Source organism: Aquarana catesbeiana, linkage group LG05, assembly GCF_042186555.1.
Source record: "Aquarana catesbeiana isolate 2022-GZ linkage group LG05, ASM4218655v1, whole genome shotgun sequence".
Taxonomy (NCBI): domain Eukaryota; kingdom Metazoa; phylum Chordata; class Amphibia; order Anura; family Ranidae; genus Aquarana; species Aquarana catesbeiana.
Window position 1 is genome coordinate 165748089 of NC_133328.1, and position 109621 is coordinate 165857709.

Genomic DNA, 109621 nt, shown 5'->3' on the forward strand with positions numbered 1-109621 from the left:
TTTTTCAGATCCTCAGAGAGTTCTTTGCCATGAGGTGCCATGTTGAACTTCCAGTGACCAGTATGAGAGAGTGAGAGCGATAACACCAAATTTAACACAATTTTTCCCTGCAGCTTTCACTCTTCTTCTTCCCCGCTGACAGGACGGGCTACACGGGTTTTGATTGGTCGGCGCTGCCCATGTGACGGCGCTGACCAATTAGAAGGCTCCTAAACGTACCTCTTGACAGGGTACGTTTTGAAGATTAAGCTGCGGGGATTTCTAAGCCCCGGACCTGTGACGTGGCTATAGCAAGGCTCAGTACGGGAGATCGCTGCGCTCCAGGTCAGCAGGACTGGGGGAGGGGGGTGAGGAGGGGGTCCTGTGTAAGTTTACCTTACAGATTTTTCTGTAAAGGTGAACTTACCCTTTAAAGTAACGCAGTGCCGTAACGTAAATAATGGCCTGGTCATGAAGGGGGGTACACTTTCGAGAGGTCAAGTGGATAATATTACCACACAAGTCTACACATGACCATTCAAAAAAATGCACGCTATGATGGTGCTGTGGCCATGTGGCTTGTAAATGGGCCCACACAGACGGGAGCCGCAAAGCTAATGCTGATGTCAATGGGGTGTTGAAAGTAAACTTTTTTAAACTGCAAATATTGGATTACTATACAAATTTAAACAAATACTAAACTCTCAAAAACTATTGCATTATTGGTTCCTGGCTTTAAATAATTTACAGAATGTCTAAGCCTGGGTTCACACTAGTAGATGCGGGAACCAGCACGAGTCCAGCTCCGATTCCCAACAAAGTTAATGACACCCCCAGTTTAGTTCCGAGATCGCAGTGCGAACTGTGAACTCACACATGAATTGGATCGTATAGATGAGAACACCCATGCGATCCGATTCTAGTGTGGGGAAAAACAAGTCCCTCTACTATTTTCTGTGCAAATCCAATGCGAGTTCAGCCATACAACTGTATGGCTGAACTCGCATTGCCCAGACATCACATGCAATCGGCACCTGCAGTGCGGGTGCGAATCACATGCGATCTCTGAGATCGCAGCAGTGTGAACCCAGGCTGAAGGCTTATAACTTCGTTTGTACTCTCTCTTAGGAACCCCAAAATGCTCTGTGGATCCTGTGTCATGCTTGCATCCTCTATAAATAGTAATAAAAGATATGAAAAAAAAAATCAGTTTAGAATGTTTTAGTTTACTGAATTTTAAGAAAAATTTATCCCAAACCACTGGGTTTCCTTTTAAGTTGGTATTTATACAGGGCAGTGACATTATTTTAAGAAGAACAAAGTCATATACAGTGACTACACTCCGCTGAATTATGTTTGCATGTGAAGCACTTACAAAGGCGAGACTATCATAACTAATCAGTGATAGCCATCATTTGAAAAAATAAGGCCAAGAAGTGGAGAAAATCACTGGTTTGGTTGTCCTTTTGATGTGACAGTAGGAGCCCATTGTGCCGAAGCCTCCATACAACATAACAGAAGGGGGGGGAGTTACTTTTGTACAATGTAATACTATCCAGTGTGTAACATATGCTATGAGGCATATTTATACCTAAAGCAACGAAATATCATGCAGTAATATCAGACCATTTTCATACACTAGTTAGACCCAACCTGTCTTTATTCTAATGCACATTAGAAAATAAAGTCAAACTTTCAAGTTGATATGAGCAATTGGCACGTTTACATAGCGCTTTAATAGTGAAGTCCAATGTCCTTGTTCTTTTAATAGATTTTTGCAGACACCATAGTCTCATTTCTCCCACTGCACATTACACCTCATGCGATAACACATTTACTATGCTCTGGTTTTATCACTCCCCATCTGGCACAATAATAAATTGTTTCAGCTGGATAATGTAACAATCCTCTGGCACATTTATGATTGTTCCCCACACATCTGCCACTATGTGGATAACAGAGAATCACCTGCAGATTTGTAAAGCGACATATGTTCAGTGCCATAAAATTAGTAGGAAAATGCTTAAGTAGCAGTTTTTCCTACTTGGGAAAGGTGTTTTAGAACAAAACAAATCTAAATGTGAAGCAGACATTTCTGACATGTTTTTGAAGGTACAGTGGAAGCTCGGATTGCGAGTAACGCGTTTTATGAGCATTTCGCAATACGAGCTATTTTTTTTTTTTTTAAATCCTGACCCGCTTTGCGAACGTTGTCTCTCAAGACAAGCAAGATTCAAGCCGCTGGGGTGTGCAGTACTGCATTTGGCCAGAGGTGCGGGGGTGCAGGTGATGCTCGGAGACACTTGGAGACGCTCTGAGACACTCGGAGTGTCTTTGAGCATCTTTGAGTGTTTCCGAGCATCTCCGGCGCCCCTGCACCTCTGGCCAAATGCGGTACTGCGTAAACAAGCAGTGGCTGTGGAACGGATTATCAGAGTTTCCATTATTTCCTATGGGGAAACTCGCTTTGATATATGAGTGCTTTGGATTACAAGCATTCTTGGAACGAATTATGCTAGTAATCCAATATATTATTGTATAAGGTAGGGGGTTGTCATTGTTATTCTCTCCAGCTAGGCGAGTCACTGACCAGTAAAAAGCATGTATTTTGATTAAAGGATTATGTGACAGTCTATTCTTTGCTTCTCTACCATATAGGGCTCATGCACACAGGAGATTAGGACTATTCGCTACCCAGATTAGCATATTTCTGCATTGGGTATGGCCAGGCAGGAACCTGTAAAAATCAATGGCAGGCCGGCATCATTCGTGGCTGTCTGCATGTATTTGCACATTGAGCAAATATCCACTGTTAGGCTGGGTTCACACTATTGTGAATTTGGTGTGATTTTTTTCCACATCCAATTCGCATAGCAGGAGATTATGACCGACTCTCTATGGAGCCGGATCACACATCTCCACATCGGCTTTGGTGTGAATTGCACAGGAATCCTGTGCATCAGCCAAAAATTTGGGCTGAAATGGCGAATGGAGACGTACCGGAATCCTGCTGTGAGCCGCTGCGTTCTCCAGTGTGAACCCAGCCTTAGGGATGGATGTGCAACCCTGGATGTAAACTGCCTACATCCAGAGGCATGAATTCAGCCCTAAAGCTGAGTACACACTATAAGAAAATCGGGCAAACGATCATCCAGTTTTCCCTCAATGTTTCCCAGCAGGTAGAAACTGAGGATGGTACTAATTATACAAAAATTCTCAAACAACAAAGGCTTTTTTGTTGTTTATTGTTTCTGATCATGCGCAGTCTTTCGTATCCAATTTTTATCGTACAAAAACAGTACGCATTAAACCAATATCGTTCGCTCTGTCCATGTAGGAGAACAATTTTGTAGCTTGTCCCTTCGGAAATTTTTGTTTGGAAAGTCTGAATCGGATGTCGAAAGTTGTGTACACTATATGAAAATCGAACCGTTGTGCCTCATACAGAATTTTTCTTCAGATTTTCTTATAGTGTGTACCCATCATAACTGTGAGTAACTACTTCATGTAAGATTACATATTGACAACCACGGACAGTGTTAGCCTGTCATTGATTGTAGAGGCTTCTTTTGCTGATCAGAACCACCCACCCATACTTGCCACAGAAATACACTGATTTGAGTGGTGTACGGAGCTAATCACCTTTCAGCAAGAGCCTTCTATACCGAAGATATTAGAAGATTGCATCCTAGCTCTTGTAGTTATATACAGTGCCTTGAAAAAGTATTCATACCCCTTGACATTTTCAACATTTTGTCATGTTACAAGCAAAACGTAAATGTATTTTATTGGGATTTTATGTGATAGACCAACACAAAGTGGCACATAATTGTGAAGTGGAAGGAAAATGATAATAGGATTTTTATAACAGCTTACATGTAAAATCCTTTTCTTGGAGTACATCATGGGACACAGAGCCTTAAGTAATAACTTAATGGGTATATAGGCACCTTCAGGTGATGGACACTGGTATACCCAATCCAGGAAGTTCACTCCCTATATAACCCCTCCTCCTTCCAGGAGCACATCAGTTTTTGTAGCAAAGCAATTACTTAAAACCCCAAAAGAGGGGAGGGACCTCTATGTCATATGATGTACTACAAGAAAAGGATTTTACAGGTAAGCTGTTATAAAAATCCTATTTTCTTTATCGTACATCATGGGACACAGAGCCTTAAGTAATAACTTAATGGGACGTCCCATAGCAATGCTATTTAAGGAGAGGGAGACACAACCCGCAGGGTACCCCCAGATATGAGGACCTATACTGCTGCCTGCAGCACACTGTGCCCGAAGGCGATATCCTCATACCGCCTAACATCCACCTGATAAAATTTTGTGAATGTATATACTGAAGACCAAGTTGCGGCCTTACAGATCTGAGCCATGGAGGCCTGGTATCGCACTGCCCAAGAAGCACTTACCGACCTGGTAGAGTGCGTTTTGACTTGGAAAGGGGGAATCTTACCCCTTAAATTATAAGTCTGAATTATAGATTGCCGAATCCACTTAGTGACAGTGGATTTCGACGCTGCCTGTCCTTTCTTAGGACCCTCTGGCAGAATAAATAAGACATCAGTCTTTCTAATCTGAGCAGTTGTCTTTAAATAGATTTTCACTGCTCTCACCACATCAAAACAATGTAGTGACTTCTCTTCCCTGGAACATGGTTTTGGAAAAAATGATGGCAGAACAATATCTTGGTTCAGGTGAAAACCTGAAACCACTTTTGGCAAAAAGTCTGGATGAGGGCGTAACACCACTCTGTCTTCATGAATAATCAAGTATGGCTCTTTACAAGAAAGAACAGCCAATTCCGAAACCCTCCTTGCTGAGGACATAGCAACAAGGAACACCAGCTTCCTTGTCAAAAGGACTAATGCCGTGTACACATGACCGGACTTTTCGACCGAACTGGTCCGACATAACGAATCCGTCGGACAATTTGATCATGTGTGGGCTTCATCTGACCTTTTCTGTCGAAAAATCTGTCGGGCTTTAGAAATAAAACATGTTTCAAATCTTTCCGACGGGCTTGAGTCCGATCGAAAAATCTGTTAGTCTGTATGCTAGTCCGACGGACAAAAAAGGACGCAAGGGCAGCTATTGGCTACTGGCTATGAACTTCCTTATTCTAGTCCGGACGTACGTCATCACGGTCGAAACGATCGGACTTTGGTGTGATCGTGTGTAGGTAAGTCCGTTTCATTGGAACCCTGTCGGAACTCCGTCGAAAAGTCCTTAAGGGTTCAGTCCGACGAAAAGTCCGGTCGTGTGTACACGGCATAAGGGAACATGCTGTAATGGTTTAAATGGCTGTTTTTGTAACACTGACAAAATTAAGTTCAAGTCCCAAGGGTTCAAAGGAGGTTTGACTGGCGCATTAAGCCGCATCCCCCCTTGCATAAAACTCCGGACTAAAGAATGTGTAGCAAGCGGTTTTTGAAATAAGACCGATAAAGCTGAGACCTGGCCTTCAATAGTACTCAAGGCCAACTTCATCTCTACGCCTAATTGTAGAAAGGCAAGAATTCTGCCTATGATATATTTTCGAGGGTGCCAACCCTTGGATTCACACCAGGAAACATAAGCCCTCCAGATCGTATAATATATAGTTCTCGAAGCTCGCTTTCTTGCATTTATCAGGGTAGAGATAACTGACGCGGAAAGCCCACGTTTCTTCAGAATGTGGGTTTTAATAGCCAAGCCATTAAATTTAGAGACCGTAAGGTAGGATGGAATATCGGCCCCTGTAAGAGTAGGTCTGGCTGTAGTGGGAGAGACCATGGAACTGAATAGGGGGGGAATGCATAGATCAGTGAGAACTGATCCCACGGGGTCACCAACGCATCCGTTCCGCATGCGAGTGGATCCCTTGTTCTGGCCACAAAGTTGACTAACATGCACATATGCATGCTTGATGTCGATAGACCCAGTCAGGAGCTTTTTACATGGTGCTTTGGCTGACCAATTTTTTAACCACAGGATTCTACGCATATGTACGCGCATAAGCATAAGGGGGGACGCCTTGTGAATAGAATCTTTAATAGCATCTATGGCAAAGCATAATGCTTTTGGTAGTATGGCAAAGTCACGGGCTTGTTGTGCAGGAACCTCTTTAAGGGCCTGGCAGATGCCAAGGAAAAAGCAGATTTTAACAGGAATTCCAACCTTATATCTGTTGGATCTTTGAGCATTTGTGCATTGTCTACTGGACAAGTTAGACTTTTATTCACACTGGAAATCGCAGCGTCAACTGCTGGTACCTTCCATTTTTTGGTGAATTTCTCCTCCATGGGATAGAGAACTGAAAATCTCTTTGGAGGGAGAAAATGCTTATCTGGATGATCCCATTCAGCATAAATAAGCTGTTCTAGTAATGCATGCACAGGAAATGCATGCAAAGGCTGTGAAGATTTTAAGGAACCCAAGGAAGAAACAGAGCTTTCAGCAGACTCCGTTAGGGGTAGCATGAAAGGAGAACGAACCATCTCTGCAATTTCTCAGATTGTGAAGCTGAAAAAGGTTCATCTACTGTTGTTTCCTCCGCAGAGGAATCATCGGTTTGTGTTTCCTCCTGATTGCCTGAGGGTAACACCTCATCCTGTGCCCACTGTTCCCCTTGCATAGGGTCTAAAGTAGGGGAGGGGGATCTAGCAGGTTTTCTATCCATTTGAATGGAGGATGCGATTAAAGCCGCTAATCTTCCTTCCAGGCCTTGCAGGGTGGAGGAAAAGACATCTTCAGTCACGTATAAAGGGGCTGAGATGTGAGAAGCAGCTGCACCATCAATTTGTTCCAATGGCTCACCCTGGCTGGCCATAATTGGTATTTCAGGCGAGGATGACATTATGCGACTGGAATTCCTAACGCCTGGGGAGAAACCTTTAGTTTTTTTGTTTTTGTGGTGTCTTTTTTGGTACGCATAGTCCTAAGCACAAAAGCAGATGTATTATTAAATTGCACTACTTGCTGAAAATAGTCATGACAGAATGGTGCCGCTATTAAGTTCAGCCTAGCTCTGGGAAAAATGTCCTTCCTGTATCAGGAATGCCAGTTGCAACCCTTACGTGTCCCACCGTTCCTGTGTCCCTGTGTGCAGCCTGCTTGTTTCTCCTTCCTATCAGCAGAGGAGAGACTGCTCCAGCTGATTGCTAAGGCTGTTTGCCCTTGAAAAACCCGCCCCCCTCCTTTTGTTTGAAAAAAATACTCCCGCGCCAGTATTTTTTTCAAACAAAAGGAGGGGGCGGGGCCTAAGCATGGCGCCATGTAACGTCCATGCGCACGGCAAACAGCCTTAACAAAAAGGGTCCGCAGACCCACCACGAGGGGGGGGGAGAGAGGCAGAGCCCTGTCTTTTTACCAGCAGGCAAAGAAAAAACAACAACCTGAGCAAACTTTGGAACCTCTGCACCCCCCACGGCAAGGGGGGGGTAATGCAAGGGGGGTACACCGCTGATGTTCCCCTAACCCTCTGGTCCCTTCAGGGGGGGAAAAAAGCATTTGGCAGATCTCTTACCTGAGAGGAATCCCCCTGTGCAAGCTGCTACGGCCACACACAGACTGACACTGAGCTTTACAGTGCAGACAACAGATTAAGGTATGAGCATATACTCCCTCTAGCGGAGAATTAAGGCATGACAACATTTTTTCCCTTAAAGAAGAAAGCATAGGTGGACTTTCTTAATGCCCTGTACACATGACCGGACTTTCTGGCAGACTAGGTCCGACAGTCTTCCCAACGGACTTCCGGCGGACTTACAACACACTTTCCGAACGAACGGATTTGCCTACACACGACCGGACTTTCCGGCAGACTAGGTCCACCAGTCTTCCTGACGGACTTTCAACGGAGTTACGTCAGACTTCTGACTGTGCCATCATAAGGGGCGGGGTCACCGGGTGACATCACCTGGTGACCACGCCCCATGCCTATATAAGTCATTGTGCACCGCTCACACAGCATTACAGAGGGAGAGAGCATCGTCTCAACATCGGAAGAAGAGGAGAGGGAGCAAGACGATGGAGAAGACCGGGCCACCGCTAGCAAAAGAGCGGCAAAACAGCAGAAGATAGCAGAGGAGCCCGGCAGAAGAACCGGAGAGCGGGAGAACAGGCCAGAGAGCAGGAAAAGAACTGGAGTGCGGGAGAAGAACCGGAGAGAGCGGAGAAGTCGGAAGAGACCCCCGAAGTAAGAAGAGACCCCCGAAGTCAGAAGAAGATCCCCGAAGTCAGAAGAAGACCCCCGGAGCCTGTCTAGTGTATTTTTTTATTGACACTTTTTCCCCCAGGTGAATGGGTAGGGGTACGTTGTACCCCATACTCATTCACATAGAGTGGGGGGGCCGGGATCTGGGGGCACCCTTATTAAATGGGGCTCCCGGATTCCGATAAGCCCCCCGCCCGCAGACCCTGACAACCAATGGCCAGGATTGTCGGGAAGAGGCCCTTGTCCTCATCAACATGGGGACAAGGTGCTTTGGGATGGGAGGGCTGCAGGATGCCCCCCTCCACCAAAGCACCCACCCCCCCATGTTGAGGGCATGCGGCCTGCTACGGTTCAGGAGGGGGGGCGTTCGCTTGTTCCCACTCCCTTTCCTGACCGGCCGGGCTGCGTGCTCGGATAAGGGTCTGGTATGGATTTGAGGGGAACCCCCTACGCCGAAAAAAACGCTCTCTCCCGCTCTCCGGTTCTTCTGCCGGGTTCCTCCGATATCTTCTTCTCTTTTGCTAGCAGTGGCCCAGTCTTCTCCGTCATCTTGTTCCCTCTTCTTTTCTTCCGATGTTGAGACGATGCTCTCTCCCTCTGTAATGCTGTGTGAGCGGTACACAATGACTTATAATGTGTAAAATTTGCGGGGTGCATTTCTGTGCTGGTATGTCAGTTTCTCTCTGACTAACATTCTATTGACCTGCTCAACCCATTGGCGCCTAATGGGAACCCTGGGAGTTATCCAAAGTTGTGCAATTAGTTTGCGAGCAGCATATAACAGGCGAAGAATCGTCGTGTGTGCTGAGGGGGATAACATCTCGTCATCCAGGGCACCCAGTAGACATATCGTAGGGTTTCGTGAAATGGTGAAAGTGTAGACCTGAGAAATGGTGTCAAGGACTTCCTTCCAATAGCGGAAGAGTTTGGGGCACTTCCAGAGCATGTGCAAAAGGTCACCATTGTCCCTCTGACATTTTGGACATAGGGGTGTGTCACGTACTCCCCATTTGTGGAGGCGTGCCAGCGTCCTGTATGTCCGATGTAACAAATAAAGATGGCACAGTTTTTGAGAGGCGGATACTGAGACCAGGAGGGCGGAGGTGAGGCAAAGATTCCACGTATCCCCATCCATGGCTCCCACATCCTCCTCTCATTTGCATCTACAAGGTAGACTGGCTGGGTCTTGGATTGTGTTGAGAAGCATGTTGTAACATCTAGAGATGATACCTTTCTTTTCACTTTTCATTAGGATCCCTTGTATCAGTGGGTGGTCTATCAATCTAAGCTCTGTTTGCCTTGACTGCATCTGTAGTGCGTGGCGCAGCTGCAGATAATTGTAGAAATTAGTGCGTGGTATATTAAATTCTGATTGTAGCTCCATGAATGATTTAAGGATAGTCCCATTATATAATTGTGCAATGTATCTTATACCCACACTTTCCCAGTTCCCAAAGCCTCTAAGTTTGTACATCTCTTTAAAGTTCATGTTTCGCCACAAGGGAGTATGGGACAGATAGCCCCGTATCCCCAGCAGCCTTTTAATATAGGACCATAGTGTTTTTAAAAGGAGTATAGTTAGAGCCGTAGGATCTAAATGTGGATAGCCCGCCTCCAAGCATGTCAGAGCCATCGTGTCATTGTCGGCTGTGACATGGAGGAGCTTGCGGATCGGATCTGACAATTCCGTTAATCCCCAGCCTCCCAGCTGTTGTAGCTGTGAAGCAAGGTAATAGGCTCTAGAATGAGGTGCCGCTAGTCCCCCTTCATCTTTATTATATTGCAACGTCAATAAGCTCATTCTTGCTGTTTTTTTACGCCATATTAGTTCCATAAACTGGGAGTCAATCCTATCAAACCAACGCCGAGGAATCCAGACCGGGAGTTATTAAAAATGTACAGTAATTGGGGTGCCCACACCATTTTTATAAGATTAATTCTCCTTACTACGGATAAAGGCAGTTTACACCAGGCATTAGATTTATCCCGAAATTTAGCAAGCAGGGGAAGTAAATTAAGGGATAAGTATTGAGAAACATCCGGGAGATATTTGGATACCTAAATAGCGAAAGGAGGACACTACCTGTACCATTGCCGCGCACTCCAGCAAGGGGGTTGTAATGGGGTCTATTGGCATTAGCACCGACTTGTTCCAATTTATAGAAAAGCCAGATAGTGCACCGAAAGCCTTGATGAGAGTCATCACAGCCCTCAGTGAGTTCTGTGTGTCACCTAGATAGAGCATAGCATATAACGACACTACATCAGTACCGTAGCACGCTGAAATCCCACTATGTTACTGTCACCCCTTATTCGTGACGCAAGAGGTTCCAGGGCCAGGGCAAACAGCAGAGGTGACAATGGGCACCCCTGTCTGGTGCCCCAGAACATTGGGAAGGGTTCCGATAGTTCCCCAATTACCCTAATCCGGGCCGATGGTTGGGCATACAACAGTATAACCCAGCTAATAAAGTTGGTACCCAGGCCTAAATGGTCAAGCACTTTCCACAGGTAAGGCCACTTAACACTGTCGAAGGCCTTAGCTGCGTCCAGTGAGAAGATCGCCCTATTTCCTGTTGACAGGGACCTGTAAGTTTAGAAAAGTCTTCTGATATTTTGAGCCGTGGACCTAGTGGGAATGAACCCTGACTGGTCTCTGTGTATAAGCTTATGTATCACTTGTGCCAATCTAGTGGCCAGCACCCTGACCAAAAGCTTGACATCAGTCATGAGGAGAGAAATGGGCCTGTAGGAGTCTAGTAATGTAGCTTCCTTGCCTGGTTTCAATAGTAGAATAATGATAGCCTCGTACATAGAATTGGGCAGTGTTCCCTCCTTTAGCGCCTCATTGTACACCTTCAGTAGTGTGGGTAATAATGTGCCCGCATATCTTTTGTAGACCTCGGACGGAAGGCCATCAGCTCCTGGGGATTTGTTATTATGAGTTTGTGCTATTGCCATAGCTAATTTTTCCTCCGTGGGGCATTAAGTAAGGCCGTGTCTGAGGCTGACAAATGAGGTAATGTACACTTTTCCAAAAAGCCCTCTATTTCCCTTTCTGTAGGTTGCACTTTAGATGAGTAAATATCCATATAAAATGTTATAAAGATTTGTATTACTGTGGCAGTCTGCGTTTGAGTGACACCCTGTGCATCATGTATAGCCGAAACTGTAGAGGTGGAGTTCTGTGCACGTGCTAGAATAGCCAGCATTGCTTTTTGTGTCCTCCGTAGGATTAGCAATATATTTATCTTCAGACTCTTTAAGTGTCTTGCAAACCTCAGTTTCCCATGCTTTTGTATTAATTTTGATCTGATTAATTGTGATAATAAATTGCCCTCTCATATATGCCTTGGCTGCATCCCATACCACATTTAAGTGAGCTGAATGGATGTTGTCCTGAATAAAGAATTTTAATCGTTCTCTTATGGGGTCTGGTTCAGGAAAACAGTGAAAGCCTGAAGGGGTTAAGTTTCCAGCATTTACATTTGGCTGCATTGGATAGTTATATTGATACCCATAGTGAGGAATGGTCGGATATATGTCTATCATTGTACCCTGTGTCTACCAGCAATGGGATTATGAGACCGTTTCCCAGACCTAAATCTATCCTTGATAAGCTCCCATAGGAGGCTGAACAGCATGAGTAATGTTTCGTCAAAGGATTTCCCAATCTCCATAAATCCGTCAATTCGAGTTCCTCAAGTAGGTCAGCTAAGGGTGTCTGTCCCCCTTTACTCAGGGGTAGGATAGGTAGAGCGGGTAATTTATCCAATTGATGATTCATATAGTTATTATAATCACCCACTGCCAAGAGTGGTACATTAGGGAACTGGGCCATGAAATTCACAAGGCGTTTGAGGACCTCGGATTAATAGGGCAGCGGAATGTAAATTGCAGCTATTTTTCAAGATAAACCTGAAACAGTACATAGCATAAAAATATATCTACCCTCCTGATCCACAAGTTTTTGGGGACAGTGGAACTGAGTGTCCTGACGTATCTGGACACTAACTCCCCTGCAATAAGCCAAGTGGGTGGAGTGGAATTGGGTACAGTATACTCGGGGGGCTAAAGCTAGGTGTAGGGTCTGGTGGTAAAGTGAGTCTCTTGTAGGCACACTATATAATCCCCGTGGATTAGAGGTGCCTGAGGACTGCCAGTCTTTTCACAGGGTTGCCAAGTCCTCTCACATTCCAGGACACTATTTTCCGCCATTTGGGGTGGTAAAGAACAAAAACGCGGTCTTGCGAGACCCGAGAGAGCGATGAATTAGCACCCTTCATCTTGGCATCATAAAGTGTGCGTGGGTCGTACCTGTCAAGAATGTTACCTGTATCACTCGTGGCTGATTTGACATTGTCCATGGGTATGGAAGTCCATGGCTGGAGGCCTAGTGGGCCAGATAGTGAGCAAAGGTTAGAACATGTGCTTAAGGAAAAAAGAAACAAATATGTCAATGGCATGTTAAAGAGTGGAGCCAACAGGGGGGGGGGGGGGGGGGGGCTATGCAATGGAAACACCCGCAGAAGAACAAGTCTCTGGATGGTGGTTGGGGTTTCACTACTGCAGGGTGAATAGTGCAAACCATGCAAAGGAAAATTCAAAGTTCTCCTTTTTGTCCACCTGAACTAGAAGAAGCAGTCGGTAGAAAGGAAGGGGAGGGGGGGGAAGGGACGGTTCCAACCCACCACCCCCCTCCAAGCCTCATATGTAGCAGGATTAAGGACCCTCATGCTGGAGCTGGGCGTTGCAGTCTAGCAGCTTTAAGTGTTCTGTCCTCACGATCCAGCCATTGTGCGGCTGCAGTAGGTCGATCAAAGAAATGAACTTCCACTCTAAGGCGTGCATTGCATATTGCAGGTTATATTCTCTGAGCCTTTTTTTAACATCAATATATTTTGCACGTTGTTTTTGCAGCTCTGCAGAAAAGTCTGGAAATAGGGACACTTTTGAATTATCGATCACCCTGTTCTCACTCATGGTTCTGGCCTTAGATAGGATTGCATCCCTGTCTTTCTAATTTAATAACTTAAACAGGAAAGCACGGGGATGATTACCCGGTGGTAAAGGGTATGAGGGCACCCTGTGTGCCCTTTCAACGGCAAACAATGGGGAGAATGCGTCTTTGCCAAACGTGGAAACAAGCCATTGCTCTATAAATGCTACAGGGTTTTACCCTCCGCCCTCTCAGGAATGCCCAGGGCGCGTACATTATTGCGCCTCATGCTAAACCATCTAAACGTGCAGCGTGTTGTTGAGTGAGGTGGCAGTTAAAGTTTAAGTCCCTTTGCATAGGAGCCATGTCATCCTCCACTGTGCTCATTCTGCCTTCTAAAGCAGATGTCCTCTCTCTCAGTTTTTGCATATCATGGCGCACATAGGAGATCTCTGCCCTCACCCCTTTAACCACTTGCCTACCAGCAGGCCAATTCTGACATTTCTCTCCTACATGTACTTGATTTGATTGTAGCTGTATTAGTGCAATTGTGACAGAGAAAAGTGAGTTTACTCACTTTTCTCTGTCTCCTACATGTAAAAATCATAATTTTATTGCTAGAAAATTACATAGAACCCCCAAACATTATATATGTTTTTTTTAGCAGAGACCCTAGAGAATACAATGGCGGTCATTGCAACTTTTTATCTAGCACGGTATTTGCGCAGCAATTTTTCGAATGCTTTTTTTGGGAAAAAAAAAACAGTTTTGGGCTTTAAAAAAAAAAACAGTTTTGGGCTTTAAAAAAAAAAACAAAACAAGAAAGTTAGCCCAATGTTTTTGGATAATGTGAAAGATGAAGTTACGCCAAGTAAATAGATACCCAACATGTCACGCTTCAAAATTGCACATGCTCGTGGAATGGCGCCAAACTTCGCTATTTAAAAATCCCCTTAGGCGACGCTTTAAAAAATTTTACTGGTTACATGTTTTGAGTTACAGAGGAGGTCTAGGGCCAAAATTATTGCTCTCACTCTAACGTTCGCGGCGACACCTCACATGTGTGGTTTGAACACCGTTTTCATATGTGGGCGGGACTTATGTATGTGTTCACTTCTGCGTGCGAGCTCACAGGGACAGGGGCGCTTTAAACATTTTTTTTTTTTAATTGTTAATTTTACTTTTTTTATTTTAGCTTGACACTTTTTTTCCCCCCCAATTTTTTTTGATCACTTTTGTTTCTATTACAAGGAATGTAAACATCCCTTGTAATAGGAATAAGCATGACAGGTGCTCTTTACAGTGAGATGTGGGGTCAATAAGACCCCACATCTCACCTCTAGGCTTAGAAGCATGAAATAAAATAAAAAAAGTGGTGCTGTTTTTTTTTAATACAGAGGCCGGGCGTGACAGCATAACATCGCGCCCAGCCTCCAGCGACCATCTGGTCCACCGGAAATCTCTATGCTAAACATCCGGGCTGGCGGATCCTGTGACCGACTCACCGATCATATCGGTGAGTCGGTACAAGCACCGGAGGGCGGCGGGAGGGGGGGGGACGTCCCCTCTCGCCTCCTGTAAGAACAATCAAGGGGCGGAACAACTGCTATGATCGTTCCTATGGTGCGCAGATTCACCGGCTCTAAAAGACGATATCTGGATGTCTGTAGCTACAGGCATCACTCAGATATCCCCGCTCAAAGCCGAGGACGTCATTTGGCATACGGGAAGTGGTTAATCTCATCAGAGTGCTGTAATGGACAGATTGCACGATGTTACAGCCGAGAAAATGTCCCTGAGAGTGGGTTCTGGCTTCTCTATGTTAGGGGGAAAGATGCTTGTGGCCCAGTAAAAATGTCTCTAGGAGTACTCACTGTGTTCCATTCAGGAGACAATCCGCCTGCATCCTCCAATGGGACGGTGTCATCCGCTTCCGAGTGGCCCCCCGAGATGCTTCTCCTGTGTTAGGTGCAGCATGCAGGGCGTCTTTGGTTTTCCCCCAAATAGGAGCTTCTGAGCGGCCTCCTTGTATCTCTCCTTGGAGGAGCGCTGCGGGCCGGCGCCATCTTGGCATGTATCATCCACAGCTCCATTCCCTTCTTTGAGCCTCCTAGGCATCACAGCGGCAGCCAAGGGGGATCGATCGTGCGGCGCTATTCTCAGGGTACTGGTACTGTGTTTTGTGGGTCCGGTTCAGTCCGATAATGTGTTCCACAGGATCAATGCACGGTTGTTCGGCGGAGAGAGAGACAAACAGGTCCTGCAACATCCGCTGCTTAGCCACACCCCACTGCCACAGATTCTTAATTGGATTTAGGTCTGGACTTTGACTGCACCATTTTAACACATGAATATGCTTTGATCTAAACCCTTCCATTGTAGCTCTGGCTGTATGTTTAGGGTCCTTGTCTTGCTGGAAGGTGAACCTCCAACCCAGTCTTTTGCAGACTCTATTAACAGGTTTCCTTCTAAGATTGCCCTGTATTTGGCTCTATTCATCTTCCCATCAAGTCTGACCAGCTTCCCTGTCCCTGCTGAAGAAAAGCATCCCAACAACATGATGCTGCCACCACCATGTTTCACGGTGGGGATGGTGTGTTTAGGGTGATGTGCAGTGTTAGTTTACTGCCACACATAGCGTTTTGTTTTTAGGCCAAAAAAGTAAAATTTTGGTCTCATCTGACCAGAGCACCTTCTTCCACAGGTTTGCTGTGTCCCCCACATGGCTTCTCGCAAAATGCAAATGGGACTTCTTATGGCTTTCTTCTTGCCACTTTTCCATAAAGGCCAGATTTGTGGAGTGCATGACTAATAGTTGTCCTGTGGACCGATTCTCCCACCTGAGCTGTGGATCTCTGCAGCTCTTCCAGAGTTACCACAGGCCTCTTGGCTGCTTCTCTGATTAATGCTCTCTTTGCCTGGCCTGTCAGATTAGGTGGATTGCCATGTCATGGTACGTTTGCAGTTGTGCTATACACTTTCCATTTACGGATGATGGATTGAACAGTGCTCCGTGAGATGTTCAAAGCTTGGGATATTTGTCTTATAACCAAACCGTGTGTTCCTTGGCCTTCATGATGCGGTTTGTTTACTAAGGTTCTCTAACAAACCTCTGAGGGCTTCACAGAACAGCTGTATTTATACTGAGATTAAATTACACACAGGTAGACTCTATTTACTAGTTAGGTGACTTTTGAAGGCAATTGATTCCACTACATTTTAGTTAGGGGTATCAGAGTAAAGGGGGCTGAATACAAATGCACGCCACACTTCACATATCTATTTGTAAAACATTCTGAAAACCATTTATCATTTTCCTTCTATTTCAGAATTATGTTTAATTACATTTAAGTTTTTGGTTGTAACATGACAAAATGTGGAAAATTTCAAGGGGTATGAATACCTTTTTCAAGGCACTGTAGACTCCAGTGTATGTGTACATTCTAGAACATCATTCTTTATCCTACGTTCAAGGTAATTTTATCTTATGTCACATAAGGCCTTCTCCTATCAAAATGTTGTAAGCTTGCTGCAAATCTATGCATTTATAAATGCAAACCTGCATTTATAGGACATAATAGTTTGTCAATGGTACCTTTCATACTGTGTTTTTTTTTTTTTAGCTGCATTTGGAGAAAATAGAATTCTGTGTATTCAGAGTCTGATTATAAACTCTAAATGTGGGTAAATGCAACTCATCCCAGGGATATCAAAATGCAGGAAAATGTGATCTGGGAAGCATAAAAGTGGTTTATACTTCTCAGATAACTTCTTCTATATTTAGAAAAGTTAAACACAGGAGTATTAGTGTGAATGAGGTCTGAGAAGCTGTGGCCGAAAGATATTGGGCACGCCCTCCACAGATGCATACTTACATTGATCTAACAGCTGCGGTTCCTCCGTTTGTTTACATCCAGCACCTCCTGTGTAAGTACAGTCCCATAGACACCTTTGAGACCGCCTCCCGCCTCAGGACACAGTCCTATGGAGGTCTATGGGGCACTAATGCACAGGTAAAGCCAAGCTTGCACTGCTGGATGTAAACAAGTAGTGGAAACTGTGGCCAGCAGATCGAGGTAAGTATGCATCTGTGAAGAGGGAGGGTGGGTTAGGTTAGGTCAAGGGAGGGGGCAAAAGAGAAGAAGTGCCATTTGTTTTAAAGTGGACCTAGTCTTTAAAGTCCCCCTACCAAGTTATGCTCGCCATCTCAGCTTCCTTTGCCATTCCTTTTCCGTCACAGTGGCCACAAAATACAAGTTTCGGAGCTTGCAGTTAGTAATGTCAACCCCTTCTTCATGTGACAACATTTGGGGCCTAGTGATTGGGAACAGGTCCACATGCTCCCCCATATCAAGAAATACCAGGTATTTAGCAGCACCTTTGTGGAGGTGAGCATTGTGAAGGTTATGGTTATTATAAATGGCTCATGGGATGAGTTTTAAATAGATCCTGTCACTTTCCCCTCAAAGGAAAGGGTGATAGGGTCTCTTTAAGTATCTCTAGTTGAAACTGCACTAAACAGTAAGAAAAAAACAAAGCTTTATTGCTTACCACAAAATAGGACAGTGTGTACAGATTTTCTATATACGCCCAATAGATGTGAGGGAAAAAATAAGCATCACATAGTGCCATCTAGTGGTCAAACATAAAAATACAAGTGTATCTAAGCCCCAAAAGAAAAATGTATTTTGTGTGCTAGGGAGACAGTGTTCCCCCAGCGAACTGTATCTACAGAAAAGCAGTGTTGTCACTGTAGGGCAGTAAACATATCGGGACATTTTCCTCTCTCCCCTTCACTATAAGGGGGGGGGGGGGGCGGGCATGTGTTCTGTAGGCTTAGCAGACTTGCTAAAAACATTGTGTAAGATAACACTGCAGAGTGGATTTCTGACACGATCAACGGGTATTTTTAATGCACTTATTGAACAGATATAACAAAATGCTTCGAATTGTATATTTGTTTTTGGGTGAATTTGAATAAATATATTTTGGGTTTTATTAAATGATTATTCTTTAGTTAAGATTTTTTTTTTGGGAGGGACAACGTGAGGCTCTTTATAAAATGGTTGTTACCATTATCACTAGTTTAAAGACAATGTTTTTCCCTTTTCTTTTCTCCCCCCACATACTTATTTCTGTGTGAGTCTCTTGGGAATCTTTTTTGTAGTTGGGATTAGATCTTTCTATATAGCCATCTATCTTCCAAGTTGTATATACAATGCACTTATTGAGCAGATACAACAAAGTGCTTTCAGTGGTATATTTAACAGACCAAAAAAGAGCACAATTGGAGAAATTCATTGCTAGGGTTACATATTTACATATTAGAAGCTGTTAACACTGAAATGCAGACAACAAATACCGTATTTCCTTAATTAGATGTTGCCATGTGCCCCCCCTCAATCCCAAAGAAATCGGATAGATTATAATATATATATATATTTTTTTTTTCTGTAAATATTACAAATACCACAATGTCAGGATTGCAAATTATATATTCTGAAGGCTATGCGGAGAAAGCAATAGGGAGGAACTGCTGAATTCAGTGTAATAACTCTGGAGAAGAGAGTGCTTAAGAGGGAACAAGAGTACAATGCACAAATACTGTACATCAAAGGTGACTTCAGTAACTGTGATAAACTATTTACTCTAAAAGTCCCTCAAGAGAACATGCAGCCATGATTTAAGGTTAGTAGAATGGAGGTTTATTCTTAGATTGTGGATAGGGTTATTTACTGTTAGAGCAGTAAAAAACGAGGCACTCCCTCCCTCCGGGAAGTAGTACTAGCTGGGAGATAGAGAGATAGATAGATAGATATATCTAGCTATCTATATACACACAAATATATATACACACATACACATATATACATATATACATACACACACACATACATAGGGCTGTGGGTATTGTTAGAGAATTAAAAAAAAAAAAAATATCATACACACATAGGTTGAATTGAATAGACCTGTCTTTTTTCAAGATTATAAAAATATGTAACAGTATAATCAGTCAAAGACCCTTTATCATTGAAGGGGGGAGAAAGATGGGGCATGTCCCTGTCTCGCCATCTGTGCAGCTGCTCTGTCTGAATACCCAAAGCTATTAACCACTGCAGCGCCAGAATTATTGCTCCAGGATCCAGCTGCCTGCACAACATGGGACACAGATCTCTAATGAAGCGACTAAAGCTGTAGGATTTTTATTTATTTTTTTTTTTTTTAAGGTAAAATGCAGTTTTAATTGTATGACGATGTTTAAAATGATGACTTGTATACATTAACCACTTCCCGACCAGCCGCCATCATTATACTGCAGCAAGGTGGCACGATCCCGCAAATCGCCGTAGGTGTACGTCGGCTCATACACATCGATTTGTGGGCGTGCACGTGCGCTCCCATTGGCCAGCGGGGAAGCCAATAAGCGGGTCCAGTGGACTATATGTCTGCCGGCCACCTTTGATTGTAGCTTGCAGTGACAGAACGGGGATCTGCATGTGTAAACAAGGCAGATCTCCATTCTGACAGGGGAGATCCTGTTTTTCTGCCATGCAGGAAGACGGATCTGTGTGTTTCCCCAGACACACAGTCCCCCATACAGGTAGAACACACAGTGAGGGAACACATTTAACCCCTTGATTGCCCCTGATGTTTATCCCTTCCCTGGCCCTATTTTGTAGACGCAATAACTTTTGCGCAAACCAATCACTATACACCTATTGCGATTTTTTTTTTACCAAATATATGTAGCAGAATAGAGATCGGCCTAAACTGATGAATAAATTTAAAAAAAAAAAATTTTTTTTGGAAATAGCAGAAAGTAAAACATTTTTTTTTTTTTTAAATTGTCGCTATTTTTTTTGTTTATAGCGCAAAAAAGAAAAACCAGACAGGCGATCAAATACCACCAAAAGAAAGCTCTAATTGTGGGGAAAAAAAGGACATCAATTTTGTTTGGGTACAACGTCGCATGACTGTTTAATTGTCAGTTAAAATGACACAGTGCCGTATCACAAAAAATGGCCTGGTCAGGAATGGGTAAATCCTTCTGGGGCTGAAGTGGTTAAGGGGTCTATTTATAAAGGTTTTCACTCAAGATTCACACTTTATCAGATCCTGTAAAAAAAAAAAATACAAAAAAGGAGTAAGATAAAAAAAAAAAAAACAAAAACACACACTAGTGATGACAGACATTGCATGTGATTCGCACTGCATTGCTGTGCAGATCACATGCAATGTATGTGCGATTTTAGCCATACAAACTTTACAGCTGAAATCGCAATCGCACCGAAATGGTGCAGGACCCCTTTTTTTGGTCCGCACTGGAATCGGATTGCATAGGTGTTCACACCCATGTAATCCGATTCCTGCACCATTTCACAGTTCGCACTGCGATCCAATCTGGGAGTGTCATTAACTTTACATTGAAATCCCCAGATCTCAGTATCAACCACTGTACCATGCAGGTTCGATGCGGGAACTAGCACTGGATTTGCAGGGTTCCTGCATCGCACCAGTGTAAACCCAGCCTAAGAGTTGTGTGAATCTTGTGTGAAAACATTTATAAACAAACACCTAAGAGTCCTATGTAAGTGTTTGGTCTAATTTTTTCTACAGATAAACAATTATAAACAGAAGTATTTTCCTCTTAGTAACAAGAGGTGAATCATGCAGTGTTAGCAAAAGTCAATGGTTAAATTAGATAAGAGTTTACTCAGATCCACCAAGTCAAGTTAGGGACTGCTGAAATGTCAGTTAATTGCTGTTTAAAAAAACAATATTATTTTATTATAAAACAAATATACAGTAGTTCAGAACATGATTCAGAAAAGAATACACTTATTTAATAGTTTTTGAAGATAAAGCCCAAAAAAAAAAAAAAAAAATGTATAAAAAAATAAATTTTGTAAATAAGGTTTAAAAGCCCCATGCAAATAAACTTAAAGCATCTGCAGAGGTTTATAAAATTTGCTCTGAACAAAGACTCTTGGTACACATAGGCCCTCCTTCTTGTTCACAGTCTCTCGTAGAACATACTCATTGGAAATTTCTGTATACCCCGCTGTTGTAAAGAGACTTTGCAAATACTCTGTAAAAAAGGTAATAATTAATTATGGCTAAAATCCAGGCAGATTAAACACACACACAGTACAGTAGCAGATCTTTAATCAAGGTATCATTAATTATTATTTTTTTTCCTTTAATTCAAGCAGTGTAAGCAACTGTTTTTCTTGAATTAACCTTGTGCATCACAGCTTAGACAGGGGGAAAGAAAAGCAGCACAAGTAGCCAGTTGAGTGTGTTGCAGTGCAAAGAGTGAGAGATTTGACCACTGCTTCTCCTTTCACTGTCCAGTTACAGGGTTGGGGTAGGAAAGAAACTTGTAAGTAAAAGTAAAAACTTAGAGCAGAGAAAGATCGGGTCCCCTTCCCTGTAAGGCAGAGCTGTGCTGTGTGGCAGAACTGTTTGCATGTAAAGCAGCTCTCATATATGTATTAACCATTTCAGACCCGGAAGGTTTCATCCCCTCCATGACCAGGCCATTTTTTGTGATACAGCACTGCATTAATTTAACTGACAATTGCGCAGTCATGCGACACTGTACCCAAATAAAATGTATGTCCTTTTTTCCCCACAAATAGAGCTTTCATTTGGTGGTATGTGATCACCTCGGTTTTTATTTTTTGCACTATAAACAAAAAAAGAGCAACAATTTTGAAAAAAAAATTTTTTACTTTCTGCTATAAAACATATCCAATAAAAAAAATATAAAAAAAAAAAAAAAAAAATCTAATTTCTTCATCAGTTTAGGCCAATATGTATTCTGCTACATGTTTTTGGTAAAAAAAAAAAAAAATAATTCCAATAAGCGTATATTGGTTTGGTTTGCGCAAAAATTATCACGTCTACAAATTATTGAATATTTTTATGGCATTTTTATTTTTACTAGTAATGGTGGCGATCAGCAATTTTTTGTGGGACTACGACATTGCGGCGGACAAATAGGACACTTTTTGGGGACTAGTGACACTAATACAGTGATCAGTGCTAAAAAGAAAAAAAATGCACTGTCAAAGTACCAATGACACTGACAGGGAAGGGGTTAACATCAGGGTCGATCAAAGGGTTAAGCGTGCTCCTAGGGAATGATTTCTAACTGTGTGGGGGGTGGCTTAACTGAAGGAAAACAGAGATCCGTGTTTCTGCTTACGGTGGTCTGCCTTGTTTACATAGATTGGTCTGCCTCTCCTGTCAATGATCGGCGGGTCCCGGCAGACATGGCGTCCGCCAATTGACTCCTGCACGCACCCCAGACCCGGAAGAAGAGACAACGTACAGGTACATTGTTTCACGCAGTCGGGCCACCCTGCCGCAGTAAATGTGCTGTGGGCGGTCCGGAAGCGGTTAAGCCGTTTGCCTGGAGATCAGCTTTAAAGCAGAACTTTACCCATAACAGCTTGATTAACCACTTGCCGCCCGCCCTATTACCAAATGATGGCGGCAAAGTGGTTTGATATTCCTGACCGGACGTCATATGCCCCCGGGGGCGCACATCGTGGCGATCGTTGTTGCGGGGTGTCAGTCTGACACCCTGCAACACCGATCTAGGTGTTGCAGGGTCGGATCCCGCCCAGGACCACCAGGAAAGCCATCCACACTGGACCACCAGGTATGCCCCTAGACCCCCAGGGAAATACCACTATGTGCCCAGGCAGCTGCCAATCAGTGCCCACTCCAATGCCTACCACTGCCATCAGGGATGCCCATCAGTGCCTCATATCAGTGCCGCGTATCAGTGCCCATCAGTGCCACGTATCAGTGCCCAGCAGTGCCGTCTATCAGTGCCCATCAGTTCCTGCCTTTCAGTGCCACTCTAGCAGTGCCCAGCAGTGCCGCCTTTCAGTGCCCAGTGTCGTCTATCAGTGCCCATCAGTGCCAACTAGTGCCACCCATGATTGCCCATCAGTGCCGCCTATCAATGCCACCCATCAGTGCCGCCTACCAGTGCCCATCAGTGCCGCATATCAGGGCCCATCGTCAGTGCCCGCTCATTGGTGCCACCGTATCAGTGTCTGTCAGTGCCGCCTTATCAGTGCCCATCAGTGAAAGAGAAAACTTACTTATTTACAATTTTTTTTTTAACAGAAACAAAAGCAAAACTTTTATTTTTTTTCAAAATTTTCGGTCTTTTTTTATTTGTTTAGAAAAAAATAAAAACCGCAGAGGTGATCAAATACCACCAAAAGAAGGCTCTATTTGTGGGAACAAAATGATAAAAATTTAGTTTGGGTACAGTGTTGGATGACCACGCAATTGTCATTCAAACTGACAGAGCTGAAAATTGGTCTGGGCAGGAAGGTGTATAAGTGCCCTGTATTGAAGTGGTTAAAAATAAATGTTCTTTAGCAAGGGACATACATTCCACATTATTAATTATGGTACCAAAATTAGTGTGTGCTGTAAATTACCTCCAGTGTTGTTCGTTTCTGGAAGCTGCCATTTTGCTGAAGCCCAGAGCCCCTGAACAGTAGTAAATCATAAAGAGGGGCTAAACCAATTGATTTAATGGTTTCAATAAAGTTACATTCCTGGAATACCAGGATTGCTAACTGTCATATTTGTTTGTGTCCTCAACCAAAAACTGTCAAACCATCAAATGACTGGTGTCATAACTGATCACATGTGCAGCACCATGGCAGTTCACACAGAAGCAGCTTCCTTGGCTGTAAGGCTTGATTCACATCTATACATTACGTTTTTTTACTACAATTTTGTGTTTTTTATGCTTTTTTTTCTTTTGGGCAAATTTAAAAATGCAAATCGTGATAAAAAAATGCACTAGCACTGTTTTGCTTTTAAAAAAGTCCCTGACCCTTTCCAAAAATGCAGAGGCACGAAAATGCATTGATGTGAACCTGTTCCATAGGAACCCATGTTAAAAAAAAAGAAAAATGTCCTGCCTTTCCTGCAAAAAGCATGAAAAAATGCATTGGTGTGAATGGAGCATAAAGGATAGGAGGGTCTAATTCTGCTTTAAGGTTGTCAGCAGATTGGCCTCTAAAAAATTGGCAGTGCCTGAAAATGCCCAAGTGGAGACCAACTAAGCATGTGCAGAGCAGAGTGAGACAGTGTTTTACTGCATTTTATACAGTATAAACACTTATTTTTAATGTTCAACATAGCTATACCTGTAAAATGGTCCAGCCTGAAGTGATCTAGCAGGACTTAATATTCTGAATAAAGTTCCACTTTATCAGCTTATAGCAAAGCAGTGTTCTTATAGTCTCTATTACACATTTAACCTTTTAAATGCCTTGTTTACAGATGGCCGGCTGCCATTTTCCTGAAGACCAAGAACAAGAGGCAGAGCCAGCCGGGTGGCTGTAACACAAAGCCCACTGTGTGAAGCCGCCCAGCCCCTCTCACCCAGTTAAACCCTGCCTATTCCCTGCAGCCCCTCCCACCCTGATACAACACATGTGCGCGTGTGTAACTCTGTATCTCAGGGGCGTGCATTCCTTCCAGTTGGGGGCAGGTTCTCTGCACACAGTGAAGCCCCGCCCTCTGTGTAGTGTACAGTCATTAGTGGGCAGAGCAGGAAGAATAGCGGGTGATCTGTATTGGAGGAATTGGAGCTCTGGGCTGGTCACTGCACACCATGTCCGGGGAGATGACTATACTGGGTGAGTTACGGAGGGGCACCACAAGTCCCAGCATGGCCTGCGAGTATCTGAGAGTCCTGTGTATTCTACCCTGTCATAGATACACAGATTGTCATAGATTGTCACTTTGCCCCTCTAGTACTACTGCAGGTAACCGGAGCCCTGGGGACGCCTGATGCAAGGGGGGGGCTCCGCTGGGGGCGCCTGATGCAAGGGGGGGCTCCGCTGGGGGCGCCTGATGCAAGGGGGGGCTCCGCTGGGGGCGCCTGATGCAAGGGGGGGCTCCGCTGGGGGCGCCTGATGCAAGGGGGGGCTCCGCTGGGGGCGCCTGATGCAAGGGGGGGCTCCGCTGGGGGCGCCTGATGCAAGGGGGGGCTCCGCTGGGGGCGCCTGATGCAAGGGGGGGATCCGCTGGGGGCGCCTGATGCAAGGGGGGGATCCGCTGGGGGCGCCTGATGCAAGGGGGGATCCGCTGGGGGCGCCTGATGCAAGGGGGGGATCCGCTGGGGGCGCCTGATGCAAGGGGGGGATCCGCTGGGGGCACCTGATGCAAGGGGGGGATCCGCTGGGGGCACCTGATGCAAGGGGGGGATCCGCTGGGGGCACCTGATGCAAGGGGGGGATCCGCTGGGGGCACCTGATGCAAGGGGGGGATCCGCTGGGGGCACCTGATGCAAGGGGGGGATCCGCTGGGGGCACCTGATGCAAGGGGGGGATCCGCTGGGGGCACCTGATGCAAGGGGGGGATCCGCTGGGGGCACCTGATGCAAGGGGGGGATCCGCTGGGGGCACCTGATGCAAGGGGGGGATCCGCTGGGGGCACCTGATGCAAGGGGGGGATCCGCTGGGGGCACCTGATGCAAGGGGGGGATCCGCTGGGGGCACCTGATGCAAGGGGGGGATCCGCTGGGGGCACCTGATGCAAGGGGGGGGATCCGCTGGGGGCACCTGATGCAAGGGGGGGGATCCGCTGGGGGCACCTGATGCAAGGGGGGGATCCGCTGGGGGCACCTGATGCAAGGGGGGGATCCGCTGGGGGCACCTGATGCAAGGGGGGGATCCGCTGGGGGCACCTGATGCAAGGGGGGGATCCGCTGGGGGCACCTGATGCAAGGGGGGATCCGCTGGGGGCACCTGATGCAAGGGGGGGATCCGCTGGGGGCACCTGATGCAAGGGGGGGGATCCGCTGGGGGCACCTGATGCAAGGGGGGATCCGCTGGGGGCACCTGATGCAAGGGGGGGATCCGCTGGGGGCACCTGATGCAAGGGGGGGATCCGCTGGGGGCACCTGATGCAAGGGGGGGATCCGCTGGGGGCACCTGATGCAAGGGGGGGATCCGCTGGGGGCACCTGATGCAAGGGGGGGATCCGCTGGGGGCACCTGATGCAAGGGGGGGATCCGCTGGGGGCACCTGATGCAAGGGGGGGATCCGCTGGGGGCACCTGATGCAAGGACGGACTCTGCTGGGGGCACCTGATGCAAGGACGGACTCTGCTGGGGGCACCTGATGCAAGGACGGACTCTGCTGGGGGCACCTGATGCAAGGACGGACTCTGCTGGGGGCACCTGATGCAAGGACGGACTCTGACTGGGGGCACCTGATGCAAGGACGGACTCTGACTGGGGGCACCTGATACAAGGACGGACAGCAGGTTAAACGCTCAGGGATCCCACTGATTCGGCATTATGGTGAGTTGAATGATTTCATTTTATATTACAATGTAATAATAGAAATAATGCACTTCAATCATCCTGACACCATAACAACCTTGGTGCCGGGATGATTGAAGTGCTAACACCAGGTGTTTGGAGTATCTTTATATGCCGATTGTTAAACTTTCTAGAATACACATATTTCCATTGTTGTGTAGGATCTGGGGCTGCTGTCCCTCCATCCCTTCCCCCCCCCCCCTTTCCCTCTCCATCCCTCATTCATCTCAGACTCTAACCACACCCCCTTTGAGCCACGCCCATTTAAGACACGCCCGCCTTTCACGTAAACCACGCCCATTCTCCATTGCGGTGCGCTTCACGTGCCGCATTTTTACTACCCCCGTGCCACGCCTAGAAATGCATGCCCCCCCCCAATTATAACAAGACTCCGCTTACAGCCAAAAAAGTGTCCCTAAAAAATTTTTTACAATGTTGGCAACTATGCCTTTGCATATTACTCAATATATAGTGGTTCTCTATTTTATCTTGATATCAGGGACACTAAATCATTCAGATCTGCATCTGGGTGAATGGTGACTGATAGAGCCAGTCTGCAGATCACCAGTGGAGTATGCAGTAATGGCTGGAAGGCACCCCTTTTGAGAACTTATCCCTAATTTCTCTGTCTGGATCATGAGAGTTGAAGCATACTGCTCTCCTAGGAACAAAGTTCCATGCATTAGTCTTTATACTATAGGAACTTTTCCATGGATGCATTTTAGCTCATAGGAAAGCATTAAAAATCCAATTAAACAGAGTATTCACCTGTTTTGAAAAAGTAAGACCGTGTCCCATCTTGTCTTACATAGAAGTTTTCCCCAAGCTTACTTCCTGGTTTGAAGCGTATCATGGCATGATCATGCAACCCATAGTCTCTGAACAAAACACAGCCACCTGGTTTCAGCACCTGCAAGAAAAATATGTTCCTTAGTTTGGGCTTATACAAAGTGTACATGACATTTTAGGTTTTTTTTTTTTTTTTTTTTGTGTAAATGCAATGTACCTTGTAAATATTACTAATAGCAAGATGCATTTTATCTGGATGGATAGCAGATAGGACAAAGATTAAGGTGGCGACATCCACGCTTTCTGTCGGTACGTTCTCGGTTAGATTGTCCTTGGTCAGATCACACTGGAAGGCTTTGCAGGTATTTGTATTGTAAGATGGGTTTTTCTAAGAATGTAAAAGAGACTAAATTAATAAAATAAATTTAACCCTGCAAAATCTGAATGAACAGTTTGGTTTGAACACTGATTTTTATACCTTCTGGAAATGTTTGCAGCAGATAATAAACTAAAAGGGCAAAGCAAGCAAGAATGAATCTTCTAAACTGTATCGATCTTCACTCCCGGTACATCTGCATTCAGCCCTGAGGCATCTGCTCCCCCTAAAGTTCCTCTCTATTAGGTGGCATGCCAGCAATAACATTTATGCAGTTTAAAACCCAGAACTGAGTCCCACAAGCTCCTTAAATTGAATGGCAAGTCTAATGTAGTCATTATTCTAACCCAAGAGTACCAAACTCAAAGGCAAAAATGCACAGTCGCTTTGAGAGTCAGTCACATTTGACCGCTCCGCAGAGCGTGAAACGCGTTAGCTGATTATCTGTACATTCTATCCATGGTGCTTTGTACATGATTTGTTCCTGATTTTACAATAAAGAAATTTCGTTGGATTATATTCTCCTGGTGTGCGGCTGTCCGGACTTTTTTCTTCCCTCACAACATGGATTAGCATTAGCCAGCACCTGGGGCTTTTCAACTCTGGAGAGCAACATTCAGTTTATACCTGGTTTGGATACAACCTGGTGCGGGGAAAACGCTTGTGCTTCAGTCACATTTGTGTTTAATAAAAGTCAGCAGCTACAAAAACTGTACTCACCTGTCCCAGGACCCGGCGATGTGCTCACCCAAGCTGTTTGTTCCATCTGTCTTTTGTCCCCAGCTCTAGCATCTCAGCTGTGGGCACCCAGCTGTGACAGCTTGCAGCTTCACAGTGGGGTGCCACTGTGCATGCGTGAGCTGCGCTGTGTATTCTAAATAGTCCCACAGTCTTCGGGGACCTGTGATGTGTCCCAGAGGACTGCGGGGATGGGGGAGGAGAACTTCTGTTCAGATCGTCTAGGTGATCCAAGTGGAAGTGGGAGTGGGTACCTGTTAAAACTAGGTACCTGTTCCCATCCTGAAAAAAAAAAAAAAAAAGTGGCATTTCCTAAAGAAGGGGGGAGGGGGAGGCCTTGGGGGTTAAGGAGGTCTTAAAGTGGAACTTTATCTTTTGGGTGAAGCTGCCAAAAGAGCAAGTTTACTGCAAGAATCATTGTACGCTACTACATTGTTAGATTAACATGCAGTGCAATCAACGCAGAACTGCTTGTGACGCTTGTAAAAAGCTAAGTGGCTATTACCAACACATTATGAGATGTGTGAGCGTACATACAGCAGTTTTTTTACATCAATAGTAGGCCATGATCTACCACTAGGAAGAAGATGCCGACTCAAGCTGAGATCATGTCCAAGCTGGAGGCATCAAATGCTGAGAAGCTGCAAACACAAGCTATGCACTGGTGTGGTAACTAACCTTGTTGGCAATTAGTTGATGTAAAATGATTTTATTTTTGTCTGTAGTATGTTGTTCTCTTATATATCAAGTGTTAGTTCCACTTTTAAATTTTACGATCTGGCAAGTATTGAAGACAAGACTGCATAATATACAATACATCTCCATACATACAGGAAACCAATATCTGAATGCAAAAAACACTATCCAGATACATTTACAGAATCACTAAATATATTATTCCAAAATGCCACAGAGTTCCTCATAAATATAGCATAGCAACAAGACTATTAAAACATACAACAATGGGAAAAGTCAGTGAATACAAACCTTTACAAACTCCACAGCTCTAGGAGAAAAGTCGCAGGCATACACAAACAGACGTGGATCCTCTTCTAGGAGAGGAAACAAACAGTTTCCAACACCACAGCCCGCTTCTAGGATAGTTAGCCTTTGGTTCTCAAACTGGAATGAAAAACAAGCCACACAGTATATCATCATACACTGCTGAAATATAATGGAAAGCCGCAACTTTATATGGGAGGAGGCATTACAATCATTGGCAAATTGGCTTAAGGAAGTTTGCAATATTGTCAGATCCCACTTCTGTGTCCGGCAATAAGCCATATTGTCCAAAATGTCAAAAAAATACCTACCACACAATTAATGTGTAGTTTAGCTATACAGTTTATATATACACTGTACAAAGCAAGAACAGCTAACCATTATTTTTTTTTTTTTTTTTTAGCAACCCCCCTTTCCTCTTTTTTTTTTTTTCCTCTATCACCCGCTCATAGACAGTATGCCTCTGCCTGCTGATTCTCTCTGTGCCGCTTGCCACTTCCTGAACAGGGACCATAACCTGTTGGGCATCAGTGCAGGGTGGCAGCAGGAGACCAGGTGCTGCAACACTCTGCCTTTCTGAAATGTGCACTATACAGGCATACCTAGCTTTACGTACCCTCATTTTACGTGCAATCGCAATTACGGACAATGGCGTATATGAGAAATCTTGGTCAGCTTGACATGCCACTGCTCCCGGTTTTTAACATTGGCATCTATGGGAAATCATGGTCAGCTTGACATGGCACAGCTCCAGAACCACAAGTGACAGGGAAACCAAACTTGGGGAGCACCGAGAGGGGACCCAGGACTACAACATATCTGATTTTGGGGTTGGCCAGCTTTCCTAGGTAATCTACCATGTCATAGTCCTGGGTCCTCAAGTTTGGTGTCCCTGTCACTTGGTTCGGGAGCAGTGCCATGTCAAGCTGACCAAGATTTCCCATAGAGCTAGTGTATTTACATACATTGAGAAGTGAAAAAGGTATTGCTTCACTTCAAGTACATTTTTCTTTTACATAAACGCTCTGGTCCCATTGTGTACTTAAAAGTGGGGTATGCCTGTAATGAGGCAGAGTTGCATTGAGATGCCAGGTGCCGGGATGCTCTCTGTTTTCCTTTTTATCTAATGTTGTCAAGTGGAGTCATCTCCAGCTGAGAGTAAATTTCTTTTTTTTTTTTTGTACTAACAGTATTTATTTTTTTTATTCTTTAATATTTTATAAATACAAAACCCAAACCCTACAGGGTACATAAACAAACTCACACGGCAACATCATAATAAAACAATCCCTCTTAAATTTCTACCCACCCCCCTCCTGCAGGTGGTAACAATGAGGCAGTCAACCGCCTATCCTACCGAACTCTCCCAGGTCCCCAACCCATCAGGCCTCACTTGTGATCTCCTCCAGGTAGCTCCAAGTGCTTTTAAAGTTTCGCCACACAGCCCATTTATCTACCCGTTCGTCCCCCTCATCTGGCTCAAATTCCCTACTGTCCAGGCACTCAACATTATAAATTTCATTTACACAATAGAGCCAGTCTCGAGTGTTTGGGCTTGCTGGGTCCAACCACTTCCTTGCAATCTGTATCTTAGTGGTGTCCAATAATATAGGGACAATAGATGCTTGGTATCGCTTGATAGACTCCTCAGTACCATGGAATAGACATACCCATGGGTCTTCTGATAGAGATTTATCAGTAATTGCCTTAGTTAATTTTATAATTTCTTTCCAGAATGTTTTAATGATGGGACACTCCCACCAAATGTGGGCCATCGTTCCCAAACTAGCACACCCTCTCCAGCATTTCTCCGATTTAGCCGGATCGAATTTGCTTATTTTGTCTGGTGTGGCATACCATCTTGCAAGACATTTAAAGTTTATCTCCATCCTCTTAATATCCACTGCAGAGTTATGTGTCATCTTCAAAATCTTCTCTAATGTGGGTTTACTACACTGTGACCCTAGCTCCCTTTCCCATTCCTTGATATATGGGGGCACCTCCAGCTCCTCCCTCGCAATCAGGATCTTATAGGGTTGAGAAATAATGCTTCCCGCTTGCTCCCTCACACAGAGCTTCTCAAACGGCCTATACTCCTCCTCACTTCTGAGAGGTTTCGGTAATTTCCCGATGAAAAGCGACAGCTGGACGTACCTCCATGGATCAATCACCATATAATCTGACTTAGCCTTCAAGTCAGGATACGTGCATATTTTCCCCTCTCTAATTACATCTTTTAATTGTGTACTTTCATTTTTTATCCAATTCCCTCCCACCTCCCCGGTTCAAAAAATATTTGTTGTCTTTCATATAAATCAAAGGGGAGTTGTGAGTCCATTTATTCTGTATGTGAATCTGATCCCAAAATTTAAGAGCCTTGTGCGTTAAAGCCGCTGTATCAGTGCTCAGTGCTCTATAATTTGGAGGGTTCCAAATAATGTGACCTAAATCTGTACTACTCAAACTGTGTTCTATATTAACCCACCTCCTGTCCGAACCCTCCTTTGACCATTCTATAACTCGTGAAAGTATTACTGAAGTGTAGTATTTATTGAAATCTGGAAGAGCAAGTCCTCCTTTTATTTTCCCCCTAATCAGGACTGAATGAGCAATTCGTGGCTTTTTGCCACACCAGACAAACCTTACAATCAGGCCTCGTAGGGCTCTCAAATATGATTGAGGGAGTGGGATTGGGAGCATCTGGAATTTATACAATATTTTAGGCGTTAGCATCATTTTTACTGCATTAATGCGTCCAAACCAGGAGAGGGGTCGCGATGACAGACTTCTTACTTCTTGCCTGATTTCATCCAACAGAGGGATATAGTTGTTTAAGTACATTTTTTTTAGTGTGTTTGATAATTTAATCCCCAAATAATTAATTTCCTTTCTCCAAGGAAAGGGAAACACCCCTGAGAGGCTCTCTTCCTCTTGTTTGCCCACATTAATATTTAAAACCTCGGACTTGCTCAGATTGTTTTTAAAGTTTGAAATCTCTCCGTACCTTTTTAAAATCTGTAGCACATTCGGGATTGTAATCCTGGGGTTTGTAATAAAGAACATAACATCGTTGGCAAAAGCCGCGAGTTTATGTTCCTCTGATCCTATCCTCACCCCGCTGCAATCTAGATTGTTTCGAATGGTAGCCAGTAAGGGCTCTAGGGACAGAACGAATAGGAGGGGGGACAAAGGGCACCCCTGCCTAGTACCGTTCTCCATCCAAAAAGGCCTGGAGAAAACCCCATTTGCCTTTACGGATGCCGAAGGGTGATTGTATAGTATTTTGACCCAAGAAATGAATCTTGGGCCGACCCCCATTACTTCCAGAGTTTTAAACATGAACCCCCAGTCTACCCTGTCAAACGCTTTTTCCGCGTCCATTGACAGGAATAGAACTGGGGGCCCCCCTGGTTTAGTGGACTCCAGCAGGAGCACTGATCGCACTCCATTGTCCCTACTCTGTCTCCCCGGTAGGAAACCCACCTGGTCTGAATGCACCAGGGAAGTCATTTTGTCCTTCAGTCTGCTGGCCAGCACCTTAGCATATAGTTTAACGTCTGCATTTAATAACGAAATAGGTCTGTAACTGGAACAGAGCCTATTGTTTTTTCCTTCTTTTAGTATCAACGTAATAGTCGCTGACAGGGCCTCTCCCTCCATTACACAGTTAGAACCCAGTTCGTTCCAGTAGTGGCAAAGCCTTGGCACCAATATATGTTTGAATTTTTTCAAGTACAGAGTGGTAAACCCATCGGGGCCCGGACTCTTTGCCTTTGGAGAATTATTTAAAGCTGCATAGATTTCCTCCACCGCTATGGGTCTATCAAGAATAACTCTGTCCTCAGCAGACAACCCAGCCACCCCAGCCCCCTTTAGGAATTCCTCTGCCCTCCCCATTGCGGATTTATCCCCCGGTCCCTTTTGTCTAATTCTTTCGCTATCCTTTTACTTGTGGCTACTACCTCGCCTTTTTTATTTTGTATTTTCTCAATGAAATTCAGGTCTCTTTTCTTTCTCAATAACCTCGCCAGGTGCTTACTAGACTTATTTCCCCAAAAGTATCTCTCTTGTTAATTTATTGAGAGCCCTTTTAGAGTCTTGCTCCATACTGTCCCTTAGCTCTTCCCTTTTAGCGGTTAACTGGCGGAAGCTATCCTGGCTCTGACCCTTGAGTTTTTTGTGGCTCTGCTCTAATAAAGAAATTTCCTCAATAAGCCTTTCCCTTTCTTCTTTTCTCTTTTTTTTTCACCCCGGCCCTGATGGAGATGAGGACCCCTCTAATGTACGTTTTATGTGCTTCCCATAAAATGGGAGGGGAAATTTCCCCTGTTTTAAAAAAAAAAAAGTCAAGGTCTTCCTGAACCCTTTCTAGGACTTTGAGATCCTTAAGTAGATTTTCATTCAACTTCCACGAAAAGGGTTGTGTCTTTGCAGCTCCGGGATCCTGATCCTCATCGTGACCGGTGAATGGTCTGATAATGAAGTAATCTCTATTCTAGTTTCCTCCACAAAATCCAGTAGACTATGATCCATCAGTATGTATTCCAGTCTTGAGTACGTCCCATGCACAGGGGAAAAGAAGGTATAGTCATTAACTTTTGCATGTTGCACCCTCCACACATCCATCAGATGGCATTGGTGCAGCCGTCGCCTGATCATACTTAGTTGAACCTTACTTGTCCCCTGAGCCCGGGACGTACTATGTTGAGTGGGGTCAAGACAGAAACTAAAGTCCCCCGCCAGCACCACCTCCCCCTACCTGAACTCCAACAATTTAGTCAACACCAATTTTAAGAACACAGTCGGGTTTTTGTTGGGACAATAGACGTTAATTAGGGTGAACATTTTGTTCCCCAAGTTGCCCTTAAGGAAGGGATAGCGACCATCTGGGTCCATCAACCTATCTACCAGTGAAAATTTAGAGGATTTTGAAAACCCAATTGCCACTCCCTTGGATCTCCTAATAGGCGTATCGCTATAAAACCAAAAGGGCAACCTTGGGGAGTATAATTTAATGTTCAATTCTAGGGCCAGGTGGGTCTCCTGGAGGAATACTATATTAGCTCTATAATGTTGGAGTTCCTTAAGTATTTTATGTCTTTTGGCTGGCGAATTTAGTCTCTTAACGTTATACGATAAAAAGTTTAGATCTAGCATTCGGATCAAATAGCCACTATCCCCACTTGTCTATCATCCACTGCTCATTTATAACCTTCCCTGCAGGCGGAGGCCCCCCTGCCTCCTCGCCCCCCCCCACCCCCCCCCCTCTGGCCGCACACCGGCCCTAAGCCCGCATGTAAGAATCCTACTTGATCCCATACTGCGAGCCTCTTTTCTAAGGGTGAAGCTCCGCCAATGGCCACCAGTGTCCCCCCCACCGCCACTCAAAGTGGCGGGAAGGGGGACAGGAGGGACCAAGATGGGCAAACCAACCCAGAATATCAACCCCCCCCCCCCCCCCCGAGACCTCCACGCAAAAAGCATAGCCTCTATCTTTCAAATATCACTTTTCACTTTATCTGGATGGATGGCAGATAGGACAAAGATTAAGGTGGCGATATCCACGCTTTCTGGAGTCATGTGGAGTCATCTCCAGCTAAGAGTAAATTTCTTACCCAATGCCATCAGAGAGAGTGATGCGGGAAGTGGGGGTTAATAGCATTGCCACTGACCACCAAAGAAGGAGGTAGTGGTGGGTGGCTGTTAACAGCAATGCCACTGAACGCCACTACAGGGGGGGGTGAGCGTTAACAGTATTGCCATTTACCATTGATGTAGAAAGTAAGGGGGTTGAAATAGTGCTGCCAATGACCAATGTAAATGTTATTATTGCAGTCACCGACACCGATGCTGGGGGTTAATATTGCAGCCACTGGCACCAGTGCTGGGGTTTATTTTAAGCCCCGTACACACGATCAGAAAATCTTATAAAAAATACCACTTTCGAATCGATCGTACGATAATCAGATCGTTATACAGAGCTTGCAAGAGCAGATCGTGACAGTTCATCCAATCAGACATGCACAAACATGTATGATTTTTCGCTTAATCAGTACAGCTATCGTTCGAAAATGCATTACAACACATTACATCACTTCCGAGTTTTTATTCTGTCGTACAAGAATTTTTGTGACTTTAGTAACCTCTGCAGATTCGATCTGAGATTAGCATGCAAAAAAAAAAAACCCCAGAAAATAAATAAATAAATAAAAATTAAAAAAAAACCCCACAAAAAACAAAAACAAAACGAAAAAACAAACAAAAAAAACCACACACAATATATCTGCACTGCAAATTTACTGCAATTTTTGGGCTTAGTTATGCATTACAACCCATTCATTTTCAGAAGGCTGCTTATTGCGACGCAATGTACCGCTATTGCGTGGCCCTATGGAGGTGTTGGGGCTGCACTTGAGACACTATAATTTTTAAGTTTATCACCATTGCTGCACTGCTGTATACCATCCCTATAAAATAGCTTCTTTCACATTTCAGTCTTTGAAAACAGTGCCATCTAGTGACCAATTATATGTAGCACAAAAATCTCACATGTTGAATCTGCTAAACTATCATTAAATCAGAATTCCATATTTGCTATGACTTGGCCAAGCTGGTCCAAACAAACTATTTTTATTACTAACTGATGCAGCCGCTGTGTACGCTGTACTGTACTGTTGTAGCATCAGCTACATACTGTATGTGGCGCTGCGTTCTGCAGCAGTATGGGCAACTTCCCGGCTGCTGCTGGAAGTAAATTGAATTGACCTGAATGCTTCTCTGCCATTCAGGGGAAGCTTTGCATTTTCATTAATGAATAAAAGGCTTCCTCTGATTTTTTTTTTATCTATCTATAACACACCATTTTACAAGTCCCTTTGGCTGGTTTTGATTACATCATGGGTCCTATTCGCCCTCTTCTTCCTCCAGCATTGGGTGGATTCTAAATGTTGCAGGAGTCAAAAAAATACAAGATGCTGTTCTCTGCAGCATACTCCTGTGAGTCCAGGACTGGGAGGTGGAGGATTAAATCCTAACTCTGGGCACAAAAAACCTTTGCAGTGAAGCCTCCCACACAGGATGGGTTAAATACCTGTTAAGTCTGGGGGGGGGGGGTGTTACTAAAGAAACTATATTTCTTTACCCTTTCACTCTTCCTCCACCCAAAACTCTACTCTGGAGTGGGGAGTCAGGCATGTAAAACAGCCTCATTGCAACAACCTAGACTTTATGGGCATTTAACCCTTGCAGTGTGTGTGTGCTCACTGCAAGGGTATTTTATTTGTTTTGCCTGTATTTTAGCTTCATTCAACACATGGCATCCCTGAGTGGGCAAGTCTGCAGGGGACAACACCAGAGAGAAGGCGGGAATAGCAGCTGTAGCTGTTTATTTTTATGTTTTTAATTTATTACAGACTGCCAGGGAACCAGTTTCATTTTTAGATTCTTAAACTGAGCTTTAACTACAGTAGAAAAAAAAAAAAAGTCAGGTCATCGACGTGGCTGTATGGAATGAAAAGACTGGACAAAATGTGCATAGCATAGTGTGTATTTCCTTACACACATGCACCTTTATTAGTCTGTAAGATCACTCTGCTATTGCCTGGGTCAGTATTACTGTGTTTTAGGTCAGTTCATTGGACAGAAGTAATGATGGTGATTCACTATTCAATGTCTGAAGGCTATAAAAGAGGACATAGAAAGCTGATTTGCCAAAAAGATAAAATACTAAATCAAGAACTACATGCGTCACCTGTCTGACCATGAAAAAAAAAGTGTGTAAATCACAAGACTGTCTGTACAGAACTACAAATTCTTTGACCGGTAAAACTGTATATACTGACTTCAAGTTTTGCTTTAACCACTTCAGCCCCAGACCATTTGGCAGCTCAATGACCGGAGGACTTTTTACAATTTGGCACTGCGCTGCTTTAACAGGTAATTGCGTGGTCATGCAATGTTGTACCCAAAAAAAAATTGCGTCCTTTTTTCCCCACAAATAGAGCTCTCTTTTGATGGTATTTGATTGCCTCTGCGATTTATATTTTTTGCTATATAAACAGAAAAAGACAGAAAAGTTTGAAAAAAAAAAATGATATTTTCTTTTTGTTATTAGAAAAATCCAATAAACTCAATTTTAGTCATAAACTTAGGCCAAAATGTATTCAGCCACATGTCTTTGGTAAATAAAATGTCAATAAGTGTATATTTATTGGTTTGCGCAAAAGTTATAGCGTCTACAAACTAGGGTACATTTTCTGGAATTTACACAGCTTTTAGTTTATGACTGCCTGTCTCATTTCTTGAGGCGCTAAAATGGCAGGGCAGTACAAAACCCCCCCAAATGACCCCATTTTGGAAAGTAGACACCCCAAGGAAATTGCTGAGAGGCACGTTGAGCCCATTGAATATTTAATTTTTTTGTCCCAAGTGATTGAATAATGACAAAATAAATACATTTTTTTTTAACAAAAAGTTGTCACTAAATGATTAAAATGGTGGGACTTTGTATGAAGCACACAGCAGCACAAAAAGGAAGTCAAGGGACTGGGAAATACTGTTTATTCATGCTGTATAATCTAACATACAACTTCATGGGTATATGACCTCCAAAAGCATTTGATCATTTACAACATAAGTTAAATAGTAGTCCGCAATCATTGAGACAGTTGTAGAACAGACAATGGATACGTATTATAAACAGGTTAAAAAAAAAAATAATAAACATAATTCATACAATGAATGATTATAAACATGAATAAAACCGTACAAAATATGAATTGGTCCATGGTAGAATGATAGTAAAGTGTAAGGCTTTACACGTTTAGCAGCCTTGTAGCCGCTCATCAGAAGCATAAACCATGGAAAAAATATATCTGCATCTGCACAGCGAAAGTCGTAAAAAAAAAAAAAAATCGCAGGGTCTCATCTCCGGGCACCGCCGTCGCCAAAGGGGCAATAACAACCAACACAGACAATTTGTAGGCCGTGTGTGTGAGTAAACAAGGGTAAAAGCAGTGGGCCTGGTGGGAAACCTGTTCCACTTTCTGTTATGAAATTATTTTTTTATAAATAATTTATTATTAAATTATTTTTTATTATTTATTTATTAATAATTTTCGTAACATAAAGTGGAAGAGGTTTCCCATCAGGCCCACTGCTTTTACCCTTCACAGGGGTTGTTCACTCACACACACGGCCTATGAATTGTCTGTGTTGGTTGTTATCGCCCCTTTGGCAACCGCGGTGTCCGGAGATGAGACCCTGCGATTTTTTGGCAACTTTCGATGCCGCACTGCCGCTATGCAGATATATTTTCCATGGTTTATGCTTCTGATGAGCGGCTACAAGGCTGCGAAACGCGTCAAGCCTTACACTTTACTATCATTCTACCATGGACCAATTCATATTTTCTACGGTTTTATTCATGTTTATAATCATTCATTCTATGAATTATGTTTATTATTTAATTTATTTATTACCTATGTTTATAATACGTATCCATTGTCTGTTCTACAACTGTCTCAATGATTGCAGATTACTATGTAAATTATGTTGTAAATGATCAAATGCTTTTGGAGGTCATATACCCATGTAGTTGTATGTTAGATTATACAGCATAAAAGAATAAACAGTATTTCCCAGTCGTTTGACTTCCTTTTGTGCTGCTGTGTGCTTCATACAAAGTCCCACCATTTGCTCTCAATTTTAATTCATGATAGGAATGGAGTCAGTTACCCCTTTGGTTACTGCCTCATTTAAAGTCCCAAAATTAATTTTCTTTTCTCATTGTCACTAAATGATATATTGCTCACACATGCCATGGTTATATGTGGAATTGCGCCCCAAAATACATTTTGCTGCTTCTCCTGAGTACGGGGATACCACATGTGTGGGACTTTTTGGGAGCCTAGTTGCGTACGGAGCCCCGAAAACCAATCACCGCCTTCAGGATTTCTAAGGGCGTAAATTTTTGATTTCACTCCTCACTACCTAACACAGTTTTGAAAGCCATAAAATGCCAAGATGGCACAAAACCCAGCCAAATGACCCAATTTTGGAAAGTAGACACCCCAAGCTATTTGCTGAGAGACAAGTTGAGTCCATGGAATATTTTATATTTTGCCACAAGTTGCGGGAAAACGACAAACTTTTTTTTTTTTGCACAAAGTTGTCACTAAATGATATATTGCGCAAACATGCCATGGGCATATGTGGAATACCCCCAAAATACATTCAGCTGCCTCTCCTGAGTACGGGGATACCACATGTGTGGGACTTTTTGGGAGCCTAGCCGCGTACGGGGCCCCGAAAACCAAGCACCGCCTTCAGGATTTCTAAGGACGTACATTTTTTATTTCACTCCTCACTACCTATCACAGTTTCGAAGGCCATAAAATGCCAAGATAGCACAAACCCCCCCCCCCAAATGACCCCATTTTGGAAAATAGACACTCCAAGCTATTTGCTGAGAGGCATGGTGAGTATTTTGCAGCTCTCATTTGTTTTTGAAAATGAAGAAAGAAAAAAAAAAAAAAAAATGTATTTTTTTTTTCTTTTTTCAATTTTCAAAACTTTGTGACAAAAAGAGAGGTCTGCAAAATACTCACCATACCTCTCAGCAAATAGCTTGGGGTGTCTTCTTTACAAAATGGGGTCATTTTGGGGGGGGGGGGGGGGTTGTGCCATCTGGGCATTCCATGGCCTCCGAAACTGTGATAGGCAGGGAGGAATGAAATCAAAAATTTACACCCTTACTTGGTTTTCGGGGTCCCGCACACGGCTAGGCTCCCAAAAAGTCTCATACATGCGGTATCTCCATACTCAGGAGAAGCAACAGAATGTATTTTGGGGTGTCATTTCACATATGCTCATGGCATGTTTGAGCAATATATCATTTAGTGACAACTTTGTGCAAAAAAACTTGTGTCACAATATAAAATATTCCATGGACTCGACATGCCTCTCAGCAAATAGCTTGGGGTGTCTACTTTTCAAAATGGGGTCATTTGGGGGGGGGGGTTTGAACCGTCCTGGCATTTTATGCACAATATTTAGAAGCTTATGTCACACATCACCCACTCTGCTAACCAATTGAAGACAAAGCCCTTTCTGACACTTTTTGTTTACATGAAAAAATATTACGTAAAATGTTACTTTGAACCCCCCAAACATTATATATTTTTTTAAAGCAAAGGCCCTACAGATTTAAATGGTGGGTGTTTCATTTTTTTTTTCACACAGTATTTGCGCAGCGATTTTTCAAATGCATTTTTTTGGGGAAAAAAAACACACTTTTTAAAATTTTAATGCACTAAAACACACTATATTGCCCAAATGTTTGATGAGGTAAAAAAGATGATCTTAGGCTGAGTACATGGATACCAAACACGACATGCTTTAAAATTGCGCACAAACGTGCAGCAGTGACAAACTTTAAAAGCTTTTACAGGTTACCACTTTAGATTTACAGAGGAGGTCTACTGCTAAAATTACTGCCCTCGATCTGACCTTCGCGGTGATACCTCACATGCATGGTGCAATTGCGGTTTACATTTGACATCAGACCGACGCTTGCGTTTGCCTTTGCGCGAGAGCAGGGGGTAGGACAGGGGTGTTTTTTTTTTATCTTATTTTTAAACTGTTCCTTTCATTTTTTAAAAATAATTTTTATTGTTATCTCAGGGAATGTAAATATCCCCTATGATAGCAATAGGTAGTGACAGGTAATCTTTTTTTGAAAAAAAATGGGGTCTATTAGACCCTAGATCTCTCCTCTGCCCTCAAAGCATCTGACCACACCAAGATCGGTGTGATAAAATGCTTTGCCCATTTCCCAATGGCGCTGTTTACATCCGGCGAAATCTAAGTCATGAAATGCTTGTAGGTTCCAGTTTCTTAGGTCATAGAGATGATTGGAGCCGTTCTGGTCTCTGATCAGCTCTATGGTCAGCTGGCGGAACCACCGGCTGCATTCTCAGGTTCCCTGTTCGGACAGGAGGGCCAGAGAAAAACATGGAAGACGGTGGGGGGGGGACACAACGACATTCCCTCCCACTGCTTGTAAAAGCAGTCTAGAGGCTAATTAGCCACTAGGATTGCTTGTACATGAAAGCCGACCGCTGGCTGAAAAGAATGATACCAAGATGATACCTAAACCCGCAGGCATCATTCTGGTATAACCACTCAAAGTCCAGCAACATACCAGTACGTTGCTGTTCCTTGTTGGGCATATATTGTAATTTTTTTTTCATGCAGCCTGTGGGCTGAACGAAAAAAAGAGATTGATCGGTGGGTATGCCCACCATTAGAATACCTCCCTTCATCCACCCACTTCTAATGATGGGCATACATGCACCATTTTGTTTTTAACTGTAGTGGTGAAATCACCTCCTACAGCGCTGGAGTCATGGCTTTATCTATCGTGGGAGCAAATCCGCGCTGCAACTGAATGACGTACCTGCTAAGCAAATGATGGTTAACAATAAAACAAAGTAACATTACAGTAAGACATACCATACCTGCAAAGCAAATACAAAAAAAAAACAAAACATTTTTTAACACAATCTGTGCCTAAAAATATATATATATATATATACACACACACACACACACATACATACACACACACACACACACACACAGATTACATCACTTCCCCTGTCAGTGTTTATAGTTACACAGACAGGGGAAGGATCTCATTCATCAGGACCGATCGCCAGGTCCAGGCCAGATATTATTGGCCTGGGGATTGATCGGTTCCTGATCGAATCCGATCGTCGCGACCAGTGTACGACGGCGATTCGCCTGCCTGTGCCATTCTGCCACAGCATAACTGTGGCAGACGGTCGGCAAGCGGTTAACAACCACAGTGCTGGTAGGAGCACATCTATTTGTGGATGGATAAGGTGTTGAAAGATTTCCCATTCCTTGACAATAGAACAAAATCTAGAGTCAAACTAAAACAATTATTGATTCATGTTTTCATATCTTTGTGTGTTCACAATACTGAAAGAGATGTACTTACCTCCCTACAGGCTTTGAGTTCCTCAAACTCCCTTGTTGTCCAATGTCTGTCCTTAAAAAAGTTAGTGCTATTTCTTTTATAGAACAAGTCCCAGTTCTTCTGTGCATCTGTTTCTAGTTTCAGTCGCTTAAACTCCGATACCAGAACGCTATCATTTTGCAGCTTTTGTGCCACTTCAGGGCTAATGCTTATCACCTGGTCAGCTACCTTCTGAAATTGTATTGTTGCTGCAGAAGGTATTTCACAGATAGAGCCATTCTTTCTTGCTGAGTTATCCCCATCCGAGGCACAGGAATCCATGCTTTACAACTACAGTGTGGAACTATAAAAAAAAAAAAAAAAAAAAAAAAAATCAGGATCCCAATATTTATTTAAAATTCAATTATTTTATTGTTTTTTTTTCCAATAACAGATCATAAATAACATTTTTCTAATAATTATAAAATACAAAGTCACTTCAATAGAAGGCCATGTTAGACTTAAAACCCATATAAAGCCTGACTACAGATTAAAAAAAAATAAATACATAGTTGAAATACTTATATGGGAGTTTTTTTGCTTGTCAATTGATTTTTATCCATTCCTTCCTGAGCTTTTCACAGCCCTGTAAAAAAGGAGATTTTTTAGATTTTAAAGCTCAGGCCAACCTTAAAAAGCACTACTGAAATGCTTAAAATGGCGGGAGCTTATTTAGCTGCCAAAGATTTATGACTGTGCCCTAGCCTAAGATTTTCTCACCCCTACCAGGCAGCACAGTCAGACTGGTGACTTTACTTTCTGTACTTGCAGTTATTCAATAAAGATAGGTCACATCATCTCCAGCCTGTGCCTAGACAGTGATGGAGCAGCAACATCCCTCTGCTCACACTGCTCCCTAATGCAACATACCAGATCGTTTTTCTCTGGCCATAACACAAAATAAATTCTTTTAATGAAATCAACAAAAGAAATCTATCATGATTTTTTTAAATTGATGCTGCAAAAATAGGATTTTTATAACAGCTTGCCTGTAAAATCCTTTTCTTTTGAAGTACATCACGGGACACAGAGCCATAGTAATTACTATGTGGGTTATAGTCCATCTTCAGGTGCTGGACACTGGCACACCCTAAACAGGAAGTTGCCTCCCTATACAACCCCTCCCATACAGGGAGCATCTCAGTTTTGTTGCAAAGCAATACACGTGTATACTAGAAAGAGGGGCGGGACCTCTGTGTCCCGTGATGTACTTCAAAAGAAAAGGATTTTACAGGTAAGCAGTTATAAAAATCCTATTTTCTTTAATTGTACATCACGGGACACAAAGCCACAGTAATTACTATGTGGGATGTCCCAGAGCAATGCCAACTGAGGGGAGGGAGACACAACCAAAGTAGGGCAGCATGAGATCAGAGGACTTATACTGCTGCCTGCAGTACACTGCGCCCAAAGGCAAAATCCTCGTGTCTATTTACATGCATCAGACAGAATCTGGTAAACGTATGGATTGAAGACCAAGTTGTGGCCTTGCAGATTTAAGCCATGGAGGCTGGGTGATGCACTGCCCACGAAGCACTAACAGCCCCAGAGGAGTGAGTTTTGATTTGAGAGGGTAGAACTACCTCTTTAAACAATAAGCTAGAACGATTACTTGTCGAATCAATTTAGAATAGTAGATTTCTATGCTGCCTGTCCTCTTTTAGGATGTTTAGGCAATACGATCAAAACATCCGTTTTCTGAATCTGAGCAGTCATCTTTAAGTAGACTGCTCTCACCACATCGAGAATGTAGTGATCTTTCTTCCATAGAACAGGGTTCTAGAAAAATGAAGATAGAACAATATCCTGGTTTAGATACAAAACCTGATACTACCTTCGGTAAAAAGTTAGGATGAGGATGCAATACTACCTTATCCTTGTGAACAATAAAAATATGGCTCTTTACAAGAAAGAGCAGCCAATTCTGATACTCTTCTTGCAGCAGATATGGTTACCAGAAAAAATAGTTTCCTTGTCAAAAAGGACCAAGGGAATATGTCGCATCTGCTCAAAAAAAGGCTGTTTTGTAATGCCGACAAAACTAAATTCAAGTCCCAAGGGTTCAGGGGGGACCTAACTGGGGATTAAACAGTGTTATCCCCTGAATAAAGTTACGAACCAAAGAATGCGAAGCAAGTGGTCATTGAAATAATACCGATAAGGCAGAGACCTGTCCTTAGAAGCATTCAAGGCCAGCTTAATTTCTCACCCCATCTGCAGAAAGTCAAGGATTCTACCTTTGACCTATCTCCTGGGGTGCAACCCCTGGTTTCATACCAGGAGACATATGCTTCCCAGACTCCATACTATATAATTATAGGGGCCGGCTCCCTTGCATTAACCAAGATAGAAACCACTGAACCTGACAGCCCACGTTTCTTCAGAGTGTAGATCTCAATAGCCAAACCGTTAAATTTAGTGTTTTTAAAGTAGGATGGAACACCAGACCTTGCGAGAGAAGGTCTGGCCGTGATGGTAGGGTCCATGGGTCCCCTGCTGTCATCTTTACGATCTCTGCATACCAAGATTTCCTGGGCCCCGCTGGGGGCCACAAGAATCACTGACTTTTCTTCCTGCGAGAAGTTGTGGACGCAGGCAGAATAGGAGGAAATGCATAAATCAGTGAGAACCGATTCCACGGGAATAGCAAGGCATCTGTTCCACATGCTAGCGGATCCTTTGTCTTTGACACAAAGTTGTCGATTTGTCTGTTGAACCTGGACGTAAACAGATCTAGGTCTGGGATCCCCCATCTTTAACATATTGACAGGAAGATATCGGGGTGAAGGAACCATTCTCCCGGGAACAACTGCTGGCGGCTCAAGTAGCCGGCCTGCCAATTTTCTATTCCTAGAATTAGGGCTGTCCCGATACCACTTTTTTAGGACCGAGTACAAGTACCAATACTTTTTTTCAAGTACTCGCCGATACCGATACTTTTTTTTTAATGTCACGTGACAGTGTTTTTTTTTTTGTTTTTGTTTTTTTTTTTAACAGTGTTTTCTTTTTTTTGGGGGGGGGGGGGGGGTGAACGGAGTATGTGTGTGTTTTTTTTTTACAATTTTTATTTTTTACAATAATTTTTTTTTATTCTTTATATGTTTTTTTTTTTTTTTTTAATTAGCCCTGTTGGGGGGCTTTGGTGAGATATCAGGGGTCTTAACAGACCTCTGATATCTCCCCCTTGAGACAGAGAAAGAGACAGAGGATAGAGATTCCCCAGTCCCTTTCTCTGCAGCCTCAGCTGCACTGAGAATGAATGGAGAGAAGACAGCGGCTCCTCTCCATTCATAAACTGACACATCGTAATCGCAGGAGATTACAATGTATCAGTTATGTGAATGGACAGAGTCAGCTGACTCTATCCATACACACAGCGGAGAGAGAAAGCAGAACGGAGGGGACAGAGAAGGAGAGAGGAACGGAGGGGACAGCGGAGAGACACAGGGAAGGAGAGAGGAACGGAGGGGACAGCGGAGAGACACAGTAGAACGGAGGGGACGGCGGAGGGGGACAGAAAAGGAGAGAGGAACGGTGGGGGACAGCGGAGAGACACAGGGCAGGAGAGCGGAACAGAGGGGGACAGCGGAGGGGAACGGAGGGGGCATGGAGGAGGATGCAGTGACAGTCAGCGGTGAGCGATCACCGCTGTATGTCACTAAAGCTGCTGAAAGCCGCTGGGGGAGAATCTTGTAACTCCCCCACGCGCCGTTCACAGCTGACTTCCAGGTATCGGGGGAAGCATCGGGAGCATTTGCCCGAGTACAAGTACTTGGGCAAATGCTCGGTATCGGTGCAGATACCGATACTAATATCGGTATCGGGACAACCCTACCTAGAATGAAGACCGCCGACAGGCAAAGTACATTGTTTTCTGCCCACGATAGGATATGATTCACCTTTCTCTGGGCCGCACAACTTCTTGTGGCCCCTTGGCGATTAATATAGGCCATTGCTGTGGTATTGTCGGATTGAATCCTGGCAGGACAATACCGCAAACTGAATGTTCAGGCCCCCAGAACCAAGTGCTCTGCCTGAATTTCTAGAATAATAATGGGCAAGGCCATTTCTGATCTGAGCTACTTCTCTTGGACAGTTGCCTCTTTCAGGACTGCTACCCAAGCCAAAAAGAAAGGTTGGCATATGTTGTTACCACTTCCCAGGTAACTGAAGGAAGGATTTTCCCCTTAGCAGATTTTTGGCTCCGGAGTACCCAGCCTACAGCACCTGGTATTTTCAGGTGGTTCAACCGGGTACTAACCAGGCCCGACCCTGCTTAGCCTCCAAGATCAGACGAGATCGGGCGCTTTCAGAGTGATGTGGCTGTAGGCTTTGGAGTCAGACACATTGGGAATCTAGAGCTTGAACCCTTTGTTCCAGGCCGATAGGATACTTTTTTGCAGCAGTCTCGAATGAAACTGTGCATAAGGAATGGTCTTGAATGAAGCCACCATCTTTCCCAACAACCTCATGCAAAGTTGAATAGAAGAATTCATCTTGCTCCACTTACCTTTCCCGTCACAAGGTTTTCTGTGGTAAAACCAACAGACCCAATCTTCACCTTTCACGGTGGATTCTGTTAACAAACCTTCAGGAACTGGGGACCCCACAATCCTGGACCTGTAATAACACCCCGCCAGTAAAACTTTATGGCCTTAATACCAAAAGTACTGGATCCCAGGGGTCCAGCTCTCTAAAAGAGAAGCAGTACAGGCTAAACCTTGTTTCTTCGGACACGAGGCCCGGGTACCATTCAATTTGGCCTAAAAACCACTTTGAATGGATCTGGCTGTATAGCTAGCCCCAGTAAGGATTGCTCCAGTGGAGCTCACCACAGTACATCTTTACTTGTGACCGACCGAAAAAACTGAGACGCTCCCAGTATGGGAGGGGTTATATAGGGAGGCAACTTCCTGTTTAGGGTGTGCCAGTGTCCAGCACCTGAATGTTGACTATAACCCACATAGTAATTACTATGGTTCTGTGTCCCGTGATGTTCGATTTAAGAAAAGATAAAAGGAGATGATCTGCTGTGTTGGTTTAGAAATTTTAGTTAAGGATCAATTCAATAGTCCAAGTCAGGGGAATCTGAAGATTTATTTCAGTGTCAGAATTTAAAGTTTAACTAAAAGGCAAAAAATAGGATTTTTTATAACAGCTTACCTGTAAAATCCTTTTCTTTTGATGGACATCACGGGACACAGAGCCTCAGTAATAACTGATGGGTTATATAGGTATCACTAGGTGATTGGACACTGGCACACCCTAACCAGGAAGTTCAACCCCCTATATAATCCCTCCCCTTGCAGGGATACCTCAGTTTTTTAGCCAAGCAATATAGTGTATTAGAAGAGGGGCGGGACCTGTGATGTCCATCGAAAGAAAAGGATTTTACAGGTAAGCTGTTATAAAAAAAAATCCTATTTTCTTTCTCGGACATCACGGGACACAGAGCCTCAGTAATAACTGATGGGATGTCCCAGAGCAATGCTATCTGAGGAGGGGGAACCACAACCAAGTAGGGTGCAATCAGACCTGAGGACCCTGTACCGCTGCCTGCAACACACTAGGCGATATCCTCATGCCTTCTCACATCCACCTGATAGAATCTGGTGAATGTATGGACTGAAGACCAGGTTGCGGTCTTGCAGATTTGAGCCATAGAGGCCTGGTGATGCACTGCCCAAGAAGCACCAATAGCCCTTGTGGAATGTGCCCTGATCTGAAACGGAGGAATCTTCTGTTTCAAACCGTAAGCTTGAATAATCAATTGTCGAATCCATTTAGAAATGGTAGCCTTTGACGCTGCCTGTCCTCTACTGGGGCCCTCTGGCAGCACAAACAAAACATCCGTTTTGCGAATCTGAGCAGTTACTTCCAGATAGGCCTTGACTGCTCTTACTACATCCAAAGAATGTAGTGATCTTTCTTCCAGAGAACAGGGATCTGGAAAAAAGGAAAGCAGAACAATGTCTTGGTTTAGATGAAAATCTGAAACCACCTTCGGTAAAAAACTAGGATGAGGGCGCAGTACCACTCTATCCTTGTGTGCGATCAAATAAGGCTCTTTACAGCAAAGAGCTGCTAATTCTGATACTCTTCTAGCAGAAGAAAGCTACCAGAAAAATTTACTTCCTTGTCAACAAGACCAAAGGAATCTGACGTATTGGTTCAAAAGGCTGTTTCTGTAACACAGACAGAACCAAATTCAAATCCCAGGGGTTTAGGGGCGCCTTAACCGGAAGATTAAGACACGTCACCCCCTGCATAAAGTTTCGGACCAAAGAATGAGAAGCAAGTGGCCGTTGAAATAATACTGATAAGGCCGAGACCTGGCCCTTGATGGTACTCAAGGCCAGCTTCATCTCTAATCCCAATTGTAGAAAATCAAGAATTCTACCAATCCTATATTTTCTGGAATGCCAACCCCTGGGATTCACATCAGGATACATAAGCTTTCCAGACTCTATGATAAATCATTCTGGAAGCTGGCTTCCTTGCATTGATCAAGGTAGATATCACAGGACCTGAAAGCCCACGACTCTTCAGAACGTGGGTCTCAATAGCCAAACCGTCAAATTTAGCGTTTGTAAGGCAGGATGGAACACTGGCCCCTGAGATAACAGGTCTGGACCGGTAGTGTCCACGGGGAACCCACCGTCATCCTTACTATTTCCGCATACCACGTCCTTCTGGGCCAAGCGGGGGCCACCAGAAGTACTGACTTCCTTTCCTGCCTGATCCTGCGAAGGAGTCGTGGCAGTAGCAGAATAGGCAGGAATGCATAAATCAGTGAGAACCGATGCCACGGAATCACCAACGCATCTGTCCCGCATGCAAGAGGATCTTTTGTCCTTGCCACAAATCTGACTATCTTTTTTTTTAATCTGGATGCAAAGAGATCTACATCTGGAACCCCCCATCTTTGGCATATGGACGGCGGGATGCAGAGACCATTCCCCTGGAAGTAACCGCTGGCGACTTAAATAGTCCGCCTGCCAGTTCTCTATCCCCGGAATGAAAACTGACGATATGCATGGCACATGCCTCTCTGCCCAGACTAAGATCTGGTTCACCTCTTTTTGAGCAGCTCGGCTCCTGGTGCCTCCCTGATGATTGACATAAGCCACTGCTGCGGCATTGTCGGACTGGATCCTGACCGGGCAACCCTGTAGCCTGATAGTCCAGGCCTTTAGGGCTAGATATACTGTACGGATCTCTGCACGTCTAGGTATGCTATGACAGCTATACCCTGAGCCATTAATCTGGCCAGGGGAGGAGCCAAGACCTTTGTGAACACTTGAGGTGCAGTGGCTATCCCAAAAGGCAGAGTCACAAACTGGAAATAGCGCCCTCCTATCTCGAAGCGCAGAAACTTCTGATGAGAAGGAAAAATGGGCACATGCAGATATGCATCTCTGATGTCTATCGATGCCAGAAATTCTCCTCCCTGCAGGGTGGAGACTACTGTCCGAATTGATTCCATGCGGAAGGATTGAACCCTTAGGAATCACTTCAGATCCCTTAAATCCAGAATGGGTCTGACATCCCCATTTGGTTTTTGGACCGTAAAAAGGTTGGAATAGAAACCCAATCCCTGATCCTTCGCGGGAACCACCATAATGACCTCCTGCGACAAAAGTCGCTCTAACGCTAGAAGGAGCGACTGCTTTTTCTCTGGATCTCTGGGGACACTTGATCTGAGGAAACGAGGAGAGGGGAATTCTTGAAACTCCAGCTTGTACCCTAAGGTTACCGTGGAGATTACCCATCTGTCCTGGAAATCCTCCTGCCAGAGCCTTGAGAACTGTCGAAGTCTTCACCCCACTCGAACGAGCGGGGGCGCCCCTTCATAAAGAGGTCTTAGCGTTTTGCCTCGTAGGCTTCTTCCCCCAGGACTTCTTTTGTCCCTGAGGTTGACTCTTGTCTCTTGACCCAGACGGAGGAGGCCGTCGAGACTGCCTGGAGGCTGAAGCCCCTGGTGCTGGGGAAAGAGTCCGTTTGAAAGAGGGACGCTTACTCTTCTTCTTCACAGGTAAGAGAGTGCTTTTCCCACAAGAGATTCTCCCCACAAGAAACCTACTAGAATTAAAAATTCTGTGGAATCTCCCTTACCTTATCCAGCCGCAGGGTTCTGTTACACAGACCCAATCTTTGCCTCTCACGGTGGGCTCCGTTTGAAAAAAACCTTCAGAGACCAGGGCCCCCTACGAATAGGGGGATCCACAGTTCTGGCCTGTAAAGCACCCAGCCAGAAATAAGGATAGAAAACCATTTTCTGATATGCGGAGTCCAGCTCTCTAAAAAGAGAAGCGTTACAGGTAAAACCTCATTTCTTCGGACACGAGGCCCGGGTACCATCCAATTCGGCCTAGAAAAGACACTTTGGAATGGATCCGGTTCGCCTGGCTTGCCCCAGTATAGGATATAGGATAGTCCCTTTGGAGCTCAGCACAGGACATCTTTACACGTCCAACACCTAAGACACTGGCGTAAAAACTGAGGTATCCCTGCAAGGGGAGGGATTATATAGGGGGTTAAACTTCCTGGTTAGGGTGTGCCAGTGTCCAATCACCTAGTGATACCTATATAACCCATCAGTTATTACTGAGGCTCTGTGTCCCGTTGTGATGTTCGAGAAAGAAAACTTTTTTTTTTTTTTTTTTTAGTTTTGTACAGAATGGAGATGAATTAGAACATCTGGCAGTTTTTTTTGCTGTCTGCCCCCCCTTTATAGAGCGTTACCCTCTCTATTTGTCCCATATACCATTGAACAAATTTAAACTGCCCACTAGATGGCGCCTTTCCCTTTTTATACACACACAGTTGCAGTGGGGGCGAAACACATGCGATTCGGACAGGAACCGCACTGCACGCCTGTTCAAAATTTTTTAGGATTGACGTAAATTGCACCGCAAAGTATCGATGCTCAGCATCAGGGAGTACTTGACCGAAAGTATCGGTACTCATACTCACTGCTAAAAAATTGGTGCAACCCTATATTTAACCCTTTGATTGCCCTAGGTGTAACCCCTTTCCCAGCCATTGTCACTAGTACAGTGACAGCGCATATTTGTAGCACTGATCACTGCATTAGTGTCATTGGTTCCCACAAAGTGTCAGACTGCCTGCCATACTATCGCCGCCATTAATAGTATTAAAAAAAAAAAAAAATTCCAGTATATCTATCCCATAGTTTATAGACGCTATAACGTTTGTGTAAACCAATCAAAATACGCTTATTGGGATTTTTTTTACCAAAAATATGTAGCAGAATACAAATTGGCCTACATTTATGAAGAAATTAGAAAAAAAAAAAAAAAAAAACAAAAAAAAAAAAAAAAAAAAAAAAAAAGTATTGGATGTTTTATAGCAGAAAGTAAAATAAATATTGTTTATAGCGCAAAAAAAAAAAAAAATGGTGACAAAATACCACTAAAAGAAAAGTTCTATTTGTGGGGGAAAAAAAATGATATAAAATTGTATTTGGGTACAGCGCTGCATGACTGTGCAATTCTCAGTTAAATGTGCAGTTGCTGAAAAAATGGCCTAGTCGTTTACGTGTGGGGGGGTAAATCTTCCGAAGGTCAAGTGGTAGTAAAGTAATTTAACTTGCACCTACAGGTGAGCCTATAATAAGGCTTACCTATAGGCAGAATGAATACCTCCTAAACCTGCACGGTTTAGGAGATATTCACACTGCATGCAGCCGGTGATGTCACCAGCGCATGCGCTCTGCATACCCGTGCCGTCCCTTCAGAGCCCTAAGCCGTGGTCCGTGACTCTCACGCGCATGTGCGGGAGTGACGTCATTGTGGCTTGGCCAGACGGTTGGAGGAAGCAAACCCAGATGGAAGACTGGGTGAAGATGGAAGACTGGGTGAAGATGGAAGACTGGGTGAAGATGGAAGACTGGGTGAAGATGGAAGCACCTTCAACAGTGACAGCACGGCGCTGGAGGGCTTCATTCTAAGGTATTTCATAATGTGCTAGTATGCAATGCATACTAGCACATTATGCAATTTTCTTACAGGGTTTTAAAAAAAAAAATCGGTTTACTCCTGCTTTAACATGTTGTGGATTATGGGACAAGACTGCTAACCACTTCCTCCATGCTACCTCAAATATTTATAACTCAGCAACAGACATACCTAGATTCCCACACCACTGTCATAAAGAAGCATGGCACTGAACTCGTTCATAGGTGTGTTCACCAAGGACAGCTCTTCAGAGCTCCGGGTCGGCTTCTGAGAGTCAGGGATAGCTGACAGAATACTATGCCTGTAACCACAGTAAAGCGCATGCAGCAGGGGAACCATTCACCATATGCACTGTTCCCCCCGGAATATTATTCATGTCGTACAGGCCGTGCGTCACCGGGGTAACTGTGAACCAATGGGAAAGCCAAAGCTGCGCATGCTCGGTGGGGAAATAGCGCGTAGCTTGCTGACGGGATTATTTGCATATCGCTCGGTATAAACGGAATCCGTAGGAATGAACGGGACGCCCCCACCACCGCCTCTGGACCGGGAGGAGCACGCTCTGAGACTAGGAGAGAGCTTTGAGAAGAGGCCGCGCTCCTCCTTCCACACAGTACGATGTGAGTACCGGGGAGTGACGTGCGCGGCTTAGACCAATCCCAGGCCTTGTTTACTGATTGACGTCATGTGTTCTTCTAATGACCGCTCTAATGTCCATACAGGACAGGGAGCCGAGCTTCATGTTGTGTCCATAGATGACAATGAGCCGGGGTTAGCCATCCTATTGTGTCATGACCTCTCCATAGGTGACAGTGAGTGGTGCTGGATCTAGACCTTGGGGGGCCCTCAACATAGAAATTCAATTATATGACAAATAAAAAAAGGAAATTAGTGATAAACTGCATTTGTTCTAAAAAAATATGTTAGATTCCGAAGAAGAAACATTTTATTATTGTGTTTTTTTTTTTTTTATTGACTGTAAGAATACACATTTAACAGGTCACTGTAACTGCCAAGTCATACATCACAGTTATGCATCACACTACAATATTAACTATATTACAGTACAATATTTCTTCCTGCACTTAGCATCTGCAAAATCTTTAACCACTTTATAGCAGTAGTAGCTGGTGTTCAAAATTTTTGGGGGGCGCAAACTTCAAAAGTTTGAGAAATACTGAATAAAAAACATCAATTGCAGCCCCGCTGTGCCCATCAAATGCAGCCACTGTGACCCCCCCCCCCAACCACCTGCTTGCTGTCTGGCCGGCACTTACCCTATGTTGGTGGTGGGTCGGGCAGTGGGTGGCGAGCTGTATCCTCCATGTGTCTCTTCCTTCTTCCTTCTAGGCATCCAATAGGAGCGCCTGTCCTTTCAACCAATCAGGTGACGGTATTAGACCCGTGCTTCCTGATTGGCGGAGAGGCGGTTCAGTGTTAGAAAAGTGAATATTCATTTGCTTTTCTAACACACCTGGTTGGGCTCCGAGTGCAATGCTCTGCACTCCGAGTCCACTCTATTTTGAAGCCTATTAGTGCCTATGGCTCTAATCAGGTGCTTCAAAAAACTTCCCTGCTGCTGTAATTCAGGCGCCCGGCATCCTAAAAGGGGCCGGACGCCTGTATAGGGGATGGCCGCGGCGGCCATGGATTCATCCATGATACATATAGGGGGTGGCGTGATAGAGGGGGTGGCGCCCTTAATGGACAGGCCACCGCTGCTTTATACGGCAGGACAGCAGGATCGTATGTGTATATATGTGTGATCCTGTGCTTCCGCAAAAGCCGATCTGTGCGTCCCGGGCACTGGATGTCTGCTGGCACCTGCCAAACTTCAGGCAGAAAATCAGAATAGAGCTCTGCCTAAGTAAACAAGGCAGAATTGCGTTATGACGGGGAAGGAATGAATTCTGTGTTCCTGCATAGCAGGGTATAAAATCTATCTCTTCCCCTAGTAAAGGCACCACACATAGTAAACACAAACACTGGCTAGGCACACATTTAACCCTTTGATCGCCCCTAGATCGTTAATACAGTGACAGTGCATACTTTTAGCACTGATCACTGTATTATTGTTAGTGTCCGATTGTCTGCTGCAATACCACAGTCCAGCTATAAGTTGCTGATCGTCGCCATTACTAGAATAAAAAATAAAAATTCCAGTATATATCCTATAGTTTGTAGACGCTATAACGTTTATATAAACCAGAGGTCTCTAAACTTTCTATGCAGGGGGCCAGTTTATTGCCCCTCAAACTTTAAGGGGCTGGACTGTGGCCATTGGGAGTACAAAAGGTCCCAACATCAGTGGGAAAAAATCATGCCACATCTTTGGTTTCAGTGGGAGGAATTGTGCCCCAACTTTGGTATCATTGGGTGGAATTATTGCCCATCCTTGGTGTCAGTAGGAGGACTTGTGCCTCATCATTGGTGTCATTGAACCCAATTTTTGGGGTGATTGGGAGGAATTGTGCCCCATTGTTCAAGTCAATGGGAGGAATTGTGTGCTTCATTGTTGCTGTCATTGGGAAGAATTGTGGCCCTTCGCTGGTCTCCCTGGGCAGGAATTATGCCTCATTGTTGGTATCAGTGGATGAAATAGTGCCCAAAGGGCCAGACAAAAGCAAGGCCGCAGCTTGGAGTCCACTGGTATAAACCAATTAATATACACTTATTGGGATTTTTTTTACCAAAAATATGTAACATAATACATATTGGCCTAAATTTATGAAGACATTTCATTTTTTTTTACAGTTTTTTTTATTGGACATGTTTTATAGCAGAAAGTAAAAAATATAGTTTTTTTTTTTTTTTCAAAATTGTTGGTCCTTTTTTTGTTTATAGCGCAAAAAATAAAAACCACAGCGGTGATCAAATGCCACCAAAAGAAAGCTCTATTTTTGGGAAAAATGGCATAAATTTTATTTGGGTACAGCGTTGCATGACCACACAATTGTCAGGTAAAGTAATGCAGTTACATATCATAAAAAGTGACCTGGTCATGAAAAGGGGTAAATCTTCCAGAGGTCAAGTGGTTAACCTAGAGTGGTTGTAAACCTCAGACATGAAATATGAACAAAGCATATCCCTCTATAGTGTATACTTGTCTTAATTAAGATCACTAGGTGTCATTTCTGTCTTCTGCTTCGTTCCTCTGCTATCAGCAGGAATCACTTCTGACAAGTTTTCCTGACACCAAGAGAAAAATGTTGAGGACACTGCTCTCGACAGCTGGTAGACACAGAGCACTTAGACTTTAATGGATCATCATGGTTCTCCGATAATTCTTTATCAGTGCTAATTTGTTCATTGACCTCTCTCCCGAACAGCTAGTGACCATCATGCTCAAATTTAATCTAAGAGCTACAATAAAGCGGTAGTAAACAGCTGTTTATTTTCTTTTAAATCCTGCAAGGGAATGCCATAATGTGCTAGTATGCATCGCATACTAGCACATTATGTGAAACTTACCTTAAAACTAAGCTCCTCCAGCGACGCGCTGTCACTGCTGGAAGGTACTTCGATCTTCACCTGGTTTTCCTTCCGGGTTCGCAAACTCCGGCTGTATGAGTGGCTGCAGCCGCGACGACGTCACTCCCACACATGCACGCGGGAGCCACCGTTCACGGCACAGGACTCTGAAGGAAGGTCATGGTATGCCTTTCCTTCAGAGCACATGTGATGATGACGTCACCGGCTGCATCAAAAGTAAATATTTCCTAAATGGTGCATGTTTAGGAGATATTTACTGTACCTATAGGTAAGCCTTACCATAGGCTTACCTATAGGTAAAAGTCATGCATGGGAGTTTACTCCCATTTTAATACCTGGAAAGGTATCAGCAAGCCCTTCATCATGTAATAAAATTGCATGTTGAGATGGAGTGAGACGTGACCAGAGCTTGGCAAAGGCTGCAAACTGGACAATTTCCTCAGCAAATGTACCACTGAAGTCTCCAGGGAAAATAACTGTCTTTTTTTTTTTTCATAATGGAAGTCTGGGCCCCTCTCTGACAGGGGGGCCTAGGGCAGTTGCCCCTTATAAGTCCGGCACTGACAGTGAGCAGATCTCAGCCTTCCTTCTTTGACATGTCCAGATGAGCCGACCTCAACCATCTCATTGAGTCATGACATGTCCATAGATGACAATGAGCAGATCTCAGGCTTTCTTCTTTGACCTGTCCAATGATGACCATGAGCCGATGTTACCCTTCCTTGTGTGTCACGACATGCCCATAGATGACAGGCTTCTTGCCCCCTGTCCACAGTGCAGTACTTTGTACATTGCAGGGATTTTAACAACTTTGTTGCTGATTCCTACCTTTTGTTACAAGGAATAACCGTTTGCTTGTGTCCATGTGCAAAGTGAATTTATATGGGAGTTTTATAATTGTCAATCAGCTGCTGCCCCTGCAGGTCCTTATTGAGGAAAGTGGCAGGGTCTGCATCCCTTTACTCATGATTTCCCTTGGAGAGTATCGCACCAAAAATGATATTTTTGTTGCAGGGGATGCCCAAAATCTGATTTGTATCTTAGTGCAGACTTCTGGGAAATCAATGAGCCAATCACACAAGCAGGAAATTACATTTCTGGGGGGTGTTATGTTCACCATCTGTGTACAGAACACCTCCAGGTTGCCATATTGCATTGCATTTTACAGAAAATTACAGCGCTGCAGATTGAAAAGGAAAGGTATTTTTTTAATAACATTCAATTACAATATGACTTGTGTCACAATTGTATACACTATATTCTATTTTTTTATTTGCTATTTTTTTTCCCCCACAAAAGCGGAGCTACCCTTTAAAAAATTAAAGCAAAACTAAACCCATCAATTGAATGGTTTCCCAAAATAGTTACATTCAAGGCATGACATGAATGATAACTGTCACAGTTGGTTGTGCTCTCAATAGAACTGCCAAGTCATCAAATGGCTGATGTCATAACTGATCACATGTACAGCACCATGGCAACTGCAAATCTTACAGGCTATGACTGCTTCCTTGGCTTTAAAGTAAAGGAGGGTTTAGTTCCGCTTTAAGGCTAGATTACCCCCCACAAGTGTTTCCTGACCATCAGAGGATCAGAGGGTGCTCTACCATCAGACCTTTTAGTGACTCCTATTCAGGCTGGTCCCTTCTTCCTCCTAATGGGTGTGGCAGATAGAGTGACGGTAGGCTCATAGTCTGAGGGAGAAGAGGAGTCTGGGGGGTTACAGGGAGTAGGGGAATTACCTGTCGGCTCCTAGGTATACATTTCTACAGGTGGCAGGCCTTCCCCAGGCCTTTGCAGCATGCTCTTGGTGGGAAATGGTCACTGGTTTGGTCTCTCAACCCAAATCTGAGTGATTTCAATATTTGGGCAATGACATGTCACTGGGTTGGGGGAGCCTGATGGGGAAATGAGAGACTAGTTCCCATCAGGTCTGACTTTGAGTGACAGTGCACAGCAGTGGGCCGATTCCAAAGCTGTTATTGGACTGAAGAGCAGCTATGGATCCACCCACTGCTGTGGGCTGTCTCTCAAAAGTGAAGTGGACCTGATGAGGGACTAATCTCTCAGTTCCTTATTAGACTCTGCCCACCCCTAGTATAAAACTCCTCGGCCTGTCAGTGTGATGGTGTCAGAAACCATGAACCAGACCGAGACAGAAGTACAGTAAAATCACACTTGTATATTAATAAAAAGGTAAATAGAGTAAGCATAGTCAAAGCATAGCCAGAGTCCAGTAACCAGATTGGGTAATCAGCCAAGCCAGAGTTCAGTAACCAGATCGGGTAATCAGCCAGGCCAGAAGTCAGGGATCCAAGTAGAGGTACAGCAAGCAGGATAAGGAGCCAGAAGGGATGTCAGCAAAGCCAGTCTTTAAACAGGAACGCAGGAGATGGTTTCTTGTGATGTGACCAAGACGAAGGCAGGAATGAAGTGAGCTGAAGATCTTTAAGTAGGCGGGACTGACGAGCAGATCCACAACAGCTGGTTAACTGTGGAGAGAGATGAGAGCTGGCAATTAGCCGACGGCTGAGCGAGCCCTGACAGATGGGGGCAGTGGTTGGGGAGGAAGGGTGGGAGTTCATCCAAAAGATCTGATACTGGGCCGAGCTGCATTCACGTTCTTTACCCCTGGCACACCTGAAAGGAAAAGAATAAGTCAAGGCTAATTTCCACAGCTGCAGAGAGCTGGATTAGTCAGAACAATTTCTCAACCATGAGGTGTTTCTTTTTTCCCTTACAAAATTTTACCTTTATACATAAGAGAACTCCTAGAAGGGTGGGATGCCCTCAGCTAGAGGTGAGAAGAAATAGCTGGAAGTCAGTCTTAGATCCTTGAAGGCCAAGGAGAGTGTGGTTTACAGCAGGGGTAGGCAACCTGGGGTCCTCCAGCTGTTGCAGAACTACAAGTCCCATCATGCCTCTGGGACTAGTTGTAACTGCCAGCCTTGCAATGCCTAATGGGAAATGTAGTTCCACAACAGCTGGAGGGCCCCAGGTTGCCTACCCCTGGTTTACAGTGTCCGTGGCAGAGCCAATTCCTTCCCCGTGCAAGAATCTGTTTCAGGGACCAAATAAAGAAAAAATTTAAAAAAAAGAGTTTTATATATACAGTGGGGACGGAAAGTATTCAGACCCCCTTAAATCTTTCACTCTTTGTTATATTGCAGCCATTTGCTAAAATCATTTAAGTTCATTTTTTTCCCCTCATTAATGTACACACAGCACCCCATATTGACAGAAAAAACAGAATTGTTGACATTTTTGCAGATTTAATAAAAAAGAAAAACTGAAATATTACATGGTCCTAAGTATTCAGGCCCTTTGCTGTGACACCTATATATTTAACTCAGGTGCTGTCCATTTCTTCTGATTATCCTTGGGATGGTTCTACACCTTCATTTGAGTCCAGCTGTGTTTGATTATACTGATTGGATTTGATTAGGAAAGCCACACACCTTACAGCTCACAGTGCATTTCAGAGCAAATGAGAATCTTGATCTCAAAGGAACTGCCTAAAGAGCTCAGAGACAGAATTGTGGCACGGCACAGATCTGGCCAAGGTTACAAAAAAATTTCTGTTGCACTTAAGGTTCCTAAGAGCACAGTGGCCTCCATAATCCTTAAATGGAAGACATTTGGGATGATCAGGACCCTTCCTAGACCTGGCCGTCCGGCCAAACTGAGCTATCGGGGGAGAAGAGCCTTGGTGAGAGAGATAACGAAGAACCAAAAGATCACTGTGGTTGAGCTCCAGAGATGCAGTTGGAAGATGGGAGAAAGTTGTAGAAGGTCAACCATCACTGCAGCCCTCCACCAGTCGGAGCTTTATGGCAGCCTCTCCTTGGTGCAAGACACATGAAAGCCCACATGGAGTTTGCTAAAAAACACCTGAAGGACTCCAAGATGGTGAGAAATAAGATTCTCTGGTCTGATGAGACCAAGATAGAACTTTTTGGCCTTAATTTTAAGCGGTATGTGTGGCGAAAACCAGGCACTGCTCATCACCTGTCCAATACAGTCCCAACAGTGAAGCATGGTGGTGGCAGCATCATGCTGTGGGGGTGTTTTTCAGCTACAGGGACAGGATGACTGGTTGCAATCGAGGGAAAGATGAATGCGACCAAGTACAGGGATATCCTGGACGAAAACCTTCTCCAGAGTGCTCAGGACCTCAGACTGGGCCAAAGGTTTACCTTCCAACAAGACAATGACCCTAAGCACACAGCTAAAATAACGAAGGAGTGGCATCACAACAACTCCGTGACTGTTCTTGAATGGCCCAGCCAGAGCCCTGCCTTAAACCCAATTGAGCATCTCTGGAGAGACCTAAAAATGGCTGTCCACCAACGTTTACCATCCAACCTGACAGAACTGGAGAGCTGTGTGTACATTAATGAGGAAAAAAATGAACTTAAATGATTTTAGCAAATGGCTGCAATATAACAGAGTGAAAAATTTAAGGGGGTCTGAATACTTTCTGTCCCCACTGTGTATGTATATATATATATATATATATATATATATATATAAATAATATATACATATATACACACACACACACACATATACATACACATATACAGTCAGGTCCATAAATATTGGGACATCAACACAATTCTAATCTTCTTGGCTCTATACACCACCACAAAGGATTTGTAATGAAACAAACAAGATGTGCTTTAACTGCAGACTTTCAGCTTTAATTTTGAGGGTATTTACATCCAAATCAGGTGAACGGTGTAGGAATTACAACAGTTTGTATATGTGCCTCCCACTTTTTAAAGGAACAAAAGTAATGGGACAAATTAACAATCATCCATCAAACTTTCACTTTTTAATACTTGGTTGCAAATCCTTTGCAGTCAATTACAGCCTGAAGTCTGGAATGCATAGACATCACCAGACGTTGGGTTTCATCCCTGGTGATGCTCTGTCAGGCCTTTACTGCAACTGTCTTCAGTTCCTGCTTGTTCTTGGGGCATTTTCTCTTGTTTTGTCCTCAGCAAGTGAAATGCATGCTCAAACGGATTCAGGTCAGGTGATTGACTTGGCCATTGCATAACATTCCACTTCTTTCCCTTAAAAAGCTCTTTGGTTGCTTTCACAGTATGCTTCGGGTCATTGTCCATCTGCACTGTGAAGCACCGTCCAATGAGTTCTGAAGCATTTGGCTGAATATGAGCAGATAATATTGCCTGAAACACTTCAGAATTCATCCTGCTGCTTTTGTCAGCAGTCACATCATCAATAAATACAAGAGAACCAGTTCCATTGGCAGTCATACATGCCCACGCCATGACACTACCACCACCATGCTTCACTGATGAGGTGGTATGCTTTGGATCATGAGCAGTTCCTTCTCCATACTCTTCTCTTCCCATCACTCTGGTAAAAGTTGATCTTGGTCTCATCTGTCCATAGGATGTTGTTCCAGAACTGTGAAGGCTTTTTTAGATGTTGTTTGGCAAACTCTAATCTGGCCTTCCTGTTTTTGAGGCTCACCAATGGTTTACATCTTGTGGTGAACCCTCTGTATTCACTCTGGTGAAGTCTTCTCGTCGTCTCTTGATTGTTGACTTTGACACACATACACCTACCTCCTGGAGAGTGTTTTTGGTCTGGCCAACTGTTGTGAAGGGTGTTTTCTTCACCAGGGAAAGAATTCTTCGGTCATCCACCACAGTTGTTTTCCGTGGTCTTCCGGGTCTTTTGGTGTTGCTGAGCTCACCGGTGCGTTCTTTCTTTTTAAGGATGTTCCAAACAGTTGATTTGGCCACACCTAATGTTTTTGCTATCTCTCTGATGGGTTTGTTTTGGTTTTTCAGCCTAATGATGGCTTGCTTCACTGATAGTGACAGTTCTTTGAATCTCATATTGAGAGTTGACAGCAACAGATTCCAAATGCAAATAGCACACTTGAAATGAACTCTGGACCTTTTATCTGCTCCTTGTAAATGGGATAATGAGGGAATAACACACACCTGGCCATGGAACAGCTGAGCAGCCAATTGTCCCATTACTTTTGGCCCCTTAAAAAGTGGGAGGCACATATACAAACTGTTGTAATTCCTACACCGTTCACCGGATTTGGATGTAAATACCCTCAAATTAAAGCTGAAATTCTGCAGTTAAAGCACATCTTGTTTGTTTCATTACAAATCCTTTGTGGTGGTGTATAGAGCCAAGAAGATTAGAATTGTGTCGATGTCCCAATATTTATGGACCTGACTGTATATGTATATATATATATATATATATAATATTCTATATGAAAAATATATTAAGATGGTCACCTACAGCCCAGTATCTGATATTACAGTATACATAATACAGATTGGTCATATCGATGCCAGGGACATAGACTCAAGCCACTTTGACCAGATGGCATCAAACTTATTCATGGCGTTCCCTAAAAAATACGTGTTTTTCAAATATCATAATCCTATTAAGGTCTGAAATCCAGTCAGATACAGTTGGCGGATGGGGAGAGGTCCACTTCAGGGCAATCTGTCTGCAGGCAACAAAGAGTGCTCGTCTAATAGTGTTGCCTATAGAAAAATTATAAGTAGAGATATCGCAATAGGCACATAAGTGGTTCAGCTGAGATATTGATATCCAGTAGCCTATTTAATGTACCCATCACCTCCGCCCAGTATCTCTGGAGTTTAGGACACCGCCAGAGAAGATGTATTAACGTACCTGTGTTACCACATCTAGCACAGGCTGGCTCAGATCTCAGGCCAATGGTATGCAAAAATTGAGGAGTTCTATGAACCCTATGAAGGATAAAGATCTGGGTCAGTCTGTGTGATGGAGAGAGGGATACTCGAGGCAGAGATCGGAGAGCATCTTCCCAGACCTCTTCCGGAATGGGACCAAGATCCTGTTCCCATCCGGCCCTAGAGCGATTGGGAAAGCTCAACAGAAATCTAACAGCACCCTATATGTAACAGGTAAGACCTTTTGTTAACCTTGCTTGTACGATCTTGTCGAAAAAAAATGGGGTGGGGGAAAGAGTATTTCAGCAGACGAAAACTGAGCATGTGTCAGAAATCATGAACCAGACCGAGACAGAAGTACAGTAAAATCACACTTGTTTATTACTAAAAATTAAAAAGGTAAATGGAGTAAGTGTAGTCAAAGCGTAGCCAGAGTCCAGTAACCGGATTGGGTAGTCAGCCAAGCCAGAGTTCAGTAACCAGATCGGGTAATCAGCCAAGCCAAAGTTCAGTAACCAGATCGGGTAATCAGCCAGGCCAGAAGTCAGGGATCCAAGTAGAGGAACAGCAAGCAGGATAAGGAGCCAGAAGGGATGTCAGCAAAGCCAGTCTTTAAACAGGAAGGCAGGAGATGGTTTCTTGTGATATGACCAAGGCGAAGGCAGGAATGAAGTGGGCTGGAGCTCTTTAACCGGTTCCCGACCGGCTCCTGTACATTTACGTCGGCAGAATGGCACAGCTGCGCAAAGTAACGTACCCGTACGTTACTTCGAATTTGCCGCCGTGTGTGCGCGCCTGCCGCGATCTCTGAGAGTCGGGTCACGGGTCCCGCGGACTCGATCGCTGCGGGCATACCCGCGATCGCCTCATGGAGAGGATGAACGGGGAGATGCCGTTGTAAACAGCATCTCCCCATTCTGCCTAGTGACAAGTGTCACTCGATCTCTGCTTCCTGTCATCGGAGCAGAGATCAGTGACGTCACACACCAGCCCATCCCCCTGACAGTTAGAAATCACTCCCCTAGGACACACTTAACCCCTCCCCGACCCCTAGTAGTTAACCCCTTCACTGCCAGTGTCATTTTTACAGGAATCAATGCATTTTTATTGCACTCATTGCTGTATAAATGACAGTGGTCCCAAAAATGTGTCAAAAATGTCCGACATGTCCGCCATAACGTTGCAGTCACAATAAAAATTGCTGATCGCCGCCATTACTAGTAAAAAAAAAAAAATTATTAATAAAAATGCCATAAAACTATCCCCTATTTTGTAAACGCTATAACTTTTGCGCAAACTAATCAATAAACGCTTATTGCAATTTTTTTTTTTTTTTTTTTTTTTTTTTACCAAAAATATGTAGAAGAATACGAATCGGCCAAAACTGAGGAAAATTGTTTTTTTATATATTTTTTGGGGATAATTATTATAGCAAAATGTAAAAAATAATGCGTTTTTTTTTTTTTTTAAATTGTCGCTCTTATTTTGTTTATAGCGCAGAAAATAAAAATCGCAGAGATGATCAAATACCACCAAAAGAAAGCTCTATTTGTGGGAAAAAAAGGACGTCAATTTTGTTTCGGAGCCACGTCGCACAACTGCGCAATTGTCAGTTAAAGCGACGCAGTGCCGAATTGCAAAAAGTGCTCTAGTCAGGAAGGGGGTAAATCCTTCCGGGGCTGAAGTGGTTAAGTAGGCGGGACTGACGAGCAGATCCACAACAGCTAGTTAACTGTGGAGAGATGAGAGCTGGCAATTAGCCGACAGCTGAGCGGCCTGCTCAGAGAAGGAAGGGCTGAGCCAGCCCTGACACCATGCAGAGCATGTATCAATTGAATGAATTGATAAAACCAATGTGATTGTAAAGGGAACTTTCCCCTTAACTTTTCAAAGGACTTAAGAAACCCGCTCTCATACAGCTGAACTAACGTTGAAACACCCCCTCTTACCGCGTCTAGAACATATATTGGTGACCGACCCTTAAATCCATTGGAAAATAATCAGAGCAGGAAGAGGTAGCTGTTCAAGCTCCCATCCAGCAAAATGCTGTAGTTGTGATACAAAGAAATATATCCTTGGGTTAGGAACTGCCAATCCATCCGTATTTTTGGGATGTTGAAGAGTCTCCAATTTAATACGGGGGGGGGGGGGGTTTTATTCCGCCATATTAAACGCCTAAATATACCAATAATCTTAGTAAAAATCCATAAAGGTATCCAGATTGGAGCATTATGTAAGAAATACAGAAGCTGAGGAATCCATATCATCTTAATTAGATTAATACGGCCTATTAACGAGAGAGGGAGTTTATTCCAGATTTTACTTTGGTCTTTTACTTTAGCGAGTAGTGGAAGAATGTTGTCTACAATATATGACTGAGGGGAATCAGAAATAACTATACCCAAATATGTTATAGAATACACAACCCTGAGCTGAGAAAGTGAGGATGGTAGTGGGTCCTGGGGAAGATCTAAAGGCATCAACGTGGACTTCTCCCAATTTATACCTAGCCCGTAAAAATCTACCAAACTCCTTAAGATATTTCATTATTGCCGGTAAAGATGAGCGGATATTGGTCAAAAAAAGATCGTCTGCATATAATGATACCTTTTCTTCCATATCTACTCTAATCAGAGCGGTAACATCACATGAAGTCCACATAAGACAAGCCAAGGGCTCTATAGCTAGGGCAAAGAGCAGGGGGGACAATGGGCACTCCTGCCTAGTGCCCTGGCAAAGTCTGAAACTAGAAGATTGGAGGCCATTAACCCTAATTGATGCCATAGGAGCTGCATACAACAACCGTACCCATTGGCAAAAATTAGAACCAAGCTGGAATTTTTCCAGAATGGCCCATAGATAAGGCCGTTCAACACTATCAAAGGTTTTTATGGCATCCAGTGCCAAAAAAGGCACGATTTGGATGATCCGAGACCGGAACCTGCGTATTTAAATATGCACATCTAATATTAACTGCTGTTAACACATTGGGCATAAATCCTACCTGATCTGAGTGAATAATATGTTTAATAACCTTGTTTAAAATGGTAGTGAGTACTTTGGCAAGAATTTTACCATCTGTAGACAATAAGGAAATTGGTCTATAGGATTCAGGGTGTAATGGGTTTTTATCTTTTTTAGGTATAACTATTATAACAGTTTGACCCATACTGTCTGGAAGCTGACCTAAATGGAAAGCCTCATTTAATGTATCAAGAAGGGCAGGAAGCATCTCCCTGTTATATTTTTTATAAATCTCTATAGGGAGACCATCAGTCTCTGGAGCTTTGGAATTAGAAAAACTAGCCACCACACTCTCTAATTCCAATAGAGTAAGTGGGGCGTTAAGGGTCAGCTAAATGGTTAACTCGGCTAACGTATATTCTGCCCTAGAGGTATATAGATCCTGATAGTACAACTTAAAGGTGGATACATTAGGGCTAGTCTGGTTAATAACCTCTCCTTCTCCATTCATTAAAGCCGAGACGTGTGGAGTTGGATTGAGACCTTACTATCTGAGCCAAAAGTCTACCATTTGCCTCTCCCTCTGCCCAGCTAAGTCTCTTCTGAAAGAAGATCTTATTCCTCGCTCTGGATTCCAACCGTTCATTCAGACTTTTTTGAGATCAAAGCCATTCCTGTTGGGCATCAGGAGAGGGATTCTGAATATATAGGGCTTTCGCTGCAGAGGTATCAGCCTTTGCAAGTTTGAGCTCTCTATGGGAAGCAGTTTTAATAACACTAATTTTTTGGATCAGCAGTCCCAGAAGGTAGGCCTTAAGAGCATCCCATACAACCCGTATGGGAGCAGAGCCCAAATTAAGAGACCAAAAGTCCACAATGCGAGCAGCAATAACATCCTCCTTGGGAAATAGTTCAAGCCAAAAGGGGTTCAACCTCCATGGCATATTGGACACCCGATGCCCTGATGTTAAGGTGACTATCGGAGGGGAGTGATCTGACTATGTATGGTACGAGATCTGACGAACACAGAACTAAATCAATTCTTGATAGTGAATTGTGTGTTTTAGAACCCAAAGGGCCTGGTAATGGACTGGGGGAGGGACGCTACGCCATTTTTGTTAAATTTTGGCGTGGGGGGTCCCCTCCGAATCCATACTAGACCCGAAGGGCCAGGTATAGACTGGGGGGGGGGGGGGGGACCACATGCAGTATTTTTTTGACTTTCAGTGGGGAAGCTGCTGACAGCTGAAGATTCACTGTTTGTTAAGGACGCGGCAGCTGACTTCCTGGCCCCCCTGGTTAGCAACCAGCTATGTACAGTGTTAAAATAATAACCACAAAACACATCAAAAATCACATCACAAAAGCAACAGTTGCGTTTTTGGTGCAGCTCCATTGAACTCTATTACCCGAAAATGGCGTGAAAAAAGTCCTCTACCATTTCCAAAAACGCACTGGCCGCAAAACGCATAGATGTGAACTAGTACCATAGGAAACCATGTTACATGGACTATACAGTGTTTCTGAAAACTGCAAAACGCACTAAAAAATGCATTGGTGTGAACCTAGGGTCAGGGCCAGCTCACACTGGAGCGATGCTGGAACCCTGCGAATCCAGTGCAGATTCTTGTATCGCATACAACTCACAGGCAGTTTACACTGCCATATGCGAACTGCTGGGAGTGTGAGTAGAAAGCTAATGACACCCCCAAATCAGTTTGTATATCGCAGACCGAACTGTAAATTCAGACAACACCCATGCGATCCGATTCTGCTGCGGACCAAAAAAAGGGTCCTGTGCAAGTTTGGTCCAAATGCGATGCAAATTCAACCATACAATCTGTATGGCTGAGTTTGCATCACACAGACATCGCATGTGATTTGCAGTGCGGGGCAAATCTCATTCAGTGTTGGACAGCACAGCAGTGTGAACTGGCCCTAAGGCCCCTTTCACATTTGTGCAACTTGTCCTGCGACTCCTGGGTCCATAGACCTCAAAATTACACTGGCATTGCTTCAAACCACATCAAATTTGCGGCAAAAAGCGCTGCAAAATCACAGGACTTTCAGGTTGCACAAGTGTGAAAGGGTCTTAATGGACCTCAAGTTGTATGAAAAGTCGGCCTAGTGTGCAAGGAACCTTTGAATTAGACCACATTTGTACTTGTGCGACCAATGCCTATGTAATCTTGCTGTATATGCACCTCAGGTCGCATCAAAGTCAAACCAAAGTAGTGCAGGGACGAATTTGACCCACTTGCAGGATGCACAAGTGAGAAGAGTGCCTAATTCAAAGGTATTAACCATGAATCTCATTCACACTGCTGCAACATGAAAGTCTCACTATTTTTCTGCCACTTTGCTACTGCAACTTGGCCCCAACTTCTGGGAATATCTGTGTAATATTGCGCCCCATGTACCACAAGTCACATGAAAGTCACACCAAAGTAGTACAGGGACTACTTTGAAGTTGTTGCAACTTGAAGTAGCACAAATATGAATGGTTATCATTAAGACTCATGGGGTACAACTTGTCATGCAACACGGAGGTCCAAATTTGCTGAAAAAGTCACCCAACTGTGAAACAAGTCAAATATATTTTAATAGAAAGAAGCTTTCATTTATATTTGCATAGTCCTTACTGATTTACATCAGCAGAACAAATGCAGGAAGTGATGTGTGCACATGGGCCAGAAGCAAATGTGTGGTGATACCAAACAAATCAATGAACCACACCAAATCTAACTACCACATCCACCCCCACATTGAATAAGTAGATATCCTACACTTACCCTGCAAATCAGCAGCACCTTTGCTAAAGAGGGGCCTCGCCATGTCCACCTAGATGGAGATCCTGACCAGCACAGGAACCTCCGGGTGAGTACAATGACTCCTTTCCAGGTCAGAAGGTGAAACCACGCTCTTTTGATCGCAGCTGTGAATATTTGATCGCAACCACGATTTGAATTTTTTTACATTTTTGTTTATTTGCAGATATGCAAATCTGTATTTCTACATACAATGATATTTGAAGGTGAACTTAAGGGAGTTCGATAAGAAATGGTGTCCCTGGGATAGCAGGCGTAGGTTCCCCCCACCAGTCCATACCAAGTCCTTCGAGTCTACCCATTCACCAAAGAAAGCAGTGAAATGTGACAAAAAACAATATTATTGTAAAATAGCTCTGAGTGGTCTTTTCCCCCGAGCTGTGTCTCCTGCCATCATCTTCTCCTGGTGCTGTCTCTCTTGCCACCATCTTCTCTTGCCACCGCCTACTTCTCCCGCCACCGTGTTCTTCCTCGCCGCCTTCTTCCTCCCTTGTGTTGTCCCCCGCTGTCTGGCTTCTCTTACACAGCTATGGGGCGTGACCATCCGTTGACGTCACACGCAGAGCCCGTCCCTTTATTTTCTGGAAAAAAGGGGGCGGGCTTTCCGTATGACGTCAACGGATGATGGGGACAACACAACAGAGGAAGATCACGGTGGGTGAGGAAGACCATGGCGGCGAGGAAGAACACGGCAGTGGGAGAAGTAGGCGGTGGCGGGAGAAACGGCAGCAAGAGAGAAACAGCACCAGGAGAAGATGACGGCGGGAGACACGGCTCGGGGGAGAAGACCACTCAGAGCTATTTTACAATAAAAGAATTGTTTAAAAACCAACTATTGTTTGTCACATTTCACTGATTTTTTTTTTTTGTGAATGGGTAGGGGTACAATGTACCCGATACCAATTCACATGGGGGGCGGGATCTGGGGGCCACCTTATTAAAAGGGGGCTTCCAGATTCCGATAAGCCTGCAGACCCCCACAGCCCTTGCCCGGTGGTTGTGGGGGTCTGCAGTCCCCATCCCCACAACCACCGGGCAAGGGTTGTGGGGATGGGGACAAGGTGTTTTGGGGGGACCCCAAAGCACCCTCCCCATGTTGAGGGCATGTGGCCTGGTACGGTTCAGGAGGGGGGGGGGGGCTTTCGCCCCCCCCCCCCCCACACTCTTTACCTGCAACCTGCCAGGTTGCATGCTCGGATAAGGGTCTGGTATGGATTTTGGGCCATTTTTTTTCTTCAAATTTCAGCGCAGGTGAATTACAAAGACAAAGGCCCAGTTTGAGCCCTGGTTCACACTGACAACGGGAGGAAATCGTGCAAGTTCAGCTGAACTCACACAGTTCCGTTCACCGCATGTCAGTCCCGACTGCAGGGGGAATTTCAGAGACATCGGTGCAGGTTTCTACACCGATGTCAATAAAAGTCGCACCCTGAAGTCGCCAAAAAGTAGTACAGAAACTACTTTTTGGAAATGGCAACGCCGCACCAATTAGAATGGTGCAGTTGCCACCAATTTGACATGTCAAATCGCACCAATGTGAATCAGGGCTGACACATACAACACTGCCTATGCACGAGCTGAATTCATTACCTGCAATTCTCCACAGCTGTTCTATATAAAGATTCCACCTTTTATCATTTACTTGCAGGTATGCTGAAGAGATTTTTTTGGTGCACAACTACATATAGAAATTATAAGATGTAAAAAATATTGCACTTCCCCAAAACCACCACCCTGAAAACTAATCAAAAAGAAGAAAGAAAAGAGGAAAAAAAACACAACAAACAAGCTCAATAATGTACTTGTATTTTGCCAGCAGAAACAAAATTGTACATTTACTAGCTTCAAAAAGTCTATATGATATATGGTGCTACATTTAGCAAAACAATTAGCAATGGGGTTTTAAGGGCCCTGCTCATAGGAGATTACAATCTAAAATTTGTCTAAACCTTAAAGTGGACACAGCTTTACTTTAAGTGTATAACAGGCAACACATCACATTTTTATCTTTTAGCAAGATTATAGAAACATACTTAACAGTCATTCTTACAAAGCATTCCAACAATATAAAAAAAATGTTCAACATATAACACCCACCACCACCCCAGAAATCCACACATATACATACATTGGTGACCATGTTCTGCTGGAAGCTGCATTTCTGTGTATATGATTAAGCAATGAGATCAAAGTGTAGAAGGTCAGCAGATGCTTCCAAACCATGTTTGCATGGTCAGACAGGAACAATACACAACATTGACAGCATGGCCACATAAACCCACTTTTGATGGAAAAAATGCACAAGAATTTCAGCAAACAAACAGCCCTAGTTGGGCATTTGTCAATAGGCACAATATCATTCCTTCTCCACCACAAATCACAGCAAAAAACATGGCCTTCTCAGGCCAAATGAACCCCTACTTCTGCAGCCCTTTATATAAAGTGGGTTGTATTGTTAGCACACTGACACACGCCCATCAGTATCTTTCAGTCTGTCTCTTCGTGTATGTCTAAAGTGATTGCACCTGATGAGCAGAAACACATAATACTATTTGCAAGTGTGTTAGCCCTTGGCTATGTGCATCAAATCTCCAACTGCAAGCCAAAAATCAAAGTCCATTTGCATGCACATAAACAAAGCAACAGTTTTCTAAGCATATGTACCTGTGCAGTGTAAACCCTACAGTTTTAAATGTCCAAGTCCCTGGGCATGATTAGTGCTAACAAACATTAACATCAGTCCCTGGCTGCAATTTCAATCTAAAGTACAAAACTAACTTTCTTACATTAGAGACTATTTTGGCAGGAGACAAATAAAATGCCAGCATGTCTTTGGATTGTGGTGAGAAACCCACACAGGGAGAACATATAAACTTCAACACAAGCATTAGCATGTTGGGGAATTGAACCAGCAACCCCAGTGCTGCTAGACGGAATTCCTACCCTCTTAGCCAGCAGGCAGCTTCACACATGTTCTCTGCATCTCTGTGGTGTGAACCAGCCATAAGTCCATAGCCATGCTCAGTGTCACAAGCAATATACAATATATTGGCCTAAGTATTGGGACGTCTGCCTTTAAACGCACATGAACTGTAATGGCATCCCAGTCTTAGTCTGTAGGGTTCAAAATTCATTTGGCCCACCCTTTGCAGCTATAACAGCTTCAACTCTTCTGGGAAGGCTGCCCACGAGGTTTAGGAGTGTGTCTATGGGAATGTTTGACCATTCTTTCAAGTGCATTTGTGAGGTCAGGCACTGATGTTGGACGAGAAGGCCTGGCTTACAGTCTCCGTTCTAATTCATTCCCAAGGTGTTGTGTTGAGGTCAGGACTCTGTCAAGGCCAGTCGAGTTCCATAAAGACATGGATGAGTGAGTTTGGGGTGGAGGAATTTGAATGGCTGCACAGAGTCCTAACCTCAACCCGATAGAACACCTTTTGGCTGAATTAGAGCAGAGACTGCGAGCCAGGCCTTCTCATCCAACATCAGTGCCTGGCCTCACAAATGCACTTCTGAAAGAATGGTCAAACATTACCATAGACACACTAAACCTTGTGGATAGCCTTCCTAGCCTTCCCAGAAGCTGTTCTAGCAGCTAAGGGTGGGCCAAATCAAATTGTAACCCTACGGACTAAGACTGGGCTGCCATTAAAGTTCATGTGTGTAAAGGCAAGCGTCACAATAATTTTGACTAGATAGTGTATCTGGCAAGATTTACAATGGTGGTGGAACCCTCCTACACATAACTACATTTAGACATAGCTGTAGGACCTGGGAGATGAGACAACTTCTCTACATGAAGTGGCATGTTTGGGATTCAAACCCAGACGCTCAGGGATGCTAAGCAGAAGTTCTAACCTCTAAGCCACAGAACTACCACATGTGAAAACCTCCTACTCATAAGTGCTGCATTTCTTTGGACATACAGGTGATGGAATTACATTACTCAATAGTTATTCTTCTTGATTTAGTCTGTGATATTTGCTGGTTCTTTGTGGGTGATTGTTTTGGGAATTGCATTTTGATTTCTGATGGTACACATATCACATTTTTTTGGGCTCAAATTATGATTATTTGGAAATAAGAAAAAGCACAAAAATTGTGACTTATTTTATATTTGCAAAGCACAAACAATACCATTGCTGATGCAAAGACACCTGTGAGTTTGGGTAAAGATTGTTGCGAGATGGAGAGTAACAAGTGAAAATGACAGAGAAAAATATATTTTACCAAAACATCAAAACATTCCACATTCTAGTATTCTTAAAATCAAAATATTTGAAGTAGAAGCAACAATGTTGCAAAGGAAAATTTATTTCATAGAAAGATACATTTCATCTCAACATTAAAAGGATTTATTTGTGAAAGTTACAATTGTTCCATTAGAATCAATGGCTAAAACTTGCATTGGACTATAAGAGCGCCGATTTTCACTTCCAAAAAATGCTCTTTTTACTCAGTACCATTTAGGCAATTATACCATGCTCTAAGCAATATTTCCATGTGCAATTCTCCAGGTTTTAGTAGAGTAAGGGTTTGGGCGCTATTTGGTTTCAGGGAACTATAGTAAATTAGATTTTGGGAGTATTTTCTCACCAGCGCTATAGTGAATACCATTTTAGCGCTAATTACAGCGATTAACGCTAATTAGTCCTGCGGCGCTATAGTAAATGACCCCATAGTCTTTTTAGAGCATTATTGTGGTACACTATGTGGGTATGGCTTGAAAAGACATGGGATGTTGAAAAGGCATAGGCATTTGTATACCGGATAAGAGCAGATGGCACAAATCATTTTTAGGATGCAATAGTAATGATGCTGTGCAGTTTCCATTTAGACATAGTAAACAATTGTCGACAGTTTTATTCTTCTTTAGATGGGACCCACTCTTATGCTGGTAGGGGATAGGTTTTTCTACTCAGACTGTGGCTATTTTTTAAAGAAAGCAAACTGAAATATATTGAACACTTTTAGTTAGATAATTTAACCTGAATGTTCAGTTGAGTGTTAATAATGAAAAATTACTGCAGAACAGCACAGTGTATACCTTCAGCATTCAAATACCTTTTAAAGTGTGTATATGAACTATTTTACTCACTCTACGGAGCTTATTGTCCACACCAGTATACAGTATAAACACTCCTATAGCAAAATTATTATTGCAGCAATTGTTCCCACTGTAGTGTTAAGGTAAAATGTCACTAAGCCAATACTCAGATCTTGTGAGAGAAAATCTGTAAAGAGCTCATGTGGTTTGTATTCATTACCAATCTCTATGAGATCCCAGATTATATAGAAGCAAGTGTTAACTACTTCAAGACCGCAATACGTGTGTGTGTGTGTGTGTGTGTGTGTGTGTGTGTGTGTGTGTGTGTGTGTGTATATATATATATATATATATATATATATATATATATATATATATATATATATATATATATATATATATATATAATGTTGCTGCTTTAAAGTGGTGTACCGGGGTTATGACTGAAGATAAAAGTGATCCGAGCAGCTGATTGGCCCACTTTTAGAAGCAGTGGGAGGGGTTGTCCCCCCTCCTGCTGCTTGCCGGTGTTTCTCGGGCTTACCTTTCTCACTGGCGAGCCTAGGAATGATTCGACTGTTCGGGCAACTGACCATAGAGGTGAAGAGAGACCAGAACGTCTCTGATAAACGCTATGATCTAAGAGGACCGGAGCAGAATCATGACATTGCTTCCCGTCTAGGAACCTAAGCCTTATTATAGGCTTACCTGTAGTAAAAGGTTGTAAGATTGTAAAGGTTTACAACCACTTTAAAGGTAGAGGAGAGATTTGGGGTCTTATAGACCCTAGATCTCTCTATGAAGAGGACCTGTCATCCCTTCAAATGAGGTATCGCCATGAACGTCAGAGTGAGAGCACTAATTCTAATATATTGAAGTTTGTCGCCATTCCACAAGTGTGCACAATTTTAAAGCATGACATGTTAGGTATTTATTAACACAGCGTAACCTCATCTTTTATATTTTACCAAAAAATTGGTTATATATAGTGTTTTTTGCAATAGAATTCATTTAATGTAATTTTTCCCAAAAAATTGCGATGAAAAATCGCTGCGCAAATACCGTGGGACATAAATTGCAATGATCGCCATTTTATTCTCTAGGGTCTCTTTTTTTAATATATGTATGTGTGTGTGTTTGGGGGTTCTAAGTAATTTTATAGCAAAAAATACAAATTTTTAAAAAGTGTCAGAAAAGGCCTGGTCCTTAAGTGTTTTTTTTAAAGTCAGATGGGTCAGTCGTTAAAAATTATCAAGTAATGGCTTGCATTTCAATACAATCATCAGGGTAGTCATTGTTGTTTTTTTTTCATATTCAAGCATAGTGAGATAACTAAAATAAGCCCTGGTAGTCTGGAACAGGTATCATCGTGCATGCCTTGATTTCACTTTAAATTAGAGTTTCATGTATAGTATATTATACAGATTGGGCTGTTTAATGCAGAATTTTGCTAAATGAGTAATCCCTAAACTGAATTATGCTTGTTCTCCTCCTTTTTAGATGATTTTAAACCAGCCTCTATTGATACCTCCTGTGAGGGAGAACTTCAAGTCGGCAAAGGTGATGAAGTAACCATAACTTTACCACATATCCCAGTAAGTCATAGTTTTTGTCTAATTTAAAGGTTTATGTATATTTTTTCTTAATCAGCAATATTAGAGGAAACTGTTAACTTTAAAGATAATTAATTACCTGCGAGTTGGTGAGTCAGGTAGGTGTTTGAGTGACCATGGTTTGGCATCGCTCATTCTGTGGACAACAAATTGAGAAGGAACTACATCAATCAAAAAGGCCAGTGGCAGGGTGTCCTTAGGGGACACATGGGTGCCCCCCGCACTCATGCGTCCGGCCCCCAATCTACATGCAGGGTGCCGGACGCATGGATTTAAATAGGGGTTTTTTTTGTTTTGTTTTTTTAGAAGAACGTGATTGGAGCCTGGGCCTCTAATTGGCTTAAAAAAAAAGGTTGGACTTGTGTGACATTAGCAAATGAATATTCGCTAATGTCTTCCTGTTTCTCCTCCCGGCCAATCAGGAAGCGGCTTCTGAGACCCCATCAGCCGGGAGTCCGAAGACCCATTGGCCAGGAGGAGAAGACGGCGAAGGGACACAGAGGAGACAGAGGGGGGAAGCCACCCCCAGCGGGCAATGTCAGTCTGGGGGAAGAGTGTGGAGTCAGCAAGCCCAGCACAGCACCGGGCTCCGGGGATGAGGAACTGAACGGGAGAAGGAGGAGAGCTCAGAGCCTGCACAGTAAAGCCTTATTTGAATGTAAGTTAATTGCATGTCTCATTCCATCACATGTCCCAAAAATTGAAGGATTATTTTTCAATTAAGTTAAGTGGATGGAGCCCTGCAAATATTTACTTAATACCTCATTGGCCAAATGCACATACAGAACTGCTGGTATATAGCTTAATATTTTAGAGCCATTAATTCCAAACTGCATACAGGCAGTATGACAATATAACCATATAAGTTATGTGATGCAATGAAACGTGAATATTTTCCAGTTGTACTGTCTCTTGAGTCCCAAGTCCACACAGTGCACCTATGATGGCCAAATGCCATAAAACGGCTATATGCAGTTTGAAATTGAAGTGGTAATTAAGGAAAGAAACCAGGAACTTCAGAAAAAATGGTTTAATGAAATCTCCAGCTGGGAACAAGCAAAAGACTTCAATTATCAATTGAAATATATCCATGTAACTAACATAAAAAAAATAAGTAATTTTCACCTGCTGACAGTGGTATGTCTGCAAATGTCGGGCTGCATGAACTCTACCCCAAATAAAATAAAACAAAAAAACAAAAAACAATATGAACTAGAGGGGTCACCTAGAGTTATTTTAAATGTACAGTGGGGACGGAAAGTATTCAGACCCCCTTAAATTTTTCACTCTTTGTTATATTGCAGCCATTTGCTAAAATCATTTAAGTTCATTTTTTCCCTCATTAATGTACACATAGCACCCCATATTGACAGAAAAACACAGACTTGTTGACATTTTTGCAGATTTATTAAAAAAGAAAAACTGAAATATCACATGGTCCTAGGTATTCAGACCCTTTGCTGTGACGCTCATATATTAAACTCAGGTGCTGTTTGTTTCTTCTGATCATCCTTGAGATGGTTCTACACCTTCATTTGAGTCCAGCTGTGTTTGATTATACTGATTGGACTTGATTAGGAAAGCCACACACCTGTCTATATAAGACCTTACAGCTCACAGTGCATGTCAGAGCAAATGAGAATCATGAGGTCAAAGGAACTGCCTGAAGAGCTCAGAGACAGAATTGTGGCAAGGCACAGATATGGCCAAAGTTACAAAAAAAATTCTGCTGCACGTAAGGTTCCTAAGAGCACAGTGGCCTCCATAATCCTTAAATGGAAGACGTTTGGGATGACCAGAACCCTTCCTAGAGCTGGCTGCCCGGCCAAACTGAGCTATCTGGGGAGAAGAGCCTTGGTGAGAGAGGTAAAGAAGAACCCAAAGATCACTGTGGCTGAGCTCCAGAGATGCAGTTGGGAGATGGGAGAAAGTTGTAGAAAGTCAACCATCACTGCAGCTCTCCACCAGTCGGGGCTTTATGGCAGAGTAGCCCGACAGAAGCCTCTCAGTGCAAGACACATGAAAGCCCGCTTGGAGTTTGCTAAAAAACACCTGAAGGACTCCAAGATGGTGAGAAATAAGATTCTCTGGTCTGATGAGACCAAGATAGAACTTTTTGGCCTTAATTCTAAGCGGTATGTGTGGAGAAAACCAGGCACTGCTCATCACCTTTCCAATACAGTCCCAACAGTGAAGCATGGTGGTGGCAGCATCATGCTGTGGGGGTGTTTTTCAGCTGCAGGGACAGGACGACTGGTTGCAATTGAGGGAAAGATGAATGCAGCCAAGTAAATATCCTGGACGAAAAACTTCTCCATAGTGCTCAGGACCTCAGACTGGGCCGAAGGTTCACCTTCCAACAAGACAATGACCCTAAGAACACAGCTAAAATAACGAAGGAGTGGCCTCACAACAACTCAGTGACTGTTCTTGAATGGCCAGCCAGAACCCTGACTTAAACCCAATTGAGCATCTCTGGAGAGACCTAAAAATGGCTGTCCACCAACGTTTACCATCCAAACTGACAGAACTGGAGAGGATCTGCAAGGTGGAATGGCAGAGGATCCCCAAATCAAGGTGTGAAAAACTTGTTGCATCTTTCCCAAAAAGACTCATGGCTGTATTAGATCAAAAGGGTGCTTCTACTAAATACTGAGCAAAGGGTCTGAATACTTAGGACCATGTGATATTTCAGTTTTTCTTTTTTAATAAATCTGCAAAAATGTCAATAATTCTGTGTTTTTCTGTCAATATGGGGTGCTGTGTGTACATTAATGAGGACAAAAAATGAACTTAAATGATTTTAGCAAATGGCTGCAATATAACAAAGAGTGAAAAATGTAAGGGGGTCTGAATACTTTCCGTCCCCACTGCACATATTCTATATTATGAGATACTCCACTTCATGTTTCTGACAACAACTATTGCTTAAAGCGGAGTTCCACCCAAAAGTGGAACTTCTGCTCATTTGTCTCCCCCCCCCCCCCCCTCCCGGTGCCACATTTGCCACTTTTTTTTGGGGGGGGGGGGGGGGGGCATTGTGTCAGCAGCTCGGCTCCCTCCTCCTTCCCTCGCCGCCGGTCCAATAGGAAAGCGCACCAGTGCCTTGTGCATGCGCAGTAGGGACCCAGCGTGAAGCCGAAATGCTACACTGCGGGTTTCCTTAACCGCAATGGTGGCGGCAGCACCCAACAGCTGACGAAAACCTCTGCGGCGGTGCCAAAATTGCTGGATTCCAGGACAGGTAAGTGTCCTATTATTAAAAGTAAGCAGCTGCAGTATGTGTAGCTCATAAAGATGATCCGCACAACCGATTTTGCTCTAAAATCTTGCTTTTAGTCAGGAAACCCCAGTGTACAGTACGCAAATGCCGTAAGTGGTTGCATTTCAGCCTACATGGCTTTAATCATAAATGTGTAGCTGCTGGCTTTTAATTTTTGCAGGGGTGGACGGACCTCCTTTTTAACATTATTTTTTATTAATTATAATACATATGCTAATTATTATCAATTTGAAAAATATTGTTTCAGGGCTTTTTTATTTTTAGCCATAATGTGGCTTCTGGCGCTAGCCCTGTGTTCACCACTGTCGTTTTGTAAACACAGAAGTTGGGCTATAATGGTGCCCCTCTCACTGCGGCTCCTATAGAACCCTCCCTGCCCTGCATTCAGGGATTAGACAAGAGAGGGGCAGTTGGTGTTGGTGTTTTAATGGTCGGGAGGGAGAAATCGCCTCCACGCTCCCAATCTCTTGCCTGCTGGGGGAGATTCAGAGCCAAATGAGGGTGCTGCTGAGAGGTTCTTTTTACAAACCTAAACATGTGGAAAATGGTGGAGCATCAGGGGGGACCAAAGACGAGCGCAGTGAAGGAGGGGAGTGCGGAGGTGAGGGGTGTAGAAGTGAGATGTGGATGAGGGATGCAGAGGTGAGCAGCTGTGGAAGAGGGATGAACCCTGAAAAGCCTAATCCTGAACCCTGCACCCGACGCGTTAAGCACCCGGCGCGTTAAGCACTCCTGCAGCCGGCGCGTTAATCACTTCTGCACCCTGCACACTGTGAGTTGCACACACCTAAATCCTGCACTCCATGGGGAAGGACTCTATGCACTCTGCGCATAGCGCGCCCTTGAACCCTGCACTCTGCGCATAGCGCGCCCTTGAACCCTGCACTCTGCGCATATCGCGCCCTTGAACCCTGCACTCTGCGCATAGCGCGCCCTTGAACCCTGCACTCTGCGCGCCCTTGAACCCTGCACTCTGCGCATAGCGCACTCTTGAACCCTACACTCTGTGCACAGCACACTCTTGAACCCTACACTCTGTGCACAGCACACTCTTGAACCCTACACTCTGTGCATAGCGTACTCTTGAACCCTGTACTCTGCGCATAGCGCACTTCTGAAACCTATAGGGTTCCTGCACCTATTTTCTGACAAAGAAAGCCCTGTATTCGTTAATATGAAAATGCCAGTACAGAAGAAGTGGCTCCATAATATTAGGATATTTTTGCACTATACACCAGCAGTTTTGGATGTGCATCTGGCCAATGGGATGTAAAACGATGATTTGTATGGCTTTACCCACTTTCCTGAAATTAGGAATTATCCACTTATATTTGAGATATGCGCTGTACATGATATATGTGAGACATGGGAATACCTTCTGGTTTACAAGTGCTTTACTGTGCTGAGTTCTTAAAGGAAACCCTCACTTCGTTGGGTTTGGGTTACTGAATCGCACACAGCACCTCGGGTGTAGATAATAGGTTCTTTTTAGTTTTCATGTTTTATAGTTTGCTACTTGTAAAAATAAAAAAGCAGGCTTTGGTGCAATATTCGCCTTTTAATCTAAATCTGCCCCCACGGTACCTATATTTTTTTTAGCCCCCAAGATGTTCTCAGTCTGCCCTACATCAATAAACCCACTTCCTGTGGGCCCAGGCTGTAATAGTATCCCCTCAGGGGTGACATTATCGCACAGTCCGGGCTTACAGTACTCCTGGACTGAGCTCCACTCAGTCTAGTGGAAAGCCTAACAATGCTGTGTAAGAAAAGGAGAAACCTGTGACATCATTGGACTAGCTTAAAGACTGCTGGTGAAAAAGGCAAGTATAGTGTTGTGTGTGGTTTTTTTAATTAAAGTGGTTGTAAACCCTTACATAACTAGTGAAGTGACTGGCCTCAGGTGATACATAGAGATGAAACAAACCATCCTACATCAGTTGTAACTGAATGGATGTAGAGAAAAGAAGACTAGAGAAAGACAAAGTGCTAAATTTATAAAGCTTGAGAGTTCAGAAAAAAGGGCGTGAAGAGCTGCAATAACTCTGCAGAGATCAGTAAGGAGAGCTTTGAGAGCTGATTGGAGGGAAGGAGCTTAGTTTTAAGGTAAGTTTCACATAATGTGCTAGTATGCGATGCATACTAGCACATTATGGCATTGCCTTGCAGGATTTAAAAGAAAACAAACACCGGTTTACTACCGCTTTATTGTAGCTCCTAAAATATATTTGAGCATGATGGTCTCTAGTTGTTCGGGAGAGAGGTCATTGAGCAAATTAGCACTGATAAAGAATTATCGGAGAACCATGATGATCCATTAAAGTCTAAGTGCTCTGTGCCTACCGACTGTCGAAATCAGTGTCCTCAACATTTTTCTCTTGGTGTCAGCAAAACCTGTCAGAAGTGATTCATGCTGATAACAGGGGAATGAAGCAGCATATAGAGATGTCACTTGGTGCTTTTAATTGAGACAAGTACACACTATAGAGTGATCTGCTTTGTTCATATTTCATGTCTGGGATTTACAACCACTTTAAGAAAATATCGCTGGGGGTTTTAGGGAGGAAGGAAGGAGGCCCTGAGCTGGAGTTCTTCATCAAGTCAGAGCAAAAATAAATATTGTATAAGAAGCTAAATCACAAATCCTAGGGTCCATATCAAACATTTAACTCCTTCATTATAAGGATTAAGTGTGACTGCCAAGCCATAGAGGATTTGAATTAGAGCCACAGTTTTTCCCATTTCATTCGCTCTTAGACTAATTTAGCCTACAGTGGATAACTTAGAATATGAGTACTGTATTTTCCAGTGTATAAGACGACCTTTTACTTTTAAAAAAAACAGCCAAAAAGCGGGGGTCGTCTTATATGCCGGGTATAAAAATGCAGCCCACTATATGTCAGCCCGCCGGATGTGCGTTAATACTGTATGTAGCTTCGGCTACATACAGTATACACCACTGAGCCAATCCCAGCGAGTGATGTATTCTGTTAATGAATACAGAGCCTGCTCAGATTGGAGTAACAACCTCTGCCAATCCGAGCAGGCTGTATACAGTAGCCTTTTCGGATTGGCTTTGAGAGTCAGAGAGGCGTGGACTGATGATGTTACAGCCTCTGCCAATCCGAGCAGGCTTTGTATTCATTAATGGAATACATTGCTCGCCGTGATTGGCTCAGCGTGGTATGGCTCCAGCTCCAGCAAGAAGAAGGGAATATGAAGCAACGTAAGGGGGGTCATCTTTTACAGTGAGTATAGGCAAAAACTGTAGAAAAACAGTAAAATTAGGGGGTCGTCTTATACGCCTGGTCGCCTTATACACCGGAAAATATGGAATATAAAATGGACACTTGGTACTTCATACCTAAAAGTAAGGTGTATGTGATAAAAAAAATAAACGGGATGTTTTATTAAATTCTCTTCTTTGTAACTAAACTGAATACTCTTCTTTGTTTCAGGGCTCAACGCCTCCTATGACTGTCTTCAAAGGGAATAAGAGGCCCTACCAGAAAGACTGCGTGCTTATAATAAACCATGACACTGGAGAGTATGTCCTGGAAAAACTAAGCAGCAGCATACAAGTCAAGAAAACTAGGTACAACAAAGGAATCAACATGTTTATCTTATAGAAAAATGCAGAAGACAAATTGCCCTTTAGTCACATCAATGAGAGCTGAATCTAGATTAGTTGCTATGGGTTACTGCACTTTTGCCTACTCAGATAACCTTTATTGTGTCAACTGACCTCGTTCTTATGCCTTCCCTGGGTTGTTTCAATTGCTGAGAGAATGCACTGCACTCTACTCTCTCATTAAATAAAAAAAGTCTGTTTGCTCTGGTTTCTCTTTGCTACACTATGTAGTGCACGTTCTGCTCCTTTATTTTGTTTAAAGCCCAACTCCAGGCAAATAAAAATGTATCCCTTGCAGTGGGGCTCAGCTCATACTGCAAGGGTTAATAGCTAATTTTGTCTAGGGGAAAGGAGAAATGGTTTTATTTATCTGAACCTCTGCTCCCTTGGCAGGTGGTTCTCCCCCTATGATCTGGCTGTGGACTGTCCCTCGGCATCCTTCAGAGCAGGGCTACAGACCCTGCTCTGGTCTTGATAATGTCAGAACCCAAAATCGCAGGGAAGCTGCAGGGATTGGTCTTCCTGCGGGGAGGAGTGGAGAATTGGGTAAGTATATTTCCTTTTATTGTTCCCCTAGGCATTAACAAGCAATTAGCCTTTGCAGTGCAGGCACAGCCCCACTGCAAGGGATTTTTTTTTTATGTGCCCAGAGTTGAGCTTTAAAGTAGAACTCCAGCCAAAACATTTTTCTTAGTTTTAGGTAGAATTGAGAAGTGCTAGGGCAGGCATGTCAAACTAGTGTTTTATGGGCCACCTGCTACACTGTCGGTCCTGCCTCGTGCCCTGGTTTAGGTATGCAGCTGTTCTCTAATTGAGGAGTTACACTTCCTTACATGCAGTATCTCACAAAAGTGAGTACACCCCTCACATTTTTGTACATATTTTATTATAGCTTTTCATGTGACAACACTAAAGAAATTACACTTTGCTACAATGTAAAGTAGTGAGTGTACAGCTTGTATAACAGTGTAAATTTGCTGTCCCCTCAAAATAACTCCACACACAGCAATTAATGTCTAAACCGCTGGCAACAAAAGTGAGTACACCTCTAAGAAAAAATGTCCAAATTGGGCCCAATTAGCCATTTTCCCTCCCCGGTGTCATGCGACTTGTTAGTGTTACACGGTCTCAGGTGTAAATGGGGAGCAGGGGTGTTAAATTTTGGTGTTTTCACTCTCACGGCAGTTTAACAGGACAGGTTCCACTCAGAACAGGCCTCGCCATGGTCGACCAAAGAAGTTGAGTGCACGTGCTCAGCGTCATATCCAGAGGTTGTCTTTGGGAAATAGATGTATGAGTGCTGCCAGCATTGCTGCAGAGTTTGAAGGGGTGGAGGGGTCAGCCTGTCAGTGCTCAGACCATACGCCACACACTGCATCAAATTGGTCTGCATGGCTGTCGTCCCAGAAGGAAGCCTCTTCTAAAGATGATGCACAAGAAAGCCCGCAAACGGTTTGCTGAAGACAAGTAGACTAAGAACCTGGAATACTGGAACCATGTCCTGTGATCTGATGAGACCAATATAAACGTATTTGGTTCACATGGTGTCAAGCTTTTGTGGCAGCAACCAGGTGAGGAGTACAAAAACAAGTGTATAAAATACAAAATCAGAAATACGCAGTACTCTTGAACCCAGCGCTCAATCAAAATAAGTAACCTGCACCTTCAGCCGCTGTTATAACATAAAACATTGAATATAAAAATATATGCAAACAAAGCATTAACAGCGCTCTAAATGAATAACATGAAGTATTCAAACATATGATGACTCATATACTGCAGTGGGAAACACCTCTCATATAGCATCAAAACATACATATACCATGAGCGGTAATTTTCATTAAAGTGTCCGTCAATCTATTATCACTAAACATAGAAAGATGAGTAAGAACCACTCCTCCTAAGACAGTTTAATGTAGTGAAATATCAAGACGTGGTGATATGCTTCTGATCCAGACAAGTTCTTTATACTGTACACAATCACCATTCCACCTCGCTTAACCCTTTGTGTGTATGCTTACCAGAGGTAAGTGTTGACTGGACCTGTAGAATCCTTCCAACAGTGAGGCTGCAGCGATCTTACTAGGGGATCCGCTTACCAGGTGCCACGAGGTGGATGTGTCATGTGCCCAGGTGCCACAAGGGGATACCTTCCATAGTGTCAAGCTGTTTATTGAAAAGTAGCCAATCCCCCCTCTTACAAAATGTGCTTACAAGAAATTAAAAGATAACCAGCATATGTCCGTAATAACATCAAGCTCACCGCCGATCGAGATTTCAAACAAACCGCCCACCGCAAAGTGTAATTTCCTAAGTGTTGTCATATGAAACGATATAAAAAAAATTTACAAAAATGTGAGGGGTGTACCCCCTTTTGTGAGATACTGTAATTCTGCTTACATATAGTAAGTTGCAGTTAACTATAATGTTATGTTCCTGAGTACCATGACCTTTTTCTGTAATTAAAGTGGATTTTTACAAGAAAATGAAAACCTGTGAGCACACAGGCTTTTTTTTTTTTTTTTGCAAAAGAGACCAATTCTGTCTCTTTTGCAATACAGTATTCTTACCTGTCTGTTTGTAGTCTACTTCACAATGTACCCTTAGCTGCCTACAATGTAAACAGCTCAGTGTACATCACGTAGAAGATTGCCGAAAGTGTGCATTGTACCTCTTCTCAATTTAACAATTTTGGCCTGTGCTGAATGAACTCCTGCGAATTAACTCTTCAGCCATCCCATCATGGCCAATCAAGATAGCTGAAGATTCTGAACCTGAAAGAACATCTGACAGAGATGCCTGTCTCATCACAGGTGGGGAAGCGAGTATGGTTCCGCTGTAAGTGGGTGCGGCACTCAGTAGACATAATAGCTCCTTGCAGTTTTAGTCCTGTTAATTCAACCCACTGTTTCATCTTGCATGAAGTTCGCAAGCCCTGTCATTGCTTTTCCCAGGCTAATTTCTGGCATCAGCGGACATTCAAGATGCCTGTCTTCATATTCCCATCTTTTCCAAACACCAATGAATTCCATTTGTCCCTCTCCCTTTCAAGCTGTCTTCCGCAAAATTCTTCACAAAGGTGCCTGCTATGCTTTTGAAACTGCTAAGATCTCAGGGCATCCATGCCATGGAATACCTAGGTGAGCTGCTACTGAAAGCCTCCTCAGCCACAGTGTTGTCTTCCAACATTCAATTGATGATTCAGCTCTTTCAAACTTTGGAATGGGTGTTCAATTTCAAGAGGTCTGCCTTCCAGCAGGCTTCCCTTTGCCTAGAATACATAGTATTGATTTTAGGTAAGGCCCAGTCCAAAATTTTCTTACATTGCTTTTCTGAGGTCCAGCTGTCAAACTGTCAGATAAGCCAGGTACCCCCTCGACCCACTTCTGTATGAGGGTTCTGGGCCTCATGCTGGCCTCTAAGGAAGGTCCCTTAGCTCAGTACCACTCCAGAGCATTTCAGTTCAACATTCTCTTGATGTGGCATGAATGGACTGTGTCTGTAAAGGGCAAGCTACCCAATCACTGACAGCAAAAAAAAAAAAAAAAAGACAGGTTCTTAACCATAATCATTTTCTATTCTATGGGAAATGTTTCATCTGACAAAAATGTTTTATTTTTTTTAGCTCTGTCCATGGAGTCCTTAGGTTTACACAGCTTTGCCAGACAGTAGAGACAGGCTTGTGACCTGACTTTTTCCTTTGCTGAGTGCACAGAGATGAACTCCCTTGCGCATGTGTGGGGGTTACGTCATCCTGGGCCAGCCAATCGAATTAGACCAATGATGCCAAACTTGGAAACCAAGCAAAGGTGTCAGTGCCAGCTGGGAAGCTTGCAGACATTGCATTGCTGGAGGGTAGGTAAGTATAATAAACTTATGTCCTGCCTTAAAGTAGTTTTAAAGCCTATTTTTTGTCTTAAATAAAAAAGATGCTATACTTTCTTGCTTTGAGCAGTGGTATTGCCCACAGCTGTCCCTTACCTCCTCGGCTCCTACTTTCCTGCATGTACCCCCATAGCAAGCCATGTGCTATAGGGGCACCCATGCTGGCGGTTTCCCAAGCCAGGCTGTGTGTGTACATACGCATAAAGCGTTGCTTGACCACACTCCCCCACTCTGTCCTCACATAATTTAACTGACAGCAGCAGGATCCAATGGCTCCCGCTCCTGTTAGAGTCTCCTGTGAGGCCAGGAAGTGAATACTTGAAGCTGAGCATAGCCTTGAATCACTGAAAGGCTCAGGTGAGTGTTTGGGGGGGTGTAGGGGATAATTTTATATGGAGTTTTTTACCTTAATGCGGGGAACGCATTAAGGTAAAAAAACTCTTATGCCCTGTACACACGATCGGACTTTCCGACAACAAAACCGTGGATTTTTGTTTGAAGGTTGTTGGCTCCAACTTGTCTTGCATAAACACGGTCACAAAAATGTTGGCCAACAATTACGAACGTAGTGACGTACAAGACATACATGATGTCTCCATTACGAACGCTAGTTTTACAAGACCGAGCGCTTCTGGCTCGTACTTGATTCCGAGCATGCGTGGACTTTTGTGCGACGGACTTGTGTACACGCGATTGGAAAGTCCGACAACAAAAATTTGTTGGCGCAAAATTTGAGAACCTGCTAGCCATTATTTGTTGGCGGAAAGTTCAACAACAAATGTTCCATGGAGCATACACACGGTCTGACTTTCCGCCAAGCTCACATCCAACATTTGTTGTCGGAAAATCCGATCGTGTGTACGGGGCATAAGACTTTAGAACCACTTTAGGCTTCCATAAAATTTCTCTGAAATTGAGTGCCTATGTGGATGTGGAACATTCTAATGCAATCGAGTAAATTGATGTCTTGTTTTCAGCATGAACGTGAGTATAAAATTTACTAACTAAATAATGAACTATGACTTTGAAATAATGAAAAGTGTTTCCTTTTCAGGGCTGAGGGGAGCAGCAAGATACAGGCTCGCTTGGAACAACAATCTGCTCGTTCTTCCCAGCCAAGCTCCCAGTTTAAGACCCCATCCAAACTATCTGCTGGACCTAAAACTTCTCCAGTGAAGGATCATCCATCTCCAGAGCCTCAGCTTGATGACATCAAGAGAGGTAGTGATAAAGCTTGAGATAAAACGATTTTATTTTTATTTAACATATTTTCTAGTGAGACTTAAAGCAGACCCTTCACCCATTCAAAAAGCTTTATTGCTCCTGGGTCCCCCTTCCCTCCCCCTTCCACAATTGCATACACTTATACCTTTTTAGAAAGTTTTTTTTAACCTTCAACCACATGCACATTGGGCAGAAAAAATTGAACTTTTAGAGCCATTTTTCAAAATTATGCCTCTGAATGCAGCTCTATTTTAGCCAATGTATGCATGCACATTGTAGTGTTTAGATTCTGATTTTAGAGCAGCGTTTTGGATGAAAAGGCACCAAACCTGAGGTCAGAGAGGAGATTATTGGCATAATTTACGCACATGCTGTAGGTGCATAAACATGCATAAATTCATACTAGTGGCCAGAATAAATGAATACTCAATAGAATAAGTTTACATGTATACACTTCTAAACCCCACACCTGTAAGCATGTGTAATTGCACACCAAAGTGAGCATTTTTATACCGTGGATGTTATTTGCAGAAAATACCTAGCATAGATGGAATTATTTCAATGTGCCCATGTGCATGCAGCTTTTTCAGTGCTGCTTCCTGGTTTCTCTCCTAGACGAGGATGACATTGGACCCCCCCCCCCCACGCTGCTTCTTGGAATGTTTACATCGCACACCCCAGGGGACAGCTTTTCTAATGGGCACATGCATGCTGTGGTATTCCACACATGCACAGATGCGCTGCAGGACCTTAGGACTTGCCAGAGACCTGTGGCACATCTACACATGTATCCGATACCTACACATATGCATAGATGCAGCAGATATCAAGGTCCTAGATACCGCCAGCATGTGTACAAATGGAAATCCTAGCGTGTGGACAGATGTGCCACAGGTCTCTGCCAAGTCTTAGGACCTGTGGGATATGCGCTGGATAACCAAAAATGGCGGGACCAGATTCACACCGGTCTAAAGTTACTCTTCAAAGTGATCCTGTCGCTTCTCAATTTTTGAGCCAGCTGCTCCCTGCAAAAGAAGAAACTAAATACTTGTCTTTCCAGGGAGCGTCACATAAAACCTTCACTATCTTCATAAGCCCTGGGCACAACTGCCATCTAAGCGTGTTCGATAGTGCGCCCCCCTCTGGGGAGATATATTAGTATGAGATGTAGCAACTTCCAATATTATAGTGTGCTTGTGTGTGTATAGAGCACTGTCATATTTGCTATCTTTGAGCTCCAGCCCTCTCTGTAGAGCATGCGATCACCACCTCCCTCACTGCTGGTCTCTTATGAAAGTCAACTATGTTTATTCTCCCCGATAAATAATTACTAATTGTTATAATATAGAAAGACTAGGAAACTTGTCTCCAGAGTAATTTCTTATATGAAATGTGTGTTTGCTTGTCATAGAACTGAGAGCCGAGGTCGATATGATTGAACAGATGAGCAGCAGCAGTGGATCTAGTTCGTCTGATACAGGAAGCTCCTCGGGGAGTGATGATAGTTCCAGCAGTGGAGCGGAAGATGACACACATACATCTCCTTCTCAGCAGTATGGCAATCGAACATCTGTCTCCAATGGTAACAACAGAACCCAGGGATCCAACCAGCTTATGAACACTCTCCGTAAGTAAAGCCTTCTGCTTTTCAAGCCTTATATAGTATCACATAATTTGTGATTAATTATGTTGTACAGTGCAGCTGTAATAATTATAGCTGCTTGAGGCACAAACCACTTTTTCAGCAATACTTTTTCTGAAAATCAGGTAGCCTTTGTGTTAATGCTCTACAGGGCTTAGGAGAGGATTATGTCAATTAGGGACACATATTTGATTGCGTATTCAGGTGTGCCAATGTGCTAAAATGTGTGCAGTAAAGGATCAGTCAAAATAGACTTGTTGTGTTCAAATAAAGTTACTCTCACTGTGAAAAACAAGATCAAATTTTTAGTAAGATAAGTATTGAGATTAAGGGCTTGTTCACACCAGGAGGTGTGTCTGATCATGCACGTCTTTCTGCATATTCCCATGTTGCGTTTTTAGGCAGCCTAATAACTTCAATAGGCTGCTCTGTGTCAGAAATGTGCAAAAAAAAGGGCTAGCATGGTTTTTGAAATCACACTGCTACAAAATGCATGGTACTGGCTACCATGTGTTTTGTTGGCTGCACATGCGTTCGCTAGATGCGCGGGAGTGCAATTAAAGTAATTGTAAAACCTGCTTTTACCTTCATGCATTCTATGCAGTAAGGTAAAAAAACCTTTACTATGCAGCCCAGCCCCCCAATACTTGCCTGAGCCTGATCTTGATCCAGTGATGTGCACGAGAGCGGCTGCTGACATGGCTCTCTGACTCCTCATTGGCTCAGACAGCAGCAGGAGTCATTGGCTCTCCCTGCTGTCAATCACAGCCAATGGTAAAGGAGTGGGGGCAGGGCCGAGCCCTGTTCTGTGTGCCTTATGGACACACAGAGCAGGACTTAGGATCGAGCATGCACGAGTGCCCTTATAGCAAGCGGCTTGCTATTGGACACTCAGCAGTGGGGATGAGCCCAGGGCATCAATGGGGGACCCGAGAAGAGGAGGGAAAAATGTGATAAGGCTTCTATCCAAACGTATATGTCACTGCAAGAGGAATAGAGGGGAAATCTTCTAATGAGGACACATGATTCAGTAACAACAATATAAAATGGGCTTTCCCCTCAGCCCAACGACCACAAGGAAAAAAAAAAAAAAAATTTCACAGGGCTATTTCCTATTCTAAAAAAAGCTTTGGCTTCAGATATACTTTAAGGTTGGGAGGAATGTTGTGTTAAAGCCCACCTCCCACTAAGATAAAAATCCACCCATGCAGTGGGATTTTTTAATTTTCCTGGAACTGAGCTTTGAAGAACTTTACCCACAAACCGTGTGATATCAAAAACACATTCTGACATCCAGCACCTTAACCCTTTGACTGCTAATGACGTGTTCTGCATGTCTGCTTCAGTAGGTCATGGGCTCCCCTGCCCAGGGAGCCCACAATAAAAGATGACAGGATGGTGAATGAGGGAAGATCAAGAAGCATCTGTTTCTCGAATCTCTCCCCAGTAAATTAACCCAGAAGCTCTCTGCTCAAATGACACAGAAGGTACTCTGTATGCATTCAGGCCACGATAAAAGCATTTGTCATTTGATGTCTCTCTTTTCTTCAACTGCATTAGGAAATGACCTTCAGCTAAGTGAATCAGGAAGTGACAGTGATGACTAAAGAAGACACTTTAATCATGTATATATTTCATCTCATCATCTGCAGAGAAATATCCTCATTCACACCCGCTGAAGTACTACATCAGATTTTTAAATGCTGGCTCTTGAGAAAAACAATATTTCAATTTTGCCAATACAAGAATGGACACTTTTCTTTATGAAGTAGACCTGTTCAAAAAGCTGTTGTGTGTATGTGTGTGTGTGTGGAGTTTTAGTAGTCGAGAACCTCTTTCCACCATGTTGGAGAGCTCTTGGACTCGAGTCATGTAGCAGACATTGTTAACTGTTAGTCTAAACTGCTATTTCATTTTAAATGCCACCGCAGTCTTCATAATATTTGGGGAAATTAGAAGTCTGTTTTCTCTGCACTAGCTTGTAGGTGTATATTAATGTTTTAAAAATTGTTCCTGTGTATATATTATATATACATATATTAATTTTAACTCTGTATTTATGTATTGGAAAGGGATAAAGCGTTTTCAAGTACTCCTACGGTCTCTTCCTGCGTGTTTTTGACACTTAATATTTATTCAAAACAACATCTACATATACAAAAAGGTTAGCAGTTGCAAACTTTCTGAGAACAACACTGGAGCTGAAATGTGGATTCATATATAATTATTTTCTATAGCAGAGATGGACATTGGGTAAGTGATATACATCTAGTGACTCTGAAGGAGCGCCAGTTCTCACTGCTGTACTAGCGGTGTTTATCACCCTGTATTCTTTCAGTCCTGAAAGGATAACTTAAAGTGCAGTTCCATTGGTTGTTAAGTTTATTAAAAGTCAGCAGCTACAAAAAGTGTAGCTACTGACTTTTAATAAACAGACACTCACCTGTTCCACGGTCCAGCGATGCGGCCGCCCGATGCCTTACTCCTCTCCCCCTCCTCACTGCGGTGCCATCATTGTAAGTGTGGGCTTGCAGGTTCACAGCGGGGCACACATTGCTCAATTTGCAAATTGCGCTGCGCTTTGTCAGTGGCCAGGCAGTCGTCTCGGACCTGTGACATGTCCCAGAAGATTGCAGGGAGTGAGGGGTCACCTAGGGGGAGAGGAGGAGTTTCCTAGGGGTCCAGGAGACCAGATAAGGACTTGGGAGCTGGTACCTATCAAAACTAGGTACCCGCTACCCCACAAAAAATGACATGCCAATTGTGGCAGGTCAAGGGGGCGAGGGTTACTTAAAGCGGAAGTTCCACTTTTGGGTGGAACTCCACTTTAACTTTAACTACAGTCATTGTTAAGATGTAGTTTCCCCCAGCAAGCCCTCCAAATCTGCAACTCACCTGTTCACCATCCACAATGGCCCGCAGTCAATGACCTTTCCAATGGGCAAGGCTGCAGATGGGCACTGATCAGGCTGCAGCGATGGGCAAGGCTGCAGATGGGCACTGATCAGGCTGCAATGATGAGCAAGGCTGCAGATGGGCACTATTTAGGCTACAATGATGGGCAAGGCTGCAGGTGGCCACTGATCAGGCTGCAATGATGTGCAATGGCGAGGCTGCAGATGGGCAATGGCGAGGCTGCAGATGGGCACTGATAAGGCTGACCCTTATTTTGCTTCAAAATTCTTTATTTAAAATTGTACGTTTTTTTTTTTTTCCCCTGAAACGTCCCTCTTAAAATTAAGGTGTGTTTTATACGCCGATAAATACAGGGTAAGTAAAGCTCAGCAGCGAACCCTATTGAGGTCTATCTGGTAGGCAATCTTGATACTAAATTCTGGCCAATTTTAAGGCTAATAGGCAAACTATTGTAAAAAAAAGGGTGGGTGACATAGTGAAAACGCTAACCATTAAATGGCTTGCTTTGGAGATGCCTTAAACCTGTATATGATGTTACAGAACATTATGATTTTCGCAGACAGCATTGACATCACATATTTTTGATCCGTAGCAGTAGCAGCAGCGGCAAGGCCTTAATTCGAATCATTTCAATATGGACACATGCCCTTATCTCGCCAATGTGGAAGTTTAGATAGGGATGAGTTCAGAGGACTCCCAGTCTCATCTCTGCTTGCCAACTGTTCTTGATTTTGCCAGGACAGTCTCATTTTTTTTCAGTCAGTAGTCCCACGACAGCCGTGTCTTGGGATCACAGCTTGTGGCTTGCTGTTCACAGCCTGTGTGTGTGTGTGTACACCTTTTTAAGGGGGCTCTCAAAACACAACAGCTGCAACTCTCCAACAGTTAAATTCTCTCCTGTTGCTAAAGGTTGGACGTTTCAGGTAGGCTGGTTCTATTTCCCTGAGCATTTCTAGCCGCATATGCTGGAAGAGGAGAGCGGTTGGATGGTGCTGTCCAGGCGCTCTGTGTGTGATGTGTTGGAAAAATGAGGAACATGATGGGGCTACAGCTAATTTGGTTTGGACTGGCTGGCCCATGGAGAATGGAGCTGATTTGCGTTTTGAACTGGCTGTCTCTTCAACTGGAAGAGTTGAGTCAGCTAGCTGAAGGGCACATCTGAGACGCAGAGAGCAGTCACTTGTCCATCAATGAGGATTGCAGAAGTATAGTGCTGCCATCTGCAGGGGAAATTACCAATGCACCTGTGTTGCTATGCACTACATCACATGGTAATGCATTACTATGCTTTGTGGTGCGCTGAGTTGCTAAGGCAAGCTCATTCAATGAACAAGCTGCCTTAATGCATACACATGCTAACGCACAACATATTTTACATTCATTAAATGTTAAGCATAGATGTAATTGGACCCTAAATGTAATGTGATGTAAAGACATTGATACTGTGAGATTTTAGTAGAATAATTGAGCCATGCCAGAAAAGTTTATGTAAAGAGTCAATATTTGCAGTGTTGACCCTTCTTTTTCAAAACCTCTGCAATGCGCCCTGGCATGCTGTCAGTCTACTTATGGGCCACATCCTGACTGATGGCAGCCCATTCTTGCATAATCAATGCTTGGAGTTTGTCAGAATTTTTTTTTTTCTTTTTACCTGCCTCTTGAAGATTGACCACAAGTTCTCAATGGGATTAAGGTCTGCGGAGTTTCCTGACCATGGACCCAAAATGTTGATGTTTTGTTCCCCAAGCCACTTGGTTATCACTTTTGCCTTATAGCAAGTTGCTGCATCATGCTGGCATTGTTTATCACCAAACTGTTCTTGGATGGTTGGAGAAGTTGCTCTCAGAGGATGTTTTTGTACCATTCTTTATTCATGGCTGTGTTCATAGGAAAAATTGTGAGTGAGCCCACTCCCTTGGCTGAGAAGCAACCCCGCACATCAATGGTCTTAGGATGCTTTACTGTTACATGTACAGGACTGATGGTAGTGCTCACCTTTTCTTCTCCGGACAAGGTTTTTTTTTTCCGGATGCCCCAAACAATCAGAAAGGGGATTCATCAGAGAAAATTACTTTACCCCAGTCCTCAGCAGTCCATTCCCTGGACCTTTTGCAAAATAGTCTGTCCCTGATGTTTTTCCTGGAGAGAAGTGGCTTCTTTGCTGCCCTTCTTGACACCAGGCCATCCTCCAAAAGTCTTCTTTGCTTGCAGATGCACTCACACCTGCCTGCTGCCATTCCTGAACAAGCTCTGCACTGGTGGTGCGCCAATCCTGCAGCTGAATCAACTGTAGGAGACGGTCCTGGAGCTTGCTGGATTTTCTTGGGCACCCTGAAGCCTTCTTCACAAATGCAGTAGAAATGTTTTTTTTTATGGGATTAAGTTCATTTTCATGGCAAAGAGGGACTTTTTAATTTGCAATTCATCTGATCACTCTTCATAACATTCTGGAGTATGTGCAAATTGCATCACAAAAACTGAGGTAGCAGACTTTGTGAAAATTAATATATGTGCCATTCTCAATTTTTGGCCACGGCTGTACATAGGGTAAATGATGGTGATTAGGCCCTTGTCATACCAGCAACCCTGTTACTGGGCAAAATTTGCCATTGGCAGAATCGCTAGAAAATGCAGGGAGAACACATACCTGTGTAGCTTCTTTGCTGGCCTTGTCACTCCGTTTGCTTAAAACGCTGCAAAACCAGCAGAGAGTGCCACATCACTTCTCCAGCTGGCAAGGGAGTGACACATGCAAGCATGTGAGTGTTTTCACTTCTTTCTCTGTCCTCCTAAGTGATCCTGCTCATGTACATATGGTGTAAATTCTGGCGTATTACACCGCCAAGGAGCCCAAAAGTGCTGCATATAGCTGCCTATAGAAGTCAGCGGCTGTACACAGCTATATATACAGTTACCTGTGTAAATATACATTTGTATAAGGCTGAGTTCACACTGTTCCAAATTGGATGCGGGTTTCCCTGCATCCAATTTGCATGTCAGGAGACTGTGACTGGCTCTCAATGGAGCGAATTGCACAGGAGTCCTGTGCGTCTTCTGGTCCATTTCAGGCCTGAATTCAGCCAAAAATGTGGACCTTAAAGGGTGAAAAGGGACGCACTGGACCCCTGCTGTGAGCTGCTCCTCATTGCAGTGTGAACCCGGGCTTAGGGTGCACATGTCTGGACAAAGAAATTTGCATGCAGAGTTGTATACCTGACACATACAGGGGGTGAAATAAGTATTGAACACATCGATATTTTTCTAGGTAAATATATTTCTAAAGATGCTATTGACATGAAATTTTCACCACATGTAAGTAACAACCCATGCAATCCATACATACAAATAAACCAAAACAAGTATGTTCAGAAATTAGGTTATGTGTAATAAAATGGAATGACACAGGGAAAAAGTATTGAACACATAGACCCCTTTCACACTGCGGCTCCATTCACACTGGAGCGGTGCGCTGGCAGGGCGCCACAAAAAGTCCTGCCAGCAGCTTCTTTGGAGCGGTGTAGGAGTGATGAACTCACCGCCCCTTAAGGGCGCCCTTGAAAAAGTCACGTGCCCAGTGACAATACGTGTGGGGAGAAGGAGCCTGTGACGCTCTCGGTAGTGTGCAGTCTGCGTGTGATTGAACTAGCAGCAGCACGGAGCTGAATGTAACTGACCATATATTGGAAATGCGATCTATGTTACAGGGATCATGTGAGTGAAAATACCTGGCTCTTTGTTGTACATACACTTCAGCTTATATTTGCGCAATGGTTTTCTTTCCCAATCTTCTGTTTCATATGGGGGAGGACCACTAGAAGCTATAGGACTAACCGATCCATGCCGGTGGATGAACGGGATCTAGTATATCCACCGCTAAACACAACTGACAAAGCCCTGGTTTGAAGTGAAGAGGAGGTATCATTTTGTCTCTAATTAGTGGACTAATCACAATCATTATCTAAGGTGTATAAGTTTCTAACCACATCTTTACATAAGAACAGACTTAAAATAAGCACATTTATTGGAGGAAGGTCCTGGTCTTACACGATTAAGGGAACCCTGTATGAAGGTTCTGAACACATTTATTATTATTATATTCAAATCTTTTAGTTATAAATAACTAAACACAGACCTGCCATCTGCCCGCTACGCTCATTGTGGCCTGCGACCTGTTACCAAGTCACTAAAGTGGCCCTCGATCCTCAAAAGGTTGGGCACCCCTGCTTTACACTGACAACCACAAGATAAGTTTGTGCAGGAGGAGAGGGTTTCTGGGAACATCGCCCTTACACGGTCAAGAGTGATGTCCTCATCCTTACACGGTAATGGGTGAGGAAATTCTGGAAGCAGTAGTCTGTGGGAGTTAAGCAGAGGAGGAGCAATAGCCTGCATGGTGATGCAGGGAAAAAGACCGTGACTGTTAAACTTGCACATCTTTTCTTCAGGCTCAAATTAAGTGCTAATCTACAAAAAATCTTTAAAATATGATGGCAAAGATAACCTGTTCTGTGGGCATCCCATATACCCCTTTCCCCAACCAAGTTGTATTCCCCAATAAACAAAAACAAAACACAGCAAATTACTTTTCATTGTCTCTGCAAGTGATGTATGGAGTCTGGCAGTGGGGTGATATAGTGGATGTTTGTTACTAGTGGCAACTACACCGCTACACTGGGAGAATATAGTCTTGTCAGAAGAGACCAAAATTGAACTCTTTGGATGTCATAATACACACTATGTTTGGAGGTCAAATGGCACTGCACATCACCCCAAAAACCCAATACCAACAGTGAAGTTTGGAGGTGGGAACATCGTGGTGTGGGGCTGTTTTTCAGCCTATGGTACTGGCAAACCTCATATTATTGAAGGAAGGTTGAATGGAAAAATGTACCAAGACATTCTTGATAAAAATCTGCTGCCATCTACCAGGATGACGAAGATAAACTGAGGGTGGACATTTCAGCAAGACAATGATCCCAAACACAAAGCCAAGGAAACTCTTGATTGGTTTCAAAGAAAGAAAATAAACCTGCTAGAATGGCCCAGCCAATCAACTGACTTAAATCCAATAGAAAATCTATGGAAAGAACTGCGATCAGAGTTCATAGAAGAGGCACATGGAACCTTCAAGATTTGAAGACTGTTTGTGTGGAAGACCTGGTAAAAATCACACCTGAGTAATGCAAGCGACTAGTTTCTCCATACAGGAGGCATCCTGAAGCTGACATTACTAACAAAGGACTTTGTACGAAGTATTAAAAATAAACTTAATTTAGCGTGTTCAATACTTTTTCCCTGTGTCATTCCATTTTATTACACATAACTTAATTTCTGAACTTATTTGTTTTGGTTTCATTGTATGTATGGAGTGCATGCGTTGTTACCAACATGTGGTGAAAATTTCATTTCAATAGCACCTTTTAGAAAGGTATTTATCTAGAAAAAGTTGATGTGTTCAATACTTATTTCACCCCCTGTATGTGTCAGGTATACAACTCTGCATGCAAATTTCTTTGTCCAGACATGTGCACCCTAAGCCTGGGTTCACACTGCAATGCAGAGACACCTTTTAACAGCAGCTAGGGCATGTATCCCTGCTCTGTGGAAAAAAGACAGCTCTCCAACTATGGCACATTGGTTTGCCAGAATTGCAGAAATACAACACATGGAAAATCTTACTTTGACAATAAAAGACCAAGATGAGAAGTACCGGACAACATGAGCCCAATATTTGGACTATAGGGGTTACTCTGAGTTAGGGAGGGGGTAAAAAGGGAATTTTTTTTTTTTTTTTGGAGCAATGGGTTAATAGTAGAAAAGGGGAATTCACAAGGAATGAAAGTGTCAATTAAAGGTAACATATGATGTGCAGATGAATAGATTTACTTAAGACGTATTAAGCTGACACTATATGAGTGCAATGAATTGTATTGTGAAACCCAAGAAAAATAAAGAATTTAAAAAAAAAAAAAAAAAAGGTATTTACCTAGAAAAATGGTGACGTGTTCAACGCTTATTTTACCCGCTGTATGTGTGTTCAAGCAAGTACTTGCATATACATGCGTACAGCTATTGACTTCTATAGGTGGCTGTACACAGCACCTGTGGGCTACCTGGCAGGGAAATGGAATTTACATGGTTCAGCCAGACATGGCCATGTGCACAAGTCCTAATTGTATTTAAATGCCTATACTATGTAGTAAGACATTGATTTGCTTTTACATTTTTGGTATATGCATGATGATGGTCTATTTGTAAGTAAAACATTTGATCCAGTAATATAGGGCAGACATGTGGCCGCATCATTTGGTATGGCTGCAAAAAAACAAGAGAGGCAGCCAGCTCGCAATGATGTCAGAGGGGAAGTTGGTGGTGTGGAACCTAGTGTGTTGGGGCAGATCACAGCAGGACAATGCTGGGCATGTAGGTATATTTTATGAGCATAACACTGTGAAAAAGGTAAAGGGTTAACAGTAAAATTAACCATGGGAGAAGGAGACCATACGCATAGCAATTTAGGTATGAGTGATCCCTGACAAGCAATTCATTGTCAATTAAAATAACTGAATTATAGGTACACATTGATTGAAAATATGATCTATCAGGAATGATGTATTGAAAACCATTATTTAATCAATATGTATTATGATTGTCTGAGACACAAGCAAATATTCGTTCAATCAATCAGAAATGCTCAATAAACTTTGGTCACCACTGCTTGACTTGCCAGCATTGAAATTAATTGAATGGCGGGTCTGTGATTTACAGTTTTTCTGTTCCATCCTGTCAGTTGCATTGAATGATTAAATTGATACATGTGTGACTATCTTTGGGGTGGCCATAAAAGATACACACGAGCAATCACAAATAAGTGATCTAACATTGAATAAAAGATCGAAAGCACACAATATTGTTCCACTTTTTGCTGTTGACTAAAAATATGTAATAAACTACTATTTATCCATTGTAAAAGAAAATGATCTATTAATATTGACATTGGATCAATCTGAATTATGATGAGTTGTCTTTGACATATGCAGATATTTGATAGAAAGCGATCGACAAAATTCAACCGCATCCCTGTTGTTTTAGCTGAAATCAATAGAAAGCTTACTAAAGCAATCATATGGTGGTTCTTTGGTGTATATCTTTTGCTCATTAAACTATTGATAGAATTATATTGATGCGTGTGTGGTTATATAATGGAACAACCCCAATTACGGCCCTATTAACCCGTACTTGATAGGTGAAACTCCACCTACAAATGTATGGACACTGGCAAAAAAGGACAGCAGATCCTCCCCTTTATAACACCCCTCCCAGAAAGTGTTGTGTTTTTTTTGTTTTGTTTTGTTTTTTTGGCCAGTGTCTGAAAGTGATGGTCATTGATGTGCATGTCTCTGAATAATATTCTCAAATAGTTCCAGTGGAGATAAGGAGATTGGTGTTATCTAGATCAATTCATACAGCTGTGTGGCTCAGATAAATAATAACTGGATCCCGCTGCAATGGGAGAGGACGACACACAGGGCTTGCCTGTAATGTGACCATTCAGAGCTGGACCCTGTTTACAGTATATGGAACCCAGTAATAAATGACCAAGGTGTTTCTGGTATGAGGCTTTACAGGTCCAGGGCAGTGGACCTTAAGAAAGGGGATTGTGTCCCCGGAGGTTTTGAGTGACATGGCCCACCATGATGGGTGAAAATTGGACCTTTAGCATTAAAGCAATAGGTTCTGCAACGAGATAAGTGCCTTGGTAGCCTGCTGGTACTTATAAATGGTGCCCAACTACCTTTCCTTCTGAATAGGATCTACCTGCTTGTCTGTGCTACTATGGTGATCAGCATGGGAGTTACCTGCTGGGGTTAAGACTGTTCCGCGCTCTATGTAAAGACTGCTGAAGGTGATTACTGTGCATAACCTGTAGAGCTCTGTGGCTGCTGCGGGTATTAAATATATGTTACCGTTTCTGTGCCTGGATTTAGGTGGGTTGCTGCCAGTGCATAGATGTATGTTGCATGCGTGGCTTCCAAGCGGGATGTCATTGAAAGCAGCGGCATTACTCAGTGGCTATGTTTACTTCTGGAAAGGCACAGTGATGGAAACAGTCCCAGCAGAAGATATAACAGCAGGGGCGACAGCAGAAACATAAGGCTGTGGGTGACAGGCTTGAATTAATTATACAGTACTTGTCCTTGGTCAGGCAAGCAAACCCGTCAAGGGAGGGCACTGGCATTAGGTCATATCACAGAATAACCAGCAAATTGTTTGCTTCGCACCTGGCTGACGGGGATTGTTACATCAGGATAGATCCCATTAAGTCAGCAAACTTTGGGAATTCGCAAGTAACCCTGTCAGGTTGCAACTGATTCTAGCCGCAGCCCCTTATATGGTTTCCCCTGAGGGTCTAGCAGTTTCTGGTGGTTCTGAGACCATTTCTCTTGCAGATTGGCTACTTCTAGCACATCAGGTTATATATGACAAGGAGGATATGTCAGCTGCTTTAGCAGGATTAGAGCGTAAACTCTTGAGGACGCTCACCTTTATGGGGCAATATGGTCCTTCTTCTGTCCCCTCTCAATGGTTAGGGGAGGAGTGGGTGGATGATTGGGAGATGGTCTGCATTGATCTGAAAGTCCACCTTTGTGGGTTTGTGGCAGCTGCCATAAGGTCTGTTTTTTTCTACTACATTCTCATTTTAAGGAGTTAGTATATGCAGATCAGGGCATCCTAACAAGATGTTCTCTCCACCAAAGAGGTTTTTTTCAGTTCTACTTGGGGAAAGAGTAATTTAGCTAAGGAGGGCAGTATACCCTTGGTGGATGTGGCAATCTATCTCTGGTCTGCAGAATTTTACTGCAAGTAGCTTTGAACAGGATTCCCTTTTTCATGGGAAACCTTTTTGAAACAAGGGTAAGAGTGCATCTTAAAGGGCACCTGTTCCTTCTTCTTCTACAGTCTTTTTGTCCTTTGCAGAGTTTTGTCTCCAAGACTCAGGGCCAGTTCAGTAGAAGTCCTGGTCCTCTAAGCCTGCTAAGTCTGCCCCATTAATTTTTTTGAAATTTATGAAATGGAAGGTAGCGGATGATTGGGTTTATTGTACAATGACTCACAAGTACAAGTTGAAATTCTGAGAATTTTCCCCTCAGCGTATTTATGATTTTTTCATATATTATGTCTATGAATCTGCAAAAAAAAAGATTATTCCTGTTTCAGGCTCTCGATTACCTTCTTTCACAAAGGGGTGATCATACCAGTTCCAGAGGCAAAAAGGTTCCTTGGGTTTTTCTTGAACCTTTTCACGGTCCCAAAGCCAAACGTCGATGTTCAGCCAATACTGGACCTTAAGGTTCTCAACTGGTTTCCCAAAGTGTGGAGGTTTCAAAAGGAGTCAGAGCATTACAGTGATCGGGCGTTAAAGGATGCCTATCTCTCTCTATCTCCCCCTCATCAGAGATTCTTATGGTTTGCAATAGAAGACCAGCATTTTCAGTTCATGGTTGCTGGTCGGACTGTCCACAGCCCAGTGAATTCACAAAGGTCCTGGCTCTGATTCTGAGCCTTTTAGGGGGTGCCCATTCTGGTGTATCTGGAAGATCTGTTGCTTAGTGAGCAGTTTGTTCGTCAGTGTGAGCAATGTGTTCCTCACAGTTCAAACTCTGGGATGGTTTGGCTGGGTTCTCAGTGTCCAGAAGTTGTCGGTGCTGACCCAGAGACTGGTGTATTTGGGATTGCTCTTGAACATGGCCTGGACAAAAGTTTTTCTTTCTCTAGAAGGGTGTATTTCCCTAAGAGATCAAGTATCTTTCCTCAGAACCCTAAGGTATCCATCCCTCAATTTGTCTCTGTATGAGAGTATTGGGGAAGATGATTGCCTCGTTCAAGGCAGATGTTTTTGCTCAGTTCCATTTCAGGCCTCTGCAGCAGGATATGTTGTTGGCATGAACAAGAGAACTCGGTTGTGGGGGACTCTTGTCTCTGCGTCCCAGTATGCTACAGTCGCTATACTGGTGGATGTCTATCCTGAAGTTGGAGACAGGAGGATAATTTTTCCCCATTTCTTGGAAAGTGCTGATGACAGATGCCAGCCTGATGGAATGTTCTTTCTTTCTTTCTCGGAGTGGAAGATTGTCAGGCTTTTTTTTTTTGTTTGTCACTTGAGTGGTCGCTCCACTTGGGTGTGTTCAGAGCACTTTGTCAGCGGAGGGGCATACCAAATGTGGATCTGATGGCGTTCAATGCAAAATTAAACAGATTGTTTCCAGGACCAGGGACCCGCTGGCTTTAGTGGTCATCAGGCAGGAGTTTGCTTGGCAGATTTACACACAATCCTGGTGGCTATAGCCACTGGGAATGTGTGTAGGAAGGAAGGAAGGAAGTTGTCCCTATTCATTGTTCTGGTCAAAGCTGGGCCCCCCATAACACCTTTACCCCATTCAAATTATTACCCCTAATAAAACTACAAAACCAAGCTCAGAGACTGTTTTCTTGTGTCTGGATAGTAGTGGTAAAGTGCTTGTTGCCTCGCTGTGCAGGCATAGCGGAACCAGTCACCAGCAGTTTCTGCAGTGGTAGTGCTACACATGGGTGCCAAAAAATTTGATGTTGTTAGGCATTCAGTTGATTTATTTATTATAGGGTGTACGCACATGGGCACATTTGCCTGTGCAGGTTAAAGCAGACCTTCACCCTCCCGAGGCACTCTCCTCCTTTTAATGATAACACCCCCCCCCCCGCAGCACAGATTTCGGGGGGGGAGGGGTTGTTTGTTTTACTTAGTTTTGTTTTTCCCGCTAAAAGCCTTGGCGCACCCCCCCATCTTCCAGCATTAGCCTGGGCGAATGCAGCCGGTGCCTCCTGGGATGCTCCATGACGTGCAGTCCCATTCAGTAAGGAGGAGGGGGCGGGTCTAGCACACCTACATCCTGAAGAGCCGGCAGCTGTAATGAGGCAACATGGCGGCTCTGGACCCATGCATCGGCTGCAGAGAGGATCTCAGCAGGTCAACGCTAGATCTCCTGGCTAGGTTGAGTATCCTTACCGTGCAAAACACAGTATCTGGTAAGCAGGGGACAACAAATATTAGGGGGGAGAGGAAAGGCTGAAGTTCCTCTTTAAAGACTTTGAGTGATCTTGGGTGCATCAGGTCTGTGCGTGTGTGCTACTTTACACAAATACCTGCATACAGCTGCCTTCACCCATTCAGTGGCCATAAGCAACTCTAGGACATCAGAAGTACATAGTGTCTTTATGCAGATGTTCCCATTTGCATGTAGATATATGGTGTTTAGAAGCACATGCATGTAAACTTATTCTATTGGCTAGAATATTAATTTAGTCTAATCACTAGAATGCATTTATGCACATTTATGAAACCTCTGAAAAAGTTTTCATGACCAGGTCCATGAGCCCTTAGGACTCATTCGGACGGGTGCTGCGACCCATCCTGTGTGCTGTGCCGATGTCTTCTGCACCTGCTCGGAAGTGGATGTAGATGCAGCAGCCGCACAGACTCAGTCCTATGTCAGATTCTAAAAGAATTACCACCAGCAATTATCAATAAGAAAACTGGCGGTAATTATGACCAACTGTGAGTTGGCTTACAGGGGAAGAGGTCTGTTGTGTGCTCACTACTTTATTAATACGTGTGAATGTGTTTTATATGTACTTCATTGGTTGCTAGGATGAAGCTTGCCTGTGTCTTAGCAACCAATGAAGCAAGTCACAATGAACTGACAGTTGGTGAAGCCTGGTGGGGGAAGACATTAGTTCCCTACCAGGTGGCAGTGTGCAGATTCCATCGCAGCTATTCTATCTAATAGTGGCTTTGGATTCCACCTACTGTCAATCACAGGCAAGGTGGACCTAATAGGGAACTAGTCTAAGTTTCCCACCGGGCTCCACCCACTCGACAACTCGGATTAACAGCATCTGCACCTATTGAATGGGCGGAACCTGAAAGGGGACTCTGCGACTAGTTCCCCATCAGGTCCACCTTGCCTGTGATTGAGAGTGGGCGGCTTCCAAAAGCTATTGGCCTGAATAGCAGCTATGGATCCGCCCACTGTCAATCAAAAGTAAAGCTGACCTGATGGGTAACTAGTTTCTCAGTTCCCCATCTGCCTCTGCCCACCTCTAGTTTAGTTTAAAACTCCTCAGCCATATACTTATTAGTGTGACAGTGCAGAGGCTGGGGAGGTAGCACACAAAAGAAGGAATGTCCATACTGTGCCTGCATCGATGGATTCATGTACCTGTCTATGATAGGTACATGAATCAGGTGCAAACAGGATTTCTAAAAGGTGTCTAGGATACCTTTTTATGAATTTCTCAGTATGTCTTTACAAAGACATACAAATGTGCCTGTGTGCATCTAGCCATGGTGTTAAAGCGGAACTAAAGTAAGGACTACTCACCTTCCCAATGCTCCCTTGCTGGCATTGGATGATGTCACTCGTGTGCATGTGCAGAACCTAGTCACACCAGTACACAGGATCGGCCCGGCCACTGTAAGCTGAGCTGTGCATGCAGTTTTGATCAAAGATGAAGAATGCCCTTGCCGTTTACATACCTCCATGAAGCTTGATTGAAATACTTCAAGAATATTGCTAAGAGAGGCCCAGCTATTACTGCTCACCTTCACCATCACAGGAGGGAGCTCTCAAACTCTGAGCTAAGAGCTACTGCATTAGGAGAGACAGAGAGAGAGAGAGAGAGAGAGCATGTGAGGGGGTTTGTTAATAGCTGGGCCTCTTAGAAACGTCCTAGCAACATCCTGGGAGTTTTCAGGTCAGATTTCATGAGGTATATAAATGGCCTACACCTATACAATCTGCATTTTTTAGTTTTGATCAAAGCTACGCAGTGTTTTTTTATTCCCTATTTAAAGAACTTTTCTCACAATAAACAAACATTGGCTTACACAAAGGAGCTTGGTCAAAACTTCCTGGATGGACACTACATAAGCAGAAGATCATTGTCAATGGTGGCATATAGAACATTTGGGTTCAAAAAAGTAAGATTTAACCATTTTTAACTAAATAGGTGGGAGGAATCCTTGGGAAGAGGGGGATAAAACAAGGAGTTTTAGAGGTAGGGACAAAGGCGGGGGGAGGTTACGCTCCGGGGGCATGGCTATAGGGGTTTCAAGAATTAGAGAAATTATCGGAGGGTGGCTAAGACAGTAGACTGTGTTCCAGACATCACCTGTAAGTAACTTTCTGTACAGGTATAGTATCTCCAGTCTCCATTACTGGAGTTTTTTTTCTATTTGTTGTGAAAGGCGGTGGTCAAGTTCTCTGTATGGGGAATGTTGTTAATTTTGAAGTACCACAGTGATTTAGTGGGTGGTTGCGTTTGCTTCAACAGAGATGGAATGCAGGCCCTGCATTCACTAGGTGGATAGTGAAAGGCTGTGTATTTCTGGATGGGTCTTTCTGTTAGGTGGAGAAGGCAAGCTACGGGATACCCACTTAAGTCTACAGAGGTCAATTGTTTATTTATAGCCATCACGTCCTCCCAAAAGGACCTTAATTTGGGACAGAAAATATGGGATATCGTACCTACTGCCTTGGAACAGCGCCAACAAGTATCTGGGATCTTCCTGTCCATTTTAAATAATTACATAGTTGGTAAGGTTAAATGTAGACCAGCCCTCAGAATTTCCACTTGCCTGATCGCATTTGGTGAGTGGAAATAAGTTGAGGGCGACTGTGGAGCCTGTAGTGAAGGATTACAGTGATGTGGGAGTATAGAAGGATCAGGCAGGCAGTTGGTGTGCTATGATTGAAGTCTGATCTGTGATCTCTATGTGACCCCTGCACAATAAGGTGTAATCGGGATGTCAGTGGGAGGTGGGGGGGGTGTGTCTTATGGGAGCTGTAAGGGCTGCGGTGACCTATAGGAGAGGCATATAGCACAGAGGGGTTGGGGCGGGATCCCATGTGCACGCAGCGCTGAGCGGGGTCTGCACGGAGCTCCTCCGGATAGGATTGGCTGTCCCTGTGTTCAGATGCGGGTCCCTGGATGGTAGGTTGCCTCCCCTGTGATCTGGGTGATGTCCTCTTGTAGTAGGTGGCTCACTTGCCCGGGATCAGAGTGCCCTCCCGCTGGGGCTCTGAAGACATGTGAAGAAGGTGCTGAGAGCCCAGAACCAGGAGGGTCCCCTATGACTGGCTGCATATCATGGGAGCACTGTGATCATTTCTGCTTGGACTGTGACAACTGGGCACCTTCTACATAAAGAGCCGCATTCCTACTGCTGGGCTCTGATCAGCTGATTGATTGCCGAGTCCTCCTAGATGTGATCTTCTCAACCAGCAATGGAAATTACAATAATTGCCCCTTACATTGCTCCGGAGGTGATCATCGCAGTCCTGCCCATTGTGGGGAATGTCCTGGTCTGCTGGGCTGTAGCCATCAACAGCACTCTAAAAAATGGCACCGATTCCCGGTCTCGTTGGCCATGGCTGTATAGTGGCGAGACTGCTCACCTTTCTGTTCGCCATCAGCATCGGCTTTGAGACTGATTTCCACAGCTGCCTGTTCTTGGTCTGCTTTGTTCTGGTCCTGACCCAAAGCTCCATCTTTAATCTTTAATTAAGCTTATAGAGAGGTACCTGGCCATCAAGAGCCCTGTCAAGTAGGTGCATTATGGAGGGGCCCAGATGGGGAAACTTTTTACTTAACAAGGCAGTAATGATATGTACAGTGCCTTTAGTAGCCATATTTTATCCTTATTTCATTGATCTGACTGTGATAAATAAAATATGATTGTTGTTATTGGTTATTTTTTTTTTTTACAAACTATGGAATATATACACTAGAATTTTTGTTGATTTTTTTTTTAATACTAATAATGGCTGCGATCAGCATCTTATAGCGGGACTGCGATATTGTGGCAGACAAGCTGACACTAACTGACACGTTTGACACTTTGTGGGAACCAGTGACACTAATAAAGCAATCAGTGCTAAAAATATGCACTGCACTGTACTAATGACACTGGTTGGGAAGGGGTTGAACATCTAGGGCGATCAAAGTGTTAAATGTGTACCTAACCAATGTTTCTGTGTGTGTGTGTGTGTGCCGTGAGGTGCTTTCACTAAGGGATGTTCTGCATTTTTTTCCCTGCTTTGCAGGGAAACAAAATCCAGCATATCCCCACTGAAACTATAGAGCTCTACCTTGTTTACATAGACAGAGCTTTATCCTATCTACCTGCTCATAGATCAGCAGTGTTAATTTAGTCGAATAAAACGACTAAAACATTTTAGTCGACTAAAAGAATACTCTTTTAGTTGAATAAATACGACTAAAACAATTGAGATGACTAAAATACGACTAAAACTAAAAGCCGTTTTAGTTAAAAGACTAAGATGAGACTAAAATTAAAATGTAATTTTAGTCCTAAGACTAAAATGAGACTAAAACTAAAAGGCCATTTTAGTCGAAAGACTATGACTAAAACTAAATTGCAATTACTGAAATGTACTGGAGATTTTAGTTGAATAAAACGTAGGACATTTTAGTCGACTATAATATACTGGAGATTTAGTTGACTAAATTCGACTAAAACAATTGCAGAAGACTAAAATGGGACTAAAACTAAAATGCCATTTTAGTCCTAAGACTAAAATTAACACTGCTGATCAGCATCAGCTTGTGCTGTGACTAAATCACCCCCTACCCAAAAGAGCAGAATCTCTTGTGTGTGTATAATTATATATATATATATATATATATACACATATATATACACACACACACACACACACACACACACACACACACACACACACACAGTGGGGCACAAAAGTATTTAGTCAGCCACCAATTGTGCATGTTCTCCCACTTAAAAAGATGAGAGAGGCCTGTAATTTCCATTATAGGTATACCTCAACTATGAGAGACAAAATGTGGAAACAAATCCAGACAATCACATTTGTCTGATTTTTGAAAGAATTTATTTGCAAATTATGGTGGAAAATAAGTATTTGGTCAATATCAAAAGTTCATCTCAAAACTTTGTTATATATCCTTTGTTGGCAATGACAGAGGTCAGACGTTTTCTGTAAGTCTTCACAAGGTTGTCACACACTGTTGCTGGTATGTTGGCCTATTCCTCCATGCAGATCTCCTCTAGAGCAGTGATGTTTTTGGGCTGTCGCTGGGCAACACAGACTTTCAACTCCCTCCCAAGGTTTTCTATGGGGTTGAGATCTGGAGACTGGCTAGGCCATTCTAGCACCTTGAAATGCTTCTTACGAAGCCACTCCTTCGTTTGGGATCATTGTCATGCTGAAAGACCCAGCCACGTTTCATCTTCAATGCCCTTGCTGATGGGAGGAGGTTTGCACTCAAAATCTCACAATACATGGCCCCATTCATTCTTTCATGTACACAGATCAGTCGTCCTGTTCCCTTTGCAGAGAAACAGCCCCAAAGCATGATGTTGCCACCCCCATGCTTCACAGTAGGTATGGTGTTCTTAAGTTGCTACTCAGCATTCTCTCTCCTCCAAACATGACGAGTTGTGTTTCTACCAAACAGTTCCACTTTGGTTTCATCTGACCATATGACATTCACCCAATACACTTCTGGATCATCCAAATGCTCTCCAGCAAACCTCAGCCGGGCAGGACATGTGCTGGCTTAAGCAGGAGGACACGTCTGGCACTGCAGGATCTGAGTCCCTGGCGGCGTAGTGTGTTATTGATGGTAGCCTTTGTTACGTTGGTCCCAGCTCTCTGCAGGTCATTCACTAGGTCCCCCTGTGTGGTTCTGGGATTTTTGCTCACCGTTCTTGTGATCATTTTGACCCCACGGGGTGAGATCTTGCGTGGAGCCTCAGATCGAGGGAGATTAGCAGTGGTCTTGTATGTCTTCCATTTTCTAATTATTGCTCCCACAGTTGATTTCTTCACACCAAGCTGCTTGCCTATTGCATATTCAGTCTTCTCAGCCTGGTGCAGGTCTACAATTTTATTTCTGGTGTCCTTCGACAGCTCTTTGGTCTTCACCATAGTGGAGTTTGAAGTGTGACTGTTTGAGGTTGTGGACAGGCATCTTTTATACTGATAACAAGTTCAAACAGGTGCCATTAATACGGGTAATGAGTGGAGGACAGAGGAGCCTCTTAAAGAAGAAGATACAGGTCTGTGAGAGCCAGAAATCTTGCTTGTTTGTAGGTGACCAAATACTTATTTTCCACCATAATTTGCAAATAAACTCTTTCAAAAATTCAGACAATGTGATTGTCTGGATTTGTTTCTACATTTTGTCTCTCATAGTTGAGGTATACCTATGATGACAATTACAGGCCTCTCTCATCTTTTTAAGTGGGAGAACTTGCACAATTGGTGGCTGACTAAATACTTTTTTGCCCCACTGTGTGTATATATATATATATGTATATATATATATATAATTATACATATACACATATATATGTGTATATGTATGTATATATACATATACACACACACACAATTCTGCACAGCCGGCCTGTACTGTAGCAGTAAAACTACAGGTCAGCAAGTGGTTCATAATCCACAGGGAAATTATAAATTTGTAGCATCCCTAGGTTATTAGGAAGAGTTACACGTGGGATGGTGACTAAGATAAAATTGCAAAAGCAACGATTTTGAGGTGGCCTGAGGGTACACACAGTTTTGTTTTTTTTAACTACTGAGCCCCTTATCTGCACAGGCATTTTTTTTCTTGGAAAGGTGAACAATGCCATTAATGTACACCCATGTGAGGACCCTGTTTTGCCTACATGTGAAAATTCTCCAGCAAGCGATAAAGCCAACAACACTTATAGCAACTACACTCATTAGTGTCAGATAAACCTGCAAGACAACAAAAAAAAAAACACTGCACGGAGCGCTTGTGGTTAACCACTTCCCTTCTGTGCTATAGCCGAAAGACCGCTACAGCGTATC

The 109621-nt window shown here is 43.5% G+C and overlaps 2 protein-coding genes and 1 pseudogene across 2 annotated transcripts; 1 reads left to right on the forward strand and 2 right to left on the reverse strand.

Moving 5' to 3' along the window:
* Positions 1 to 17921: 17921 nt before the first annotated feature.
* Positions 17922 to 53065, reverse strand: METTL6 (methyltransferase 6, tRNA N3-cytidine). The gene is made up of 6 exons (XM_073630319.1): positions 52601 to 53065; positions 42432 to 42753; positions 29393 to 29527; positions 27509 to 27679; positions 27271 to 27412; positions 17922 to 21216 (listed from the first exon to the last, which is right to left on the reverse strand). Exons 2-6 carry the CDS (start codon positions 42729 to 42731, stop codon positions 21068 to 21070), a joined length of 897 nt encoding a protein of 298 aa, XP_073486420.1. The 5' UTR covers positions 42732 to 42753; positions 52601 to 53065; the 3' UTR covers positions 17922 to 21067.
* Positions 46665 to 46780, reverse strand: LOC141146362 (5S ribosomal RNA; annotated as a pseudogene).
* Positions 52820 to 90849, forward strand: EAF1 (ELL associated factor 1). Its single transcript, XM_073630320.1, has 6 exons — positions 52820 to 53049; positions 74983 to 75077; positions 81834 to 81970; positions 86946 to 87112; positions 88527 to 88742; positions 90318 to 90849. The coding sequence occupies exons 1-6, from the start codon at positions 52944 to 52946 to the stop codon at positions 90362 to 90364; spliced, it is 768 nt and encodes a 255-aa protein (XP_073486421.1). The 5' UTR covers positions 52820 to 52943; the 3' UTR covers positions 90365 to 90849.
* Positions 90850 to 109621: the final 18772 nt, after the last annotated feature.

Excerpts from the sequence above, each read along its gene's own strand:
- METTL6 (XM_073630319.1), bottom strand. The coding sequence starts at position 42,731 with ATGGATTCCTGTGCCTCGGATGGGGATAACTCAGCAAGAAAGAATGGC. Across the intron at positions 27,413-27,508 it reads CTATTAGTAATATTTACAAG|GTGCTGAAACCAGGTGGCTG; the intron begins GTACATTGCATT and ends TTTTTCTTGCAG. Across the intron at positions 21,217-27,270 it reads GTCTTACTTTTTCAAAACAG|AGTATTTGCAAAGTCTCTTT; the intron begins GTGAATACTCTG and ends CCTTTTTTACAG.
- EAF1 (XM_073630320.1), top strand. The coding sequence starts at position 52,944 with ATGAACGGGACGCCCCCACCACCGCCTCTGGACCGGGAGGAGCACGCT. Across the intron at positions 81,971-86,945 it reads ATACAAGTCAAGAAAACTAG|GGCTGAGGGGAGCAGCAAGA; the intron begins GTACAACAAAGG and ends TTTCCTTTTCAG. Across the intron at positions 87,113-88,526 it reads GCTTGATGACATCAAGAGAG|AACTGAGAGCCGAGGTCGAT; the intron begins GTAGTGATAAAG and ends TGCTTGTCATAG.